This window comes from Nomascus leucogenys, chromosome X (genome assembly GCF_006542625.1).
Source record: "Nomascus leucogenys isolate Asia chromosome X, Asia_NLE_v1, whole genome shotgun sequence".
Classification (NCBI taxonomy): domain Eukaryota; kingdom Metazoa; phylum Chordata; class Mammalia; order Primates; family Hylobatidae; genus Nomascus; species Nomascus leucogenys.
In genome coordinates, this window is record NC_044406.1 from 70066784 (window position 1) to 70210962 (window position 144179).

A 144179-nucleotide genomic window follows, 5' to 3' on the forward strand; every position below is an offset into this window, starting at 1 on the left:
TATTGCACCTGTAACCCATGGCCTTCCAGACCAGCACAGTACTGGGGCTCAGCCAAGGTCCACGGCCACTACTCCCTGGCGGCTGGTGATGTTTATCCAAGGCCGGAAGACACTTTTTAGCAATATAGTGAATCTTGCCATAACTGATTCTATCCCAACAGGACATCAGAGTCCCTTTTGGCCTGTGGTGGGTCTAGAAATATCATCCATCAGGGACTTCAGAAATCTCCCTGGTGCTTCTTCTTCTGTAGTTATGATGATATCCAAGTTGCAAAACAATGTCAACACCCAAGTTGCAAAATAATGTCCTCTGTGTTCTTCCCTCTCCTTCTCCAAAGCGGAAGTAGTCTCTTCCCTTGCTTTACTGCCTAAAGTTGGGTGAGGAGGTGATGCAGGCACTCCTATGGCCACTGCAGCTGGCATGACACTGGGTTACACCACAAGCCCACTGCTCTGAGATCACTGGAGCACCAGGGATTGCCCAAGGAGTGTAGACGCTGTGGTCTAACTTCCGCCCAAATTTATTTGTGTCTCAAGGATACTTTAGTCAGCTAGTGTTGAAGGTGGCTGGGATACAGGTTCATCCTGCTAAGATGGGAGATTCCTCTAGGCCCAAGGCTAGTGCAAGTGCTCCCTCTGTAGGCACCAGCTGAATTTTTCATAGTGCTGTCTTCCCCTGTGACATGGAGTTACTGACTTCCAGTGCAAAGTTTTACCCTCATTTTACTTTTTCTCTCCAAGCACACAGATTCTCTCTGCTACCTTGGGTTGGGTAGGGGTGTTGTAGGCAATGCAAGGTTCTCCTTTCTACCCTCTTCAATGCTGCTTCTCCTATTATTTGTTAAAACAAGATGATGTAATTTCTTATCCGGTTTTTGTTTTTCAGTTTTGTTGTTGTTTGTCTAGTTGTTTTTTCAATGAAGGGTCTTTTGCATGGATAGTTGTACAACTTGGTGTTCCTGAGGGGAGATGATCACTGGAGTACTCTATTTGGCCATCTTACTCCACATCCTCTCAGAAAAATGAATAAATAGTTAATGATATCACATTTTATCTGTTCATCTGCTGATGGACAGGCTAATTCTGTATCTTGGCTATTGTGAATAATGCTGCAATGAACAGGAAAGTCTAGATATTTATTTGACATATTGATTTCATTTCCTTTGGAAAAATAGCCAGTAGAGGGATTGGTGGATAACATGGTATTTTTATTTTTAATTTTTTAGGTAACCTCTATAATGTTTTCCAAAATGGCTACAAATTCCCACCAACAATGTGTAGTTTCTTTTCTCCGCATCAGTTTCAACACTTTTTGTAATCATTCATCTATATATATATATAAAATAGCCATTGTAATGGACATGAGGTGATAGTTCATTGTGGTTTTCATTTGTATTATAACGTAAATTACAACATAGGCTGTACAAAAAGCGTGGCATCAGCACCTGCTTTTGGTGAGGTCCTCACAGAAAGTTTCCAATCATAGTGGATGGGGAATAAGAGGCACCATGTCACATGGCAAAAGAGAAAGCAAGGGAGAGAGGAGAAGATATCAGGTTCTTTTTTAACTGACGGGTCTCATGAGAACTAAGAGTGAGAAGTCACCTGATCCCATGAGAATGACACGAAGCCATTTGTAAGGCATCTGACCCATAATCCAAACAATTTCAACCCTGCTCCACCTCCAACACAGGAAATCAAATTTCAACATGAGATTTGGAGGTGATGAATATCCAAATTAAGATATTTGGCCCATTTTCTAAGCAGGTTGTTTTCTTCTTATTGAATCATATAAATTGCTTATATATTTTGGACATTAACCCCTAACAAGATGTATGGTTTGCAAAGACTGTCTTTCATTCTGTAAGTTGTCTCTTCCCTCTGTTGTTTGTTTTCCTGTGCAAACACTTTTAGTTTGGTTTAATTACAGTTAATTTGCTGTTGTTGCCTGTGCTTTTGTAGTCATATCTAAAAAAAAAAAAAAAAAATCATTGCCAAGGCTAGTATCACGGATCTTTTCCTTATGTTTTCTTCTAGTAACTTCATAGTTCTGGTCCTCTGTTTAAGTCTTTAAACCATTTCGAGTTGATTGTTGTATATGGTGTAAGAGAAGGATCTAATTTCATTCTTCTGCATGCAGATATTTAGCTTCCTCAATATCATTTATTAAAAAGACCATCCTTTATGTTTTGTGGTCTTGGCAACTTTGTTGAAAACCAATTGACTGTAAATATGTGGATTTCTTTCTGGGTTCTCTATTTTGTTTTATTGGCCTATGTTCTATTTTTATGCCATTACCATTTTGTTTTCATTACTACAACTTTGTAGTATATTTTAATATCAGGTAGTGTGATATTTTAGTGTTTTTTTTTTTCTCAAGGCTGCTTCTCCTATCAGGATCTTTTGTTGTTCCATAAAAACTTTTTGATTATTTGTGAACTTTTTTGTGAATTTTTATTAAAATTTGAATAGAGGGTCCTGGGAGCCAAGATGGCCGAATAGGAACAGCTCCAGTCTCCAGCTCCCAGCCCCAGCGACACAGAAGACTGGTGATTTCTGCATTTCTGCTTGAGGTACCGGTTTCATCTCACTAGGGAGTGCCAAACAGTGGGTGCAGGACAGTCGGTGAAGTGCACCGTGCGTGAGACGAAGCAGGGCGAGGCACTGCCTCACTCGGGAAGCACAAGGGGTCAGGGAGTTCCCTTTCCTAGTCAAAGAAAGGGGTAACAGACGGCACCTGGATAATCGGGTCAGTCCCACCCTCATACTGCGCTTTCCCAACGGGCCTGGAAAACGGCACACTAGGAGATTGTGTCCCGCATCTGGCTTGGAGGGTCCTATGCCCACGGAGTCTCGCTGATTGCTAGCACAGCAGTCTGAGATCAAGCTGCAAGGTGGCAGCGAGGCTGGGGGAGGGGCGCCCGCCATTGCCCAGGCTGGCTTAGGTAAACAAAGCAGCCAGGAAGCTCGAACTGGGTGAAGCCCACCACAGCTCAAGGAGGCCTGCCTGCCTCTGTAGGCTCCACCTCTGGGGTCAGGGCACAGACAAACAAAAAGTCAGCAGGAAATTCCAGAGACTTAAATGTCCCTGTTGGTCTGACAGCTTTGAAGAGAGTAGTGGCTCTCCCAGCATGCAGCTGGAGATCTGAGAACGGATACACTGCCTCCTAAAGTGGGTCCCTCACCCCTGAGCAGCCTAACTGGGAGGCACCCCCCCCAGTAGGGACAGACTGACACCTCACTCCGCCGGGTAATCTTCTGAGACAAAACTTCCAGAGGAACTATCAGACAGCTGAATTTGTGGTCTCACGAAAATCCGCTGTTCTGCAGCCACCGCTGCTGACACCCAGCCAAAAAGGGTCTGGAGTGGACCTCTAGTAAACTCCAACAGACCTGCAGCTGAGGGTCCTGTCTGGTAGAAGGAAAACTAACAAACAGAAAGGACATCCACACCAAAAACCCATCTGTACATCACCATCATCAAAGACCAAAAGTAGATAAAACCGCAAAGATGGGGAAAAAACAGAGCACAAAAACTGGAAACTCTAAAAAGCAGAGCACCTCTCCTCCTCCAAAGGAACGCAGTTCCTCACCAGCAACGGAACAAAGCTGGATGGAGGATGACTTTGACGAGTTGAGAGAAGAAGGCATCAGACGATCAAACTACTCTGAGCTACGGGAGGAAATTCAAAACAATAGCAAAGAAGTTAAAAACTTTGAAAAAAAATTAGAAGAATGGATAACTAGAATAACCAATGGAGAGAAGGGCTTAAAGGAGCTGATGGAGCTGAAAGCCAAGTTTCGAGAACTACGTGAAGATTGCAGAAGCCTCAGTAGCAGATGCGATCAACTGGAAGAAAGGGTATCGCTGATGGAAGATGAAATGAATGAAATGAAGAGAGAAGGGAAGTTTAGAGAAAAAAGAATAAAAAGAAATGAACAAAGCCTCCAAGAAATTTGGGACTACGTGAAACGACCAAACCTACGTCTGATTGGTGTACCTGAAAATGACGGGGAGAATGGAACCAAGTTGGAAAACACTCTGCAAGATATTATCCAGGAGAACTTCCCCAATCTAGCAAGGCAGGCCAACATTCAGATTCAGGAAATACAGAGAATGCCACAAAGATACTCCTCGAGAAGAGCAACTCCAAGACACATAATTGTCACATTCACCAAAGTTGAAATGAAGGAAAAAATGTTAAGGGCAACCAGAGAGAAAGGTCGGGTTACCCACAAAGGGAAGCCCATCAGACTAACAGCTGATCTCTCGGCAGAAACTCTACAAGCCAGAAGAGAGTGGGGGCCGATATTCAACATTCTTAAAGAAAAGAATTTTCAACCCAGAATTTCATAGCCAGCCAAACTAAGCTTCATAACTGAAGGAGAAATAAAATACTTTACAGACAAGCAAACGCTGAGTGATTTTGTCACCACCAGGCCTGCCCTAAAAGAGCTCCTGAAGGAAGCACTAAACATGGAAAGGAACAACCGGTACCAGCCACTGCAAAAACATGCCAAATTGTAAAGACCATCGAGGCTAGGAGGAAACTGCATCAACTAATGAGCAAAATAACCAACTAACATCAATGACAGGATCAGATTCACACATAACAATATTAACGTTAAATGTAAATGGGCTAAATGCTCCAATTAAAAGACACAGACTGGCAAACTGGATAAGGAGTCAGGACCCATCAGTGTGCTGTATTCAGGAAACCCATCTCACATGCAGAGACACACATAGACTCAAAATAAAGGGATGGAGGAAGATCTATCAAGAAAATGGAAAACAAAAAAAGGCAGGGGTTGCAATCCCAGTCTCTGATAAAATAGACTTTAAACCAACAAAGATCAAAAGAGACAAAGAAGGCCATTACATAATGGTAAAGGGATCAATTCAACAAGAAGAGCTAACTATCCTAAATATATATACACCCAACACAGGAGAACCCAGATTCATAAAGCAAGTCCTGAGTGACCTACAAAGGGACTTAAACTCCCACACAATAATAATGGGAGATTTTAACACCCCACTGTCAACATTAGACAGATCATCGAGACAGAAAGTTAACAAGGATATCCAGGAATTGAACTCAGCTCTAAACAAAGTGGACCTAATAGACATCTACAGAACTCTCCACCCCAAATCAACAGAATATACATTTTTTTCAGCACCACACCACACCTATTACAAAATTGACCACATAGTTGGAAGTAAAGCTCTCCTCAGCAAATGTAAAAGAACAGAAATTATAACAAACTGTCTCTCAGACCACAGTGCAATCAAACTAGAACTCAGGATTAAAAAACTCACTCAAAACCACTCAACTACATGGAAACTGAACAACCTGCTCCTGAATGACTATTGGGTACATAATGAAATGAAGGCAGAAATAAAGATGTTCTTTGAAACCAACGAGAACAAAGACACAACATACCAGAATCTCTGGGACACATTCAAAGCAGTGTGTAGAGGGAAACTTATAGCACTAAATGCCCACAAGAGAAAGCAGGAAAGATCCAAAATTGACATGCTAACATCACAATTAAAAGAACTAGAAAAGCAAGAGCAAACACATTCAAAAGCTAGCAGAAGGCTAGAAATAACAAAAATCAGAGCAGAACTGAAGGAAATAGAGACACAAAAAACCCTTCAAAAAATTAATGAATCCGGGAGCTGGTTTTCTGAGAAGATCAACAAAATTGATAGACCACTAGCAAGACTAATAAAGAAGAAAAGAGAGGAGAATCAAATAGATGCAATAAAAAATGAAAAAGGGGATATCACCACCGATCCCACAGAAATACAATCTACCATCAGAGAATACTACAAACACCTCTATGCAAATAAACTAGAAAATCTAGAAGAGATGGATAAATTCCTCGACAAATACACTCTCCCAAGACTAAATCAGGAAGAAGTCGAATCTCTGAATAGACCAATAACAGGCTCTGAAATTGTGGCAATAATCAATAGCTTACCAACCAAAAAGAGTCCAGGACCTGATGGATTCACAGCTGAATTCTACCAGAGGTACAAGGAGGAACTGGTACCATTCCTTCTGAAACTATTCCAATCGATAGAAAAAGAGGGAATCCTCCCTAACACATTTTATGAAGCCAGCATCATCCTGATACCAAAGCCAGGCAGAGACACAACCAAAAAAGAGAATTTTAGACCAATATCCTTGATGAACATTGATGCAAAAATCCTCAATAAAATACTGGCAAACCGAATCCAGCAGCACATCAAAAAGCTTATCCACCATGATCAAGTGGGCTTCATCCCTGGGATGCAAGGCTGGTTCAACATATGCAAATCAATAAATGTAATCCAGCATATAAACAGAACCAAAGACAAAAACCACATGATTATCTCAATAGATGCAGAAAAGGCCTTTGATAAAATTCAACAACCCTTCATGCTAAAAACTCTCAATAAATTAGGTATTGATGGGACGTATCTCAAAATAATAAGAGCTATATACGACAAACCCACAGCGAATATCATACTGAATGGGCAAAAACTGGAAGCATTCCCTCTGAAAACTGGCACAAGACAGGGATGCCCTCTCTCACCGCTCCTATTCAACATAGTACTGGAAGTTCTGGCCAGAGCAATCAGGCAGGAGAAGGAAATAAAGGGTATTCAATTAGGAAAAGAGGAAGTCAAACTGTCCCTGTTTGCAGATGACATGATTGTATATCTAGAAAATCCCATTGTCTCAGCCCAAAATCTCCTTAAGCTGATTAGGAACTTCAGCAAAGTCTCAGGATACAAAATCAATGTACAAAAATCACAAGCATTCTTGTACACCAATCACAGACAAACAGAGAGCCAAATCATGAGTGAACTCCCATTCACAATTGCTTCAAAGAGAATAAAATACCTAGGAATCCAACTTACAAGGGATAGGAAGGACCTCTTCAAGGAGAACTACAAACCACTGCTCAATGAAATAAAAGAGGATACAAACAAATGGAAGAACATTCCATGCTCATGGGTTGGAAGAATCAATATCGTGAAAATGGCCATACTGCCCAAAGTAATTTATAGATTCAATGCCATCCCCATCAAGCTACCAATGACTTTCTTCAAAGAATTGGAAAAAACTACTTTAAAGTTCATATGGAACCAAAAAAGAGCCCGCATCACCAAGTCAATCCTAAGCCAAAAGAACAAAGCTGGAGGCATCACGCTACATGACTTCAAACTATACTACAAGGCTACAGTAACCAAAACATCATGGTACTGGTACCACAACAGAGATATAGATCAATGGAACAGAACAGAGCCCTCAGAAATGATGCCGCTTATCTACAACTATCTGATCTTTGACAAACCTGACAAAAACAAGAAATGGGGAAAGGATTCCCTATTTAATAAATGGTGCTGGGAAAACTGGCTAGCCATATGTAGAAAGCTGAAACTGGTTCCCTTCCTTACACCTTATCAAAAATTAATTCAAGAGGGATTAAAGACTTAAATGTTAGACCTAAAACCATTAAAATCCTACAAGAAAACCTAGGCATTACCATTCAGGACATAGGCGTGGGCAAGGACTTCATGTCTAAAACACCAAAAGCAATGGCAACAAAAGCCAAAATTGACAAATGGGATCTAATTAAACTAAAGAGCTTCTGCACAGCAAAAGAAACTACCATCAGAGTGAACAGGCAACCTACAGAATGGGAGAAAATTTTTGCAACCTACTCATCTGACAAAGGGCTAATATCCAGAATCTACAATGAACTCAAACAAATTTACAAGAAAAAAACAAACAACCCCATCAAAAGGTGGGCAAAGGAAATGAACAGACACTTCTCAAAAGAAGACATTTATGCAGCCAAAAAACACATGAAGAAATGCTCATCATCACTGGCCATCAGAGAAATGCAAATCAAAACCACAGTGAGATACCATCTCACACCAGTTAGAATGGCCATCATTAAAAAAACAGGAAACAACAGGTGCTGGAGAGGATGTGGAGAAATAGGAACACTTTTACACTGTTGGTGGGACTGTAAACTAGTTCAACCATTGTGGAAGTCAGTGTGGCGATTCCTCAGGGATCTAGAACTAGAAATACCATTTGACCCAGCCATCCCATTACTGGGTATATACCCAAAGGAGTATAAATCATGCTGCTATAAAGACACATGCACACGTATGTTTATTGCGGCACTATTCACAATAGCAAAGAGTTGGAACCAACCCAAATGTCCAACAACAATAGACTGGATTAAGAAAATGTGGCACATATACACCATGGAATACTATGCAGCCATAAAAAATGATGAGTTCGTGTCCTTTGTAGGGACATGGATGAAACTGGAAAACATCATTCTCAGTAAACTATCGCAGGACAAAAAACCAAACACCGCATGTTCTCACTCATAGGTGGGAATTGAACAATGAGAACTCATGGACACAGGAAGGGGAACATCACATTCCAGGGACTGTTGTGGGGTGGGGGGAGGGGGGAGGGACAGCATTAGGAGATATACCTAATGCTAAATGACGAGTTAATGGGTGCAGGAAGTCAACATGGCACATGGACACATATGTAACAAACCTGCACATTGTGCACATGTACCCTAAAACCTAAAGTATAATAAAAAAAAAAAAAAGAAAGTTAATTTACCCTAAAAAAAAAAAAAAAAAAAAAAATTGAATAGAGACTGCAGTAAAACTGTAGATTTCTTTGGGTAGTATGAAAATTTTAATCATATTAATTCTTCCAATTCATATTTATTGGAACACCTTTTTCATTTTTATGTGTCTTAATTTCTTTCATCAGTGTTTTATAGGATTCAGTGCATAGGTCTCACTTTTATTAAACTTATTGCTGAGTATTTTATTGTAATGTATATATTAGAATGCCTTATAGAAGTGAGTAATATATATTTCATTTCTAGTTTTATTTTAGATTCATAGGGTACATGTGCAGGTTTGTTACATGCATACATTGCATAATGCTGAGGTTTGGGGTATAGATGATCCGATCACCCAGGTAGTGAGCACAGTATCCTATATGTAGTTTTTCCACACATGGCCTCCTCCCTTCCTCCCACTTCTAGTAGTCCCCAGTGTTTTTTGTTCCCATCTTTATGTCCATGTGTACTTAGCTCACATTTATAAATGAAAACATGCATTATTTGGTTTCTGTTACTGTGTTAATTTATTTAGGATAAGCCCTGATCCAGTTTCTCTGTTTTTAATCATTTAAAATAAGCTTTAAAAAAATCTTCTCAGGTTGTGGTAAATTTGTGATGCCAATTTTCCCACCCAGTCTTGCCCCACTCTTCTAGCCTTAGAGCTTGCAATCAGCTCTGGGAAGCTACAGGTGCCTCTAAGAATCTCCCAGGGTTGTGCAAGGGGGTCTGAAACTAAAGAACCACACCATCAGTCTTTGTCTTTGCATAGACCTGAAATCTCCTCCTATCTGCATCATAACTTCCAAGCTTAGATCACCACATGCTAAATTGGGATACCTAGGAAGGCTCTAATCTTGCTTGTGCCTACCAAACTTTAACTTCATCTTCAGAACTCAGAGCCAATGTGCTATGGTAGAAAAATGACAAGCAATGACATAAAACGAGATTTGAGTGAACCGAGAGTGACATAACTCTACTGGAGGGGTAAAACAATATTGTAAATATACCAACACTCCTACCCCCAAATAATCCATAATTTCAATGCTATGTCAACCAAAACCTCAATAAGCATTTTTTCTTAAAAAAAAAATTTTAAATTCATATGTTAGGGCAAATATATAGTAGCCAATTCTTGTTTGGGAAAAAAGACACATGGAGTAGAGTCTGTTCTACTAGGTATTATGACGTGGGATAGAACCATAAAAATTAAAAAAGAGTGGTATCAGTTAAAGACTAAACAAATAACTCAACAGAACTAAAGAGTTTGGAAACAGATTATATAATTAGTATATCACATAATTAGTATATATAATTAGTATTATGATTATATAAAAATATATTTAGCAATTAGTTTATTATATGAATATATAGTTAGTAAATAATAAAAATAGGACTTCAGAGTAGGGGTGAATAAAGTATTTAATTGTTCACTTATTGGGACAATTGGTTGTTGATTTGGAAAAAATAAAATTAAAGCCATATCTCACATAACTCAGAAAATTCCTTTAGAAACAAAGTCTTCAAAATGAAAATCAAGATTATAATAGCACTAAATGAAAGTACATGATATATAATGTGGGTGTTAGGAAGTACTCCTTTTAAAGAAAAAAATGCAAAAAATAATAAAGTTTATTATATCACTAGAAAGTAGGCAGAAGACATGAAGAGACTTTTCACCACATAATATATACATGTGATAATAATCACTTGGAAAGGTGTTCAATATGTTTAGCCATTAGGGAAATATAAATTAAAACTATGTTATCACTACATACCTATCAAAATGGCTAAAATAGACAACAGTGACAGTACAAAATGCAGGTGAGGATTCAGAAAAGCTAGATCATACATTATTGTTGGGAATAGAAAATGGTACAGCCACTCTGGAAGAATATGACTGTTTCTTACAAAGTTAAAAATACACATCATATGGTCCAGTAATTTGCACTTTGGGGCATTTATTCCAGAAAAATTAAAACTTATTTTTACAACAAAATCCTGTACACACGTGTTCATTGCAGCTTTATTTGTAATATCCCAAAACTGTCAATATTGCAGTTGCCTCTTAGAAGGTGAATGGTTAAACAAACTGGTGCATCTATACTGTGGAATACTATGCAGCAATAAAAATGAACAAATTATTGATACATGAAAAACTTTCATAGATCTCAAGGATATCTTGTTTAGTGAAAAAGTCAATCTCAAAAGGTTAAACACTATATACTTTCATTTATATAACAATCTCAAAATGATAAAATTATATTCAATCCAGGGGACCTAGTACTGGTAAAGGCACTTCCCGTCCTTTCTCCCTCTCTAGGCCCAGATTGGGAGGGAAGGTTGGGAAGTACACCGTACTTCTTTCCACTCCTACAGCAGGGAAGGTCACTGGAACAGATTCTTGGATTCATTATACTCAAGTAAATGCATGGGGAAGCTGACAGCATTACCTCCATCAACCCAGAAGAGCACCCAAAGTACCAATGTGAAAAAATCTGGGACCTCAAGCTAAAAATCACAAAAGATAAGTGTTAATAATTGACCTTCCATGGATATCCTCTTTATAGTCTTGCCTATGCTTGCTGTTCTTACCTTTGTTTTGTTCTTCACCATGAGGCATCTTTACCAAGGGTCTGTTAATTCTGAACACGAACAGAAATATCTACTCCCCTAAACAGTTAATCTCTTTTCTAAAGTTTAATTGCTCCCATACAGTATTTAATTTCTTTCATCAGGGGAACAATATTGTTTTTGGAATGATTAGTATATTTCACTTCTCATTTCTGTTATCTTTGACACTAGATTCGTTCCTTTTAACTCCTCTTTGTATAATACTCGTATTTGATCCATGCATAGTTAGCCTTGTAAAATTTGTTTCTTCTTGCCTACAGGCCAACAAACTCCAGTCATGCAACCAGAGCCTCAGACAATGGCTCCCTTTTACTGAGGACCCTTAGATAGGCCTCTGAGAGAAATCTGACTGTCATTGCCCCTAAAACAATGCCCCCTGTCAGCAGGAAGTAGCTAAGATCAGTCATCATCCCCGTTCTAACGGCAGTTACATGTACCTCTTCAGAGGGGGAAATGATAGAGGCAGGAGGCAGAGAAATCCTAAAACAGGGGCAGGTACCCAGTGAAATTCCACCTTCAAGCCAAAGACAATTTAAACCCTAAAGGCCAAGTTACAAGTAAAATTCACAGACCAGGTTGCAAACCTGTCTTCCCATTTCGCATGCTTTCCTTTGATCCCCACCTTTCACCTATTTTACATGTATCTACCCTTCCTTATTTATTTTTATGCTGTGCCCACCTTTGACTGGGGCCTTTGTTTTAACCTTTTCTGCATACTCACAAACCAATCAGCAAGTGCTCCCCTCCCCTGTGCCTATAAGAGCCCCAGACTCAGCCATATCAGGGAAGAGATGACCTGACTTTGGGAGAGATGAACCGACCCTCCTGTCCCCTCCCTTCTCCACTGAGAGCTGTTTTGCCACTCAATAAAATTCTCTACGTTCATCACCCTTCAATTGTCAGCATGACCTCGTTTTTCTTGGAGGCAGGAGAAAAGCTCAGGAGCCACTGAACACGGGTACCCAAAAAGGCTGTAACACGTGCCCTTTGCTCTCACCAAAGGATGGCAGTTGTCCCATGTGACAGAAGCAGCGGTGGGTCCAAGCCAGCCCTGGAGCCACACTGTTTCTGGAGTCGCATGCCAGGGTGGGGCAAAAGGCTGACTGAGCTGCTAACATGACACCGTCTATCGGTCTGTGGACAGTGGAACTGAAAGAGCTAATTAGCACACTGTAACACCCCCTTGGGGGCTCTGGGCTTGCAGGCACACCTGCCTGGGTTCTGCCATGTTCTCCTCAGGGCAACAGCTTTGGTCTGGCCATGGGACCCACATGGAGCTTGCTCCTGTTGGTGCTCAGAGTGGTTGGCCAGACCCTGCACTCGCTTGCTCATGTGTTCCCTCCTGCCAGGGGCTGAACTTGGTGGATCAAGTAGATGGGGAACCCCCTGCTGCGAGTCCAGCAAAGGGGCTGAGAAAAATCCTGTATCAAGTTTTTTGAGGGGTTTGGACATGAACAACTTGGATTTTTTTCAAAATCTTTTTGCCTGTCTATTGAGATGATCATATGGTATTTGTTTTTAATTCTGTTTGTGTGGTGAATCACATTTATTGATTATAAATCACATTTATTGATTTATTGAACCAGCCTTGCAAATCCTACTTGGTTGTGGTGCATTAACTTTTTGATGTGCTGCTGGATTCAATTTACTAGTATTTTGTTGAGGATATCTGCATCTATATTCATGAAGAATATTAGTCTGAAGTTTCCTTTTTCACTTTGTCTCTGCCAGATTTTGGTATTAGGCTGACATTGGCTTCACTGAATGAGTTAGGGAGCAGACACTCCTCCTCAATTTTTTGCAATAGTTTCAGAAGGATTACTACAAATTCTTCTTTGTTCATCTGGTAGAATTCATCACAAGATGAATCCATCTTGTCCTGGGCTTTTTTTTTTACTGGTAGTTTTTTATTTTAATTACTGATTTAATTTCAGAGCTCTATATTGATCTATTCAGGGTTTCAATATATTCCTGACTTAATTTTGGGAATTTGTGTTTTTCCAGGAATTTATCTATTTACTCTGGATTTGCTAATTTGCATGCATACAGTTGTGCATAGTATTCGGTGAGGATTGTGGTCTGAGTGTGTGCTTGTTATGATTTCAATTTTTTAATGTTTTGAGACTTCCCTTATGACTGGGCATGTGGTCAATCTTAGAATATGTTCCATATGCAGATGAGAAGATTATATATTCTATGGCTGTTGGGTGGAGTGTTGTGTAGATGTCTTTTTAATCCAATTGGTCAAGTTTCAAGTTTAAGGCCAGAATTTCTTTGTTAGTTTTCTGCCTTGATGTCCTGTCTAATGCTGTCAGTGTGGTATTGAAGTCTCTCACTGTTATTCTGTGGTTGTTGAAGTCTTCGTAGGTCAAAAAGAACTGTTTTATGAATCTCAGTGCTCCAATGTCGGCTGAATATACATTTAGTATAGTTATGTCTTCTTCTTGTATTGTATGCTTTCTCATTACACAATGTCCTTAATTTTTATTGGTTTAAAATCTGTTTATCTGATATAAACATAGCAACACCTGCTCTTTTTAATTTGCATGGTAGATCTTTCTCCAGCCCTTTACTTTGAGCCTGTGGGTGTCGTTAAATGAGATATGTGTCTTTTGAAGAGAGCCGATGGTTGGGTCTCATCTTTCTTCAGTTTGGTCTATTCTGCTGTTAATACTTCCAATTTTATTATGAAATTCTTGTAGTGAGCTTTTCAGCTCTATCAGTTTGGTTCTTTGTTAAAACGGTTATTTTGTCTTTCAGCTCATCTCATTTTATTGGATTTTTTAGATTCCTTGGATTGAAATTTTAACTTTCTCCTGAAACTTCCTTGCCATATAAATTTTGAATTGTATGTCTGTCACTTCAGTCATTTCCAAAATGTTAAGGACCATTCTTGGGGAGCTAGTGGACTTGTTTACGGGTAGAGGGACACCCTGGCTATTTGTTTTGCCAGAATTCTTGGGCTCATTCTTTTTCAACTGGGAGGACTGACATTCCTTCAACTGTAATTTGAGTGGTCACTTGGCTTTGTTTCTGGATGTTTTCAGAGGGCCAAGGCTCTGTGGTGGGCCTTTTTTGTGGCTGAAATATTGCCCTTGGTTTCACAGATGAGTATATTAGCAAAATATTTTTGGTGTTCTAGTTCGGGTTGCAGTTCAGTAGATGGTGCTTAAGAGTAACAGTAAATAGGCTCTTATTACACCATGTGGCTCCTCTGTGTTTCTTCATGCTTTCAGGTGTTCTCTTTGGTGTGGGGTGGAGAGAGGTGACTCCCTCACTAGGTCCACTCCTGTGTCTTGGAAGAACTCCCTATAATCACTGGCATGGCATCCACTTTTCTTTTGTTAGGCATTCTGGGCTGCAGGACTTCCATGGGCAGGGGCCATGACAGGGAGATAGGCCACACCTTTCCCAGGTGGAACCTGCAGATGGAAGCATGCTGTGTTTCTGCACAGCTCCTGAAGCTTTGACTCTAACTTCTTAGGGCTCTGAGAGTGTGGGTTCCTCTCCTGCTCGTGTGCTGGCTACAGATCACCATTTGGCACTCCTAAGCTGTGCACAATAGTCCTGGGGTATGTTTAGGCTTCTTGTTCCCTACGCAGCTTGGGGGCAGCAGGGTTGGGGACCTCAGCAGCAGTGATGGCAGACGGGCTGTCATTTGTCTCTGGGAGCTATATGACAGAGAAACACAGAGCCACTGCAAATTGGAATGATCAGCTGGGGGTGACACTTCTTTGCTGCAGGCCCAAGCCACAGGGCCCTGCCTGGTGAAGAGATGGGGTTGGGGGGCGGCCCATGGGAGCACAGTCTGACCTCCTCTCTATAGGGTGGCTGTAGCATGCTGGAGGTACAAGTAAAGTACTCAAGCCCTTTGTGACTTTTCCACCCTGGGGGCAGCAAGGATGGGTACTGTGGAAGGCAGGAGCAGAGGGACTATCAGTTGCTTCTGGGAACTCCACCTCAGAGAAACACAGAGCTACTGCCAATGGAATGTTCAGCCAGGATTGTTACCAGTGGCAAATCTGTACAGGTCTGCAGCAACCTCTACTCTTGACTCCTCAGAAGGCTTTTGACTGAGGGGCATAAGGCAGAGTGAAAAACCCAAGCAAGTTTAAAGCAGGCCTAAAAGTATATTAAAAAGCATTAGAGCAGGAATGAAAGAAAGTGAAATACTCTTGTAAGAGAAACAAGCGGGAACTTCACAGATAAGTGCACAGTTTGACCTTTTGACTTGGGGTTTTTTATATGTTGGTAGGCTTCAGGGGTCTTGTGTCCCTTCTTCTCTGATTCTTCCCTTGTGGTGGGCTGTCCACGTGCGCAGTGGCCTGCTAGCACTTGGGAAAGGCCACAGGCACAGTGTGTTTACTGGAGTTGTATGCATGCTCTCTTGACGAGTTCTTCCCTTACCAGTCAAATGTCCCTAGAAGGTCATATACCAGTTAAACTCCAACACTTTGCCTCTTGGTGCACATGCCTGAGCCCACTCGCCTGACTCCTGAGATCTCATCAGAAAGCTGATCACCAGTTTCAGTATTTTCCTATTGGGAGACTGCCTTTCCCTTGCACACGCTGTGACCAATTATTACTTTAGAGAGACACTTAAAAACCACCTGACATTCCTGGTGTGTGTGTGGTGCGGGAGAGACCTCTCCTGCTCTGCTCATGTCTGACTAGCTACTTGCTGTACCATGTCCCCTCTCAACAATCCAAGACCCCAATTCTTTGGGGAAAATTGATGTAAGTCAGTCTTCTGTAATTGTTTCCTGCTGACAGAAGTTAGCTGTCAGAGGAGGGTAGCTCCATGGATTGGTGAAAGTGGTAGCCACCCAGGCCCAAGGAAGACAGTGGCAAGATTTTGCCTCTGTCATGTTCCACTGATGGGCAGTCTAGGGGTCCCCTCTAGAAGTGTGACTACAGTATTGAGAGGACAGTATCCATCACTGAGCATCTTTTGGAGCTTGATGGCCTGAACGCAAGACAAATCAGGTTAGTAGATTGAGAAGAATGCCAAAACAAAAAAAGGGGAGAAGACACCTCCAAAAAATCCCGAGGCTGCCGACATGCCCCGGTAGTTGGTGGCTATATTCATAAGACGTGGGTGTATGGGGTTGCTAGCCAATTATTCTACTGCCCAGAATTAGAACACTGATTCAGGTTTTTGCATGACCCATCCCTCTTGTTTCTTCTGAGTTGTAGCCAGAGTTCACTAGTTGGTTCATAGGAATAAGCAGGGTTAGTCTAACCCTGAATAAGCAGGGTTAGTCTAACCCTGAATAAGCAGGGTTAGAACTGCAGACAAAAACTCAAAAACAACTGATGAGACTAGAATCTAATAATAAGTATACCATAGTTCTTGAAACATGATTTTTATCTTTCCAGTCCTCCTTTGTTTAAAAAATATCCTGATAGGATTGATTAGTTTGCGGAATAAACTTGTCTTATTATATTTGGCCTGATTATTTGCATAAACAACAGCAAGAATAATTATTTGCCATACAGGCTCCCTTTTAAATTGTCTTTGATGGAACTTCATTTCACGAGTAATCAGATAAGACTTTTTTGAAGACTTAATCCCAGCCATGGGTTAGTGTCATCAATTACCTATATGAGTTGGGGAAATTCCTCTCCTCTTGAGGTCCCAAGATAACTTGGGGCTCCTTGGCCTACTGGAAAATAATATTCTTTACTTACCAGAGGTCAAGAGCCGTGTACAGAGACTATTTAGACAAGGTATGAGGCTAGTTTTCCCAAGACGTATTTATCGGCTTTATAAATCAAAGTTGATTCCTTAAAACAACCTGAAAGTATGCCATTCCAGTCAAAGCCTTGGTAAAATAACCAGTTTCTCCAGTTGTGTCCTGTGTAAAAGAAAATAGATTCTTATTGCACTGAGGTAAGTAACTATATTGCCATAAGTTGAGAAGACTTACAAGTAGTATCTAAATTCTGGAGAGATCAAGTAAAGAGAAAACAACATGCTCTAAATTTTGTTTACAGGGACATACTTTACTCAATTGTTAAAAGCTGTAAGGATTATTTACAGTCTTTTATTAGTTTACTCCATGCAGTTAACCCCTGTTCCGCTTGATATTCATAAACATTTCAGCTTTCCATGAGAGTTCTGAAAGTTTTTCCTCTATTCTAATGTCACAATCTCTGCAGTTATCAGAAACCTGCATTTAAGAGCACCTGTTAGAGTTTTATAGTTGATTAAAAAAACACCTTTTAAATAGAATTAAAACAACAATTGTCTATGGATGACAAAAAGTCTTAGGGCACCCATAGTCAAAGATACAATTAAGAAGGATATTTGTTACCTCTGTGGCATAATAATATAACAATTATAATTATTACTGATAACTTATACTAAGTTATACCAGAATTATAGGAGTTTTGCATAATTTTGGAACACATACGAACAACACATTTATAAAGAGTAGATTAATGCTTTAATAAAACTCTGTTGTGCTTTTATTCCAGTGTTTAATTTATGGAAAAACTGAATAATACTCCTTTAACTTTAGGCAATATGTTTACATACAGATTTTATTTTACAAGATTAATCTTTCAAAAAAACTTTCACAACTTGCTTAAATCTTCAACTTTATCCTATCTAACTTAAAATAATCATTTAACCCTCTAAACCAGGCAAAAAGAAATCTGCATTCCCATGTCTTCTTATAACCCTTTTCCAAAAAGCACATTCTGTTCTCCTTACACGTCTTGCATGTACAGCTGTTTTTCCAGCAATCTCAAGTACATGTTACACTGTTAACTCTTAGCAACTTTTACTTTTGGTGAAAAATCTGATAAATAAGTGATTCTAATTACGTACTAGGTTTGGAGCCTAGGACACCAGACAGAAGTGCAGATAAGGTTTGATTCCAGCATAGCTAGAGGCATGGCTAACTCTGTATGTCCCCATTCCTTACCTAGGTTTAAAGCAGGCAATTTGTACAGTTAAGTAATAGTAGCAGTTTATGGAGCATTTAGTAGACCAAATACCCTTTAAAATTGTATATTTTTATAACTTCTGTTTCATGATTTTTTTCATAACTTACACAGACCACCTATAACATGCTTCGACTTTCTGACTTGTCCTAAAATCCCTGTTTTTAAACAAGTCATTTTATTTTAGGACAATAACTTACCATACAAGATCCTTTTTTATATACAAAATATTTTTCTTTATAACTTTCCTTACCAGAAATACCTTTACCTTTATAACCTTTGGATTAGACAAAAATAATTTTACTTCTGTTAGGAAGTTATGGTTTGAACTAAATTTTACTGTGTAAGTCCTGTGAAGGGCGGAAGATAAGAAGTTTATCTGCATACTGTAGAGTTTTTGCCCCAAAGAGATGTGAATCTTTTCTTCTGTTGGGAGGTGGTGCTATATGCCCCTGTTACCCAACAGGATTTGGAAGAGAGTTGCTTAGGGGAAAATTAGCACAGAGTAGTCAGCTCTTGAACCCAAAAGAGAAATTTATAATTTTACTTGCCACCTCCGGAATTGCCCTTGGCTTTGTAGTACCATTGATGACACCGATGTCTGATTTAGAAGCCAGACAGAGCAGAGAGACCCCTTCAGCTGAAGGCCATCAGGAGTTGGGATTCTGTTCCAGAGGCCATTTGGCCCTCTTGACAGTCCCATTTCCAGTGGCTGAGCTTGTGGTAGAGGGGACAAGTCATGCACAGCTTTTTCCCATTTATTCCATTAGGACAGTTTGCCTTCCAGTGGCCTGGCTTCCTGCCCCAATGGTAGTTACCTAGAGGACTGTCCTTAGGGCAGTCTGAAGGGGGCTGGTGGGCTTGCAGAGCAGCCAACAGTTGAGCCTGCCTCCTTTCCCTGTGTTTCTCCTTTTCCTTGGCCCTGTACTCCTTATTCTACTCTCAGTTATAAGAGATAGAGGAGGCTAATTTGAGGATTTCCTGTATAAGGGCACCAGGCTCTAAGGCTGACTTTTTTTATTTCCTCCATTTATTTTATAGGCCAAATGGTATTATAAAGGAAAACTAGTTGTTTAAAGTTTGGAGAAATCACACTTCCCAGTTTTGGGGGACACATCTGAGGGGCATGTCTTGTGGTATGGAGACATAATTACCCATCTGTGAAGAGAGAACTGAAGAGAAAAGGAAAAAAGGGAAAAAGGTATGCCCTCTTACTTTCCTCTGATCCTTAATAGGGCATTCCCCATTCTTCCTTAGGGTTCTCGAATGAATCAGTCTTACTGTGTATCCTTAACCTTGGTCTCAACTCATCACTATTATCCACTTGAGAACTTGATATACTGGAGTGAACAGTGGGCAAACTATTCATCCTCGGGGTTCCATTATGAACTGGTCATACTCTGTACCCCTAACCTTGTTATCATCTCTGTTTTAATAGTAATTTGTCAGCCTGGGACCAACCTTCGTCTCTGTCCTATTGGTCTCTTGTGCTTGCGGCCTTGGGCTTGCCTATATCCTTGTCTTCATGAACTTACAGTGACTCTCATTCAGTGCATTCTAACAACAAAATAATTATCACTTTTCTCGGATTCCCAATTCCCATGTTCTTTAAGTAGAGGAGAAGCTTGTTTTTCAGTAAACTGCCACAAGGGGGCTGACCTTCCCTCCCCCCCTCCCTTCACATATGACCTTGAAGGTCTTGATGCATGTTAAGAAGGATGTGGAAGTAGAGAAATGGAGGCTACAGGAGGGAGTGGTAGCAAGTGAGAGGAATACTCATGGAGAGCCTTCATATGCTCGCAAAAACAGCAGCACTTGGATTTGAGAGGGCAACGTTTACCTTTGGAGTACTTGGGGTTTGAGGTAAGAACATACAAATTGCAAAGGGAGAATTTCCTCCCAAAAAGATGCTAACTCAAAAAAAGCAAATGGGTGGGATCTTAAAGGGCCAGAGTGAGGCCATATGCTGGTGGACAAACTGCTTCAAAAGCCACCAGAAAAGTAAGCCCTTGGCATAACAGGAATGAAAAGCATATGGTAAGTCATAAGGAGCTAGCAGAGCCTGAGTTTCAATTAGTGTCTGTCCCAGCAATGTGCTAGCAGACAGGGGAAGGGCTGGAGGTCATCTGAACTCGTAGGGTAAAAACAAGTATAAATCTCAGGGGATATCTGGAAGGGAGCCTGTGTCTTTGATGCTGTGCAAACGCAGCAAGAGCTGCAGGTGCATGAATAATAGCAGTATTTGTTTAAGAAGTCACATGGCATGCAAAGAGGCGGACTTGACCCTGGGGTGGTTGGTCCAGAGTGTGCAAGGCCGTTTCAGAACACACACAGAGAAAACACGGCAATAGGCATGCGGGTTTTCGAGAAAGAGACCATTTTAGTTGAAAAAGCAGAAGAAACCCCAGACATTGCACAGTTTCGAGCGCTAGCCCTACCACTCTTGTGAGCCTCCTGTCCAGGAGGGCCATTAGTGCCTCATTTCTACTTGGTGCATACCCCAATGTCCTTCCTACTCCCACAAGCCACTCTTCAGGGTGAGCTGAGAGATAAGCCAGGGTGAGGAGAGCCACTTTTGGTCGAGAGGAATCATTCTTGGGGTTGGTTAGTAAGCAGGAGAGAGAAAGGGAGAAGAAAAAAGTTGTACAGGAGTTGAATACCTCCAGCCAAAGAAGGCGGGGTATAGAGGTCTCTTACCACTAGGGAACGTATCCATATCCAAGTCACTCAGCACCAAAGTATGTTAGTGGTAAAAAGTACCTGAGTCTCATAGCACCAAAATATGTTACTGGCAGCAAATCTGTATGGATCTGCAGCAACCTCAATCTTTGCCTCCACAGAAGAATTTAACCAAGGTCATAAGGCAGAGTGAGAAACCAAGGCAAATTTTAGAGCATAAATGAAAGCTTATTAAAAAGCTTTAAAGCAGGAATGAAAGGAAGTAAAATACACTTGGAGAGGGCTAAGCAGGTGACTTGAGAGATCAAGTGTATAATTTGACCTTTTGACTTGGGGTTGTATATGCTGGCATGTTTCCAGGTTCTTGTGTCCTTTCTCCCCTGATTCTTCCCTTGCAATGCACTGTCCACATGTGCAGTGGCCTGCTCACACTTGGGAGGGGCCACATGCACAGTATGTTTACTAGAGTTGTACACATGTTCACTTTAGGCATGCTTCCTATATTAGTCCATATTCATGCTGCTAATAAAGACATATCCAAGACTGGGTAATTTATAAAGAAAAAGAGGTTTAATGGACTCACAGTTCCACGTGGCAGGGGAGGCCGTACGATCATGATGGAGAGTAAAAGGCATGCCTTACATGGTGGCAGGCAAGAGAGAATGGGAGCCAACCAAAAGGGGAAACCCCTTATAAAACCATCAGATCTCATGAGAGTTATTCACTACCAGGAGTACAGTATGGCAGAAATGGATTATCTCCAACAGGGTCCCTCCCACAACACACGAGAATTGTGGAAGCTACAATTCAAGATGAGATTTGGGTGGTGACACAGCCAAACCATATCAACTTCCCTTACCAGTATAGTACTCCTAGAGGGAGGTCATATACCAGTTAAACTGAACCATTTTGGCTCTTAGTGTACATGCCTGAGCCACTTGCCTGACTCCTGAGATCTTATTAGGATGCTGATCACCAGTTTCAGGTTTTTTTTCTGTTTACTGGGAGACTGCCTTTCCCTGGTTTCAGCTGTGACCAATTATTACTTTAGAGAGACAGTTAACCACCTGACCATCACTTGATGGTCGCCTGACATTCCTGGTGTGTGTGTGGTAGGGGAGGGGAAGGCAGAGCTCTCTCCTGCTCTGCTCATGTCTGACTAAGCTACCTACTGTAACAGGGTGGGGTGGCTGTACTATGGGCCCAAGCTAGGGGCCCTGCCTGGTGAAGAGCAGTGTGTCAGAGGCTCACAGGGGAGACAGACTGGTCTCCTCTCTGTAGGGAAGCTGTGGTGTGCTGGGGGCATGGGCAGAGAAATCACATATTGTCTTCTAAAAATTATTAACCAATAGTTACTTGTGATAAATGGGATATAAATATTTAATAATATAAGTAATTTAAACAATAATTATTTTATTTAATAAATAATTCGATCTTGATGAAAAAAATAATTGACTAGACGTATTTTCTGTATTTCTCCATTACCAATACCTGTGAGAACCCAGGGCTGGTTTAATAGGGCCTCATGCTATTCACCTTTTACTTTGAGAATGGCAGGCCATGATATCCAGGAATAGCAGAGTTATACTTAGCAAGTGGAAGTCTAAAAAATTGACCTTATTGTCTTAAGGATAGACATTGTATAGTTCATTTCCTCTATCCTTAAACTTAGCTCTAATTTGTGTGGCAAGTAAATACAAGCACACCTCATTCTATTGACTTCACTTTATTGTGCCATGCAAAGATTGCATTTTTTAGATTGAAGCTTTGTGGCAACCCTGTGACAAACAAGTCGATTGGCACCATTTTTCAAACAGCATGTGTTCACTTTGTGTCATTGTGTCACATTTTGTAATTCTCATAATTTCAAATGTTTTCATTATTATTATATGTTATGATGATTTGTGATCGATTATACTTAATGTTACTATTATAATTGTTTTGGAGTACCATGAACCACACTCTTATAAGATGGTGGGCCAGGCACGGTGGCTCATGCCTGTAATCCCAGCACTTCGGGAGGCCAAGGCGGGCAGATTGCCTGAGCTCATGAGTTCGAGACAAGCCTGGGTAACATGGTGAAACCCAATCTCTACTAAAATACAAAAAAAAAAAAAAACTAGCCGGGTGTGGCAGCGTGCGCCTGTAGTCCCAGCTACTCGGGAGGCTGAGGCAGGAGAACTGCTTGAACCCGGGAGGTGGAGGTTGCAGTGAGCCGAGATTGTGCCACTGCACTCCAGCCTGGGTGACGGAGTGAGACTCCATCTCAAAATAATAATAATAATAATAAGAAGAATAAGAATAATAAGAAGAAGAAGAAGAAGAAGAAGAAGAAGAAGAAGAAGACGGCAAACTTAATCAATAAATGCTGTGTGTGCTCTGACTGCTGCACTGACAGGCTATTCCCTTATCTGTCTTCCTCTCCTCAGGTCTCTCTATTCCTTGAGATGCAATAATATTGAAGTTAGGCCAATAAATAATCCTACAATGGACTGTAAGTGTTCAAGTGAAAGGAAGAGTTGTACATTTCTTACTTTAAATCAAAGCTAGACATGACTAAGCTTAGTAAGGAAGACATGTTGAAAGCCAAGACAGATCAAAAGCTAGGCCTCTCGTGGCAAACAGCTAAGATGTGAATGCAAAGAAAAGTTACTGAAATCCTACTTCAGTGAACACATGAATAAGAAAAATACAGCCTTGTTGCTGATATGGAGATGGTTTCAGTGGTCTGCATAGAAGATCAAACAATCCCCAACATTCCCTCAAGTCAAAGCCTACTTCAGAGCAAGGCCCTAAATCTCTTCAATGATATGTAGGCTGTGTAAACTAAACATAAAATTCTAAGCCCCCCACTGACTGCATGGACCCCACTGTGGCCGAGGGACCCCAGAAAAACCTTAAAAATAAGTTCCCAGTTATGATGGGACAAGTCAGACATGCTTCCTGATACTTCCTCCCTTTTGCAGATTAGACACAACAACTGACCAACATTTATGTTAAAATAGAGATCATAAGACTGACGGGACACACTCTTTTTGGCAATAGGATACCACATTATAAAGGACCTAAGCCCATGCCAGACAATGGTTAAGTCACATACCCTTAAATGTAAAGAATAAACTATGTTCTAACTTCCACAAGGTTTTTCTTTTTCTCTAGCAGCTAAACAAGCACTAGCCTCAAGATAGGCAATATTAAAACAATTACAACTCATCCAGTTCACAGATGCTAACCAAACCTCTGTTCTACTAGCCATAACTATAGATTTCACTGGAAAAGAGACTGATTTCAATAACTTTATCTTGATAAGAAGACCACTGACCATGGACTGGCTCTGGCCAGTTTTCAGAGGTTGCACACTCACGTGCCTTCATGTCCTGAAAAGACTTTTTGATGTATAGTACCTAATTGTAATAAATTTAAATGTTTTCTCCACCCCAAAGTGAACATTAGTTATATGTTACATGTATGTTTCTTCAATATGGAAGTGTCAGGACCACCTTCACGAATATTCACAGCTCCTCCTGTAACCTGTAAGTATGTATGTTTAGCTAGCCTCTTTAGCATAAACTTCTTACTCCAACCCCTCCTTCTTTGAAGTGCTTGTTTCTGGTCTTGGCTGCAGGCTGTGCTTCCCAGCCTGTGGGATGGCCACCTTTTAGGCTATATGCCTTACAAGAAATAAAGTCTCTTCTGCTTTTCTAATTCATACTTTTCCCAGTTAACAATTGAGAGGCAAGGAAGCTGCAGATGAAAAGCATACAGGTAGCAGAGGTTGGTTCATAGGTTTAAGGGAAGAAGCTGTTTCCATAACATAAAAGTGCAAGGTGACATAGCAAGTACTGATGTAGAAGCTACAGCAAGTTATCCAGAAAATCTAGCTAATACAATTGATGAAGGTGGCTAGAGTAAACAACAAATACTCAGTGCAGACAACAGTTTTCTATTATAAGAAGATGACATCCAGGAATTTCATAACTAGCGAGGAGAAGTCAATGCCTAGCTTCAAAATTTCCAAGAAGATTCTGACTCTTATTAGGGACTAATGGAGCTGCTGATTTTAACTTAAAGTCAATGTTCATTTATCATTCAGAAAATCCCAGGTCCCTTAAGAATTATGCTAAATTTTCTCTGCCTCTGCACTCTGAATGGAACAACAAAGCCTGAATGATAGAACATCTGATTTCAACATGGTTAAGTGAATATTTTAGGTGCACTGTTGAGACCTGCTTCTCAGAAAAAAAAAAGATTCCTTTCAAGATATTATTTCTCCCTGACAATGCATTTAGTCACCCAAGAGCACTGATAGAGATATATAGGGAGACTGATGTTGTTTTCATGTCCTAGAGTTAGAAGGAGAGCCTGAAGATGTGACTAAATTGCTACAATCTAACAATAAAACTTTAATAGATTAGGAGTTGCTTATTTATGGATGAGCAAAGAAAGTGGTTTCTTGAAATGGAATTTACTCCTGGGTAAGATTCTGTGAGCACTGTTGAAATGATAACAAACGAGTTAGAATATTACATGAAGTTCATTAATAAAACAGCAGGATTTGAGAGGATTGACTCCAATTTAGAAAGAAGTTTTACTGTGGGTAAAATACTGTCAAACAGCATCCCATGCTACAGAGAAATGTTTCATAAAAGGAAGAGTCAATCAATGTGGCAAACTTCATCACTGTCTTATTTTAAGAAACTGTCACAGCCATCCCAATCATTAGCAACCACCACCCTGATCAGTTAGCAGCCATCAACAGAGGCAAGACCCTCTACCAGCAAAAGATTATGACTTGAGGAAAGCTCAGAGTGTAACAATTTTTTAGCAATAAAGTATTATAAATTAAAGTATGTACATTTTTTAGACATAATGCTATTCCACACTTAATGGACTACAATATAGTGTAAACATAATTTTTTTTTATTTCTTTTTTAAGATGGAGTTTCACTCTTGTTGCCCAGGCTGGAGTGCAATGGCATGATCTCGGCTCACTGCAACCACTAGCTCTCTGGTTCAAGTGATTCTCCTGCCTCAGCCTCCCGAGTAGATGGGATTACAGGCATGCATCACCACACCGAAATAATTCTGTATTTTTAATAGAGATGGGGGTCTTTCCATGTTGATCAGGCTGGTCTTGAACTCCTGACCTCAGGTGATCTGCCCGCCTTGGCCTCTCAAAGTGCTGGGATTACAGGCGTGAGCTATCACACCTGGCCTGTAAACATAACTTTTTTTTTTTTTTTTTTTTTTTGAGACAGAGTCTTGCTCTGTCGCCCAGGCTGGAGTGCAGTGGTGTGATCTTGGCTCACTGCAAGCTCCAGCTCCCGGGTTCACACCATTCTCCTGCCTCAGCCTCCTTAGTAGCTGGGACTACAGGCGCCCGCCTCTATGCCAAGCTAATTTTTTTTGTATTTTTAGTGGAGATGGGGTTTCACCGTGTTAGCCAGGATGGTCTCGATCTCCTGACCTCATGATCTGCCCACCTCGGCCTCCCAAAGTGCTGGGATTACAGGCGTGAGCCAGAGTGCCTGGCCATTAACATAATTTTTATATGCAATGGGAAACTAAAAAATATTTTGTGACTCACTTTATTGTGATATTCGCTTTATAGTAGTGGTCTGGAACCCAACATAGTATGTCTCTGAGTTATGCCTGTATCAGTCAGTTTACACTCTTCTTTGGCTTGCAAACACATCATTTACCTTTAAGCTTTGTCCTAGAAGGGATGCAGAGAAACTCATTCAAATGAAATTGGCAGAAACTATTGTACTGGAGAAAATTGTTTTTCTGCTACCTCTCATCATCCCTGCTAGGGAATGGCTGCTAACATAGCAATTAAGACAAATACCAGTGAATATAAAGGAATCTTTAAGGTTATTTCAAGTTACCCAACTTTGAAAGGGAGTAAAAATGATATACTTTAAAATCATCTTTTCGTTCAAAGTCAACACAAGAAATACTATCCCTTAACAATCAGGAGACCATTATGGGCTACACATGTTTATTTGGTTTTTAGAAATGGTTGTATAATTTTCTTTAGTTCTTTATTAAAGGCCAAATATCTTAGAAGCAGTAGAATATAGTGGTTAAGAACGTCAACTCCAGAGTCAGATGGGTTCTTGATTCTACCATTTAAAGTGTGTGGTCTTGCTCAAATAACTTCTATCTCATTTTCCTCATCTGTAAAATGGGTATAAGTTAGTTTGAAGGACTAAATGAGGTTTTCATGTAAAATGCTTAGAATAATACCAGACAGTTAGCAACCGATGAATAAATATTATCATCCCATCTAGTGCGACATTAGGCAGGACTACTGTACCTTTTTATTTTTTTTTTTTTAATTTACCCTTAACCTTCATCTATCACTGTCAAGTTTATACTACCAAAAATAATGGCCTTCTAATTAGAGGCATTTGAAGTACCTGTGTGATTGTCTGACTGACCTACTATACCTACTTCCAAGAAGTTCTGTTGAATAATAATACTAGACTACAATATTTGGTCATCTATTATGTGAACTTGTTATTCATTCTCTCTCTTTCTCTCCTGCCTCCCTCCATCCTTCTCTCTCCCTCTGCCAATCCCTAGAACATGTGAATATGTTACTTTACATGGCAAAAGGGCTTTGTTACAGATACGATTAATGTTACAAACCTTGAGATAAATGCTATGGTTTTAATGTGTCTCCCAAAGTCCATGTGTTGGAAGCTTAATTCTCAGTGCAACAGTGTTTAAACATGGGATCTTCAAGTGGTGATTAATCCATCCATGAGGATTAACGTCATTATCAGAGGAATTGGTTTGGTATAAAAATGAATTCAACTTGCCTTGTGCTAGCATTTCCTATCTCTATATATACCCCTCCCTCCCTCCATTAGTCTCTTTCTCTCTCTTTTTCCTGCTCTCTTGTCCTCTGCCTTCTACCATGGGATAACGGAACAAGAAGGCCCTGACCAGATGAGGCCCCTCAACCTTGAACTTCCCAGCCCTCAGAATTGTAAGAAATAAATATATGCTTTTTTATAAATTACCGTTTCAGGTGTTCTGTTATAGTATCATAAGGTAGACTGAAACAATGAGATTAGCCTAGATTATCTGAGTGAGTCCAATAAAATAACACATCCTTAAAAGTGGGAGAACTCTGTGGGCTGTGATTAGATGTGACCAAAGAAGAATGGTCAGAGATACGCAATATTGATGGCTCTAAATATGACAGAAGGGAGTCATGAACCAAGTAATACAGGTGTCTTCTAGAAGCTGGAGAAGGCGACAAAATAGAATTTCCCCTACAGCTTCCATAAAGGGGTATAGTCCTTGATTTTAGCCTGGTGAAACCCACGTTGAACTTCTGACCTACAGAAATTTCCAGTAGAAAACAATTAGGATGTCTTGACAAATTTCTCTAAGCCTCTGAACCCCTTATCTTTCCATCTCTTTTCAGGAGTATGGATCCAATGGCAACTCAAGATATTCTGACTGCACTAAAAGGAAGGTAGAATGAATTCACATTCCCTAAGAAAGAAGCAGGATGGTCTTCTATTTTCTTCTTTCTGTATTCACCTTTAGCCCTATAATTCTCAATCCATTAATGGAACACACCTAACATACAAGTCGAATTTTTTTCACGCCTGATTCTCCCTTTGGAGATGGTCCCTACCTGGTTGTAAAAAGGTCAGCTTGACCAGTATTTCTTTTTTTTCTGCCTTTAGGAAATGCCTGTAGTAATTTATTGGGAACTTTTCGTTCCAACTTTGCTCTTCCTCTGGTAGGATGTTCAGCTGAGCTAGAAAGAAAGAGATACCTGGGGAGCAAAATAACTGGGAGATATTTCAAGCCACATTTCTTGCTACAAAGGGTCAAAATGCCTGTGCAGCATATTTCAAACACAGCTATGCCTTCTCTTTATTAAACTCAGTTGGAGGGATTATGGAACAGGAATACTCTCTTCATGGGTATCTGCCTGGAAGGCAATACAAACTTCTTCCTCACAAGCAAGGCTAACTGCATATTTAACTGCAGAAAAGACCGAGCTGAACTAAGCATGTCTTAGGGAGACTTCTGAACAGCAAGCGTAGCTTCTATCACCCTCCCATCTCCCACTCCTTCTCCACATTCTTTCATTTCTTCCCTTTACTTATCCTCTCCCTCTCCTCTTACTTCCCATTCTCTTTCATTCCTCTTTCTCTTCCTTTCTGCATCCTAAGAGATGAAAGGTACTTGTTGCCTAGATGAAAGCTTATAATCGCCATCTACTGGATACAGGATTTAAGTACGGGTTGCAGCACGGTATTTATGAGTATTTGCATGCTTGAATATTGTCTGTCTCTATGAAGTAATTATTTCTCTCTTTGACTGCACAGTTGAAATTTCTTCCTGAAAAAACACAATCTTATGCTGTTTATCAAGGCTTCTTTTTCATAGAATGTGCTTCAGAGTTTTAAAGTTCCAATTACTAAATTATAATTTACTAAGCCCCTCCAGGAGAGGGATTCTGCTCAACTCAACAAGTGCTTGGCACACAGTAAGAATTGGTAAATGCATTTGAAGAAATATTTGAATCAATCCCTTGGCACAGAAACAAAGGCTCTCTTTCTCTGTATATCAATGTCAACTGATTACAACAATAACCACCTAACTAGATTCCCTGAATTGTTTTTTTGTTGTTGTTGTTGTTGTTGTTTTGAGATGGAGTCTTGCTCTGTCGCCCAGGCTGAAGTGCAGTGGTGCCATCTCGGCTCACTGCAACCTCCGTCTCCCAGGTTCAAGCAATTTTCCTGCCTCAGCCTCCCAAGTAGCTGGGATTACAGGCACCCACCCCCACACCCAGCTAATTTTTGTATTTTTAGTAGAGACGGGGTTTCACCATGTTGGCCAGGCTAGTCTCAAACTCCTGACCTAGTGATCTGCCCCCCCCCACCCCCACCCCCAGCCTCCCAACATGCTGGGATTACAGGCGTGAGCCACTGTGCCCGACCGATTCCCTGCCTTTATTACCTTCCCCTCTAATCTAATCCATTCCACATTTGTTGCATTAATTTTCCCGAAGTTGAACTCTTTCTTGACAACAAGAGCATTTTAAAAAGTATCCAATAACTCCCTGTTTTCCACATAATGAGGTTCAGAGTCATTAGCCTTACTTTCAAATCTCCCACCCTTCAAACTTCATCCTAATTTGCTGACTTTATGTCCTATAACCCCCTTTACAAACAAAATGATTTATTTGTTCCCAAAATATTCTGTTCATTTCACTGTCTCTGTGTCTTCTAATCAGAATTCATCTCCCCTTCCTGTTCTGCATCTTGCAAACCTTACCTTGTTTTCAAGTTCCTTCTTGTAAATTTGCGTTCCCTTTTAAACCTTCTTTAGTTGTCTGCAGCATATAAGTTCTCACCTTTAAAGTGACTCTCTTGCTTCTGAACTCCAATATCACTTTCTCTTAATGTTTCTTATCACTTTGCACTTTCTAGTTTGTATTCTAATTATTTGATACATGTTGTATTTATCCTACTAGATTGTGAGCTTTATAATCATGATAGCAAATATTAATACCTATTGAATTTTTATAGCTCAGGGTTACTGAGAGGTACTATAGGACCTAGTACGTAGGAAAGCCTTTATAAATGTTAGCTATGTTAATGTTGCTGTTGTTCATTTTTTTAAAAAGATACTCCTGAGCTTACCCATTGTGCTTTCAAAAATCTTCAGCTTCAACAGGAAGACAGAATCCAACTGTGTTTTCATCACTCAAAACTTTCATTTCCTTTATGGATTTGTTTTTTGAAAATTCTTAAGAGGTAGGCAACAATCAGAGAGCCAAGCTGCTTATTTGAAACTTCACAGCTGTGTGACCTCAAGCATGTCAATTCCTGTGTGCTTCAGTTTCCTCATCTATAATATGGGAATAATAATAGTATCTACTTCACAGCGTCATTGTGGTTATGTAAGTTAATGGGAATTAAGTGCTTATAGCAATGTTTGATACATAGGAATGCTGTAAAATTGTTAGCTGTTATTGTTATTGTTATTAAAGGAACAACAGCACGAAACAGGCACTTTGACATACATTGTCTCATCTAATCCTCAAAACAACTCCTTAAGGTAATAATTACTTTTTGTTTTGCAAACAGGCCAAAGCTCAGGAGAGTTTAACACTCCTCTGAGGGTACACAGTTAGTAGAGTCAGAGCATAATTCTAATCCAGATGAATATGTTGTACCCTAGAAAGCTAAGAAAATACTAATGTTAATGTTCTGAAGAGCTAAGAACATGCATAAATGTAGACACAGGAGGCAACTGTCTATAAAGCGTGATTTGAAAAAGGCCCTGCCACGAAATCCTTCCACTTCCTTCAGTTTCATTCTCTTCCTTCCCTCTCTTTCCAAGGTCTTTAATACTACTGCTATTACTTCATTCTACAGGTTAAGCATTACTCTCTTTAGACTCTTGGAAGGAATAGCATCTCAGCATGAATGAGTTTATCACATTAATACTAATAGGCATTATTTGAAGAAAGGAATCCCCAAATGGGAACCACTTTCCTTAGGGCAGCTCTGGTATAGTGCACTCCATTCAGGAAACCTGATCTAACCTGAGTTCTCCATCTCAATTTGGAAGCAGCAAATTTAGGGTAACTGACATAGGCCTAAAATATCACAGCTTTCCCACTTCCTAGCCATATGACTTTGGGCAAATCACTGATTCTGTTTCCTTATCTATAAAATGAGGCTAACGATATATCTAGTTTAGAGAGTTGTAATGATTAAATGATTTGATGCACACGAAGGGCTTACTGCAGTTCTTGACCCCTGACAAGTATTTAAGTAACATTAGCTGTTTTATTCTAACTTCTGTTGGCTTCAGCGCAGGACAAGACCTAGCTTCTCACCTGCTCAAAGGGAGCTTTATCAGTGTGGTAAAAAATAATCATAATCATAAGCATACCATTAACATTTATATAGCTTTAAATTTTTTTTTTTTTTTTTTGAGACAGAGTTTCGCTCTGTTGCCCAGGCTAGAGTGCAGTGGCGCGATCTCGGCTAACTGCAAGCTCCACCTCCCGGGTTCACACCATTCTCTTGCCTCAGCCTCCCGAGTAGCTTGGACTACAGGTGCCCGCCACCACGCCCAGCCAATTTTTTGTATTTTTAGTAGAGATGGGGTTTCACTGTGTTAGCCAAGATGGTCTTAATCTCCTGAACTTGTGATCTGCCTGCCTTGGCCTCCCAAAGTGCTGGGATTACAGGCGTGAGCCACCGTGCCCGACCATGGCTTTAAGTTTTTAATAAGGACTTCGTAAATATTTTTGGTATTCCATAATTGAGGTAAACAAATAGCTTATATTCTCTACTTCGTGTATGATGAAACTGAGGCCCTTTGCCAAAGGTTTAATGATTTATCCAAGATCACATCTTCAGTGAGCAAAAGCACAGACTAGGTCTAGGTATTCTGGCTTATGATTTTTCCATTCAACTAAATTAACTCTAAGGGACCTAGAATTGAACTCTCATAATTGTCTAGTTCTTTTGCTTGCAGCCTTTACCTCTTATGTACTTTTTCATCCGCTGCTAATGGCCTTCCCTTTTCTTTCCTCAATACACTCACCTTGTTTTTTTCTATTTTAAGAAAAAACATAAGTGACTTAGACTTGCCAGTAACTTTTTTAGGTTCAGCATAATGTACAACCACAAATATGATTTAATTCATTGTTATCCGTTTCTTGATCAATTTCAAGTTCCTGATAAATAGCATGCACACCATGCATACAAAAGTGTATTTCACCAATGAGGAAATAGAAAGCCTGTCCAGGAAGGAAATGGCCCGTAATTTTCAATTGATAAAACTGAGTAGCAGAGAATGACTAAAAAGTAAAGGTTTTCCATTGTCTGCTAGCTTTTTTTTTCCCCCTGGTTTTCTTTTTCTCTTTCACCTTTTTTTCATTTTCTTTCATTTGTTCTTTTTACTCTCAAAACACCAGATTAGGAAAGAAAGTCAGGGCAAGCCTTGGGTTTCAGTTGTCCTGTTAATAGCATCTGGGCCTTGTTACATGGTTTTCCTTTATGGCATATAGAATCATATTGCAATGTAGTAGGGTCACAGTACTATTTTTTCCTTAATTTTTTATTTTCTTCGAGGTGAGGTCAGGAGTGGTGATAAGTAATTCACATAGGAAAGAGCCAAAGAAAGAAAACTTTCAGATCATCAATTATCAAGAAGGAGGGAAATAGAGAGAATATGATCATTTTCTTTCTCCCACTTTCCCCTACATCAGTGGAATTAAAGCAGGCAGATGTTGTCCTTCACTGGTCTCTGCTAGACAGATTTCATGACTGTACTACTTTGCTATGTCTCACTTTCATCAACTAACCAACATTAATCAAACTTTTGGAAGCATCCTTATCAGTGCTGCATAATGCAGCTCTGTGACTTACTGATTCTTTCAGCTCTTGTTTGCCTCTTGTTTGGCTTTCATGTAGGGGAGCAGAAGTCGGTCACTCTAGGAGATACGAGTAGTCCCTTCAGCTCCCATGTATTGCTGTCACTCCACCCTGCTGCCTGTCCCCACATACCTGCAAGATGTGTTTCTATTAACCAACACTGAGATAGTAATTGATTTGCAGGAGCCCATTCTTCAGTTCCATTTAGGTCACCTAATCTGTTTGCTGCTCACTGTCCAAGGGAATTAACTTAACATATACAAGTGTGACAAACTCTCCAACATTCAATATAGTTACCAACTGTCTTGAAGTTTCTGGGGCATTCAGTCTTTGGCTACCCAAGGAGACCCAAGAACAATGAGAGAACTCTTCCAAGTTGTTTTGTTTTCTCCTTCCCTCTCTCTCATTTTTTTAAAAAATAACCTGATGGGAAATTATTTAATTTGTGCATCTGAGAACTATGCGTTATTATGATCAAAGGGAGATAATACAGAGTTCCGATTTAAATCAAAAGCAAACTCTAAAAACAATTTAATGAATGCCACATTATTATGGAATTATGAACTAAACAGTGTGTGTCTTAACAGTGGCTGGCATATTTCATGCTTTGTGTTTGCTGCAAAAAAACATTTTGTAAATCTGTAGCTTTTCCTGATTCCCAAGGTTCTCTACAAAGAATCACGGTTATATACATTTGTAATGTGTCCAATTAGGTTTTCAAATAATATTTTATTTGGAAGATATTCCCAAATTAAATATACACTCTGTCTACGTACGCCTGAGATTCTCAATGCTCCCTTACTGGACGTTGTTCAAACAACAATCTGTGCATTTTATATTAGGGTGAATGCAATAATGTTCCTTAAGAGAAAAAAATAAAGATGAAACAAATAAATTGTGATTCATTCAGTTCCCTAAAGCAGACACACCATGTTTTGACAGTCCCTGTTTGGCAACATCTGGCATCTCATGTATAGTAAAGAGTAGCAAGATGCATTGTGAATTAGCTTAATGAGGAAATTATATTTGTTTCATTTGCTTGAGACATTTAGCAAAGCCTTCATCCGCATGATTTCGTCAACAAAATTTGAGAAATATGCCAGCAATATTTTCACCCCTATTTTTAGGATTCATTTTCCATAGGTCACAAATGAAAAGAAATTTCTTAAACTTAGATGTCATCACACCCACTTTTAAACAACAGAGTAAGAGGCAGGAACCATAGGTTTCTGTTCCAGCCCTGTCAGTTTCCAGCTGTAAGGCCTGGGGCAAGAAAATGTGGCTTTTTTGCTACAGCCAGTGGCTTCAGTCAAATGCAGAAAACTGATACCTTTTTACTTTCAAATTATACAAAAGCTTTCTTTTAAAAAGTAATTATTGCTCTTTTGTTTTTCCTACTGAATCATTTAAGAGTAAATTGCAAAAATCATGACTCTTCACTTCTAAATATTTCAGTGTGTATTTCCAAAGAACAAGCACAGAATTTTACATAATAATGGTACAATAATCAAATTCAGGACATTTAACATTGTCCCTTTGTCCTTGCCCTTCTTGCTACCTGGAATATCCTTCCTTTCCTCCAACACTCATCTTCCAAGGTCCATTTTCTTCACAAAGCCCTCTCAGATTCCTCAATGCCACACAGAAGAATAATGAAGTTTTAAAATATTGAAGCAAGACAGAGAGTGCACACCTTTGCTTCTGCCATTTTCTAGCTGCATGATTTTAGGAAAATTACCTAATCTCTCCAAGGCTAGGTTTCTTTATCAATTAAATAAAAATAAATATTTACTGACTTAGGCTCACCTGTTAAATGAGATCATGTATATACAATATTTAGCATAGGTACACAATAAATCATACTTCTATATTTTATTACAATTTCTCTTTTCCCTGAAATCATGTAGGAGTGAATACTTCCTACTTTGTATTTCAAGCATTGGTGAAATTATTTATCTCCCTTACTTATCTCCCTTATCTCTGACAATAATCACGTATGAGTCAGAATTTTCTATGTGCAATTGGTAGAAACCCAACTCAAATTGGCTTTAGAAATAAAGGGAATTCATTCATAATTGAAAACTCTAGGAAAATTCAGGGCCTCAAAAATGTCAAAAGGAGTTGGTCTCTATTTTTCTTTCTGCGTATGTATGACTGGGCATGGGGGTTGCCTTCAGTAACTCTATTCCTATATCTGACTAACTACAAATCCAGTGGAATGAAATGGATTTGTTCCAACAGATCCAGCAAAAATTATGGAGTTAAATCCTAGACAAATTTGCCCATCCCTCAACTAAATATCTATGATTTAGGTGGCAGTGATTCTGGTTGGTCAGATCTGGGTCACATGACAACCCTGCTTGTTTCAGAGTGATGTCATCCCTGCCGGACCCACGTAGACAGAGAGTGAAAACAGGATGTTTACCAGAAAAAAATCAATATGTGGTGACTATAAAAAGAAGGAATAGATGTTGGTAAAAAAAAATATATATATATATATTATGGCATTTTGTAAGCCATACCCTACCTTATAAATACGAAAGATATCATAGCCAATATCCTTAGTCTCCTGCAATCAGTCTCATCCTAAGTGGCCTTCAAGACCACATACATGCTGAAGTCAATATCCTGTATAACCATGGAGGGAAATACTGCAAAGCAGCTATCCTGAATATCAGATCACATTCAGTTTCCTCATCTTCCATATCTGGTCAAAATGGAGTAACAGAGACCGGATTCACTCTCCTGCCTGAAACAACTAAGAGAGCCAAATAAAATATATGAAATGCAAGTTTTTAAGACACTGGATATCAGGCAAAAAATGACAGTGATCCCTGAAAGACGGAAAATAAATGAGGTGAGCCCTATGATTGTCCAGGTTACTGTCATCAGAGTTTCCAGGCCACAAAATAGGGACATGGAACTCTGGCAGAACATACTCCCTGTGTTGAGGAAAGAAAGCTGAGAGTCCAAGGAGAACAAATTGGTAAAGTCTGCAAAACAAAATACCAGAGAGGAGAGAGCTGCAGAGAAATAACTTTGGGGAACTGCAGAAGATACCCTTTGAATATTCAGTAGAGTACTCATCAATGTATGCATATAAGGAAATTACTACAGAAAAAAAGACAGATTAAAAAAATGGTGTTCATAGATGGCTAGAATTAGTTCCTGTTACTACTAGATTGGAAAACTTCACAATTCAGTCAATAAGGTACTTATTGACTGAGCTTGACTTATTGACTTATTGAGCTTGCCTCAGTTGTAGGGAACAATGAGACTTGAATCTAGACTACAGACTAAAGGCCACTCTGGTTCCCTAACAAATTTTACAACAAATACATAGAATAATAAAAATCTTTCCAAGTAATTTAATTATGGCCCAGAATAAAGCTTAAGAATATTTATAGAAATTCAAAAATATCCAGCATCCAAAAAGGTAAAATTCACATTTGACATCTAGCCAAAAATTAGCAGTCATGAAAAGAAGAAAATACATGCCCTAAGAAGAAGTCAACCAATCAAAAGTAATTCAGAATTGAAACAAGTGTTAGAATTAGCATACAGGGATGTTAAAACAGTTGCTATAACTGTATTCCATATATTTAGTAAGCTAAGTAGAGACATGAAAGATATAAAAAGGCCCAGGTCAAACTTCTGAAGATGAAATCTACAATGCTTGAGATTTAAAATTCATTGGCTGGGATTAGCAGCAAATTACAAAATTACACATCTCATAACAAAAAGTTAGTGAACTTGAAGACAGAGTAATACAAAAAATTCAAAATGAAACTCATAAAGGAATAAAGAATTTGAAAGAGTGAAAAGAAACACCAGCTACCTCTGGGACAACTTCAAGAGACCTAATATATGTGTAGTTACAGTATTCAAGAGAGGAGAGGCAGACCAATATTTGAAGACATAATGGCTAAAAATTTTCTAGAGCTGATGAAATTTACAAATTCACAGATTCATGCAAGAAGTTCAATGACACCCAAATATAAGAAACATGAAGAAAACTAACTACACTGAAATACACCCTAATCTAATTGCTAAAAAAAAAAGTGATACAGAGAAAATCTCAAGCTTGCCAAGAGAAAAAAAAACACACAATACATACAGAGGAACAAAGATGAGAATGACAGCATTTTTCTTCTCAGGAATGATGCAAGCAGAAGACATTGGAGTAACATCTTTAAAGTACAGAAAGAAAAAACAAAAAACAGCAATCAAGCTTGATGTTTGGATGTGTATCCCCACCGAAGTCTCATATTGAATTGTAATCCCCAATTTTGGTAGAAGGGCCTGGTGAGAGGTGATTGAATCATTGGGGCAGACGTCCTCCTTGCTGTTCTTGTGATAGTGAGTTCTCATGAGATCTGGTTGTTTAAAAGTGTACAGCACCTGCCCCTTCTCTCTCTTCCTCCTGCTCTAGCCATCTAAGATGTGCTGCTTTCCCTTCACTTTTCGCCATGATTATAAGTTTCTTCAGGCCTCCCCAGAATCAGAAAGCTGTACGGCCTGCAGAACCATCAGTCAACTAAACCTCTTTTAAAAATACAAATTACATAGTTTCAGGTGTTTCTTTATAGCAGTGTGAGAATAGATGAATACAGAAAATTGGTGCCTAGGAGTGGGACACTGCTATAAAGATACCTGAAAATGTGGAAGTAAATTTGGAACTGGGTCATGGGAAGAGGTTGGAACAGTCTGGAGGGCTCAGAAAGACAGAAAGATGAGGGAACATTTTGAAATTCCTAGAGACTTATTGAATGGTTTTGACCAAAATGCTGATAGTGATATGGACAGAGATGGGCAGGCTGATGAGGTCTTAGATGGAGATGAGGCACTTATTGGGAACTGAAGTAAAGGTCACTCTTGCCATGCTTTAGCAAAGCGACTGCTATCTTTGTGCCCCTGCTCTAGGGATCTATGTAACTTTAAACTTGAGAGTGATGATTTAGGGTATCTGGCAGAAGAAATTTCTAAACAGTGAAACATTCAAGATATAACCTGGCTGCTTCTAACAGTGTATGCACATATGCACGAGCAAAAAGATGATCTGAAATTGGAACTTCTATTTAAAAGGAAAGCAGAGCATACAATTTTGGAAAATTTGCTGCCTGACCACGTGGCAGAAAAGTAAAATCCATTTTCTTGGGAGGAATTCAAGAAAACTACAGAAATTTTCATAAGAGGAGCCAAATGTTAATAGCCAAGACAATGGGGGAAATGCCTCCAAGGCATTTCAGAGACCTTCCTGGCAGCCCCTCCCATCACATGCCCAGAGGCATAGGAGGGAAGACTGGTCTTATTGGCCGGGCTCAGGGTGCTGCTGTCCTGTGCAACTTTGGGACACTGCTCCCTGTGTCCCAGACACTCCAGCTTTAGCCATGGCTAAAAGGGCCCCAGATATGTCTCAGGCTGCTGCTCCAGAGGGTACAAGCCATAAGCTTTGGCAGCTTCTATGTGGTGCTAAGCCTGTGGGTATGCAGACAGCTAGAGTTGAGTCTTGGAACCCTCCACCTAGATTCCAGAGGATGTATGCAAACATCTGGATGCCCAGGCAGAAGTCTGCTGTAAGGGCAAGGCCCTCAGGGATAACCTCTACTAGGGTAGTAAGGAGGGAAAATGTGGGGCTGGAGCCCCCATACAGAGTCCCCACTGGGACACTTCCTAGAATAGTAGATCCTTGAATAGTAGATCCACTGATGGCTTGCACTGCGTACCTGGAAAAGCCACAGGCATTCAACACCAGCTGTTGAGTGCAGCCATAGGAGCTAAGCCCTGCAGAGACATAGTGGCAGAGCTGCCCAAGGCCTTGGGAGCGCACCTCTTGTATCAGTGTGGCCTGGATGTAAGACATGGAGTCAAAGATTATTTTGGAGCTTTAAGATTTAATGACCATCCCACTGGGTTATGGACTTGCATGGAGCCTGTAGCCCCTTTGTTTTGGCCGATTTCTCCCCTTTAGATCAGGAGTATTTAGCCAATGCCTGTACCCACACTGTATCTTAGAAGTCACTAACTTGTTTTTGATTTTACAGGCTCATAGGCGGAAGGGACTTGCTTTGTCTCAGATGAGACTTTGGAGTGTGGCCTTTTGAGTTAATGCTGAAACAGATTAAGACTTTGGGGGACTGTTGAGAAGTGATTATTATGTTTTACAATGTGGGAAGGACATGAGATTTGGTAGGGGCAAAAGGTAGAATGATACGGTTTGTATTTGTGCCTCCCCACCCAAATCTCATGTTGAATTGTAATCCCTGGTGTTGGATGAGGGACCTGGTGGTAGGTGACTGGATCATGGGGGAGGAAGTCCATGGTTTGGACTTGTATCCCCCTCCCCAATCTCATGTTGAATTGTAATTCCCAATGTTGGATGAGGGGCCTGGTGGGAGGTGACTGGATGATGGGAGAGGACTTCCCCCTTGCTGTTCTTGTGAGAGTGAGTGAGTTATCATGACAGCTGGTTGTTTATAAGTGTGTGACACCTCCCCCTTCTCTCTGTTCCTCCTACTCCGGCCACATAAGACCCGTGCCTGCTTCCCCTTTGCCTTCCACCATGATTGTAAGTTTCGGGAGGCGTCCCCAGAAACAGAAGCCTGTACAGCCTGCAGAACCATGAGCAAATTAAAACTATTTCCTTCATAAATTACCCAATTTCAAGTATGTATTTGTAGTGTGCGAGAATGGACAAATACAAAGCTATAATACTATACTAAATAAAATATTTTTCAAAAATGAAATAAAGACTTCTTAACATATATAAAAGTTGAAAGAATTCATCACCATCAGACTTGAGCTACCAGAAACATCAAAGGAAATGATTTGGACAGAAGGAAAACAATACCAGATGGAAATATGTACCTATATAATGGAATATAGAGCAGTGATAATGGTAACAACATGAAAATATCTATGTACATATATATATATATATATACCTTATTTAAATGTCTTTAAAAGATAACTGTCTTTAGACAAATAATTAAAATGTAATGTGTTATTGAAAACATATGTAGAAGTAAAATATATGACAATAGCAATAAGGCTGGGAGAGGGAAAAATGAAAATAAACAAAGGCAAAGTTCCTATACTATACATGAACTAATATATATTTTAAGGTAGACTGTAATAAATTATAGCTAATAAGGCAACAAAAGAGTAAAAATGACATCACAAAAATGCTCAATCCAAATGAAGGCAGAAAAAAATGAAAAGGTACAATTAAGAGATGGGACAAATGAAATACAAACTAAAAGGTAGATTTAAGCCTAACTATATCATTAGAAACATTAAATGAGAATAGTTTTTTAATGCCCCAATTAGTCATAGTCTTTTAATGCCCCATTTAAAAGGCAGAGGTTGTCATGTTGGATAAAGAAAAACAATACTCGAGGATATACCTACAAGAAATTCACTGCAAATATAAAGACATAAATAAGTTAAAATGTAAAAGGATGGAAATTGGTATACAATGCTACCATTAATCAAGTGAAAACTGGAGTGATTAATAGCATACAATCGATGCTGGGAAAGGAAGTAAAAAATGCTATTTTCACAATGTTTGCTTGTATATATCAATAAACAAATGAACATTTTGAATCCATGCAGAAGCTAATGGAAACTATGTATGCCTGCAGAAGATGAGAGGACAGGCCTTTGGGGATGTTCAAAGTGATTCTATTTGTTAACTTCTTAAAGAAAAGTTAGTGTGAATGTCATAAATTTTATTAATTTGCAGGTCATATCAATTCGTTTTGGTCTTTTATAACAGACTGAAACTAATTTGTAACACAGATGGAGGGCAAATTAAGGGTTCTCATGATTAATCGTAAAGGAAATCTTTACAGATGGTGACTTTTAAATCAGGATTTATTATTTTTAACTTTTTAGTGTATGGGACAGAGAGGGAGAAAGAGGATGCAGGTGGATTTAGTTTTTGCTCTTTAAAAATTAGTGGTAGGTAGGTGCTGAGCACTTCCACACATGGAATCTCGTGTACAAAATGGGGTAGTGACAATAAATAAATAGTTGTGGGATTTCAGGCACCATACCTTAAATATCAATGAGATAGTTTCTCATAAGTGAGACTTTTAAGCTACCACACGTAATGTGGCATGGGAAATCAATTCCTCTGCCCTATCTGGCATAAGGCTGGCCTTAACTTTAAGACTAAACACACCATCCTCCCCTCAGCCCACCTCTAACCATCAAATAATAATTTTTTTAGACTATCATCAAATCTGACCAGAAACAATAACTACCATGTCTTATCTGGAAACTAGATAAGGAAGGGGAGATATATCCTGTTCAATATATGCAAGTTTTCTGTTTAGTGTGTTAGGGAGGCCAGAGCAGTGTGTACTAGTTGAGTGAGGTCCAAAAGTACAGACTGTTAGAAATACGCCACCTTCACTTCTCAGTTCAGAAGGATCCCTAAGTTCCTGACTCACACAGTCTGTGCTTTACACAGCCTGTGAGGGGGAATCTTAATCACATTAATTCCATGGACTCTAAAAAGAAGCAGTCCTGGTGTTTAATGGTGCATGGCAGGTCAGCCTGTGTTTTATAGCTCAGGATATGAAAAGGAGAGCTTGGGAGCTGGGGTAGGGGGGGAGGAAGGGAGACGGACAAAATGAAGTACAGAATGTGAAATGGTGGCAAAAGTTTAGGACCTAGCATCAGCAATACTGGAATCTCCCCTGAGCTGTGCCACTAATTTCTGGCAACCTGGATAAGTCCCTCTTCCTCCCTGAATTCCACTTGTATCATCTGAACAATGAAGGTGTAGAACTAGTGGTTTCTAAAGGCTTTCTTTTTTTTTTTTTTGCCCCAAGAGTCAATGACTTTAGGGACTCCTTTAACCTGTCTGGCAATGATTCTTTATGTCTGCCTTAAGGGAAATGGTAAGAACTCATAACCTCTTATAGGTCTAAGGCCTAGTTCAGTTTACAAAGTGCTCTTCACATACATATGTTCTTTGATCCATCCTAGCAATAGCCTTCTGAGATAGGTAAAGTGGGTACGTTCATCTCCAGTTGACAGATGAAACTGAGGCTCAGAGACTAACACTTAGTGAACACTTACACTTTATGTGCTAAGTATGTTACATGAATCATCTCCCTTAGTCCACACAATGACCCTCTGAAGACTTTTATGGTAGTAATATATTATTTACATTTTACAGATGAAGACACTGAGGGACAAAGAGGATCCCTATTTGCCCATGGTCACTTAGGTGGCAAATGCCTATGCTTCAGAGCCTTGCACTTTATACTATATACTGCTTATTTTGTAACGGATCAAATGGAGTCTTGCCTTTGGGAATAGGGGGTATGGATAGGAGAAACACCCATAATTAGAGAAAGCATAAACCTGCTTTGGGCAGGCATGCCCTTGGCAACACTGTGAATACAGTTTGCCTTTGCTGCCTTCTGACATCTCTGTCCCCATCAGGTGTCCAGTACCAATCAAGATTTATTTCCATAGGCCACATTCTCTAAAGCCCATAGAGGTGGTAAAGCATTTTCTAGAGCAGGGGTTCCCAGTTCTCACTGGCCAGCTGGGAATCTTTAGCCTCATTTTAGAGAATTAGATTCAAATAGTTTAATTCAGCGTGAAGGTTTTTCAGGTGGTTCTAATGTGCAGTCAGGGTACAGAACAAATGTTCTCAGTCTTGGCTGCACATTAAAATCATCTGGAAAGATTTCAAAAGTTAACAAAGTGCACAACCACCAGAAATGCTGATGTAATTGTTTTGGGGTATAAACTTGATCTGGAGATTTTTGTAAGCTCCCAAGTGATATTAATGTAGATACAAGATTGAAAATCACATATCTATCCAGAAGGCCTATGATCTACTATATAGGCTTCACCACTCACTAGCTAAATAAACTTGGGTAAGTAACTTAATCTCAGACATAGTTTCTTCATCTTAAACATAAAGAAAATAATAATATTCACACTGTGAGGTTATTCTGAGAAGTAAATAATGTTTGTAAAGGGCTAATATCTGGCATGTAGTAAGTGCTAAAAAAAACTAGCTATAATGATAAATTACTATGCAGGATAAAAATATCTGATAAACAAAATCTCACTGAGGCAATGGTTCTCAAACTTTAGCATCCATCAGAATCACCTGAAGGCTTACTAAAACACCGATTGCCTCTCTCTATCTATACTTTACGTCTGGGGTGAAACCAATAATATGCACTTGTAACAAGTTCCCAGATGATACTGATGCTACTAGTTTGAACATTACAGTTCAAACTAGAGAAGCTCCGTAATAAAATATTAGCTTCAGTTTCAGAATCCCCTCCAAATGAGGTTGTTTGTTTCGTTTTTGCTTTTTGAAACAGAGTCTCACTCTGTTGCCCAGGCTGGCGTGCACTGGTGATCTCGGCTCACTGCAACCTCTCTGTCCTGGGTTCAAGTGATTCTCCTGCCTCAGCCTCACAAGTAGCTGGGATTACAGGCATGTGCCACCACACCCAGCTAATTTTTGTATTTTCATAGAGACAGTGTTTCACCATGTTGGCCATGCTGGTCTCGAACTCCTAATCTCAAATGATCTGCCCATCTCAGCCTCCTAAAGTGCTGGGATTACAGGTGTGAGCTACCGTGCCTGCCCTCAAATGAGTATTGATACATTCAAAAACCCCAAGGATGTTATTATGGTGGAACTTAAGATACTTTAGTTAACAAATAGTGGGGAGATATTTGGGGACAGGTGATATCGTTGTAAAAAGCTGACTACTCCACTTAATTTTAAGGTGAGTCCATGTCAGCTTCCCTGGGCTATTTTCCAAAGCAGGAGACAGAACAGAGGCTGCTCTAAATGAGATTTTGTAACAGAGTAGAGGAAGCTTCATGTTTTTTTTTTTTCTTTTCAGCACCATTTAATGAGAGCTGCCCTTTCCCCTCCTTCACTCTCTCCTCTAATTTAAAAAAGATGCCACTGAAGTGGCATGTCTTCACAGAAAGGTTAAATTCATGTTTAAATGTATTTCAAGGCTTATAAAACACATTAAGATTGATGGGAATGTGATTATTTCCTACCAAAAAGTGTCACAGAAATAAGGATGTTTTCCAGTGTCTCTGGAGAGGTTCTGACAAATAGACTAAGGCTGACAAATTTCTGCCCCAACCCTGACAGCTACTGAAGTCATCAATTCTGGAAGGGATAAGGCAGGCTGCGAACCCAATAAGGAGGCTGGCAAACGTGTTTGCAGCATACTTTCTACTTTTCTGTGTCCCTGTCAAGTATTCCCCTCCAGCACTGGATTCCCAACTCTTCAACCATCACTGTTTCTGGGCAGCAGATATTATCCTTGATAACCTCCAACCCAATCAAAGTCTATTTTGACTTTTTAATTCTCTAATATCTGGCCAAGGCTAGGCAGTTGACTTGCTGAATTTAGATACATAAATTCACACTGGCCGGGCGTGGTGGCTCACACCTGTAATCCCAGCACTTTGGGAGGCCGAGGCGGGCGGATCACCTGAGGTCAGGAGTTCGAGACCAGCCTGATCGACATGGTGAAACTGTCTCTACTAAAAATACAAAATTAGCTGGGCATGGTGGTGCATGCCTGTAATCCCAGCTATCAGGAGGCTGAGGCAAGAGAATCACTTTGGCGGAGGTTGCAGTGAGCCGAGATTGCTCCATTATACTCCAGCCTGGGAAACGAGAGTGAAACTCTGTCTCAAAAAAAAAAAAAAAAAAAAAATCGCCCGGGTGCGGTGCCTCATGCATGTAATCCCAGCACTTTGGGAGGCCGAGGCCGGTGGATCACCTGAGGTTGGGAGTTCCAGACCAGCCTGACCAACATGGAGAAACCCTGTCTCTACTAAAAATACAAAATTAGCCGGTCGTGGTGGCAGGCACCTGTAATCCCAGCTACTCGGGAGGCTGAGGCAGGAGAATCACTTGAACCCAGGAGGCGGAGGTTGCAGTGAGCCAAGGTCGTGACATCGCACTCCAGCCTGGGCAACGAGTGAAACACCATCTCAAATACATAAATAAATAAAAATCACATTGAGACTGGGCACGGTGGCTCACGCCTGTAATCCCAGCACTTTGGGAGGCCGAGGCAAGTGGACCACGAGGTCAGGAGTTCGTGACCAGCCTGGCCAATATGGTGAAACCCCGTCTCTACTAAAAATACAAAAAGAATTAGCCGGGCATGGTGACAGGCACCTGTAACCCCAGCTACTTAGGAGGCTGAGGCAGGATAATCGCTTAAAACTGGAAGGCGGAGGTTGCAGTGAGCCGTGATCTTGCCATGGCACTCCAGCCTGGGCAACAAGACCAAAACTCCGTCTCAAAAAAAAAAAAAAAAATCGCATTGAATGTGTGAGTGGTAGGTACTGCTTAATGGGATATTTTTTTTCCAAGGAATTTGTAGCAAAAGCAGCAGCTCAAAGGAATGAGTCTCAAATAGTGGAAAGCCAGGCAATGCGACTGGTGGCATAGTTGGTAAAATAATTTGGTTGCTAGGGTGGCATTTAGGCAAAGCATGCCAATATTCTCTAGAGCAGATAAAGTGGTGGAGACTCCTAGAAACTTAGTTCCACAGGTGGATGGGTTTGACATTGGAGCAATGGCTCAATATCTTTATATCCTGACACTCATCTATAAAACAAGATTAATAATATCCTGTCCTGACTCCCTCTTTTGAGTTGTGAAATTGAATTTTCACAGCACATGTGAAGGCATGCTGTAAATTAGTAGGTGTTAGAGAAATTCAAGTTTTTGAATAATAGTAATGACAATGATGACGATGATGAAATAAGAGATAAATCCTTAGCCACATGAGAAAAACAGGTTGAAGGTTAGTAAAGTTTCACACACCAGAAAAGATGTACTGAATAAAAAGCACTCTTGGCTGGGCGCGGTGGCTCACGCCTGTAATCCCAGCACTTTGGGAGGCTGAGATGGGCAGATCGCCTGAGGTCAGGAGTTAAAGACCAAGTTGGCCAACATGGCAAAACCCCGTCTCTACTAAAAATACAAAAATGAGCCAGGCATGGTGGCACATGCCTGTAATCCCAGCTACTCAGAGGCTGAGGCAGGAGAGTCGCTTGAACCCAAGAGGCAGAGATTGAAGTGAGCTGAGATTGCGCCACTGCACTCCAGCCTTGGCGACAGAGCAAGACTGTGTCAAAAAAAAAAAAAAAAAAAAGGAATGTTGATGTCGTCAAATTAAATATTACCATACCTCATATCTTGGAGCCACAAAAATCCATTGATTTGATGTGGATAGAGCATATTTATCCGGCATGCCCTTCTGTGGGTCTCAATGTCCCCATCCATTCCACGAGGGGGTAGGAGGCCTGGATATTCACAGATAACACAATTTTCTGGGTATTCGCATGGAGGAAAGAAGCCACCAAGGAAGCTGGCTGCCACTGCTTCCTCCTCTCCTGTTCAGAGGGGATAGCTCAAGAGCCAGAGAAGAAACAGTAACACTTTGTAGGGATCTACACATTGGAGGCTTCTTGGAGGACCCTGAGTAGCCCACTGCTGTTCCTTCCTAGTGAGCTGATTTCAGTAGAAGATTTACAAGTACTCGAGACCCTTAAGGACACTAAGACACTGGTCTACACTAGCATAGCTCCAGGTCGTAAGTAGGAAACGACAGCTCAGTCAATAGCAAATACTCCAAGGACCTGAAATGATCTGAGATCACTTCGCTTTGAATCATTCTACTGTAGAGAAGCAGCTAACATACAGGCTCTTGATGTATTTGCCCTAGTAAGGGCAACCCTCAGCCCCCACCTCTCAGTAGTAATTTACATGAGCAGAGCCTGCTCATGCAAAGAAGGCTTAAAACAATAAAACTGTGTGTTCAACCCCAAAGACCCTAACAGTCTGCCATCCTCAGAAGAGCAGTGACTCCTAGCTGGTCAGACCCAGCATCCATGGTTATCCAGCATGACTTGCTCCAGGAGAAAAAGCAGAGGGCTGCAATGAGGAGATTATTATTCCTGCATAAGGCGAGTATCAAGTCATTCCATAGCTGCATTGGGGCTTAAAGATTGGGGTTGTAGTGGTGGGTAACAGACAGTGTTTCTGATATGTTTATCTCCACAAAGTAGAGAACCTCAGACAGAGATCACCCTATAAATAGAAGCATTACAATCTCTCACTTAAAAAAAATCTTATAAACCTAGCCATTATGCCTCAAATTCTACTGGTAGTGTTTAAGTATTGCTGTTTTCTGAGTCCTTAAAATGGGAAACAGTACATCTAGTGATTAAGAGCCAAGGCTCCAATAAGGGCTAGGCTGTTTACTAACTCTTCATCCTAGTCAAGTTGCTTAATTTTTCTAAAGTTTAGTTTCCTCGTGTGTAAAAAAGGGTAAGCAATACCTTCACCAGAATTATGATTAGCAATAACATTTAGTAAGTGCTTACAACAGTGCTCAGTACATAAGAAATGCTGGGAAGAAAAAAGGTAGCTGCTATTACTACCTAAAATCCAAACTGTCCTGCAGAATAAATCTCTGTTAGTGAGTTTGGCAGATGCCTCTCTTTCAGAGACAATTTGGCAGAGTGTAAACATTATGGGCTTTGGATCCAAACCGACTTGGTTTTAAATCCAGCCTCTTTCACTCTCTAGGTCTGAGATCACTGTATCGTTATGAACCTCAGGTCCAGACTATTACAAAGTGGGAATAATATCTTACCTTATGGGACTGTTGGGAGAATTACGACATAAAGTTTGTGACACACCTGGTACATAGTAAGCACCCAACAAACATTAGTTGTTTTCTCAGGAAAGCAATGGACTCTAACACGACATGAGGGAATGTTGATGAAAGTAGGGCAATGGGTGTTATAAGGAAAAGGTGGGACACTGGAGACAAACTTATGTCCTGTGGCCCTGATCTAGGAGGTGGATAATTTACTGAGTTAATGGAAATGATGTAAGAATCCAGTGCCATAGAAATGTTAGTACACCGTAATAAAAATGGGCTCAGGGGGTCAAACAATGTACACGCCAGGACATTCAAGGTTTCTTCCATACTCACTGTACTCTTCTGAGGTGTTCTTAGCTGACCATCCCACATCTGCAGACACATAATGGGCTTTTTGACTGGCTATGAGACAGTCTAGCATGAGAACTTTACCCAGTAGGTGGGCTGCTGGGGCACTGATGGGATAATCCCATTGGATCCTCTCTCACAGAGTTTAAAAGAAAAATTGGTTATGTCAATAATGGGTGCTGACTTGAGAAGAAACAGAGCAAGTTGATGATGGTGATCATTACATCACCACAAAGCTGTAATTCTAGAGGCAGAAGCAACAGACATCAGCTTCTGAGGAGAACATTTATTAGAATTATTAATAATCCAGATCTCTTGTCAGACTGCCAAAGCAGTCTGTTTTTGCAGTTAGCAAAATGGTGTACCACCCTCTGTGACACCTGTTTGCACGGTTATCAAGATGGTGTACCACCCTCTGTGCTTCTCCACATATCCTTATAATAAATCATTTTTAGCAGAGGTGGCCTGAGTATATCTAGGTTCCTAAGAACATACAAGTATTTGGGTGCAAATTTCATCCCTGCCACTTACTAGTTTTCTCATATGTAAAATGGCAAGTGTAAGGATTGAGTTAGTACATGCAAAACATTTAGACTAGTGTTTGGCACATAGTAAGTGTTCAAAAATTGTTACCTATTCAAGTAACAGCTTCTGAGTCTGTTTTCTTATCTGTAAAATGGGATTATATTTACCTCCTGAAGTATTTGGGAGGATTAGATGAAGCAACACAGGTAAAATAGTACATAGCTATATATCTGGTACTTCACATATGTTGACTATCATTTTCCTTCTCTTAAAAACAAAATATTTAAATATTTTGAATTATGAAACACTCTTCTAGGCAGAATAGTAAAATAACTTTGAGCTTTGTGCATCGCAGGTGCTGAATACATAGATATTGTGAAAAGTTTCCACTTCAATGAGTGTTGCCACTGTGAACTTCTCTCTCACCCTCTACCCTCGTATACCCAGGCTCAGAAGAATTAGGATGGCTCAGGTATGGTTTTATTTGGAGATTTATATCAAAAATCTTTCTGTGGGTCCAGGCCTTCCTGGTGAGTTAAAAGGAAGCAAGATAATGTCTGGTCTCTTACCAGTGGGATGATGTCACTATCCTCACCCTAGCTAAGCAATGCTCATTCTTTATGAGGCTTACAATAAGTGTCACACATAGAAATAAAAGAAAAATTTAGCTTCAGATTCAAAATTACTTATTCTGTAAATGGGCATTTACACCTGGAGGGGCCCAAAAAAAGAATATTAAGCTAGTAAATCTCAATAGATTATGACAATTTGAAATTTTCCTTTTCCCCATCTTTACCTAGAAAAGCATCCTCCATCACTGCTCTCTCCTTTTCATTTAACCCCAGATTGGTTCTTAGATTTTATGTCTGATTGAATCTAAACAATAGTCAAAATTCCATAGAGAAAACCCTTGTTAATTATTACTTCAACACCCAAGTCCCTTTAAGTGGCAAAATCACTATGCTATGTTTTTTTTAATGTTTTTATCTTTTCCTCACAATTATTTCATGTCATTTTGATAAATTAAAAGCTAAACATAGCAAGTTCCAGCACGATCAAGTTTGAGCAAGATTTCTAAGAAATATGTATATAGAGTTCATTTTATGAACCTTCATTTGGAATATGGAACCTAACTTTAATGACCAAGCAACATATTAAATGAAGATTTTTTTTCTTCCCTTACAAAATTTAAGAACATAAAACAGTCCAGGTAACACATTTTACACGAATAAATGTCCCTTAACATTCAATTTGGACTTTTCTAACTGAAGTTGGAAGGCTTTCAGCTGTCTGGTAGACAAAATGGATTAGTGGTTAATGTATAAACTAGTTATTAAGTACCACAGGCACTTTAGTCATTTATTTGTAGCAAGGCACTTTCAACAACTTTGTACCTGCTACTACAGTAAGGAAGCAGTATATCTACAAGAATATAGGCAACAACAATAGACAGATTTCATTTTGGAAATTTCAGTTGAACTATTTTACCAATAAATCTTCCTGCTTGAGAGCATTTTCCAGTGTGGAAAATGAAAAGCTTGAGTATGAATACAACTTAGTTAACTTTGTAACAAATTGATTCCATTTGTTAACTTGTGGAAAAACTGCTGTTATTTCTAAGGAAGGAAAGTCTTATTTTTCTGACAGTTCACAAGGAGGAAAAAAGAACCAATCCTCACTTTGAAACATTCTGCTAAATACCTGTTTGTCTCTGGATGAACTACCTTCAATCAATCATTTTATTAGTAGTTTTCATAGTCTGTCTCAGCAATAAAATTAGCATATGATACACTTCGAATAGCATTATGGATGAGGATTAAGACAAGGTGTGATATAGTGGGATGAGTACTAGATTTGAAATGAGACATAGTTGTGATCAAATCCCAGCTGTTCCCAGCTGTATGAATCCATACCATCTACTTAAATTGTCAGCCTATTTCCTGTTCTCTAAAAATCAACGTAACAATCACCACGCCTTGCACAAAGGATTCTTTTGATGATTAAATAAACTATAATATATCAAAGCCCAGATCAGTTCCTAACATAAATAGGTGCTCAATAAATGTGGTGGATCTGAATCTCTCTGTTGTTCACTCTCCTCTTCTGTAAAATGGGAGGTGGGGTTAAACTAAATGTTCTCTATGTCTTCGGAGAAAAAAAAAATGCAAAGGTCCATAACACGATAATACTGCATTTAGAATTATTTTGGGGGTAATGGTAGTGAGTTTTGGGGTAATTGCAGTGTTTCACTAGTTCAGTGCATTCCCTTCATTCTTTTCTATTACCCTTTGGGGTAATGCAATCAATGTACTCCGATAAGATCTGTAGAAAGGGGATCTAAGGCCCAGAAAAGCGTAAAGTACTATCCAAGTTAGAAGTTAGTATCAGAGCTAGGTCTACACCTTACATGAAATCACTGTAATTCAGAACCAGGGCTTTTTCCTCTACAATCTACACAAAAGCCAATTTAGACTTCATTTTGAAGCTGTTATCTACTAGCTTCATTTAATCTATAGCAAATTAAGCTCAGTTTTTGGTTGTTGTTTTCTTTGCATCCTAGCAATCTTAGGTTCTTACTTTATCCACAGATAGCTAGTACCCTTAAATTTCTGTTCAGATAGTCCAGATGGTCCTTTCCTGTAACTTTCTAAACTAGAAAGCAAACTCATCTCTGATCATAATTACTTGTTCTATCTCCTACTCCTGTTTCCTCTCTGCAGCAACAATTGGTAATAAATTAACCAGGCAAAATAATCCAGCCCATAAAGATTACCTAAAATGGTTCACAGGAAGGTGGAAGATTTCAGGTGTCTAAGCATATGAGTAGGGAAGTAATTTTTGTCAGCCACATTGTCTAAAGGATGAAGGTACAGCAACACTTTTCTGAGCATTTGACCTTATATATTGAAGTAAATGACACAATCAAATACATAAGAAAAAATCAGGAGAAAATAAGATTGATGGGGAACTAAAACTGAAGGTAAATGAAAGGTGCTATGATGTCTGTTTTTCATGACAGTATAGTCTGACATGTACTGCTTTTCAATTATTAAATCAATTATCAAATTAGAAATGTAATTATACTAAAAACTAAGAGTTCACAGGTAGTGGTGCTATTGGCTTAAGAACAAATTCTAAGAAAGGAATTCTTGTTACATTTGTAAGATAATAGATGAATCTAAAAGTAAAACTTGGTGTCTATCAATGTTTTTTAAAAGACAAGTATGATAGGACTATAAACTAAAAGCATGAGCAGTTATCTTTAGATCAAAGTCATGTACATTTAAGTAAGTGGTATTGACAATTTAACAATGTTTATTAAAATCAAAAGAACAGAAACTACACAATTTCTAACAATGCAAAATAAGAAAACTCTATATTCCATAGATATTTTAGTTTGCCATAATCTCTTCTATGGCTAAAATAAAAACAAACTTACCCTTTTAAGTAGAAAGGACAAAGTATCAATTATAAACAAAATAGAAGATTCCAGCATGGAAGTCACAATCATTCAGTAATCATATTTAAGTAGTAATCATATTTAAATCAAACATATTTAAATAGGATTAACCCAAATTTATAAAAAGTGTAATTTCTCATCTCATTAACCAGTGAATATATTCTTCACTCATACATGTTCTCATACATGGCGGGAAACATCATATATGAATAGTGAACACTTAGCAGAGAAGTCTCTCTGCAATTGCATTTTGAAGGCCTTCATGACTTACAGTGACAAGATTTTCTAAACAGATCTGCTCTTCGATAGAACTTCACAAAATATTGGAATTTGTTCATGGATCAATCTTGCAGTAAATAAGAAAAAAACATCTAACTTACTTAACCTAGATTAGTAGTACACTTGCTAAAATAAAACTTCATCACTTCTCCACATTTGAGAATGTTATATCAGAAAATTGCATACTCATGCTAATTTGTTAATTTTATCTGGGTAAAATAAAGGTATTCCTGGGGAGATGACAAGTAGTACAACCGGTCATTTTGTTTTTAAACTCAAGGATCCTGGCCTTCCAGAATTTGTTCTTCTTTACAACCTTATAACTTTTGTGTCCCACCCCCATAACCCCATGTTATGCTCCCAAATTCCATTGAGCTGGATGTAATTCACATGTCTTAGCAAAACATTTTAAGGTATTTATTGTGCACTTCATTTTTTCCAGTTATTAAAGAGTTGTTTTAAAAGAATGAACACATTTAACCAGGAATTCTAGTACATGCAACTTGAGTTGGTTCAGTTTTGTTCTCATTGTTATTTTGTCAGTTGGTTTAAAAACACAGGTTAAGAGTCATGGAAATCAATCAACAATCATATGAAAAAATGTGTATGATAAGTAAATTATATTAATACCATGTGGATTAACCTCCTTTTAAAATACAGGCCAGGTGTGGTGGCTCACACTTGTAATCCCAGCAATTTGGGAGGCCGAGGCACAAGGATCGCTTGAGGTCAGTAGTTCGAGACCAGCCTGGCCAACATAGTGAGACCCCATCTCTACTAAAAATAAAATAAAATACAAATACAGCATGATAAGGGTTGAGTAGAAATAGGAGAATCATTAAAATGTGTTTCACAATTTCATTGGAAGTATGAAAAGTTAAATTTTGGGGGGAGTCTTAACAATGATATTTAGCAAAGAGAAAATTGTAAAACTGAACAAACCTTAATTTCTCTGGTTTAATGTTGCAGATTTTTTCTAGTTAAGTAGGAATATTATTAATGGAACTGTTTTTAATTTAAGGAATTTAAATAGTCATTAAATTACTGGTTGAAAATTCTAAAACTAATTTAAATTTAAAAGCTGATAAATACAGATTAAAGTCAACTGCATTTCTGCTTGGATAACAAAAACATAAAACACAAAACAAAAATAGGTCATACCCATTGTATGACACTAAATGAGGTGATTTTGACTATGTAAACATTAAATAAACATGTTTCCCTGCTTTTATTTTTATGCATTTCATCTCACTGCAGACAGATTTAAAACTACTTTGAATTTTTAAAATCCCAAAACTTTTATTCTGTACTTCGTTCTGTATAAAGTACTTTGTAGTACTTTGATGCTGAATTTTTGATCTAACTTTTGAGGAAGATGGTTAATATACAAGAAGCTAATGCTAGCTCTGTCAAAAATACATCCCTCACACTTTTACATATGATATATATAGAACTATATATAAAATCTGTCAAGATGGAAACTCCCTGGAATTTCTTAATGTATTGAAAAGTACAGCAAGGCAGAAGAAAGCATTATATATAGTGTATAGGCAAAAAAGCATTCTGACATATATAGTATTTTTAGTGTAAGTGGAGTACAACTTATCTATAAACACAAAGAATGTTTCAGAAGCAAGTGAAGCAAACAGAAGCAGCAGCTTTTTAAATTACATTCAATCATGGAGAAGAGCAAGTCTCTGTGATAGTTTATCCTAGAGAAAGCAAATATTACAAGTCACCAAGGCAGTGAAAAATATATAACACTGTTGAAGGCCGAAAGAATGAGGGTCGTGATCAACTCAGTATACCAATGGAGGCTATGTGAGTAAACAGCAAACTGTTTACTCATGAAAGCAGGATATTGAAAAACTGACAAACTGCATCTGCCACCCAGAAGGAATGCTGAGGGCAGTCACGACCCAGGCACAAGTGTTTCTTGTGAATAGGCATATCTGAAGCCTGTCAGCAATAATGTGGACCTGTGATCAATCAAGCAGCTGATCAACCATTACCTCCTCCTCCCTGCTCTTTCTACCCAATAAACACGAAGGGCGGCCAGCACGGTGGCTCACGCCTGTAGTCCCAGCACTTTGGGAGGCCAGGATGGGCGGATCACAAGGTCAGGAAATCGAGACCATCCTGGCTAACACGGTGAAACTCCATCTCTATTAAAAATACAAAAAATTAGCCAGGCGTGGTGGCGGGCACCTGTAGTCTCAGCTACTAGGGAGGCTGAGGCAGGAGAATGGCATGAACCTGGGAGGCGGAGCTTGCAGTGAGCCAAGATTGTGCCACTGCACTCCAGCCTGGGCAACAGAGCGAGACTCCGTCTCAATAAGTAAATAAATAAATAAGAAGGGCTGTAGAAGGTCAGGGCTGCCTTTGCTAACTAGAAACAAGGAGCCCCCTGACCCCTTCTTTAAAACAAATCCTTTCATCTTTGTTTTCATTTCTGCATTCATCCCCCTTCGTTCAGTCCCATAGTAACCATCACATAACACTAATATTTTAAATAGTCCACATTTTAAATATGATTTAAAATCCTGACTCAAATATTCACACTAAAACCAACATTAAGAGTTTAATTCTTTTAAACTTTTCAGAAAAAAATGAAGATCTTAATAGAACAGATGCTATGAAGGGGAGCAAATTCAATAGCCAAACAAAATGTGCATGCAAATAGAAAATTCCCATCATTACAGAGCTAAAGGCTGATCACATTTTTCTGATTTATGATATATTACAAAGTACTTTATTACAGTAGAAAAATACTCTTCATAAAAGGTGAATATATATTTACTTATATTTAATTTATATAACATGTTTAAATTGCATACTATATATTTATACATATATATATATATCCTAAATTACTTATATGCACATCAAACACACAACAGCAAAGATAAAATCCAACCTCTACCTGTTCCATGGAAGCAACGCTTGTGCCAAGAGAATCTATCTGACCCTGTGATAGTTCCATATTGAGATCAAGGCTACAACTTAAAAATAATTAGCAGTTGGTGGCTGGCAAGCTGGCCGAATAGGAACAGCTCCAGTCTGCAGCTCCCAGCGAGATCAATGCAGAAGGTGGGTGATTTCTGCATTTCTAACTGAGGTACTCAGCTCATCTCAGTGGGACTGGATAGAGCAGGTACAGCCCATAGAGAGCAAGCTGAAGCAGGGTGGGGCATCACCTCACCTGGGAAGCGCGCAAGGGGTCGGGAAACTCCCTTCCCTAGCCAAGGGAAGCCTTGAGGGACTGTACTGTGAGGGACGCTGCAATCCAGCCCTGGATGCTACGCTTTTCCCGTGGTCTTCGCAACCCGCAGACCTGGAGATTCCCTTGGGTGCCTATGCCAGTAGGGCCCTGGGATTCAAGCACAAAACTGGGTGGCCGTTTGGGCAGACACCGAGCTAGCTGAAGGAGTTTTTTTTTCCATAACTCAGTGGCGCCTGGAATGCCAGCGAGACAGAACCATTTACTCTGCTGGAAAGGGGGCTGAAGCCAGGGAGCCAAGTGGTCTAGCTCAATGGATCCCACCCCCATGGAGCCCAGCAAGCTAAGAGCCACTAGCTTGAAATTCTAACTGCCAGCACAGCAGTCTGAAGTCGACCTGGGACACTGGAGCTTGGTGGGGGGAGGGGCGTCCACCACTGCTGAGGCTTGAGTAGGCAGTTTCCCGCTCACAGTGCAAACAAAGCTGCCTCGAAGTTCAAACTCGGCGGAGCCCACCTCAGCTCTGCAAAGCCGCTGTAGCCAGACTGCCTCTCTAGATACCTCCTCTCTGGGCAGGGCATCTCTAAAAGAAAGGCAGCAGCCCCAGTAAGGGGCTTATAGATAAAACTCCCATCTCCCTGGGCAGAGCACCTCAGGGAAGGGGCTGTGGGCACAACTGCAGCAGAGTTGAAAGTTCCTGTCTGCCAGCTCTGAAGAGAGCAACAAGTATCCCAGCACAGTGGTCGAGCTCTGCTAAGGGAGAGACTGCCACCTCAAGTGGGTCCCTGACCCCCATGCCTCCTGATTGGGAGACACCTCCCAGCAGGGGTCAATAGACACCTCATACAGGAGAGCTCCAGCTGATATCTGGTGGGTGCCCCTCTGGATTGAAGCTTCCAGAGGAAGAAACAGGCAGCAATCTTTGCTGTTCTGCAGCCTCTACTCCTGATAACCAGGCAAACAGGGTCTGGAGTGAACTTCCAGCAAACTCCAGCAGACTGGCAGGAGAAGAGCCTGACTGTTAGAAGGAAAATTAACAAACAGAAAGGAACAGCATCAACATCTACAAAAAGAATGTCCACACAGAAGCACCATCTGAAGGTCACCAGCATCAAAGACCAAAAAAAAACAAAAGTAGATAAATGCATGAAGAAGAGATAAAACCAGTGCAAAAAGGCTGAAAATTCCAAAAACCAGAATGCCTCTCCTCCCCCAAAGGATCACAACTCTTTGCCAGCAAGGGAAAAAAACAGGACGGAGAATGAGTTTGATGAACTGACAGAAGTAGGCTTCGGAAGGTGTATAATAACAAACTCCTCCGAGCTAAAGGAGCATGTTCTAACCCAATGCAAGGAAGCTAAGAACCTTGAAAAAAGGTTACAGGAATTGCTAACTAGAATAACCAGTTTAGATAAAAACACAAATGTCCTGATGCAGCTGAAAAACACAGCAGAAGAACTTCGTGAAGCATACACAAGTATCAATAGCCAAATCAGTCAAGTAGAAGAAAGGATATCAGAGATTGAAGATCGACTTAATGAAGTAAAGCGTGAAGACAAGATTAGAGAAAAAAGAATGAAATGGAATGAGCAAAGCCTCCAAGAAATATGGAACTATATGAAAAGACGAGACCTACGTTTGATTGGCGTACCTAAAAGTGGCATGGAGAAAGTAACCAAGTTGGAAAACACTCCTCATGATATTATCCAGGAGAAGTTCCCCAACCTAGCAAGACAGGCCAGCATTCAAATTCAGGAAATATAGAGAACACCATAAAGATACTCCTCGAGAAGAAAAACCCCAAGACACATAATTGTCAGATTCACCAAGGTTGAAATGAAGGAAAAAATGTTAAGGGCAGCCAGAAAGAAAGGTTGGGTTACCCACAAAGGGAAGCCCATCAGATTAACAGCAGATCTCCCTGCAGAAAGCCAGAAGAGAGTGGGGGCCAATATTCAACATTATTAAAGAAAAGAATTTCCAACCCAGAATTTCATATCCAGCAAAATTAAGCTTCATAAGCAAAGGAGAAATAAAATCCTTTACAGACAAGCAAGTGCTGAGAGATTTTGTCACTACCAGGCCTGCCTTACAAGAGCTCCTGAAGGAATCACTAAACATAGAAAAAAAAAAAAAAACAGTACAGCCACTGCAAAAACACACCAAATTGTAAAGGCCATTGACACTATGAAGAAACGGCATCAACTAACAGGCAAAATAGCCAGCTAGCATCATAATGACAGGATCAAATTCACACATAACAATATTAACCTTAAATGCAAATGGCCTAAATGCCCCAATTAAAAGACACAGACTGGCAAATTGGATAAGGAGTCAAGATCAATCAGTGTGCTGTATTCAGGAGACCATCTCACATACAAAGACATACACAGGCTCAAAATAAAGGGATGGAGGAATATGTACCAAGCAAACGGAAAGCAAAAGGAAAAAAAAAAGCAGGCATTGCAATCCTAGTCTCTGAAAACAGACTTTAACCCAACAAAGATAAAAAAAAAAAAGAATGGCATTATATAATGGTAAAGGGATCAATGCAACAAGAAGAGCTAACTATCCTAAATATATATGCACCCAATATAGGAGCACCCAGATTCATAAAGGAAGTTCTTAGAGACCTACAAAGAGACTTAGGCTCCCACACAAGAATAGTGGGAGACTTCAACACCCCACTGTCAATATTAGACAGATCAATGAGATGGAAAATTAAAAAGGATATTCAGGACTTGAACTCAGCTCTGGACCAAGCAGACCTAATAGACATCTACAGAACTCTCCATCACAAATCAACTGAATATACATTCTTCTCAGAACCACATCACACTTACTCTAAACTTGACCACATAATTGGTAGTAAAATATTCCTCAGCAAATGCAAAAGAACAGAAATCATAACAAACCATCTCTCATACCAAAGTGCAATCAAATTAGAACTCAGGATTAAGAAACTCATTCAAAACCGCACAACTACATGGATACTGAACAACCTGCTCCTGAATGACTACTGGGTGAATAATGAAATTAAAGCAGAAATAAATAAGTTATTTGAAACCAATGAGAACAAAGACACAACATACCAGAATCTTAGGGACACAGCTAAAGCAGTGTCCAGAGGGAAACTTATAGCACTAAAGGCCCACAGGAGAAAGCAGGAAAGATCTAAAATCAACACCCTAACATCACAATTAAAAGAACTACAGAAGCAAGAGCAAACAAATTCAAAAGCTAGCAGAAGACAAGAAATAACTAAGATCAGAGCAGAACTGATGGAGATAGAGACATGAAAAACCCTTCAAAAAAATCAATGAAGTCAGGAGCTGGTGTGTTGAAAAGATCAACAAAATAGATACACTGCTAGCCAGAATAATAAAGAAGGAAAGAGAGAAGAATCAAATGACACAATAAAAAGTGATAAAGGGGATATCACCATTGATCCCACAGAAATACAAACTACCATCAGAGAATACTATAAACACCTCTATGCAAATAAACTAGAAAATCTAGAAGAAACGGATAAATTCTTGGACACATACACCCTACCAAGACTAAAGTAGGAAGAAGTCGAATCCCTGAATAGACCAATAACAAGTTCTGAAAATGAGGTAGAAAGTAATAGCCTACCAACCAAAGAAAGCCCAGAACCAGACAGATTAACAACTGAATTCTACCAGAGGTACAAAGAGGAGCTGGTACCATTCCTTCTGAAACTATTCCAAACAACAGAAAAACAAGGACTCCTCCCTAACTCATTTTACAAGGCCAGCATCATCCTGATTCCAAAACCTGGCAGAGACACAACAAAAAAGGAAAATTTCAGGCCAATATCCCTGATGAATGTCGATGCAAAAATCCTCAATAAAATATCGGCAAACTGAATCCAGCAGCACATCAAAAAGCTTATCCACCATGATCAAGTCGGCTTCATCCCTGGGATGCAAGGGTGGTTCAACATATGCAAATCAATAAACGTAATCCATCACATAAACAGAACCAATGACAAAAACCACATCATTAACTCAATAGATGGAGAAAAGGCCTTTGATAAAATTCAACACACCTTCAGGCTAAAAACTCTCAATAAACTAGGTATTGATGGAACATATCTCAAAATAATAAGAGCTATTTATGACAAACACACAGCCAATATCACAATGAATGGGCAAAAGCTGGAAGCATTCCCTTTGAAAACCAGCACAAGACAAGGATGCCTTCTCTTACCACTTCTAATCAACATAGTATTGGAAATTCTGGCCAGGGCAATCAGACAAGAGAAAAAAATAACAGGTATTCAAACAGAAAGAGAGGAAGTCAAATTGTGTCTGTTTGCAGATGACATGATTGTATATTTAGAAAACCCCATCATCTCAGCCCAAAATCTCCTTAAGCTGATAGGCAACTTCAGCAAAGTCTCAGGATACAAAATCAATGTGCAAAAATCACAAGCATTCCTACACACCAATAATAGATAAAGAGAGGCAAATCATGAGTGAACTCCCATTCACAATTGCTATCAAGAGAACAAAATACCTAGGAATCCGACTTACAAGGGATATGAAGGACCTCTTCAAGGTGAACTACAAACCACTGCTCAAGGAAATAAGACAGGAAACAAATGGAAAGACATTCCATGGTCATGGCTAAGAAGAATCAATATCGTGAAAATGGCCATACTGCCCAAAGTAATTTATAGATTCAATGCTATCCCCATCAAGCTACCACTGACTTTCTTCACAGAATTGGAAAAAGCTACTTAAAATTTCATGTGGAACCAAAATGGAGCCCACGTAGCCAAGACAATCCTAAGCAAAAAGAACAAAGCTGGAGGCATCATGCTACCAGACTTCAGACTATACTACAAGGCTACAGTAACCAAAACAGCATGGTACTGGTACCAAAATAGATATATGGACAAATGGAACAGAACAGAGGCCTCAGAAATAACATCACACATCTACAACCATCTGATCGTTGACAAACCTGACAAAAACAAGCAATGGGGAAAGTATTTCCTATTTAATAAATGGTGTTGGGAAAACTGGCTAGCCCTATGCAGAAAACTGAGACTGGACTCCTTCCATACACTTTATACAAAAATTAACTCAAGATGGATTAAAGACTTAAATGTTAGACCTACAACCATAAAAACCCTGGAAGAAAACCTAGGCAATACCATTCAGGACATAGGCATGGGCAAAGACTTCATGACTAAAACACCAAAAGCAATGGCAACAAAAGCCAAAACAGACAAATGGGATCTAATTAAACTAAAGAGCTTCTGCTCAGCAAAAGAAACTATCATCCGAATCAACAGGCAACCTACAGAATGGGAGAAAATTTTTGCAATCTATCCATCACAACAAAGGGCTAATATCCAGAATCTACAAAAAGCTTAAATTAAAAAAAAAAAAAATCAAAAAGTAGGTAAAGGATATGAACAGACACTTCTCAAAAGAGGACATTTATGCAGCCAACAGACATATGACAAAAAGCTCGTCATCACTGGTCATTAGAGAAATACAAATCAAAACCACAATGAGATACCATCTCACGCCAGTTAGAATGGCAATCATTAAAAAGTCAGGAAACAACAGATGCTGGAGAGGATGTGGAGAAATAGGAACGCTTTTACACTGTTGGTGGGAGTGTAAATTAGTTCAACCATCGTGGAAGACAGTGTGGCTATGCCTCAAGGATCTAGAACCAGAAATACCATTTGACCCAGCAATCCCATTACTGGATATATGCCCAAAGGTTTATAAATCATTCTACTATAAAGACACATGCACACGTACGTTTACTGCAGTACTGTTCACAATAGCAAAGACTTGGAACCAACCCAAATGTCCATCAGTGATATACTGGATAAAGAAAATGAGGCATATATACACCATGGAATACTGTGCAGCCATAAAAAAGGATGAGTTCATGTCCTTCGCAGGGACATGGATGAAGCTGGAAACCATCATTCTGAGCAAACTAACACAAGAACAGAAAACCAAACACCACATGTCCTCACTCATAAGTGGGAGTTGAACAATGAGAACACATGGACACTGAGAGTTGAACATCACACACCAGGGCCTGTCAGGGTAGGAGGCTAGGGGAGGGATAGCGTTAGGAGAAATACCTAATGTAGATAATGGGTTGATGGGTGCAGCAAACCACCATGGCACATGTATACCTGTGTAACAAACCTGCATGTTCTGCACATGTATCCCAGAACTTAAAGTATAATAAATAAATTTAAAGAAATAATAATAATTAGCATATGAATGTTAATATAGGCATTTTTCTTCTTTACCTAATATGTATTGTAAATTTGAATATTCCATCTTCCATTTTACCTTAGTTTACATAAAAATAAAACAAGTTCAATTTTATAAATATAAATTGAGCTTAAATATCTTCTGAATGTCAACCTTAAGATAATGAATTTACTAATTTTAAAGTATTTTTGTTGAGTCCTAAAAGTGACCCACGTGGAAGGTAATCTTATGATATAAAAGACAATAATACTGGGAAATGATCTGCTCTTCAGAACAAAAGGCTAAACTAATGGTTATCCAATATATTAGATGTACCATAGATTACTACGTTTCCTACTGTGAAGGAAAACGAATATGCTAAAAAAGATAAAACAGGCTAGATAACTCTAGCCTCACCTAATATTTGAGTTAACTTCAATTTCAGTTTTTAGCTCCTGGGTTACCCTTAACAGGAATCATTATTTGCATCCAGCCATATAACTGAGTTTCAGAAAAGTTAAGTACACTTGTCTGAGCTCATTCTACTGACAGACACAGGATTTTAATCTAGGTTTGACTGTCTCCAAAGCCTATGATTTTAATCTCCACTGTACCACTCCTCTAGTACATAAATTATCCTTTCTGCGTGTCTCTAAACCACTAGAGTGTATGCCAACTCCAGTATGAAAATACTACAGGGAATATAATATAATGTCATTAACAGTCATTATGAGATTTATTATTATTATTATTTTTTTTTTTGGAGACAGAGTCTCACTCTGTCACCGGCTGGAGTGCAGTGGCATGCTTTCAGCTCACTGCAACCACTGCCTCCTGGGTTCAAGCGATTTTCCTGTCTCAGCCTCTGGAATAGCTGGGATTACATGCGTGCACCACCACGCCCGGCTAATTTTTGTATTTTTTAGTAGAGACGGGGTTTTGCCATGTTGGCCAGGCTGGTCTCGAACTCCTGGCCTCAGGTGATCCACCCACCTCAGCCTCCCAAGTGCTGGGATTATAGGCATGAGCCACCGTGCCCAGCCCATTGTGAAATTCTATAGACAGGTTTTTATTGAAAAAGTAAAGACATAAAATTTAGTTGGGGGAAGCACTAACTCAATCAGCAATTAGATAGTTAAACATCTTTAAAGATGGGCATTGGTGTTTCTACATCAGTGGTTATATCTGTTTCTACTGCCAGTCACCACACATTGACATAGTCTCTTGATTTTTTAGTCACTACCCCAAGGAACATCTGGAAATATCTGGAGACATGCTTGGCTGTCACAACTGTAGGGAGGGGTGCCATTCGTATCTAGTGGGTAAAGGCCAGAGATGCTGCTAAACATTCTACAGTGCACATGACAGCCCCCAGGATTATCCATCCCAAAATGTCAATAGTATCGAGGTTGTGAAATCCTGCTCTAAACCTTATCAAAAAGTTGCCTACTAATTTCATTTACCACTGAGAGTCAGTAAGGCCATAATGTGGCAGCATTCATTATAAGACTTTCCTTGCTGCATTTTCAAGCCAAATCGTCTAATTTAGTCTTTAGCAGAAACAGAAACAAGTCCTTAGTCTCTTATAAAGACTATGTTTAGAAGATGGAGTCTTCTGACGCACAATGCCTTTGTTATAATACTTAACAAAAACCACCTTTCTTGTTCCCCTCCATATGGGCTACTTTAGGGTACTAACAAAACAAAATAGCACACAACTTAACCCACAGCCCTGTTCTCGAACATTACAAACCTGATTTTTAATTTATTAATCTCAATTTTAATTCTTTAGTAATATATTAGTGATCTAAAGAGTTGATAAACTTAACTGTTTATTCTAATCAGGTGTTAGCTTAGATAGGATTTATCAACTCTATTTTCCAGATGTCCAAATCTTCTCTTCCCAGGAGAAAAGAACAAAATAAGACTAAGCCTCATTTCAAACTAGTTCTCTACCTTTGAAAATACATTATAAAATATTAGCATCAATTTTTATTTTTTACTACTACATTATCTTCAACTAAACATTACACCAGAGAATAATGATACAACATGATTTCTATAGCAAAGATATCATAGATAAGTCATTCTCTCATGACGTGAAGGGCCTGAAATAAACAGCCCTTCATGTATTATATATCCTATTTCCAATAGCAATATCACAAAAGGGTATGAATTATTTACTTAAAAGAAACAACCAAATCATTATGTGTAATATTGCTGTCTTTTGAACCCCTTGCACAGTTTGCACTATTACTCAGTTTGCAGTACTCAAACTAGACTTACGACTCAATGGCCTAATCATAGCAGAATTATTTTGGAAGGTCCTTTTTTAAAAAAAAGAAAACTATATATTTCATATATGCAGCAAACAGTAGGTATTGAGCAAATGTTCAAACACTGCTGCTTCCTTTGATCACCTTGTCTATTTCTTTTCACACATTAAATGAGTCTATTTCCAGAGATTTTTAAGAAAATACTAAGATGACTGAAACACAGTCAAATTTTTATGAGCATGGCAAGGAATTGGATGACTGTTTAAAGTCCCTTGAAACACTAAATTCTAGGGTCACAAACCTAACACTGGCAATTCGTGGTAAAGAGAAATATTTTCATCTATATCACAGAATTTTAGAACCTCTAGATATTAAATCAAGATTTTCAAAAATCACCTGGATAACTTCTTACCTAGCTTCATCTGCCATTTCCTGAAGTAGCATATCCATTTGGTTCTAGAATAAGAAAATGCGGATTTCTATTAAGCATTTGCTTTTTGCATGGTTTTTGGTTTTCTTTTAAAAGAGGGAAACCGGTCTCTAATTTTTTAAAAGAAAGCATTTAAAAAATATTTTGTACCACCAGAGGGAGCTGCATAATTTCAAAATATTTTTTTTTCTGAATAATACTAAATTCTAAAGCTTAAAACTATAAGGTTATGGAGAAATATTAGCAATGAGGTTCGCATATAATTTAAATCTTAGTAATACAGATCTCTCCAAGTGAACCAATTTATAAAAGCTCCATTCTAACCCACTTTGCTTTTATTATGTATAATAGATTTAAATTTTAGATTACAATAATCAGAATTGTTCTTTCTGCCAGTTGATGTAAATCTGATATCAAGGCTTTTTCAAATGTCAGAGATGAATAAAATATAAGTATTGAGATATTTACTAAAGTACAGGCATTCTCAGGCAATAGAGTCTGATTAATAATTTAAAAAACTCTTCTAGTTTTTAACTAAGTTATTGAAAATATTTTTAATACACAGGTGGGAATTCTAAGATATGGTCCCAGCTCTACCATTAACAATGAGTATGATTTTAAGCAAATCACTAACCTTGCTGTTGGGCCTTAGTTCTTGTTTTCTTTCATTCACTTTAAAAATATTTCCAAAATACCGAAAAACTTCATGAAATAGTAGATTCCTATGTGCATTAACATTTTGGTTTTAATTCATATCTAAAATAGCATTATTCATGTTACGAGAATTTACTTAAATTGTATTATACAATGATTTTATTCCATAACTTCCTTTCCTCATTCAACCTTGTAAGATTATATTGAGATCTAGATATCTAGTTCATTCACTTTAAACTACTGTATGATGTTGCAACACAGAAATAGACTCAGTTTTATTTATCCATTCTATTTTCGGAATTTAGATTTTTCTTAATTTCTCCCTATTATAGAAAATGGTGCAATGAACATTTTCGCACGTGTGTGTGTGTGTGTGTGTGTGTGTGTAAAGAGAGAGAAAGAGATTCATCTATATATATACCTTTGTCTACACATGTAGGGGCTGCTTTGTGTATAAATTTAGAAGTGAAAGTACTAGGTTACATACCGTAACATACAGTACTAGGTACATACAGTACTAGGTTACATACATTTCATATACTGTGATTTATTCAACAATCTTCAGAAATTTTGAATATCTACTTTATGCCAGATATTTTACGTGCTAGGGAGGCATCAATGATGCCCTCATTAAGCTTAAATTCTAGTGTGTACACGAGAAGGAAGGGCAAATAAATTTTTTAAGAAGTATATGGTATATTAGAAAGCGATATATACAGTAGAGAAAAATAAAGCAGGGAAGGTAGACAATAGGAGGCATGGTAGGTACACTGTTGATGCAATTTTAAGTAGGATGGTCAGGAAAAACCTCACTATAAAAATGACTTAAAGACCTAAAGGAGGTAAGATAGTAAGCAACGAGTATGTCTAGAGAAGAGTATGTCTAGGGAAAGAACATTTAAGGGAGTATGTCTAGAGAAAGAACATTTAATGGAGAAGAAACTACAGGTGGAATGGCTTTCAGGCAGAAATATACTTGGTGTGTTTGACAAGTAACAACAAATCCAGGTGCCTGAGTAGACTGATGAGCAATAACATGTCAGGACAGATCAAGGTAAGGCAGGCCATGAAGAACTTTATGGACCTTTGGAAACAATCTGGCTTTTACTGAGGAAAATGTTGAACCACTTGAAAGTTTTGAGAGGAATGACATGATCTGACTTGTACTAACAGGATTGCTCTCATTGCTATGCTGAGAACAGACTGTAGATATTACCAAATTGCTTTTCCAAAGTGGATGTGCCAATTTGAATTCTAATTACTACTCTATTAGCAGGGTGTGAGAATTTGGGCAACTAAGTGTGTTCAGCCAGATCTCTCTCCATTTCTGCTGTAAATTTTGGTTTTTATGACTAATGTTATATATACGTATATATATGAATGTCTCCAGCACCTGGCACAATACCTGAAACAGGAGAAGGTGCTCAGTGAATGTCAGGTGAATGAGCTGAGAGGCACTTCAGATATCATCAAATCCAACTCCTGCATTTTACAGTTATGAAAACTGAGGCCCGGGGTAGTCGGTATCTGAGTCAAGGTCCCAAAGTTAATTAGAAGCAGAGTGATGACTAGAAATCAAAGTAACCAAGATAGTGAAACAAAACCTTATAGCAATCACACCCCCTGCAGGAACATCAAATTGAACAACTATTCATGCCAAACAAAAACAACAAACAAACAACAACAACAACAACAAAAACACCTTCACAAGAGCTAAAGAAACCAGGCGAATGGCCGCAGTACCTGGTTTTGGAATAATCACAAGAAAAGATGCAATAAAGAGGGTGGACAGTCTCACATTGCCTACATTACCCTTTCTGCAACCGTAGGCAGCACAGCGTGGAGAGAGAATCTGTCTGCTTGGGGGAGGGAGAGGGAAGTGTGCATGGGACTTTGCCTTGGAATCAGTACCAGCCTGCCACAGTAAAACACAGCACCAAGCAGAACCCTAAGGCCCCTCATTCTAGGCTCATGCCCAAGGATGGAGCTCCTACATCCGCCACAGGCCAGATGGGAATCTGTGTCCCAGCATGATGAACGCAAGTTGCAGCCTGCTTCACCAACAGCTGACAAAAGTAGCCTCAGGCTCTGAATAAATTTCAGTGGCAGGAAGGCTATCACAACTGAAGTCCTTGACTGAGCCCTGGCGATACACTGGTCTGGGGCTTTTGGTTTGACACACTGTGACATCAGCTGCAGAAGCCACAGACTATCCACTTCACCCCTCCCCCAACCTCAGGCAGTATAGCATGGATAAAGACTCTTTCCACTTGGAGAGAAAAGAAGTGAGTGAGGGACTTTGCCCAGGGAACTCTCCCTGAATTTTCCCAAGTCCATCAGGGCTGGAGGCCTCAAAGCCCTCAAGAGAGTGGCAGCAAACCTAAGCTTAGGGCACCCTCTAGTGCTGAAACTGTTGCAGTGACCACAAGCTTAGTGAATTCAAAAGTCAGTCATGTTTATTTGAATTCCTGAAAAGCCTTCTGAAGAAGGATGAGGACATACAAGGCCAGACTGCAAAGACTGGAATAAATACATAATTTTTCAATGCCCAGACATTGATGCACATTCACAAGAATCAAGAACATTAAGGGCAATATGACCTCACCAAACAGACTAAAATAACAGTGAACAACCCTGGAGAGATGGAGATGTGTGCACTCTCAGACAGAAAACTCAAAACAGGTGTTTTGAGTAAGCTTAACAAACTTCACAAAAGCAAAGAGAAGTAATTCAGAAATATATCAGAGAAATTTTACAAAGGGATTAAAATAATCAAACAGTAATCCTGGAGCTGAAAAACAGTGAACGAGATTTAAGAAATGCATTCTTGTCTTATTAGTAATGAGAATTAATCAAGCAAAACAAAGGACCAGTGAGCTTAACAACAGTCTATTTGAAAATAAAGGAAAAAAAGAAAAAGCGATGAAAAATGTTCATGAAATCTATGGGATGGCATCAAAAGGGCAGATGTATGAGTCATTGGCCTTCAAGAGGGAGTAAAGAAAGAGAAAGGGGTAGAAAGCTGATATTCAAAGAAAAAATAACAGAAAACATTCTAAACCTAGAGAAAGACATAAATATCCAAATGCAGGTAGGTCAAAGATTACCAAGCAGATTTAATCCAAGTATGACCACCTCAGACAAAAATAATCAACTTCTCAAAGGTCAAGGACAAAGAGAGGATCCTGTAAGCAGTGAGACAAAAGAAGCAAATAGTATACAAAGGCACTGCAGTAGGTTTGCTGGCAGACTTAGCAAAAACCTTATAGGCCATGAGAAAATGGGATGAAATACTTGAAGTACTGAAGAAAAAAATGCCTGCCAATTGAGACTACTGTCCAGCAAGCCTATCCTTCAAACATCAAGGTGAGAGAGACTTTCCCAGAAATAGAAAAAAAAGACAATCTTCAAATTCATACGGAAATGCAAAAGACCCTGGATAGTTAAAGCAATCATGAGCAAAATGTACCAAGCTGGGGGCATTAATACAACTTAACTTTAAAATACACCACAAAGCTATAGTAACCCAAACAACATGTTACTGGCCTAAAAACAAACACACAGACAAATAGAACAGAATAGAAAAACCAGAAATAAATCCACATGTTTACAGCCAACATGTATTTGACAAAGGCACCAAGAACATACACTGGGGAAAGAACAGTTTCTTCAATAAATGGTGCTGGGAAAACTAGACAACCATACGTAGAAGAATAAAACAGACTCCTGTCTCTTACCATATAGAAAACTCAACTCTAAATGGATTCAAGACATAAATGTAAAACCTTAAATTATGAAACTAATAAAATAAAACAAGGAAAATGCTTCATAAAATTGGATCAGGTAAGAAGTTTTTGAATAAGATACCAAAAGCACATGTGTATTCGTATGATGGTTACACTGAAAGCTCAGACATTGCTGTGATGCAGCAGATTCAGGTAACAAAGCTGCATCTGTACCCCCAAATATAGTTTTTTAAAAAGGACCTTTTTGAGGCTGAGGTGGGAGAATTGCTTGAGGCCAGGAGTTCAAGACCAGTCTGGGCAACATAGTGAGACCCCCATCTCTACAAAAAAAAAAAAATGAAATTGGCTGGGTGTAGTGGCACATTTGTGTAGTCCGAGCTACTTAGGAGGCCAAAGCAGGAGGACTGCTTGAGCCCAGGAGTTCGAAGTTACAGTGAGCTATAATCACACCATGCACTCCAGCCTGGGTGACAGAGCAAGACCCTGTCTCAAAAACCAAACCAAAAAGCACAGGGAGCAAAAGTAAAAATAAATTACATCAGATTAAAAAGCTTCTGCACAGGAAAAAACACATAAATACAGTGGAGAAAGTACCTACAGAATGGGAGAAAGTCGTTGCAAAAGAGCTGAATAGACATTTTTCAAAAGACATACAAATGGCCAACAAGAATGTGAAAAAATGCTCAACATCAGTAACCATCAGGGAAATGTGAGTCAAAACCACAGGGAAATATCACCTGACTCCAGTGAAAATGGCTCTTACCAAAAAGACAAAAAATAACAATTGCTTGTGAGGATATGGAGAAAGGAGAATTCTTGTGCACTGTTTGTAAGGATATTAATTTAGTACAGATATTATGGAAAAGAATATGTAGTTTCCTCAAAAAATTAATAAATAGAACTTCCATATGATCCAGCAATCCCCTTCCTGGGTATATATTCAAATAAAATGAAATTAGTATGTCAAAGAGATATTTGCAATCCCATGTTTATTACAACACTATTCATAATAGCCAAAATATGGAATCAACTTGGTTCATCTAAAGATGAAGAAAATGTGGTATATCTACATAACAGAATACACTACTCAGCCATAACACAAAATAAAATCCTGTCATTTGCTCAACATGGATAAACCTGCAGGGTATAAGGTTAAGTGAAAGGAACCTGGTACAGAAAGACAAATATTTCATGATCTTACTCATCTGTGGAATTCAAAAAAAGTTGATTTCATGGAAGTAGAGAGTAGAATAGTGGTTACCAGGGGCTGGGGATGGAAAAGAGCTGGTAAAAGGAGGGACTAGCAGAAATTTGTCAATGGGTACAGAGTTAGTTTGGCAGAAAGGATAAGTTCTGGTGTTATACAGTAGAGTGGCTATAACTAATAACACCGTAGTGTATATTTTAAGATAGCTAGAAGATTTTGAATGTTATCACCACAAAGTGATAAACATAAAATTATGGATATGACAATGCTGATTTAATCACTATAAAATGTATGCACGCACTGACACTGTACTCCATATATATGTACAATTATGTGTCAATTACAAATTTAAAAAAAAATAAAAAGCAAAAAAAAATAAATCCAAGTGTCCTGACTTCAAGTTCTTTCAAATGCAGTTGGGTTTTCTAAACTTGACTGATCATAAAAGCACCTCAGGATTCCTAAGGTAACCGAATAAAAATCCAGAAACTCTAAGACAGTGCTTCTCAAACTCTGTGCATACAAATCACGTCAGAATCTGGTTAAAATGAAGATTCTGATTCAATATATCTGGGGGTGGGGTTCTGAAATTCTATATTCCTAATGAGCTTCCGGGTTGTAAGAGTGCTTCTGAATCTTGTCCTGCACACTTTGGGGAACAAAGCTCTAGGGGAGGGTATAAAAGAATGGTTAAATATATCCTCACTTCAAGATATACACATATATTCTTTCTTCTTAACTCTAAACCCTGAGTATAAGCCTGTTCCTTCGTTATTTACCTTTTTGTGAAAAGAGCTGTTTGTGGTAAAATGTTGATGGACAGCTGTCGATTTCTTCTTAATCGACTTTGTAAATCATATTTTTTTCCATATTAGCATCCAAAGTAGTAATAACAAGTTCTCTTTTCATTTGACTAACCACATGTTAGGTGCTGGCATCAGAGAGAAGAGTGATAATGAAATAAATTTTCTATCTGAATATTTAAATTTTACAAAACTTTGTTTCTGACATGTGTCACACACAAACTAATTTCAAATTTTAATTTTCTTCATAGGAGGTCTCTGTCCAGGTTCCAGGTTTAGAAAACATCCTAGTTTTCTGAAAATTAATTCATCTTGTATTTTCTATTTGGTTCACCTCTGACTCATGCATACATAAAACACCTAAAGAGTAGGGAGGCAACATAAGAATATTTGCAATGAGATGAACTAGCTGAGGCATGGGATAATATCTAATACCAACTGGCGTCAGTGAGCCTCTAGTGCAATGGCCTTCATCAGTAAGTACCACTGGCAGTCAGACAGAACCAGGATCAAGACTCTAGACATACAACTCAGTACAATTTCCAGAACTTCAAACCCAGCTAGGGAAGACGCCTCCTCAGGAATCTGGGGGATGAGCAGTAACTTCCTACCATCATTGTGAAGACACACCATGTTTATTTAGCATTCTAGAGATCATTTAGGCTCACAATACCATTATAATTTGAACTGGGATAATTTTAAAAAGTTATTCTAAGTAGAGAAGCTATACTTACTTGTGGTGTTGTTAGGGTTGTAGAGCTACTCATTTTATCTTCCATTTGTTGTGTTTGAATATCCAGTGTTTCAAACTGGTGTTCGAATTTGTTCATCAAGGCAGAAGTCTGTAAAAATAAATATGGTTATTAGAAAAACTTACACTGAAAAGATGCTATCTTAACATAATTCTTTTTTTTTTTTTTACCTTTTCAAGGTTCTACTCCTCAATGAAGCACCCACAGACTTAACTATGCCTCACATGGACTCGTTACCTATTTGGAGGATAAAAACAAACAGTATCTTATCATATAAACAGTCTCAAAGCTTTTGTAGTCTCCTAAAATATTACTTACAAATCAACTTATGAAACTTGTCTACCTTTTCTTTAACAGTAAATATACAATGTTATGTATTTATAGTCTAGGCATTGACTATCTTATTTCTTTGACTTTTCACTTCATTAAAAGACAACTAATTCAACCATTGTGGAAGACAGAGTGGTGATTCCTCAAAGACATAGAGACAGAAATAGCATTCGACCCAGCAATCTCATTACTGGGTATATACCCAAAGTAATATAAATCATTCTACTACAAGGACACATGCACACGTATGTTTATTGCAGTACTATTCACAATAGCAAAGACATGGAATCAACCTAAATGCTCATCAATGATAGACTGGATAAAGAAAATGTGGTATATATATACCATAGAATACTATGTAGCCATTAAAAAGAATGAGAATGAGACCCTGTCCTTGACAGGGACATAGATGGAGCTGGAAGCCATTATACTTAGCAAACTAATGCAGAAACAGAAAACCAAATACCGCATGTTCTCATTTATAAATGGAAGCAAAATGATGAGAACACAAGGACACATAGAGGGGAACAATGTGCACTGGGATCTACTGGAGAGTGAAGGGTGGGAGGAGGGAGAGGATCAGGAAAAATAACTAATGGATACTAGGCTTAATACCTGGGTGATGTAATAATCTGTAAAACAAACCCCCATGACACACATTTACCTATGTAACAAACCTATACATCCTGTACATGTACCCCTGAACTTAAAATACAAGTTTTTTAAAAAGACAATTAAATCTTGGTTCAAAATCCACTGCCAAAATCACTTTCCTCACCAAGTACTTTGAATATGTCGCACCTTTACCAGCACCCTGTAGCACCCTGCAACAAATTTTGAGTTCTGATAACTCAATACTCTTATTAAACTTAAATGAAGAGTTCTGATTATTTATAGATCTCAAGTCTTACCCTGCCCATTGTTACTGCATTTTGAACTCTGACTGCCACAGCATCAACTCTAGCACTCATTCTTAAGAAATCAATTGCTTGCTTTTTCTGGTGGATTGCATTTTCAGCATGTATTCTTGCAGCTTCCTTATTGCCTTTCTGAATATCCTGTTTTAAACAGAGCAAAAGTAAATAAAGGCAAAAACAAAGATCAAAAGTAAATATTGGCAAAGACAGACAGCAAAAGTACGCATATTTTAAAAAGAGGAAAATAACCCCAAATTAACCTATAATCTGTAAGAGCTTATAATTAGCTTTTCAGGAAATAATTATGCACTTAATTATTAGGAGAATGTATAGTCCCATAATTTTTAATCTTATGATTAGAAAATATATATTCATTGATAGTTTAAGAAATTAGAACACAGGCCGGGCACAGTGGCTCACGCCTGTAATCCCAGCACTTAGGCAGGCCAAGGCAGGCGGATCATGAGGTCAGGAGTTCGAGACCAGCCTGACCAACATGGTGAAACCCCGTCTCTACTAAAAATATAAAAATTAGCCGGGCGTGGTGGCACGCACCTGTAATCCCAGCTACTCAGAAGGCTGAGACAGGAGAATTGCTTGAACCCGGGAGGCAGAGGTTGCAGTGAAATGAGATCACGCCACTGCACTCCAGCCTGAGCGATAGAGACTCCGTCGAAAAGAAGGGACGGGGAGGGGAGAGAAAGGGAGGGGAGAACATAAAACTGTAAAAAATTGCCCATAATAACATCACTGAGCCATTATCACTGTTAATATTTTAGCATAGGGCATTCCAAGTACATAAATATATTTATTACTATATAAATATATTACGAAAGTACATACATAGAGCATACTGTTTTGGAACTTGTTTTTTCATGTAATATATTTTTTTAAAAATGTTTTAAAGTCAAAAATATATAACTACATCATTATTTCTAAAGGCTGAACTATAAGGATGTACCATTAACCAGGGTTTTCATGTGCTACAAACACTACTGATGGTATAGCAAATGATACTACATGTTATATAGATGTAAGTTTCTTTTCTATGCATTTATTTAAATGTTATATGAAAATAATGTAACTAACACAAATCCATGTTTTTTTTCTGGTATAAAAGCTTAGGACAGAGCTAAAGTTAAGTCAATTAAAAAAAAAAAGTAAATAAATAGCTCACATGGTCCTCCAATATGGCAAAACCAAGAAGGTAATTAGATTGTTTGTAACTCAAGGGATAAATGCTTGAGAGGATGGATACCCCATTCTCCTTGATGTGCTTATTTCACATTGCATGCCTGTATCAAAACATCTCATGCGCCTCATAAATACATACACCTACTATGTACCCACAAAAATAAAAATAAAAATTTAAAAGTGACTGAAATTTGACAACGAAGATTGGATCCCTGATTATTATATTTTTTTCAATTCTTCGATAATATAAAGAGCAATGTGATAACCACACTAGTACATGCAACCCTACACACTTTCCAAGAATTTTCATAAGGTAAGTTCCCAGATTCAGAATTACCGGATGCAGAGGTATGCACAATTTTAATTGTCCCACACCAAATTCTGGTAGCAACTTACATCTCTTCCAGCAGTATAAGAGTTTCTGCTTCTCTTGCATAGTCATCAATATGAGGTATTATGAGATATATCTGAGAGGTGAAAAGTGGTAGACAGTTGTATTTCTTTGCTTAAAAGTGAGGTTAAAATTTTTATGCTTACCCATTTGTACTTCTTCTTTCTTGAGCCATTTGTGTCTTTGTTCATCTTTCTTTGGCTTTTTCTTATTGATTTGCAAGAACATTTCATACGAAAATTACTTTTTGTTACATATGGCCTTTTCTAGATTGTTGGATGAACTACTATTTTGTGTATGTCTGATATAAAAATGTCTAATTCTTTTATAGTCAGGTATTTCCTTTATGGTTTTTTACTATGCTCAAAACATCCATCTGTATCTCAAGGTAATTTTGGCATTTTAATCTTTTAATTACTAAATTTAGCATTTATTTTGGTGAAAAGTATAATGTAGTGATATATAGTTTTCTAATGCCATTTACTGAAGTATTCCCTCTTTTCCTCCTTAAATATATTTAAAATATTTTTGTCTGGTGCCTAATTTTTGTTAGTTTAGCTAGATTTAAAATTCACATTATAAAAGAAATGCATGCACACGGGTACAGTATTCAAGTAGAAAGGAGCATATAGTTAATAATCAGGTGTTCCTCCTACCCCAGTTGCCCTGTCTCATATCCTAGAGGTAACTGTCTTAATATACATACGTTCATTTATTCAAATATTTATTGAGCATCTAGCAAATGCTGGACAGTATCCTAGGCACGTGGAATTCAGTAGTGAACCCAAAACACAAAAACCCCTGTTGTTATGGAGCTTATATTCTAGTTAAAGAATCTGACTATAAACCAGATAATTAAAATAGATAGTATGTTAAGTAGTGGCAGGTATCAGGAAGTAAGAATAGAGCAGGGAATGAGGATAGGAAGAGTTAGGATTGGGGTTGTTGAAATTTTACAGAAGATAGCCCAGAAAGACTTACTGTGAAGGTGACATCTAAGTAAATACCTGAAAGAAAAATGGTTTTCTCTCTGCTGAAGGAAGATAAGAAGCTAGTTATATGGATATTCAGCACAGCAGGAAGAAAAAGAGCAAAAAAGGGGACCTTATGCAAGCATGTGTCATTTACACAGTAGTACAATGTGTCTGAAACAGAGTGAATGAAGGGTAGAAGAGGAGATAGAGTCAGATAGATAATAGATCATATATGGCTTTATAGGCCATTTTAAGACTCTGGCTTTACTTGGAGTAGGATGAGACCAAGAAGAGACGAGTGACATGATCTGGCTTCTGTTTTTAAAATGCTCTCTCTGGCGGCTGTGTTAAGATTAATACTTAGGGGACAAGAGTCAGGAACAGGGAGACAAATTAGAAGTTCACTGTACTAACTGAGGTAAGATATAATGACAGCTTGGGTCAAGGTAGGTGCATTAGAGATTGGATAAGAAATGATTAGATTTTGAATACATTTTAAAGGTAAAAATGATACGATTTGCTGATAGATCAGATGTAGTGTATGAAAAAACAGAGGGCTTAAAAATGACTGTATTCTATTAATGTTTGGTTTTGATTTTGTCTAACAGAATTACCTTTAACTGATTTTAGAAAAACCATATTGGAAAGGATGCCACATAAGGGCTTCACTTTTAAGTTTGGTTTGCTCCTTGGACATCCAAGTGGAAACATGAAATAAGCAGGTGGATAGAGGAGTCTGGAGTTCAAGGGAAAAGGCTAGGCTAGAGATGTACATTGGGAAGTCCTATTGTGACAAAAGCTAGTGGTAGATCAACTGACCATTAGACCAAAGCAAGAGCTTCAATTTTAGTGAATGGTGGTGGTATAACCATAAATGGATTGAGTACAGCAGAGAATGAAAGAAGAGGAATTAGAAAGAATTAATAAATATGGACAACTCTTTCATACAGTTTTGTTAGAAATACAAAGAGATTCAGTTTCAGCTTTCTACAAATGGCTAGCCAGTTTGCCCAGCACCATTTATTAAATAGGGAATCCTTTCCCCATTTCTTGTTTTTGTCAGGTTTGTCAAAGATCAGATAGTTGCAGATATGTGGCATTATTTCTGAGGGCTCTGTTCTGTTCCATTGGTCTATATCTCTGTTTTGGTACCAGTACCATGCTGTTTTGGTTACTGTAGCCTTGTAGTATAGTTTGAAGTCAGGTAGCGTGATGCCCCCAGCTTTGTTCTTTTGGCTTAGGATTGACTTGGCAATGCAGGCTCTTTTTTGGTTCCATATGAACTTTAAAGTAGCTTTTTCCAATTCTGTGAAGAAAGTCGTTCGTACCTTGATGGGGATGGCATTGAATCTATAAATTACCTTGGGCAGTATGGCCATTTTCACAATATTGATTCTTCCTACCCATGAGCATGGAATGCTCTTCCATTTGTTTGTATCCTCTTTTATTTCATTGACCAGTGGTTTGTAGTTCTCCTTGAAGAGGTCCTTCACATCCCTTGTAAGTTGTATTCCTAGGTATTTTATTCTCTTTGAAGCAATTGTGAATGGGAGTTCATTCATGATTTGGCTCTCTGTTTGTGTGTTATTGGTGTATAAGAATGCTACACCTTATACAAAATTAATTCAACACGGATTAAAGACTTACATGTTAGACTTAAAACCATAAAAACCCTAGAAGAAAACCTAGGCAATACCATTCAGGACATAGGCATGGGCAAGGACTTCATGTCTAAAACACCAAAAGCAATGGCAACAAAAGCCAAAATTGACAAATGGGATCTAATTAAACTAAAGAGCTTCTGCACAGCAAAAGAAACCACCATCAGAGTGAACAGGCAACCTACAGAATGGGAGAAAATTTTTGCAACCTACTCATCTGACAAAGGGCTAATATCCAGAATCTACAATGAACTCAAACAAATTTACAAGAAAAAAAAAAACAACTCCATGAAAAAGTGGGTGAAGGACATGAACAGACACTTCTCAAAAGAAGACATTTATGCAGCCAAAAAACGCATGAAAAAATGCTCATCATCACTGGCAATCAGAGAAATGCAAATCAAAACCACAATGAGATACCATCTCACACCAGTTAGAATGGCCATCATTAAAAAGTCAGAAAACAACAGGTGCTGGAGAGGATGTGGAGAAATAGGAACACTTTTACACTGTTGGTGGGACTGTAAACTAGTTCAACCATTGTGGAAGTCGGTGTGGCGATTCCTCAGGGATCTAGAACTAGAAATACCATTTGGCCGAGCCATCCCATTACTGGGTATATACTCAAAGGATTATAAATCATGCTGCTATAAAGACACATGCACATGTACGTTTATTGAGGCACTATTCACAATAGCAAAGACTTGGAACCAACCCAAATGTCCAACAACGATAGACTGGATTAAGAAAATGTGGCACATATACACCATGGAATACTATGCAGCCATAAAAAAGGATGAGTTCATGTCCTTTGTAGGGACATGGATGAAGTTGGAAACCATCATTCTCAGCAAACTATTGCAAGGACAAAAAACCAAACACTGCATGTTCTCACTCATAGGTGGGAACTGAACAATGAGAACACATGGACACAGGAAGGGGAACATCACACTCCGGGGACTGTTATGGGGTGGGGGGAGGGGGGAGGAATAGCATTAGGAGATATACCTAATGTTAAATGACGAGTTAATGGGTGCAGCACACCAACATGGCACATGTATATATATGTAACAAACCTGCACGTTGTGCATATGTACCCTAAAACTTAAAGTATAGTAAATAAATAAATAAATAAATAAATAAATAAATAAATAAATAAAAACAAATACAAAGAGAAGGAAGAATAGCAAGGGATTAAAATGGAGTCAGGAGACAGGTTTTTTTTCTTTTTTTTTTTTTTTTTTTTTTTTTTGAGATGAAGTTTCACTCTTGTTGCCCAGGCTGGAGTGCAATGGCACAATCTTGGCTCACTGCAACCTCCACCTCCTGGGTTCAAGCGATTCTCCTGCCTCAGCCTCCTGAGTAGCTGGGATTACAGGCATGCGCCACCACACCCGGCTAATTTTGTATTTTTAGTAGAGACGAGGTTTCTCCATGTTGGTCAGGCTGGTCTTGAACTCCCGATCTCAGGTGACCTGCCCGCCTCGGCCTCCCAAAGTGCTGGGATTACAGGCGTGAGCCACCATGCCGGCTGTCAGGAGACAGCTTTTAAAGATTTAAGGATGTCCCCGTGCACACGTACCCTAGCACTTAAAGTATTAAAAAAAAAAAAAAGATTTAATGATGTTTGTATGCTGATAGGATTGATTCAGGAGAAAGAGTAAAACTGGTGATGCAGGAGAGAGAACTTCTAAGGGCAGTAACATCTGGTAGGAGAGAGGGATGGAACCTAGTACACAAAGTGAGGAGTTGGTCTTTGCTAGGAATATGGACAGTTCATGTATTGTGGGAAGGGAAAGGAGAGTTTCTGGGCAGAGATGCAGGTGAGAGTTTCTGGGCAGAGATGCAGGTAAGTATAGTAGGCAGAGATTTCTCAATGAAATAGAAAGCACGGTCATTAGCTGAAAGTGAGAGTGGGAGAGGAGTTTTTTGAGCTTTTAAAAAGAGAAGAAAAAATATAAGATTGCCATTTAAGAGAGTGGAAGAACAAATGGATTACAGAAATATCACCAAGTCACATGGATTCTCTTCTTTTTTAAATTGAACAACTTCAGAAGATGTAAATAACAATCAAAACATACTCTCTGACCCAGCGATTTTACTTCCAGGAACTCATACTAAGGACACAACTAGATTAACACAAAGATTTATAACTCCATCTCTACAAAAAAATACAAAAAAACTTAGTTGGGCATGGTGGTGTGTGCCTGTGGTCCTGCCTATGAGGGAGGCTGGGCTGGGAGGATCACTTGAGCCTGGGAAGTTGAGGATAGAGTGAGCTGTGATCACGCCACTGCACTACAGCCTGGGCTGGAGACCCTGTCTCCAAAAAAAAAAAAAAAAAAAAAAAGATGCTTATACTGAAAACTACAAAACATTAAGAAAAATTAAAGAATTCTCAATAAATGGAAGGACAGATCAGATCATGCTCGTATATTGGAAAGCTTGACATTATAAAGATATCAATTCTTCCCAAATTTGTCTATAGGTTCCATGTAACCCCAAACAAAATCTTAACACTACATAGAAGGGAGATTGAAGAAACTGCAATTATGCTTAACAATATGAATGAATCCCACATATATGCTTAGCAAAAGGAAGCCAGACACAAAAGGGTATATGCCATGTAAATCCACTTATGTAAAAGTTCAAAAAAAGACAAAACTAATCTGTGGTGTTTGAAAGTCAGGAGGGAGGTTACTCTCGATGGAGTCGTGCCTGTTAAGGGGGCATAAGGAGCTTTATATTCTGACAAGTTCTGTTTTCTCATCTAAATGCTTATATCATTTGTGAAAATTCATCAAGAAGCTGTACTTGTATAATTTCTGCATGTTACTTCAATTAAATTTCTACTTTTAAAAAATGCAAAAAAAAAGAATGTTCACTTATGGTGGTATTTAAAGTAACAAAAAATAGGTTAGCTATCACTTATATGTCCAATAATAAAAGGAAAATTAAGTAACATATTAATATGATAGAATACTGTTTTATTAATCTAAAAAATAAAGTTTAAAAAAATAGCTAATCACAATATAAATAATAGCAAACGGGGTAGGCAGGTCCCTTCATCCATCCGTATATCTGCTAATGCTCATTGAATGCCTATTATGTATCAGGCACTGGGGATACAAAACTGAGTAGGACAAGGTCCCTACTGGTAGAAAGAGACCAAAAAATAATGAAAAAAAAACAAAGCAACTATATTAGTAGCAAGTCCTTTACTGAGAATAAAACAGGACAATAGGGTAGGGTCATAGAGTAGATGGGCCACTTTAGGCGGGGTAGTTAGGAAAGGTAACTTGAGGGAAATAACATTTAGGTTGAAAACTGAATGGCCAGAAGGAAACAGCCCTGCAAAAATCTGAAGGGAAAAAAAATACGTTCAGGCAGAGGAAATGCCTAATGCAAAGTCCTCAAGACAAGGTTAAGGGAGATGTGTTCCAGGAAAAATGTGAAGTCCACTGTGTGCTGGAGTAGTGTGACTGAAGGGAAGAGTAGTAAGATATGAGGTTGGAGTTGCATGCAGGGCCAGATCATTTAGAGCTTTGATGGTAAGGATTTTGGATTTTGTTCTAGGTGCATTGGGAAGACACTGAAGGGCTCTAAGCGGCACAATGACATGATCATGATCTACTGTTAAGTGACCACTCTGGCTACTGAGGAAATAATTGGCCATAGGGGGCAATGGTAGATGTAGAGAGACCAGCTGAGTGCTCAGGGCAGTAGGGCAGACCAAAAATGATGTGATTTGGCTTAGGACATTAGCAATGGAGGTGGTGAGACCTAGTCACATTCAGGATATATTCTGAAAGTAGACTTGCTATGAACTAGATGTGGGCTAAAAGAGTAACTAATGATGACTCCCTGGCTTCTGGCTTAAACAAATGGGTGTAGAGTTGCTATCGACTAAAATGGAAAATACTGCAGCAGAACAGTAATGATTATGTTTTAGTGTAAACGGGGGTGGAAGTCAAGCATTCTAGTTTTTGAAAATATTAGCTTTGTGATGCCTGTTAGATACCCAAGGAGAGATGACAAAATAATTGCCAGACATGAGAGTCTGTAGTACAAGGAAGAAATAAGGGCTATGAAGGTATCTATCTTCCCACTCTTACCTCTCATTCATACCTCAACATGCTGTAACCTGGATTTTGTCTCCTTCACTCCACTGAAATTGCTCTTCCTAAGGTCATCACCATCATTCTACTGGCTGTATTTTAACCTTCTTACTTGCTAGATTTTGTCCTGCCAATCATTCATTCTCTCCTTGAATCTCCCTTCTCCCCAGGCTTCCAATATACCGCTTTTACTCCTGGTTCTCCTTCCTACTTCTCTGGTTGTTCCTTTTTCTTTTTTTAATTTTATTATTATTCTACTTAAAGTTTTAGGGTACATGTGCACAATGTGCAGGTTTGTTACATATGTATACATGTGCCATGTTGGTGTGCTGCACCCATTAACTCGTCATTTAGCATTAAGTATATCTCCTCATGCTATCCCTCTCCCTTCCCCCCACCCCACAACAGTCCCCGGAGTGTGATGTTCCCCTTCCTGTGTCCACGTGTTCTCACTGTTCAATTCCAATCTATGAGTGAGAACATGCAGTGTTTGGTTATTTGTCCTTGTGATAGTTTACTGAGAATGATGTTTTCCAGTTTCATCCATGTCCCTACAAAGGACATGAACTCATCATTTTTTATGGCTGCATAGTATTCCATGGTGTACATGTGCCACATTTTCTTAGTCCAGTCTATCATTGTTGGACATCTGGGTTGGTTCCAAGTCTTTGCTATTGTGAATAGTGCCGCAATAAACATACGTGTGCATGTGTCTTTATAGCAGCATGATTTCTAGTCCTTTGGGTATATACCCAGTAATGGGATGGCTGGGTCAAATGGTATTTCTAGTTCTAGATCCCTGAGGAATCGCCACACTGACTTCCACAATGGTTGAACTACTTTACAGTCCCACCAACAGTGTAAAAGTGTTCCTATTTCTCCACATCCTCTCCAGCACCTGTTGTTTCCTGACTTTTTAATGATTGCCATTCTAACTAGTTTGAGATGGTATCTCATTGTGGATTTGATTTGCATATCTCTGATGGTCAGTGATGACGAGCATTTTTTCATGTGTTTTTTGGCTACATAAATGTCTTCTTTTGAGAACTGTCTGTTCATGTCCTTCGCCCACTTTTTCATGGGGTTGTTTTTTTCTTGTAAATTTGTTTCAGTTCATTGTAGATTCTGGATATTAGCCCTTTGACAGATGAGTAAGTTGCAAAAATGTTCTCCCATTTTGTAGGTTGCCTGTTCACTCTGATGGTAGTTTCTTCTGCTGTGCAGAAGCTCTTGAGTTTAATTAGATCCGGTTTGTCAATTTTGGCTTTTGTTGCCATTGCTTTTGATGTTTTAGACATGAACTCCTTGCCCATGCCTATGTCCTGAATGGTAATGCCTAGGTTTTCTTCTAGGGATTTTATGGTTTTAGGTCTAACATTTAAGTCTTTAATTCATCTTGAATTAATTTTTGTATAAGGTGTAAGGAAGGGATCCAGTTTCAGCTTTCTACATATGGCTAGCCAGTTTTCTCAGCACCATTTATTAAATAGGGAATCCTTTCCCCATTTATTGTTTTTGTCAGGTTTGTCAAAGATCAGATAGTTGTAGATATGCAGCATCATTTCTCAGGGCTCTGTTCTGTTCCATTGGTCTATATCTCTGTTTTGGTACCAGTACCATGCTGTTTTGGTTACTGTAGCCTTGTAGTATAGTTTGAAGTCAGGTAGCGTGATGCCTCCAGCTTTGTTCTTTTGGCTTAGGATTGACTTCGTGATGCAGGCTCTTTTTTGATTCCATATGAACTTTAAAGTAGTTTTTTCCAATTCTGTGAAGAAAGTCATTGGTAGCTTGATGGGGATGGCATTGAGTCTATAAATTACCTTGGGCAGTATGGCCATTTTCATGATATTGATTCTTCCAACCCATGAGCATGGAATGTTCTTCCATCTGTTTGTATCCTCTTTTATATCATTGAGCAGTGGTTTGTAGTTCTCCTTGAAGAGGTCCTTCACATCCCTTGTAAGTTGGATTCCTAGGTATTTTATTCTCTTTGAAGCAATTGTGAATGAGAGTTCACTCATGATTTGGCTCTCTGTTTGTCTGTTATTGGTGTATAAGAATGCTTGTGATTTTTGTACATTGATTTTGTATCCTGAGACTTTGCTGAAGTTGCTTATCAGCTTCAGGAGATTTTGGGCTGAGACAACGGGGTTTTCTAGATATACAATCATGTCATCTGCAAACAGGGACAATTTGACTTCCTCTTTTCCTAATTGAATACCCTTTATTTCCTTCTCCTGCCTGATTGCCCTGGCCAGAACTTCCAACACTATTTTGAATAGGAGTGGTGAGAGAGGGCATCCCTGTCTTGTGCCAGTTTTCAAAGGGAATGCTTCCAGATTTCGCCCATTCAGTATGATATTGGCTGTGGGTTTGTCATAGATAGCTCTTACTATTTTGAGATACGTCCCATCAATACCTAATTTATTGAGAGGTTTTAGCATGAAGCGTTGTTGAATTTTGTCAAATGCCTTTTCTGCATCTATTGAGATAATCATACGGTTTTTGTCTTTGGTTCTGTTTATATGCTGGATTACATTTGTTGATTTGCATATGTTGAACCAGCCTTGCATCCCAGGGATGAAGCCCACTTGATCGTGGTGGATAAGTTTTTTGATGTGCTTCTGGATTTGGTTTGCCAGTATTTTATTGAGGATTTTTGCATTGATGTTCCTCAAGGATATTGGTCTAAAATTCTCTTTTTTGGTTGTGTCTCTGCCCGGCTTTGGTATCAGGATGATGCTGGCCTCATAAAATGAGTTAGGGAGGATTCCCTCTTTTTCTATTGATTGGAATAGTTTCAGAAGGAATGGTACCAGTTCCTCCTTGTACCTCTGGTAGAATTCACCTGTGAATCCATCTGGTCCTGGACTCTTTTTGGTTGGTGAGCTATTGATTATTGCCACAATTTCAGAGCCTGTTATTGGTCTACTCAGAGATTCAACTTCTTCCTGGTTTAGTCTTGGGAGGGTGTATGTGTCGAGGAATTTATCCATTTCTTCTAGATTTTCTAGTTTATTTGCGTAGAGGTGTTTGTAGTAATCTCTGATGGTAGTTTGTATTTCTGTGGAATCGGTGGTGATATCCCCTTTATCATTTTTTATTGCATCTATTTGATTCTTCTCTCTTTTCTTCTTTATTAGTCTTGCTAGTGGTCTATCAATTTTGTTGATCTTTTCAAAAAACCAGCTCCTGGATTCATTAATTTTTTGAAGGGTTTTTTGTGTCCCTATTTCCTTCAGTTCTGCTCTGATTTTAGTTATTTCTTGCCTTCTGCTAGCTTTTGAATGTGTTTGCTCTTGCTTTTGAGTTCTTTTAATTGTGATGTTAGGGTGTCAATTTTGGATCTTTCCTTTCTCTTGTGGGCATTTAGTGCTATAAATTTCCCTCCACACACTGCTTTGAACGTGTCCCAGAGATTCTGGTATGTTGTGTCTTTGTTCTCATTGGTTTCAAAGAACATCTTTATTTCTGCCTTCATTTCATTATGTACCCAGTAGTCATTCAGGGGCAGGTTGTTCAGTTTCCATGTAGTTGAGCGGTTTTGAGTGAGTTTCTTAATCCTGAGTTCTAGTTTGATTGCACTGTGGTTTGAGAGACAGTTTGTTATAATTTCTGTTCTTTTACATTTGCTGAGGAGAGCTTTACTTCCAACTCTGTGGTCAGTTTTGGAATAGGTGTGGTGTGGTGCTGAAAAAAATGTATATTCTGTTAATTTGGGGTGGAGAGTTCTGTAGATGTCTATTAGCTCTGCTGAGTTCAATTCCTGGGTATCCTTGTTAACTTTCTGTCTCGTTGATCTGTCTAATGTTGACAGTGGGGTGTTAAAAGTCTCCCATTATTATTGTGTGGGAGTTTAAGTCTCTTTGTAGGTCACTCAGGACTTGCTTTATGAATCTGGGTGCTCCTGTGTTGGGTGGATATTTATTTAGGACAGTTAGCTCTTCTTGTTGAATTGATCCCTTTACCATTATGTAATGGCCTTCTTTGTCTCTTTTGATCTTTGTTGGTTTAAAGTCTATTTTATCAGAGACTAGGATTGCAACCCCTGCCTTTTTGTTTTCCATTTGCTTGGTAGATCTTCCTGCATCCTTTTATTTTGAGCCTATGTGTGTCTCTGCAGGTGAGATGGGTTTCCTGAATACAGCACACTGTTGGATCTTGACTCTTTATCCAGTTTGCCAGTCTGTGTCTTTTAATTGGAGCATTTAGTCCATTTACATTTATAGTTAATATTGTTATGTGTGAATTTGATCCTGTCATTATGATGTTAGCTGGTTATTTTGCTCGTTAGTTGATGCAGTTTCTTCCTAGCCTCAATGGTTTTTACAATTTGGCATGATTTTGCAGTGGCTGGTACCAGCTGTTCCTTTCCATGTTTAGTGCTTCCTTCAGGAGCTCTTTTAGGGCAGGCCTGGTGGTGACAAAATCTCTCAGCATTTGCTTGTCTGTAAAGGATTTTATTTCTCCTTCAGTTATGAAGCTTAGTTTGGCTGGATATGAAATTCTGGGTTGAAAATTTTTTTCTTTAAGAATGTTGAATATTGGCCCCCACTCTCTTCTAGCTTGTAGAGTTTCTGCTGAGAGATCAGCTGTTAGTCTGATGGGCTTCCCTTTGTGGGTAACCCGACCTTTCTCTCTGGCTGCCCTTAACATTTTTTCCTTCATTTCAACTTTGGTGAATCTGACAATTATGTGTCTTGGAGTTGCTCTTCTCGAGGAGTATCTTTGTGGTGTTCTCTGTATTTCCTGAATCTGAATATTGGTTGTTCCTTTTTGAACCTTTTTGGTTCCCCTTTTTCCACCTTCCATCCCCAATCCCATTAAATATTGGTGTTTATCATACAGGCTTTTTCAACCTGGTGTGGTCCTCACTCCTTACCCTCATCTCCCTGATTGATCCCAGCCCTGTGGATTTATTTCTGGGCTCTTCATTCTGTTCCATTGATCTATGTGTCTGCTTTTAAAGGTATCACTTTTTTTCATGATCATAAAATTTATAACTCTCAAATTATTTTAAAAAGTTGAACAACAAAAAAAGAAGACACAAAGATTATGAACAAGTAAGTCACAAACAAATAAAAATGTCCAACCATAAAAAGATGCTCAAACTTATTCACAAGAAATACAAACTGAAACCATGAAATACCTTATTTCACCAATCATATTAGCATGAGACTAGTTTTTTGATATCTAATGTTGGCAAGAGTAGAGAAACTGGCATTGTTGAATAGATGGACAACTGTTCACCTTGCTTTTCTCATTAGCAGTATTCCGTTTCAATATACATGCTTATCTCAGTCTTTTCAATGTGTATGTATTACTCTATTATATGACAGTTTCACAATATAATGAGCAAGAGGGTTCTGTCTATTTTTATTTATTTTCTGTTTATGGCAAATGATGCTATAAAGATGAAACTTGGCATGTCCATAAACATATGCAAATATGTCTTCAGGAAAAAGTCCTAGAAATAGAATTACTATATCAAAAAGTATATGCATTTACAATTTGGAGAGATATTGCCAAACTGCCTTCCAAAATTATAGTAATTTTCATTCTCATCAAAGTATTATGTGCCTGTTACCCCATGTCTTTGATAACAAAGCATATTAGCAAACTTTCTGATATTTCTAAGCCAGAAAAATACTATTTTAATTATATTTTACTTAATTTTTATAATTTTTATTTTTAGTGGGTACATGGTAGGTGTATATATTTATGGGGTACATGAGAGGCTTTGATGAAGGCATGCAATATGAAATAAGTACATAATGAAGAAAGGGTTATCCATCCCCTCATTTATCCGCAGAGTTGCAAATAATCCAATTACACTCTTTATTTTAAAACATATGGTTATTACTGACTATAGCCACCCTATTGTGCTATCAAGTAGTAGGTTGTATTCATGATTTCTAACTATTTTTGTACCTATTAAGCATTCCCACATCTACCCCAGCCCCACATTACCATTCCCAGCCTCTGGTAACCATCCTACTACACTCTATGTCCATGAATTCAATTGTTTTTATTTTTAGATCTCACAAATAAGTGAGAACAGGTGATTTTTGTCTTTCTGTGCTTGGCTTATTTCACTTAACACAATGATCTCCAGTTCCATCCATGTTGTTGCAAATGACAGGATCTGATTCTTTTTATGGCTGAATAATAGTTCTCCATTGTGTATATGTAAATTTTCTTTATCCATTCATCCGATGATGAACACTTAAGGTGCTTCCAAATCTTAGCTGTTGTAAACAGTGCTGCAACAAACATAGGAATGCACATCTCTCTTCGATATACTGATTTCCTTTCTTTTTGGTATATACTTAGCAGTGGGACTTGTAGATAATATGGTAGTTCTATTTTTAGTTTTTTGAGGAACTTCCAAACTGTTCTTCGTAGTGAATGTACTAATTTATATTCCCACCTAAAGTATACAAGAGTTCCCTTTTCTCCACATCCTCGCATTGGTTCTTGTCTGTCTTTTGGACATAAGCCATTTTAACTGAACTGAGATGATTTCTCTTTGTAGTTTTGACTTACATTTCTCTGGTGATCAATGATGTTTATAGCAGCTTTGTTTGCCATGTGTACTTCTTGTTTTGAGAAAGGTCTATTCAAATCTTTTGGTCATGCTGTGATCGGATTATTAGTTTTTTTTTCTATAGAGTTGTTTGAGCTCCTTATATATTCTGGTTAGTTATCCCTTGTCAGATTAGTAATTTGCAAATATTTTCTCTCTTTCTGGAGGTTGTCTCTTTACTTTGTGGATTGTTTCCTTTGCTGTGCAGAAGCTTTTTAACTTGATGTGATCCCATTTGTCCATTTTTGCTTTGGTTGCCTGGACTTGTACAGTACTGTTCAAGGAATTTTTTGCCCAGATAAATGTCCAGATTTACCCAAATGTTTTATTGTAATAGTTACATAGTTTGAGGTATTAGATTTAAGTCCTTAATCCACTTTGATTTGATTTTTTGTATATGGAAAAAGATAAAGGTCTAGTTTCAGTCTTCTGGATATGAATATTCAGTTTTCCCAGCACCATTTAAGGTAGAGACTGTCTTTTCTCCAGTGTACATTCTTGGCACCATTGTGGAAAATAAGTTTGACAAAAATGTGTGGATTTGTTTCTGGGTTCTCTATGCTGATCCATTGGTCTGTGTGTCTGTTTTTATACTGGTACCATGCTGTTTTGGTTACTATATCTCTAGTATAATTTGAAGTCAGGTAATGTAATTCTTCCAGTTTTGTTCTTTTTGTTTAACATAGCTTTGGCTATTCTTGATCTTCTGTGGTTCCCCAACCATATTAAGATTGTTTTTTCTATTTCTGTAAAGAATGTCATTGGTATTTTGATAGGGATTATGCTGAATCTGTATACTGTTTTGGGTAGTATGGACATTTTAACAATATTTATTCTTCCAATCCATGAACATGGAATATTTTCCCATTTTTTGGTCCTCTTCATTTTTTTTTAATCAAGGTTTTAGTTTTCATCATAGAGATCTTTCACTTCTTTGGTTAATTCCTAGGTATTTAATTTTCTGTGTGGCTATTGTAAATGGGATTACTTTTTAAATTTCTTTTTCACATTGTTCACTGTTGGCATAGAGAAATGCTACTGATTTTTGTATGTTGATTTTGTATCCTGCAACTTTACTGAGTTTCCTGATCAGTTGTAACAGTTTCCTTGTGGAATCTTTTGGATTTTTCCAAATATAAGATCATATCACCTGCAAACAAGGATAATTTGAATTCTTCCTTTCCAACTTGTATGCCCTTTGTATCTTTCTCTTGTCTGATTGCTCTAACTAGTACTTCCAGTACTATGTCGAATAACAATGGTAAAAATAGGAATCCTTGTCATGTTCCAGATCTTCCAGGAAAGGCTTTCGGTTTTTTCCTCATTAAGTATACTAGCTGTGGGTCTGTCGTATATGGCGTTTACAATGTTGAGGTATGTTCCTTCTATACCCAGTTTTTTGAGGGTTTTTTTTTTTTTTATCATGAACGGATGTTGAATTTTATCAAGTGTTTTTTTCAGCATCAATTTAAATGATCATGATTTTTATCCTACATTCTGTTGATATAATGTATCACGTGAGTTTATTTGTGTTTGTTGAACCATCTTTGTATCCCAGGAATAAATCCCACTTGGTCATGATGCATGCCCTTTCTAATTTACTGTTGAATTTGGTTTGCTAGTATTTTGTTGAGGATTTTTGCATCAATATTCATGAGTGATGCTGGCCCATAGTTTCTTTTGTGTATATTTTTTGTTTGTTTGTTTTTGATGTGTCTTTGTCTGGTTTTAGTACCAAGGTAATACTGGCCTCGAAGAATGAGTCTGAAAGTGTTCCCTCCACCTCTACCTTTCAAAATAATTTGAGTAGGATTGGTATTATTAGTTATTTAAATGTTCGGTATAATTCAACAGTGAAGCCATGATGTCCCAGGCTTTTCTTTACTGGGAGAATTTTTGTTATGATTTCTATCTTGTTATGTGTTTTCTGTGTGTTCAGGTTTTGGATTTCTTCCTGGTTCAATTTTGGTAGGCTGTATACATCTAGGAATTTGTCCATTTCTTCTAGATTTTGCAATTTATTGGCATATTGTTGCTCATAGTAGCAACTAACGATCCTCTGCATTTCTGCAGTATCAGTTGTAATATCTCCTTTTTCATTTCTTATTTTATTTAGATATTCTCTATTTTTTTAGTCTGGCTAAACATTGACAATTTTGTTTAACTTTTCATAAAACCAATTTTTCATTGATCTTTTGTCCTTTTTTTCATTTCAATTGCATTTCTTTCTGCTCTGATCTTTATTATTTATTTTCTTCTACTGTTTTTGTTTGGTTTACTCTTGCTTTTCTGGTTCTTTAAGATGCACCATTAAATTGCTTATGCAAAGTTTTCCCTGTTTTTTGTTGTAGGCACTTAGAGCTATACATTTCCCTCTTAGTACTGCTTTTGTTATACCCCACCAGTTTTGGTATGTTTCCATTATCATTTATTTCAGTAAATATTTCCATTTCCTTCTTAATCTCTTCATTGACCTACTGGTCATCTGTGAACATTTCCCTGTAGTTGTATAACTTCCAAAACTCCTCTTGCTATTAATTTCTAGTTTTATTCCATTGTGGTCAGAGAAGATGCTTCATATTATTTCAGGTTTTTTTTAATGTTTTAAGATTTGTTTTGTGGCCTAACATATGGTCTGTCCTTAAGAATGATCATGTTCTGAGAAAGAGAATGTGTATTCTGCAGCTCTTGTATGAAATGTCCAGTAAATATCTATTAGAATCTTTGGGTCAATAGTGAATATTTAAGTCTAATGTTTCTTTGCTGATTTTCCCCTGGGAAGATCGATCAAATTCTGAAAGTGGGCTGTTAAAGTCTCTAGCTTTTATTGTATTGGGACCAGTCTATCTCTTTAGCTCTAATAATATTTCCTTTATATATCTGGGTGCTCCAGTGTTGGATGCATATATATTTTAAATTGTTATATCCTCTTGATGAATTGACCCCTTTTTACCATTATATAGTAACATTATTTGTCTCTTCTTATCTCTTCTTATAGTTTTTGTCTTGAGATCTATTTTGTTTTATATAACTATAGCTACTCCTGCTCTTTTCTGGTTTCCATTGGCATTGAATATCTTTTTCCATCCTTTTTTTTTTCAGTCTATGTGTGTCTTTATAGGTGAAGTATGTTTCTTGTAGGCAACAGATAAATAAATGGGTCTTATTTTCATCCATACAGCCAAACTATGTCTTTTGATTGGAGGGTTTAGTGTATTTACATTCAATGTTATCACTGATAAGTAAGGACTTACTCCTGCTATTTTGTTACTTGTTTTTTGGTTCTTTTGTAATCTTCTCTTCTTTCATTCCTGCCATACTCTAGTGAAGATGATTTTTCTCTGGTGATGATTTAGTTTTTTGCTTTTTATTTTTTGTGTATCCACTGCATGTTTTTTGGTATGAGGTTACCATGAGGCTTGCAAATACTATCTTGTAACTGATTATTTTAACCTGATAACAACTTAACACCATTTGCATAAACAAACAAGTGAAAAGAATACTAATAAAAACTTTGCCTTAACTTCATTCCTCACTTTTTAACTTTTTATTGTTTCTATGTATATCTTATTGTACTATGTCTTGAAAAGTTGTTGTAGTTATTATTTTCAACTGGTTCATCTTTTAGTCTTTCAACTTAGGATAAGAGTAGTTTATACACCACAGTTACAGTGTTATATTATTTTGTGGTTTTCTGTGTACTTACTATTACCAGTTATTTTTGTACCTTCAGGTGATTATTTATTGCTCATTAATATCCTTTACTTTCTGATTGAGGTACTCCCTTTAGCATTTATTGTAGGACAGGTCTGGTAGAAATTCCTCAGCATTTGTTTGTCTGGGAAGGTCTTTATTTCTCCTTCATGTTTGAAGGATATTTTTGCCAGATACACTATTCTAGAATAAAAGTTTTTATCCTTCAGCACTTTAAATATGTCATTCCACTCTCTCTGGGTCTGTAAGGTTTCCAATGAAAGATTTGCTACCAGATGTATTGGAGCTCCACTGTATGTTATTTGTTTCTTTTCTCTTGATGCTGTTAGGATCCTTTCTTTATCCTTGACCTTTGGGAGTTTGATTATTAAATGCCTTGAGATAGTCTGCTTTTGGTGAAATCAGCTTGGTGTTCTATAACCTTCTTGGACTTGGATATTGATACCATTCTCTAGGTTTGTGAAGTTCTCTATTAGTATCCCTTTCAATGAACTTTCTACCTCTATCTCTTTCTTGACCTCCTCTTTAAGGCCAATAACTCTGACATTTGCCCTTTTAGGGTATTTTTCTAGATCCTGTAGTCATGCTTCATTTTTTTATTTTTTTTCTTCCTTTAGTCTACTCTGACTGTGTATTTTCAAACAGACTGTCTTCAAGCTCACTAATTCTTTCTTCTACTAGATCCATTCTGCTATTAAAGAACTCTGATACATTTTTCAGTATGCTAATTGTATTTTTAAGCTCCAGAATTTCTGCTTCTTTTTAATTATTTCAATCTCTCTTAAATTTATCTGATAGAATTCTAAATTTATTCTCTGTGTTATCTTGAATTTCTTTGAATTTCCTCAACACAACTATTTTGAATTCTCTGTCTGAAAAGTCACATATCTCTGTTTCTCCAGGATTGGTCCCTGGTACCTTATTTAGTTCATTTGTTGAGGTCATGTTTTCCTGGATGCTGTTGATGCTTGTAGATGTTCTTTGGTGTCTGGGCACTGAAGAATAAGTTATTTATTGTAGTTTTCACTGTATGGCCTCATCTGTAGCCATCCTTCTTGAGAAGGCTTTCTAGGTATTTGAAAAGACTTGAGTGTTGTGAACTAAGCTGTTTCTGCTTTAAGGGGCACCCCAAGTTCCATAACCCTGTGGTGCTTGCAGACTCGTAGAGGTACCATCTTGATGGCCTTAAACAAGATCCAGGAGAGTTCTCTGAATTACCAGACAGAGACTTTTGTTCTCTTCCCTTATATTCTCTCAGACATACAGTTTCTTTCTCTCTCTCTCTGTTCTGAGTCACCTACAGCTGGGGGTAGAGTGACACAAGCAACTCTGTGTCACACTACCAGTATGACTGCATGGGGCCAGACCTGATGCCAGCACAGCCCTGGTTGTCACCCAAGGCCTGCTATAACCACTCTCTGGCTACTGTTTATGTTTGCTCAAGGCCCTGGGGCTCTACAATCAGCAGTTGGAAAAGCCAGCCAGGGCTATATCCTTCCCTTCAGTGCAGCAAGGTCCCCCAGGCCCCATGTGATTCAAAAGTGCTGTCCAGGGGTCAGGAACTTCAGTCAAAAACCTTAGAAGTCTACCTGGTATTCTACTGTAATGTTGCTGAGCTGGCACTCAAACTACAAGACACAGTCCTTCCCAGTCTTCCTTCCCCTTTCCAAAGACAGAAGAGCCTCACCCCATAGTCAGAGCCACAGCTAGCCAGCAGGAGTACTGCCAGGCTACCATTGATGTTTGTTTAAGGCTTGAGGTCTCCTAAGTCGGCTTGTGATGAATACTGCCTGGCCTGGGACTCACCCTTCAGGGTAGTGACCTCCTCTATGGCCCAGGGCAGGTTCAGAAATGCTGTCCAAGAGTCAAGTCCTGACACAGGGGACCCCAAGAGCCCACTTGGCGCTCTAACCCCCATGGTAGTGTTGGTACCTGAAGCCAGCAAGTCTCAGAGGCTCAACAAGCCCTCAATGTAGTACCTGAGTATCGCTGCTGGTTATTCAAGGCTCAAGGACTCTTCAGTTGGCAGGTGATGAATGCTGGCAGGACTGGGTCCTTCCCTTCCAGACAGTGAGTTCCCTCCTGATGTAGAGTGTGTCTAGAAATGCTGTCTGGGAGCTAGGACCTGGAACAGGGGTTTCATGACTCTGACCAGTGCCCTATCCTGTGGTGGCTTAGCTGGCATCCAAGATGCAAGACAAAGTCTGTCCTACTCTTCCACTTCCTCTCCTCAAGCAAAAGGGGTTTCTTTTGGAACCACCAGCTGTGCAGCCTGCGATTAAGGGAAAGGTGATGCCAACACTCCCTTGACTGCCCCAGGTGGTGTTTCAGTGTGTCGTGTGTCCCTGCAGTCTACTGTCTCTGGGCCTACTTCCACCATAGGACTCACCTAAGAGTTGCAGTTCTTTGTTGTTGTTTTTTTTTTTTTCTTTTTTGAGACGGAATCTCACTCTGTTGCCCAGGCTGGAGTGTAGTGGCACGATCTCAGCTCACTGCAACCTCTGCCCTCCGAGTTCAAGTGATTCTCCTGCCTCAGCCTCCCAAGTAGCTGGGAATACAGGTGCCTGCCACACACCCGGCTAATTTTTTGTATTTTTAGTAGAGATAGGGTTTCACCTTCTTGGCCAGGCTGGTCTTGAACTCCTGACCTCGTGATCCGCCTGCCTCAGCCTCCCAAAGTGATGGGATTACAGGCGTGAGCCACTGCGTCTGGCTGAGTTGCAGTTCTTATGGCCAAGATTGCCTTTCAAGTTTACCTAGAAACCAGGGGCACTTTGACCCTAAGTGGTGAGATTTGCAGGCACTCAAGTTCAGACCCCTGGGATTGGTGATTTCCCTCTGGCTAGGGATAGTTTAAATGTTCCCTGTGTGGGTGGGCATCAGCTAAGTTTGGTCTGGAATTCCTTTCTGCTTTAACAGAACAGCACTGAGTTCAATGCCTTATAACTACTGTCCTCTCCCTCGCCCAGTGCCCAGAGAACCTGTAAAAATAGTATGTGCAATTAAACATGGTAATAAAAAATCTCTGCAACCAGGCTGCAGCTGCCAGGGGTGGGGAAGGGGTGGTGTCATAGATTCAGAACTGCTTTTTCTATCTCTTCGGTGTCTCTTTCAGCAATATGAAGTTAAAAACAGGTATTGTGAGTGTTCACCTCATTTTCGGTTCTATGAAGGTAATTTTTTCTGCGTAATGTTAGTTGCTAACTGGTGTCCTTGTTGGAGTTGGGGGGTAGGGACAATTGGTGGAGCTTTCTATTCCACTATCTTGCTTTGCCTCTGTATCTTAATTCATATTTTAAAAGTAATGCATTTAAAGACTGAGTAAGGGTAAGCTCTTTTGTGTTTAAAAGACATTTTATTTTATATGCTTTGCCTAATTTTTAATAAATTGTTAGCCATTTTCTTATTAATTGGTTTAAGAGCTCTTTACATATTAAACAGATAAGCTTTAATAGCTCTACAAATATTCATTCCCAGGTATTTTTCTTTTAATTACATTTTTAGATATATAGAATTTTTTTCAACAGAGTCAAATTTATCAGTCCTTCTTCTTCTGGGTTTTGTGTTTTGCAGCCCTTCCTCCAAGACTGTAAAAAAACTCACCCCTCATTTTCTCTTCTAGTATGTATATGGTTTTATTTTTATGAATTTCTATATTCGATCCACATCAAACATATGTTGTTATATGGATTTACACATTTTGAAATCAAACCCTTTGTGAGTACATTTCAATGAAAAGTGACTTTAAAATGTTTTAATAAAAAATGATTGTTATAGGCCATGTGTTGGGAAGTTTGGAAAAATTAACAGTTAAAGGAGGATGAGGATTGAAAAACTAGAGGAAAAGGCAAAGTAAACTGCAAAGAAATGTTGCAAGAGTAGTACGGCAATGCACTAGACACATGCTAAGGAACCACTACTCCTTGTCAGTCAACCACAAAATAGAAAATTAATTAGGATTGCATATGGTGGAGTAAATTGCATGTTTTAATACTGCTGCGCTTGTCTGAGATTTGATACATTTCTTAATAATTTCTAAACTCCTCAGTATACAAAAATATTAGACCAGAAACCTTTTTGGGGTTTCTTTCTTTGCAATATTTGGCCCATGTTTTTAGAAAGGGATAATCCTTATACATCAACTTTAAGTTTACTTTTTCTGCACTCAGCCTAAAGACTTCCATATCCTTTTCTAGAAGTTTTCCTCTCATAAAGTGTTCTCAACTAAGAGTATAGACAAAATACCCTAAGTGACTCAATTGACTCATTTTAAGGATTAGATATACACTATTATATATCTGAATATCTAAGGTAATAACTAAACTAAAATAGATCTATAAATACACACTTACAGAAAAGAATTAGCATAGCATACCTTATACTACTATCCTTAGGTAGGCCTACTTGACGTTTGACACTTGGCTGGCATCTAGGAACTTGGATTTATGGAAGATTCCCAGAACTGATAAGAGTGGCTCACTGTACCTAAACTGTTTGTACAAACAATGGTGATTTATGCCAAACACCTGATTTCCTTCTGGGGATCTGGAATTTTGGTATGTGCCAGGCAGAATGTGCCCATGACTGACTACTGATAAAAACTGGGAACTCTTAAGTTCAGGGGAACTTCCCTGGTAGACATTTCACATGTATCATGATAAGTAGCCGGAGGAAATAAGCTTGTTCCATGTGACTTCACTGGGAAAGGAATCTTGCCAGCTTGGACCTGGATCCTCCAGACTTCACCCTATATACACTTTCCCTTTGTTGATCCTGCTTTACATCCTTTTACTCTAATAAATCATAGACATAAGTACAACTATACACTGAGTTCTGTGAATCCTCCTAGCAAATACACAAATCACAGTAAACATTAATGCAATGCTTAGATATAAAACTTTAGAACCTGTAAAAATTTAAAAATTAGTAAAAAATGTTTGATACTATTCTTAGATACAGGCTTTATACTTCATAGTAAGTGGTTTTAGCTATAAATCAAAGGATAGTCTTTAGATGTACGTAACATAGCATAGTTGCAACTTAGCCTTGTGGGCCATAATTGCACATACAAATAGTATGTGCAATTAAACATGGTAATAAAAAATCCATTATTAACTATGTAGGATAATAAGGAATTTATTTAAATGGATTCTTGGCTTAGAATGCTAAAGATATTAATCTTTCTTCACATGAAATAAACTGTATATAATTAATCATTGTTCCATGATTAATTGTGCTCATTTCATGAGTTAAAAAAGTAAATATATTAAAAGTGACTTACCTTTTAATCTTGGCCTTTTCAGCCTTTTCTTCTTTATCACATTTCTTGGCATTCCTATTAAGTTCTTTTGCAGCAAACTTCAAGTAAAACAATGGCTCTGAAAAGAGCCATTAAGGTTAAGGCTATTCAAAAAGTTATTTCCCCAACATAACTACCTGCAAACAAGATGTTAAAATTATAAAACATATGAGATAAGATTAATATTAACCAACTAGTCACAATGCTTTTGAGGAACTGGAACAATTTCTTTATTCTACACTTGTTTTCTGTTAAAAATATCAAATTAATAGAAACCATTGATTATAAGGGGAGAAATTACTGTGGAGAAACCTGGTAGATACCACTTAACCAAGGTTAACATCACCAGTGATAAAACATTTCAGTATAATTTACCTTCTGAAATGATAAACTGAGAAGGGTATAGCATCATTTCTATGGCATGGTTGCCAAAAACATAACTTTAATCTACTCAAGAGAAAACATGGGACAATCCTGAACTAAGAGACATTTGATATAACAGACTAGCGTACTTTTCAAGTGTCAAATTCATGAAAAGCAAGGAAAGACTGAATAAGCAGTCACAGACTGGAGAAGACTAAGGAGATATGGCGACTAAATGCAGTGTAGGATCCTGGAACAGAAAGAGGATGTTAATGGAAATACTGGTAAATCCAAATAAGATCTGTGGTTTAGTTATTTATCTTGTAGTGATGTTGATTTCCTTATGTTGATAATTATACTATGGTTCTGTAAGACATTAACATGAGCAAAAGCTTGGTAGAAGGTATACAAGGACTTGCTGTACTATTTTTACAACTTTTCTTTAAATCTAAAATTATTTTAAAACTTTTTAATTAAAAAAGAAATCATTAAAAAACGAAGAATAAAAGCACTCCCATAAATAAAACCACACTGAATACCATAAATCTTTCATTTTTATGTCACAAACAAAAATAAATATGATGTATATGCACATATATATGACAAAGTGCCGTGAATTATTTAAAAACCAACCGGATTATGTAATGACTAAATCACTAAGGTATTGGTTTAAAGGGCTGGCTTTTGGATTGATTGTATCATTATTACAAAACAAGAATGGCTTGCTTAATTTACCAAAACTAAATAATAAATTAAGCTATCTTCTTTATCTCTCAGTTGCTTCATGGCTCTAATTCAATGCCTAAAAACTCTATGTATTTTATGACCTCTGAAAAAAGGTAAATGACCTCTGAAAAAAGGTAAAATATACTTTTTAAAACCTTGTTTCTGTGTTTCTTCAGGACATTTACAAAAACGATGGAAGGTTCCTTTTTATCTATTTTTTTTTTTTGAAAAGTACACACACAATACGATTTAAAGGGCTGACTTTTGGATTGATAATATCGCTATTAGAAAACAAAAATGGTTTCTTTAATTTACCAAAACTAAAGCTATCTTGTTCATTTCTCACTGGTTTCATGGCTTTAATTCAATGCCTTATTTATGGATAATGACAGGAATAAATTTGCTGCCTTGAGTAGTTTCCAGGCTATAAATTCTAGATATACCTAGAATTGTAAATAAGTGCAAATGTATACATTTCTGGGTAATTTTAATATAAAATATACCTTAAATTTGTAAGATTTAACAATTTCAGCTTGGTGTCTAAGTTATGTGTCCTTATATATACACACACATATATGTATACGTACACACACACACAGACAGACACACACACACATGGTTTGCCAAGGTTTCTCAATTTGGGGCCAGATAATTCTTTGTGAGGCTGTCCTATAAATTCTAGGAAATTTGGCAGCATCCCTGGCCTTTATCCAGTAGATGTCAGAAGCACCCGCTCCTCTCAGTTGTAACAACCAATAACATCTCCAGACATTGCCAAAACTCACTTGGGGTGAGGGAGGGAAAATCCAACTCTGTTGAAAATCAAAATCACTAATATAGATGAAAAATATATTATTTTTCCTTTCTTTGTCTTCATTTTCTAAATTATTTCCCCAATATAATTGCTGTCGCTGTAGAAAAAGTCACTAAAGTTAAAAGCTGAATTATGATACTGACAGAGCAGGAGCACCATCATCTCGGACAAACACTGCCACTTTAAGTTCCAGCTCCCTTTCTAGCCTCATGCATTTCAAGGAAATCACTTCTAACTACAAGCAGCCAGAAAGAGCAGACAGTAAAACACAGATAAGAGAGCTCAGGAACAGAGGGAGGTGGGGGGAAAGTCTCTTGGTAACTGCCAAACTTCACCCTCATACAATGGGCCCCAGTAAAACAGTGGGCCTTAATAAGCACATTTGTTTCCCTTCAGGTACACTAAGATAGGGAAGCTAAAAGCAGACTCATTGGGTATGCCTGCAATTGCAGAAAGATGTGTAGGAACAGACACAAAACTCTCTCTCCCAGATAAGCACAACAAAGAGACAAGAAGGAGTCCAAGCCTCTGACAAACTCTCCCACCCTAAATCTTTAAAAAACTCTTAATCTATAAGAGTTTAAGTTTAAAATAACTCGGCCAGAAGCCCCTCTCAGGTTTGTTTTCTCTAAAATAAACCTGTCCTTGACTGTCAAGCCACCTTTCATGTTTCTTTCCTCTTTCTTTAAAATTCTTACGTTTGGTGCCGAAACCCGGGATGGGTGTTGGGGGCAGAGGCTCTCTTGCAACCCAGGAAGCAGTGGGTAATGGCAGCTCATCCTGAGTTAACTCCTGGATCCTGAGGGTCTCTGGCCGCCCACCCCACCTTTACTCTTACTTCACTTTTCAAGCGATTTGTGTAAGGAGGACAACTAACCTGAAGGGAACTGCAAGGCTTGGGCCGGGGCTACTCCCCAGTGGGCTCTCAAAACCCTCAGGTCTCAGGAATCCACCTCCGACCTCACACAATGGGTATTTCACTCCCTAACCCTTGCTCCCTCTTTCTCCCTCTTCTTTCTCTCTCTCTCTCTCTCTCTCTTCCTCATGTGGCTCCAGTCTGGGAGGCCCTTTGCCGATTCCAACCAGAACATCCAACATCAGACACTAATTCAGCCGACTGGTAAGATCTGCCTTCTCCTTTCTCTTGGTACTGGAGAAAGTCCGGCCTGCCATCCAGATCCTCGGAGGACTAACGGGACTAAGCTAGAGGAAATCTTGGGGATGCCCACTTCCTTCTCAGCTTAACCATCCTCTTTCGGAAACAGAATTCTGAGTCTCTGTCTTTTTGTCTCGGGATACCTAGAACAAAACAGACACCCTTGGTTTCCTCTTACCAGTCCACATAGGTGCCAAACAATCCACATTCCTACGCCCTCCCCACGGGGCTGTTGTCTTCTCAACCTCACCAAACTTGGCTTACAGGGGACCCTAAATCCAAAACATTTAATTTTAACTGCAACATGGCTTGGCCCCAATAGAGACTAGATAATAACAGCTGATGGCTCAAAAACAGCACCTTTAACTTTCAAATTCTCAGGCACCTTAACAACTTTATCATCAGAAACAGCAAATGACAAAAGGTTTCCCGTATTTAGGCTTTCTTTTACCTTAAACCCTGCCCCTCCTCTTCTCCACCCCTTCAAAAACTACTCCAACCAGTCAAACCTCCTCTGCCATTCTCCCTCTATGGTAAGTGTCTACGGTTAAAGGTATTGCTCGGGTTCACGTCCCCTTCTCCGTGTCTGATTTGTGGCAGATTGAACAGCTTCTGGGATCTTTCTCTAAAAATCCCTCTCATTATTGCAGGGAATTCCTGCACATAACCCAATCCTTTAATATAAGTTGGCATAACATTTTTATAATTCCAACATCTGCCCTCACCCTTAATAAAAAAGAGCACTCAGCTTAATTAAAATGGATATCCAAGCTATAAGTGTATTAAAAAGGCCTTTATGTTTTGCTCTTCATAAATCTTGTTTTCCTGAAAAAGTTTTTTTTCCCAGTTGAAATTATTTTTCTCCACTCTGTCTTGCCAGTCTTGGTGCATGCATAAAAGACCCTAGAATAACTTCTGGTGGCCTGGGACTCCTTGGGAAGACAGAAAAGGTACCACAAATTCCATTTTGGGAAAAATCTCTGTTTTCCTTATGGAACCCCTGGAATTAGAGGTGAATCTCAAAATCTGTCTTTGTCTTCCAGCTATGCTTGTTTATTAGGCCCTGAAAATTGTTTTCCTAGCCCTGTTCTTAAAGGGCCACACCCGGAGGCCAATAATCCAATTAGGAAATTAGCAGATGTAAATCTTCTAACTACTTGATCATCTTCTGGTTGCCTGTGTGGCTATATATGTGTTATGTGTGCAATGTCTATTAAAAAGAGCTCTAATTAATTGATTGGGCTAAGAAAAATAAGTGGCTAAATCAAATATTTTTAAGCAAAAAGTAAAAGCTGTGGTATCTTTCAGTTCATGTAACTTTAATATTTAAAAATAAAAACAGTCTTAGGAATTATTGGTAAAATACCAATGTCCTTAAGGTGTAAAAATGTGGTCTACATTATGCAGGTCAAATATTAGGTTTGCTAAATGTTTTAAGGTTGTAAACTGCTTCTTTAGCCTTTACAAACTGTCAACTTGCCTGCCTCACAATTGGTAAGGCCAGAAACCTATGGAAGATGGAAGTAACCATGCCCCTAACAATGCTGGAAGAAGTCAAACTTCATCTGCATCTAGCACATAATTTAAAAAAAAAAAACAGGTTTTACATTAAAGTTGAAAATTGCTAAAAGTTACCATTATAAGATGTAATTAAAACTACTGAACATGGATTTGCACTCAAGGTATATAAAAACAGTAAAAAGTGTTTTTAGTTAAAAATTATAGGAAGGCATAAAAATGTACATTTTGCTTAAGAATAAAAACTTGTCTTAAAATTAAATAAAATGGATGGTTTAGTAGATTGTAAAAACATTGTTAAAATTAATCCTGCAAAGAAATCTCTGTGTGTAAACATATTAACTAAACTCAAAGGAGTATTATATGGTTTTTTTCTGTAAATTAAACACTAAAAGCACCACAAGGTTTTCTTAAAATGCTAATCTACTCTTTAGCAAAACTTGTCAAGGGTTATAATGGGTATGTAAAAATCTCACTTCATGGACAAACTGGTTAAAATTAAATAAAATTGTCTAGAAGGTTTCATTAAAATTAGGGTTAACATTAATAGCAAACTAATGCAAGGGTAAAATTTAACTTTCTCTCTTAAACAGAATTTTCATGTAATACAAAAGGCTAATAAATGGTTTTTGCTTTTCCAAATTTTTAACTCATCATTTTGGCAAAACAAAACCAAACAAACAAACAGAAAATTCATGGTAATCTAAAATAATATTTTAATATCAATCATTTTAAATTTTAAAACACATTTAACAGGCTTCTCAGCTTCTCAAAATCAAACTTTAGTCTCAAAATTGTCTTTCCTAACCCCTGCAGCATCTGGAAAAAAGGTAAACAGGATTATTTAACATGTTTAGGTACATAAAATTGCCAAAATAATGTCTAATAGGTTATATTTCAGGGAATAATATTAACATATGTTCCAAAACTGTATGGAATGTCTAAGGTTCTATTGTCTAAATATGTGCTATTAATCACAATTAAAGTTGTTATGTTGGGTTATTGTAAACCACAAAAATGACCAAATTTCTTTCAGTTGTGTTTCTAACTGTATCCAACCTGGACATTTTGTTATCTATAGACAATTGTTATTTTGTTTTAATTCTCTTCTAAGATGGTTTTTAATGAAGTGGTGGAAGAAGTGCTCTCAAATGTGGGCTTCTCACAACAAAAAAAATACAGAACTCATGAAAAGCTAAAATGATTATAAATCTCAAGCAAAACAAAAGTTAATAAAATGAACTAAACTAGTAAAAAACAAAAACAAGTTTTTACCTTTCGCTTAGAACACTGCTAATCTTTATTTTATTTTTCAGAGTCAAGAAAACTTGTCTTAAGCTAGCTACAGCCTTTTACAACTAAGTAAAGTATACTCCTGTAAACAGAATTTAAAGTGTGTTTGTTTCTCTCTGCTAGTTCCTCTAGAATTTGAAAACTAGTTACAAGTACTCTTAAACTACAACAATATAGTTGTTTGCACCAGTGCAATAAAAATCTATTTTCTTTTGTGGCTAGGCGCAGTGGCTCACACCTGTAATCCCAGCACTTTGGGAGGCCAAGGCTGGCAGATCACGGGGTCAGGAGATCGAGACCATCCTAGCCAACACAGTGAAACCCTGTCTCTACCAAAATACAAAAAATTAGCCAAGCGTGGTGGTGCACGGCTGTAGTCCCAGCTGCTTGGGAGGCTGAGGCAGGGGAGTCACTTGAGTTCGGGAGGCCAAGGTTGCCCTGAGCCAAGATCTCACCACTGCACTCCAGCCTGGCAACAGAGCAAGACTCTGTCTGGAAAAAAAAAAAAAAAAGGCGGGAGTGGGAATCTATTTTCTTTTGTAACAGAACACAGTTGGAAAAACTGGTTATTTTACCAAGGCTTTGACTGGAATGGTGTGCTCTCCTTTAAGGAATTAAACTTGACTTATGGAGCCAATAAAACCCTTGGAAATCTGGCCTCATGCTTTGTGTACACAGCCCCCGTACAAAGTTTCTGACCTGTGGTAAGTAAAGAATATCAATTTCTGACAGGCCAGGAACCCCAAGTTATCTTAAAACCTCAAGAGGAGAGGAATTCACCCAACTCATAGGTATTTAATGGTAAAAATCCATCGCTGGGTTTGGCTTTTTAAAGTCTTATCTCAAATACCTTCTATATAACAAACTTCCATCAAAGACTATTTAAAAGGCCTATGTAGCAAGTAATTATTCTTGCTGCACTGTATACAAATAATTAAGCCAAGTATAATAAAGATTTGTATTTTAATTAAAATGTGAAACTGAAGACAGAAAATTGTGTTTCAAAAACTATAGCACACCTGTTGTTAAATTCTAGTCTTGCCCAATGTTTTTGTTTTTATTATTTTCTACAGTTTAAATTATATCCGTTACAGAAATCAACTCCTGGATACATCACACTCAAGTCAAAGCCTGAAAAGCTGAGAAAGCAACCCCTAACAGCCCAGAAAAATACCCTAAATATCAATGTAAAAAAAAGAAATCTTATGCTGAAAATCATAAAAGATAAGTAACTAAGTAAAAATTACTCATCTTACTCAATCACAACCCTGCCTCACCAAATACTTTTGTCATTTCTACCTCTCCTTTTAATCCAAATATTGAAACCTCTTTAATGGAAATTTAGTATGCCACCCTTGTGGGAACTGCTTTACTCACTCTACTATTTGCAGTAGAACTATATACTGTGGCACTATCAGAGTGGAATATCGGACAGAGAATCTCAATTACCATAGCATTTTGGTTAATTATTATCCTCATAGAAGGAGTAACAGTTACTAACAAAAAATAACACATGGGTCTTTCCAAACACATGCCTCTGCCTCTCATTGGGAAATAAATGTTGCTTCTAACTCAACCAATCGTGCCTAATAAGAAACACTGCTGAGGCTGGGCGCAGTGGCTCATGCTTGTAATCCCAGCACTTTGGGAGGCCGAGGCGAGCGGATCACGAGGTCAGGAGGTCGAGACCATGGTAAAACCCCATCTCTACTAAAAATATAAAAAATTAGCCGGGCGTGGTGGCGGGTGCCTGTAATCCCAGCTACTCAGAGAGGCTGAGGCAGGAGAATGGCATGAACCCAGGAGGCGGAGCTTGCAGTGAGCTGAGATCACGCAACTGCACTCCAGCACTCCAGCCTGGGTGACAGAGCAAGACTCCATCTCAAAAAAAAAAAAGAAGAAACACTGCTGAAAAGCCTACAACTAATGTTTTAACCCTGCCTAATTAATCTTTTTCATTTTTTTTTTAACTGACAGAATCATGGCCATTTCGCAGACAACTACCTCAAAACATCTACACACAGTGTTGCTCCTGCAATCAATCCAAGACCAAGAAACTCTCCGCACCCCCATCAGCAGGAAGTAACCAGAAAGAACACATCGCTCCTCATCCTTTTATAACTATAGGGCCTGGAATGACAGAGCAGGAGCACCATCATCTCAGACAAACACCTCCACTTTCAGTTCCAGCTCTCATTCTAGCCTCATGCATTTCAAGGAAATCACTTCTCTTCTAACTACAAGCAGCCAGAAAGAGCAGACAGTAAAACACAGATAAGACAGCTAAGGCACAGAGGGAGGTGGGGGAAAAGCCTCTTGGATAACTGCCAAGCTTCACCCCCTTTCGAAAGAAACTTTCATGTTTCCTCTTTCTTTAATTCTTACAATACCAATTATTTTTGATGAGTTAATATAGTTAACATATTATTTTATGCTTTTTAAAGAATGGTTTCAGCTATGATTAAACCCGAAATTTACTGTAAACTTCAAATACTGAGGACTGACTACTGAATACCTCTTGTAACTCACTCTTACTTAATAATTAGGATTACAGTATAAAATACTGGCCAAAAAATAGATCTTTCACAACTGTGCATTCTGTTCCATAATGCTTTTTCCCCCAAAAGGCTTGAGCTACTTCTAGAAATATGCAGGCCTTAAGATTTAGAAAAACACTTCGAAATACTGAATAAACTAGAACAGAAGTCCAAAAGAAGGAAAATCTGCCGGGAAAGAACAAAACAGGAAGAAGGAACTATTAGTAAGCAAGCACTGAAGCTCCTGAAACTCCCACAGTGTTGGAACTGAACTTTTTGAATAATGACAGAACCCTTGAAGGTTACAACATTAGCACAAGGGTAGGTAGAAAAATATCTTATCAGCCAGCAAGGGATTATAAGATGATATGAGTAACTTTCTACGGGCCTTAGGTGGAAGCTGCGGGTGAAACAAAGGCTCCCCTACAAATTTATAGCCACAGCCATGTCATCATGTGGAGTTGGGTTTCAAATGTGTAATCCTGGAAGGGTCTGGGAAACCCCATCTTGAAATATTAAAGTACTTCCAAGTTGGAGGAACATCCTCAACCCAGGAATTTTAGGATTCCCTTAGGTTTCAATGAATAGATGTATAAAACCAAAAATTAAATAAAGTTGAGGAGAAAAATAGCAGACTGTAATACATACTGCATACAAACAGATTGTAATACAAACTGTAATGCAAAATATGTAAAGGTTATATTCAAGGAGATGATGCATGAGACTCTTCACATAACTGATGAAAGTAACCTTTAATATTGTAATCCAGGAAGCATAAAAAATGCCAAGCAGAATAAAAATAAATCTACACTAGATATATTACAGTAAGCCTCTGACTACCGAAGATTATAACAACTTTAAAAGAGCCATAGTGAAAGTTCAGATAATTTACAAAAGATCTAAAATTAGACTCCAAAGAATTTTCAAACAAAACACTAATTTCTAAAGGAAGTACAATTGATTCATTTTTGTCCAAGGTAGTCATGTTCTAATTAAGTTGCTGAGAATACCAAATTAGCAAATACTGAACCATTACTTCTAGGGGAAATACAGGATTAGGGTCCTATGACCCAGTGGTTACATTTTCATCAACTGATCAATATATAACCTTATTCCAAGATGGCCGAATAGTAACAGCTCCAGTCTGCAGCTCCCAGAGTGATTGATGCAGAAGACAGGTGATTTCTGCATTTCCAACTGAGGTACCTGGTTCATCTCACTGGGACTGGTTGGACAGTGGGTGCAGCCCACTGAGGACGAGCCAAAGCAAGGCGGGGCATCGCCTCACCCAGGAAGTGCAAGGGGTTGGGGGATTTCCCTCTCCTAGCCAAGGGAAGCCACGACAGACTGTACCGGGAAAATCGGGACACTCCCACCTTAATACTGCACTTTTCCAATGGTCTTAGCAAACGGCACACCAGGAGATTATATGCCATGCCTGGCTCGGCGAATCCCATACCCACGGAGCCTGCTCACTGCTAATCCAGCAGTCCGAGATTGAACTGTGAGGCAGCAGCCTGGCTGGGGGAGGGGTATCCGAGATTACTGAGGCTTGAGTAGGGAAACAAAGTGGCCGGGAAGCTCAAACTGGGTGGAGCCCACCACAGCTCAGTGAGGCCTGCCTGCCTCTGTAGGTTCCACCTCTGGGGGCAGGGCACAGACAAACAAAAAGTCAGCAGGAATCTCCAGAGACTGAAACGTCCCTGTCTGACAGCTCTGAAGAGAGCAGTGGTTCTCCCAGTATGGTATATGAGCTCTGAGAACAGAAAGACTGGCTCCTCAAGTGGGTCCCTGACCCCTGTGTAGCCTAACTGGGAAACACCTCTCAGACACATCCCAGTAGGGGCCGACTGACACCTTATACAGCTGGGTGTCCCCCTGAGACGAAGCTTCCAGAGGAAGGATCAGGCAGCAATATTTGCTGTTCTACAATATTTGCTGTTCTGCATCCTCTGCTAGTGATACCCAGGCAAACAGGGTCTGGAGTGGACCTCCAGAAAACTCCAACAGACCTGCATCTGAGAGTCCTGTTAGAAGGAAAACTAACAAACAGAAAGGAATAGCATCAACATCAACAAAAAGGGCATCCACACCAGAACCCCATCTGTAGGTCACTATCATCAAAGACCAAAGGTAGATAAAACCACGAAGATGGGGAGAAACCAGAGCAGAAAAGCTGAAAATTCTAAAAACCAGAGCGCCTCTTCTCCTCCAAAGGATCGCAGCTCCTCGCCAGTGATGGAACAAAGCTGGATGGAGAATGACTTTGATGAGTTGACAGAAGTAGGCTTCAGAAGGTCGGTAATACCAAACTTCTTCAAGCTAAAGGAGGATGTTCAAACCCATCGCGAGGAAGCTAAAAACCTTGAAAAAAGATTAGACGAATGGCTAACTAGAATAAACAGTATAGAGAAGACCTTAAATGACCTGATGGAGCTGAAAACCATGGCATGAAAACTACGTGACACATGCACAAGCTTCAATAGCCAATTCGATCAAGTGGAAGAAAGGATATCAGTGATTGAAGATAAAATTAATGAAATAAAGCAAGAAGACAAGGTTAGAGAAAAAAGAGTAATTTTTACTCTTTTGAACAAAGCCTCCAAGAAATATGGGGCTATGTGAAAAGACCAAATCTACATTTGTTTGGTGTACCTGAAAGTGATGGGGAAAATGGAACCAAGCTGGAAAACACTCATCAGGATACTACCCAGGAGAACTTCCCCAATCTAGCAAGGTAGGCCAATATTCAAATTAAGGAAATACAGAGAAGACCACAAAGATACTCCTTGAGAAGAGTAACTCCAAGACACATAATTGCAAGATTCTGCAAGGTTGAAATGAAGGGAAAAATGCTAAGGGCAGCCAGAGAGAAAGGTCGGCTTTCTGTTATAACACATCTAATTTAATATATATTGTTGATTCATTAACATTGACTTCACAGGCAACAGCACTACGATTCATGCTTGAAAGAAGCTTCCCTAATGCATGGATTTTCCCCATAAGACACATCACAACCTTATTGCCCTTAGAAACACTAGGAAGCGCTTCAGCAGTATGCTTGAGGAACACTTTAAACAATAAAATTACCAACAAAAAGCACAAAAATACAAAAATACGTGGCACTAAGTAGGAAGCAAAAAAAGACACTTGTTTACAGTATGCAAACTGAAGAAGAGCATTAATTGCCTTGTCCTGCTTCAGCTGGGAACACGCACATTGGGCAAAATCAATTTTTACTGCTCTGTTTATGTCCTGGAATAACCATGAAATTGCCCCAACTATTGATTTTTCAGGTTACCAATTTTAGAAGGCAGGAAAATTTGCAAATAGAGAATCTCAGGACAATGAATATCAACTGTATTTCATAAGAAACAAAATTATGTTTCACATAATGAAAAGCTTAGTGAGCATAGAGATTAGTAACCACATGGGTAAATCCAGAGAAATACTGATTATACAAGATAATCGTACTGTTTAATTTTGGAAATAAGAAGGCAGAACTAGCATACACAATGAAAATACAATACAGACAATGGAGTGACTGAAGTTCAATATTTTAAAATCTTTGTATTATTCAACACAATAAAAGGACAGAAATATCCCCAAAATGTCAGGATGGACTAAGAAAATATTAGAACAAATTACAATGATGTGCTTTAAACAGGACTTTAAGACACGAAGGCATAGAAAGGCTAGAGGTAAAAAGACAGAAAAAGTTATGCCCAGACAAATACTGTCCTAAAATAAGCAGCTACATCTTTATTAGTATCAATCAAAACAGACTACCTAAAGCAGTATTATAATTTTTAAGAGGGGTCACTATAAAATGATAAAAAGTACATTCATGAATTGATGAAATAATTATAGATTTCCATGTACTCTTCTAGCATAGCTTCAAAGTGTCTTTGTGTATGCATATTTTAAACCCACAGAAGTTAACAAGTCTTTGGAGATACTAATAAAACTCTTTCAGTTATCTAACAAAACTACATAAGGAGATAGAAGTATGAAAGACCCTATTAAGAAGCAGACTTTAATAATTATACAGAGAATTATGGCTAGTTATGCCCCAATAATTTGAGAATACACATCTTCCTCAAGTATATGAAAACTCCTCATGTATTGGGCCATAAAGCAAATCTGAAATAAGAGATACCAGACAAATCTACTATCTAACCATTATTCAATAATTTACTAATTGATATGTGAATTCTCTTCATGTTACAAAAAGAATGGATAAATTTTAGTATATTTCTACAATGAAAAACTATATAGAAGTGAAAATAAATATCATGAATGAATCCCAAATATCATTTTGTTTAAAAAAGAAAATAGCAATATAATTCCACACATAAAATTTGGAAATATCTAATATATAGCTTTATCTTAGGAATGTACATGTGGTAAAACATAAACACATGGAAATCATAAACATCAATGTTTAGATAGTGGTACCTTTGGTGGGAGAAGGAAGGTGAGTTGGTAATATTTTATTTCTTAAGCCTAGTGGTAGGTAACTGTGTTTGTTTTATTTCTTGTGGTTTTTAGGGAGATAAAGATTAAAATTACATAATTTTTAAAAATTATTCAAATAAAAGGTTAGATTAAGAGCTTATGGTCCTTGTTCCATGAGATTGTATCTTCATTTTAAAAAGGAGGGTTGTTTGAAAATTAAAAGAAAAAAAAAGCTCGTATTAAATATAAACAGATGTTCCTCAACTTACAATGAGGTTATGTTTGGATAAACCCACTGTAAGTTAAAAATATCCTAAGTTGAAAATCCATTTAGCACCTAACCTACTGAACATTGTAGCTTAGCCTAGCCTTCAAATGTGCTCAGAATACTTACATTAGCCTGTAGTTGGGCAAAGATCATCTAACACAAAGCCAATTATGTAATAAAGTGCTAAATATCTCATGTAATTTCTTGAATATTGTAACTTAGTGAATACTTAAATATACTGTACAGTATTCAATAAATTACACATTATATAAAGAATGATTGAAATAATGGTTGTATGGGTGCTCAAAATATGGTGTCTACTAAATTGCGTATCACTTTCACACTACGGTAAAGTCAAAAAATTGAAAGTAAATCGCTGCTAGAATATGGACAACACTGTCAAGAATGTCTAACAATATTATTACTGAACATGTTTGTGCTTGATATAAATTTAATATAAAGTAGCAGCTTTTCAGGGCTCTGTTTTCACATATTCTTTTCCTAAACTTTAAGTATACTGTTAGAAATACAAATTTGAAGTTTATACAATGTCAGTAGCTACTTACTCTGAAATTCCTGTTATTTTGCATATAACATTATATACTTTTATGTACTTTACTATAACTCTGTTTACATGTCTAATTCTTCAACTAGACTATGGGTATCCTGGTAATAAGGATGAGCCCTAATCATCATTGTATCATCAGCCTAGTATAATGCTTAACAGAAGTGAAGTATTTGATATCTTTAAGTAAAGGAATAGTAGAAGTGTTCTTGCAGTGTTATATGAGTTGTGGAGAAAAAAGCACCACTGATGCCGGGGAAGAAGATTCAGTTATACATTTAAATTTACAAACAAATTTATACCAAAAGAATGCTGTTTATTTGTGCTACATATTAGGATTCCACATACAATTTCATTCAGAATAAAAGGGCTCTGCTGCTGAAAGAGTTAGAAAACTAATGTCATAGATGTTCTGCAACATTTTTACTTCATGAACTGATATAATTAAAAGTACAAATATATCAGCACCAAAAATGTAGGAAGGAGAGTCTCAGAAGAAAGGGTAGCTCTTAAAACTGAGTACATTTAGCTTTGCAAAATAGATTACCCTTTTTAATTTTTCCCATTTTGACTTGATCATGAAACCTCATCACAGACCAAAATATTGCAGTGTTTCAAATCTGGTTCATAACTCAATTCAGTAGCTGAATTGATGCTATTATTTTCCACATCAGCAGTCTATTTTCTCCACTTCAACATAGAGAATCCTCACTTATTGTAGTATACATAGAGGATAGTTATTTGAACAGTAGACACTTGAATTTAAGGGAATCTCATATCCTGGTTTTAGAAACTACCCAATAGTTACAAGCAGGATTTAGACTAGGGATGTTTTCATTTCTGGCTTACCACAGAAGATTCATCATCAGAGAAATGCTGGTGTCATAAGCTAACTGGGCTACATATACACATATGAATGTGTTTGGCAGTGGTGCTTTGGGCATCCTTTGTTGCAAAATGAATTCCTCTATCTCAAAAGTAATTTTCCCCATGACTCAACGGATTATTATTCCTATTGCTGCCACTGCTGCCGGCGTTAATGCTTTAATACCTTACTTAACCAATATTCTCAAGTATTATGGTGTTTCACATAAAGACATTTTAAGGTGTGGTTCAGGTTCAATTTTAAATGCCTAAACTTCTTTTTTAAAAAACTGGGACTACCTTAAAAATGATTTATGCATCCTTTAAGGAATATACAAAATGGTACACATTTTCCTAATCACTCAGAATCCATCTGATAGTTGTTAATAACTGTTATTTGATGTAATTGATAGTTTTCTGTTTCCTCCTTTGATGTCAGGCTGTCAATTGTCACTTCTACTGTTTGTATACCTATGTCTTGTAGCCCTCTCTTTCTCTCTCTCTTTCTGTCTCTCTCTCTCTCTGTTGTTAATATGAAGGTCTAAGAAATAATTAAAGATGGTAGATTTTGGAAAAAAATAAGTCAGTAAGTTCTGATTTATAATGACAGGTGGGCCAGAGAGCTCACATAGCTAGAGACAGAACTAGGGCAGTAACCCAGTCCTCTCGTTCACAGTCACTGTATTTTCAATACCTGATCTAGGTAGTAGGATTCTTAACTGGAGGTATCTCACTTCCTTGGGTTAGATTTATCCAGCCCCTGTGAGGTTTAGCACATACCGTTATGCTTGCTTTTCAGTTAATATAAACCATAACCCTGACTCTGAGAAACTGATTTCAACGGTCTCCACTAATGGCATCAGGTTTCTTTCCTCATCCCAAAATCCATGCAAAAGCAAAAAACTACCTCGCTTGGACCTTGAGATTGATAAATAAGGAAATCAATAAGTAGCTGAACATTTAGATTTCAAATTTTCAAAAAGTATTAATTCCCTTCCAATTTTACAAAATCAAAATTTAAAATATTACATCATACAAATGTACCTTTTAAATGGGAATATCTATGAAACAGATTTGTCTTCAAGAGAATCTAGGCTAGCCTTTCCCATAAAGTGATTGTGTAGATTCATATCTTTTTCAAACTCCTTTTAAAGCAAAACCCTAAGTAGACTATCAACATATAGAAAAAGTAGCTCTGCATAACCCATAGGACTCCATCAAACATAACTTAATTGTGCTGTAAGTTCTAGAGGCACTGCAGAAAATGAAGAGACTTCAGAGCCCAGCCTAGGTTGTTTACTCCATGCTTACAAGCCCTGTGGCTTTCATAGCTTTAATTTCCTCTTCTATAAAATGGAGATAATATCATTTGTCTCCCAGTGCTGCTTTGGGAATCATAGATAACGTATACAAAATCCTCAGCACAAAATTTGCCATATAGTAGTTCAATAAATGAGAGCTATTGTAATTACCTCCTTATGACTTTGCTAAGTCACCTACATTAATTGGGTAATAATAAAAAGTCTGAATGTCTCTTTAAAACATTAATATAATTTCTTTTATTTGTAGTTACACTGCTGACAGAGAAAGTGCGGAAATCAGCTATGTCTTAGATCACTGCTTTGAAATCCAAATAAGAATCATTAGGGTTCAACATATTTACTGTACATATAGAAGGAAGCTTTGCTTTTAGAATTGAATGCAATTATTTTCCTGAATAAAAATTGTTATACTCAGTTTACCATAGAAATTCACAGTAGAAATATGTCCCCTCTGCCTCTCTGAAATGGATGGAAAAACATCAAGTGAAAATAAGTTATCCAAACACAGCATGGCAGAAGCTATTTTATTCCAAGTGTCAAAAGCAGGATTATGCAATCTCCTGGGTACACAGAAGTTGGATAAAAAGCAGGTAAGAGAAAGGAAATAAAAATGTTCCACTAGCAGCTGCCCTAGAATAAGGCAGCAGTACCAATACCATAGATTGTTTATTCATGCATTTGACAACAAGTGGCATTTTGCATCCAACTTTCCTCCTTTTCAGCTCACAGCATCTTAAGCATTCTTTGTATATTTAGGGGAAGTAGAGTTTGGGATCAGAGAATCACAGGAGGATTATCAGAATTGAAAGGAACTTTACAGATAATTTGTCAACCTCCTCATTTCGCTGATGTGAAAACTGAAGTCCAGAGATGAATAACTGAGAAAAAATTGCTGAATACAAGAACAAGGAGGAATTCGAGTCCAGCTCAACTCTTATTTCCCTCTTTGCATTTTAACTTTCATAGGGAATTGCTCAGAATTGGCCCTCAAATGGAGTCAAATGATGAACCATAAATAATCGTTATATTTAACACTTACTATAAAACATTTTACTGACTAGTCAGGCCATAAATTATAGGGTTACTGTCAAGTAAATTTTAAAAGCAAATTTGAAATATTAATATCTTAGTCAAAATACCATTTTTCAGCACTATCAAAGCCTCAGAGACTAAGAGTAATTAGTTCTGCTTTAGGATTTAGAGAGATTCAGAAGATTCAAAATGGGTAACATATTTTTAAGGTAGCTGGCAATCTTTGCCTATAACACAGTCTCAGCTGTCTGGGTGACTACGGAAGGAGACAATACCAATCTAGAACATCCATCTCTCTACTTTCAGAATATGTACAGTACTTATTACCTACTTTGTTGGTTCTTAACCTTTTTCACGTTAGAATCTCTTAGAGAAAGATGACAGCTGTACACAGTCTTCCCAAGAAAATGCATATGCTACCATACAAACTTTTGCACACAATTTCAAAGAGTTTAGCAAGTCCACAGTGGGATCAAGAATTGCTGTTCTACAATGAGAACATATGGGAACAGGGAGAAGAACATCACACACCGGGGCCTGTCAGGGGGTGGGGGGCAAGAGGAGGGATAGCATTAGGAGAAATACCTAATGTAGATGAGGGGTTGATGGGTGCAGCAAACCACCATGGCACATGTATACCTATATAACAAACCTGCATGTTCTGCACATGTATCCCTGAATTTAAAGGATAATTTAAAAAAAAAAATGCTGTTCTAGCATTCATCTCAGTTAATATGTGCTTCCTTGTATTGTTATTTATTCCCACCCATGTGTGTCCTGGCTTCACCAGATCAAAAGCTGCTCAAAGTTGGGGATGGATCTTATAACCCTCTATGTATCCATAGCCTAGGTGCATTGTTTAGCCCATGGTAGAGATTCAAATATACGCTAATAATTAAATCTTAATAGAAGGTAACTTATTTTGTGCCCACTATGGGCCCAGTGCTGTTTAAGGAAATGAGGATTCAAAGATTATAAATATAAAAGCCATCCTTCAGCAACTCACAGTCTAATGAAAGAGATAAATAAGTAAACATTTGATTACAATGGGAGGCTTGGGGAGGCTACAGGTGGTAAAACACGGGGAAAAGAGGACAGGATCGAAACTGGTGGGAACTGATACTCCCAAATTCCTAGTTTTGGAGGGGATGGTAAGTTAGAAGATTAGGAAGATGGAAAATCTCCTGTAAATGAAGCACGCTTGAGCTAAGTCCAACAACAACAAAATGAGTTATGAGTTACCCACAAGAGAGGTAAAACTGTAGAGAAGCAAAAAGAGAGAAAGCAAGCGAGAGAGAGAGCGACCGCGTCCGTGTCAGAGAGAGAAAGCTTGGACCAGAAAAGTATCCCTTATTTTTTTACTATTGTTTCATCCCTATAGTTAATCTAATCCTAGTCCCTAAACACCTTGTGTAAATATTGCTCCAAAGACAGAAGTCAAAATGATAATGCTAATCGAATTGTGTCAGCACAGTCTTCTTATATACTATAACAAAGGGATTTTTGCATTTATAAAGGTGACAAGTGGTACTCAAGATAGAGCTCAACTTATTTATGGAAGAGGGCTCTGAGTCCATATGTCATTCTCCTGTTCTATACTCCAAGAAAAAGGTCTGGACTGAACATATTCCACATAAATGAACCAAGAGACTTAATCACAGTCAGATGGTATGAGTCAAGTTAAAGCTCCTTTTTTTTTTTTTTTTTTTGTAGACTGAAGGGAAGTTAATCGTTCACTTTTGTTGGGTATTAAACTATTGATAACAGTACCATTAACTTCGATTACAGTCAGGCATTCCTTTCAGTTAAAGAAAATTGGTCAGTATAATAGTTACCTTGTTATCAGAAATTACATAGGGTAGATTTAGACCAAAAATAACTTGATTAGAGTAGGAAACAAAAACGCGTTTAGAGCTATTACCTCAAATACTTCTAAAGGTTCTGGGAAAAGGGATACGATTTGTAATTTATTTCCTCATACTTAAAAAGCATGTTCAAAACTTTACAATTTAATAAGCACTTCCATTTCATCTTCACAACAGCTTTATGAGGTTGGCAGGTCAGTTATGCGTTACAGACGAGTAAGCTTTGCAGGAGGCTATATGACCTGTCCTAACTCACAGGCTTAAGATAAACTGGGATTAGAAATTGATTTGACTCATATTCCAGTGCTCTTCCCTTTATTATGCTGATACAACTACACTTCCTTTATTATCCTTTAAACTGTAGTGATAAGTAGGCCTTTTAGTCATCTACTATGTTGATGAAATGACCTATCGGTGCCCATCAAGGGTCCATATTTTATTCTCGGCCAGTCCAGCACATGATATAATGTTAACAATATTCTCAGTATGGCTTACATAATTCTTTCACCAAATGTCTTTCTATATTGTAGGCTTACCAGCGAATGAAGCCAAAAGAGCTTTAACATAAGCTATCAAACAACTACTATTACTCACATTTTATTATTTTGCCAAGTTTCATTCAGTGGCAGTATACCAAGCTATTCTATTTTCCATAACACCAACTCCTTGAAGAAGAGGAATTACAACATTTCCGTTGTGAAAAACAATGTCATCCTTCAATTCAGGGCTTTAGACAGCTTGGTTCTAAACTCCGACCTCATTGCTTAAGTGGGAACACAGGTGCAATTGATGAATTTTATAGCTTTAGGGAACTATATGAGTTTCCTCATGTGTTAAATCCTATTATTAAGCAAGCAATCATCTTATTTTGGAGGCTTGGTGTTAAGCACTTTACCTCCTTACCGGTCACCTCTACCCAGGAAAAGAAGTGAAGTTCAACAAAAGCTATCTGTCCTAGTACTGCACTCAAAACCTACACCTACACCCTAAACCTCTGGCAAACTCCTGTTGCCTTGCCTCTGTTCTCGCACAGTTTCCCAACAATTTCAAAGCGGACGAATTCACTAAAGGACAGGTGACAGAAGCTCTCAGAGTGGGAGGGCTCGCGTTCTAAATCTCAAACCAGTGCGGCGACTCCCCTGACCATTCCCTAAAGCAGTCCCACCTCCCCTGATTCTAGGATGGCAGCGAGTCCCAGGAAAAAAAAAAAAAAAAAAAAAAAAAAAAAAAAACAGAAAAACTAAAACCAAGCTGCTGGAGCCCACCAATCGGTGCCAGCGCTCTCACCCCTCCACAGCTAGACCAAAAAGGTCACTACCTGGCACCTCCCAGGGTCCCAACCTCTGCCCTCCTCCCCTTTCCCTATGCCCTAAGAGCAGCTTTTCAAACAGGAAAGGATACTCCCCATATTTGACATGGTCCCACGACTTTTCTCGGGAGGCGAATGCCCGGGGCAGCAGCACGGGTGGGATGGGAGGGCGTCCGGAGTCCTGCGCTAGTCCTGAATAGCCCGCACGCGCAGCTACTAGGTTTGCAATCCCATTTCCTGTTTCTGCTCCTGGGCCGAGGGGGCGGGGCCGGGTGCCTCCAAGGGGCGGGGCTGGTGCAACTCCAAAATGGCTGCCGCAGGGAGCGGCGGTTAGGACGGGTTCCAGTCGCTTGGGGGCGTTGGGGGGCTCGAGGGCAAGAGGTTACGCGCCCCAGCTCCCACCTTGGGTCCTTCGCCTGCACCCAGTCTAACCTGGCACCTAAAGGTTTCGTCACCCAGCCAACCTTCTAGTTCTTTCTTTTGTCCTACTCCAAAGTCTTCTTAACCTTCCGCTCCACCTCTTTCCTCAGATTTCACTCTATCCTTGGCCCCTCACCATTGTCTCAGAGTTTAAGCCTTAACGGATGAAGGAAAAAGGTATAGGGCTTTTAACGTATTTTTCAAAAAATTATAATCGTATAAAATAAGGGCCTAAGGGATAGCGCGGCTGGTAAATTTGAGTTGTGAAGTTCACTTACGGCGTTAAAAAGCTTCATGATCCTTGAAGTTGTAGGCTAGACTTAATAGGTAAAGTTTATGTGAAATATGTATTCGCACTAACTTTTTTTTCCAATAGATATATAAGATACGAAAATTACTATGAAGTCTATAATGTGCAAGGAGGTTAAGTGAAATACTAGATAGTAGTTGGCGTTTTATATGTGACATGAACATGTTCCAAAGTTATTAGACACTGTGGATTTATGAAAAGGAAGGACATCCTGGGAATTGTCGATTCATTTCAATTCAAAACCCTTGGAAATTCCAAGGAAGAACTGAGATTTTGCTTTGGGGAAAACAATTAGTATATTCTCTTACTAAGAAATTTAACAAGTTTGACGAATTTTTTTCCCATCTTTAATGTTTCAATATATAGGGGAGATAAGCATCTAATTGGATAAGCTTCTTCTTATCTTTGTTTCTTTTTGAAACAAACGTGGATCTAAAAACTACTGTTTTACTCTTTGGTGTTAATGTAATTGGTGGTAGGCTTCAGACTGTTACCCTAATTACAAACCTTCGATGCTGGAAAAACAAACCTTTTAAAATACAAGGTTCTAGGAAAGTACAACCTGGAAACCACTTCGGTAGGTAAAACTGTATAAAGATTGCTTTATTTTTGATGTCCCTATATATTTGAGAATTAAGACTTACTTTACAGAAACAGATAAGACTTATCAGATTTCATCATTGTTTGATCAGTTTCTATACTAGATAAACAGTTGTATTTCACTGTTGGAAAATTTATTTTGGTATAAAGATAAAAAACATTAAAAAAAAAGATTTTCCCTGGACTCTTAGTATTTTTTTAACACAGCTATTTCAAAAAAATCCATATATAGACCAGAACAATCCACTAAAGCTAAAGCATTTTCAAGTTTCATATAAAGATTAAGTTCCTAGACTTACATGTAGCTAAGCTATAAGAATAAACCTTTTTTAAAAAGTGTTTTGAAAATGTTTTGTGGAATTTCTTAAGGAAAAGGTTTTTAGGATAGGATCAGTTTTTTAGTAAAATTAAAATCTGAAGATATTTGTTGTTAGGGTATTTGTTGTTGATGTCCGCCTTAAGTAAAAAACGAATTGTAGCCTGTGCTGACCACTTAGAAAATTAAGAAGTGGTTTTTGTTTTTGTGAGTTCCAAACTAAATTTGACTCCAAAAATTTCCCTCTTGTTTTTTCTTAGATATCTGATTTCTTAAAGCGAGGTTTATATTTGTCTTAAAACTTAGGCACAGGAATAGCATTATTTATTTAAAGTACATGTGTATTCATTTATAACTGGTGTTGTTAAAAGCAACAAACAAATCTGTTAAAGTAAAACTTTTTATTATAGAGAAAATATAAAAAGGAAAGAAAATATAACATTTTAGTTGTATATTAAATATTGAATACCTATAAAATATTTATAAAATGTGTGTACAAAATAAAAGCAATATAACAAATACATACTTGTGAACTATCACCCAATTTAAGCAAAAGAATATTATACCCTTTAAATTCCCTTGTGTACTGCTTTCTAATCACATTTATTTTCTTCATTTTTAGAGGCAGCTGCTGTCTTGAATTTATGTATAATTTTTCTGTTTTTTTTTTTTTTTTTTTTTTTTTTGAGACGGGGTCTCGCTCTTTCGCCCAGCCCGGAGTGCAGTGGCGCCATCTCGGCTCACTGCAAGCTCCGCCTCCCGGGTTCCCGCCATTCTCCTGCCTCAGCCCCCGGAGTAGCTGGGACTACAGGCGCCCGCCACTGCGCCCGGCTAATTTTTTGTATTTTTAATAGAGACGGGGTTTAACCGTGTTAACCAGGATGGTCTCGATCTCCTGACCTCGTGATCCGCCCGCCTCGGCCTCCCAAAGTGCTGGAATTATAGATGTGAGCCACCGCGCCCGACCAATTTTTCTGTTTTATAGTTGTACTGTAGTATTTGCATCTCTAACCAACATATCCTTTAGTGCTGCCTATTTATTAATTTTGTGTACATGAAATGATACTGCTTTTCTTCTTCTGTGATTTCTGTAACTCATAATGTTCCTCAACCAGGTTATTGTGCATAGCTATGGCTGGCTTACTCATTTTCACTGTTCTACAGTTTTCCACCATACGAATATATTGTAATTTATCTGTTCTGGTGATGGACATTTGGGTCGTTTCCAGTAAATATGTTAGTATGAAATCTGGATTTGCTTATTTTATCATAGTAATGATTAAGGTTAACGTTTAAAAATCCAAATGTTATCTTTAAAAATATAACTTTCCTTTTTTTTTTTGGAGTTGGAGTCTCGCTCTGTCGCCCAGGCTGGAGTGCAGTGCGATCTTGGCTCGGTGCAACTTCTGCTTCCCGGGTTCAAGAGATTCTCCTGCCTCAGCCTCCCCAGTAACTGGGACTACAGGCGCACGCCGCCACACCTGGCTAATTTTTTGTATTTTAGTGGAGACGGAGTTTCACCGTGTTGCCCAGGCTAGTCTCAAACTCCTGAGCTCAGGCAATCCACCTGCCTCGGCCTCCCAAAGTGCTAGGATTACAGGCGTGATAATTTTCCTCTTTCACTGTAGGTACAATTATTCATTCTTTATTATATTTATTCAGATTTTTTGTTTTGGATTATCTCACATCTTGGCTTTGTTTCTTCCTGTCTACCAGATTTAGCAATACCTTCTACCCTGTTTCACCTAAATAGGCTGCTACCTTTTTCTCCTTTCACCGTTAGAACAGGGCTACAATAGTAGAGACAATAGATGTAGGATCTTCCAAATTGTTATTTGGGGACCTAATTAACTCTACTTATGAAAGCTTAGCTAACGTAACATCAGTCACATATTGATAAATCAGATATGGCGGATACTTAGAAGGTGTGAAATTTGACTGGGATAATTGAGATGTAAAGAACCAATACAGTATCTTAACTCGGCAGCTATTGAACATGTTAAAATTTGACATGAGCAAAACTAATGTGGAAAATTGTAATTCCTCAGTAAATTGAGTAACTTTTTTATGATTAATTATGCTTAGTTCTCTAAATGTTTTGAACCCAGTGTGTTACAGAGAACAAACTTTAAGTTAAAAACATTTATGAAACAATTCCAGTTAAGATTCTAAGCCACTTAATTTTTAATATTATGATTGTTTTGTCTTAACACATTTTTTGTTATCTTCTAACAAATGATTTTAAGATGATCAGAAAATTAAATGGTACTTGACAAACTCCCATTGAAGTAAAAAGAGTTCACTAGAAATGAAGAGAGCGTAGTGTCATATTTCTCAAACTTTGATGTCCTTGTTAAAAATGCAGATGACCGGGCCTCACTTCTGCAGATTCTGATAGAGTAAATTTGCAGTGAGATCCAGGAGTCTGTGTTTTGCTTCTGTTTGCATAATGGAAATAAGTATTATAGAATTATACAAATCATTTATTGTATAAAATAGCTTAACTGGGCTGAAACTTAATAGTTTACAGAATGTCTCATATACATCATTTCATTTGATACCTAAAGTAATCTGAGGTAATCTGGCCAGGCATTATCCTTTATTTTTAACCAATTAGAAAAACAACAAAAAATCCCAAAACAAACACAGCAACAACAACAAAAACAGAAGCTCAGAGAGATTATTTGGTTTGCCTAGTTATTCAACCTAGGTCTTCTTGATTCCCAATGCAGTACTTTTGAATGTGTGTAGCAGACAGGCAAAGCAGAATCACAAATAAGACCACTTCTGTTGCTTGCTTTCTATAGCTCAGGTGCCCATTTAGTATAAGAGTAAAATGAGGACTTATTCTAGCTGACTGGCAATCTTTCTAGTTTGTATATGAAGAAATAGACTCAGTTTTTTCCTAAAAATTTGAGAGAGGTCGAAACTGAGGGTCTTTCCTACTTATAATAGAAAAACTGTTTTTTCCCCCTGGGCAGGCAGTGTACACTTTGCTGGTTTCATAGTTCTGGTGTTTTAGGTTTAATTTGAACATTAGCCTAGCCTAGAACTCTTCAAGTGACAAGTAAAAAGATTAGACCTACAGAAGAGGTAAAACAGTATTAACAGAAGCAAATAGATGATATTGTAGGGAACAGAAGCTTAAAGACAAGAGAAGTGGGTTTTAGTGGTGGTCACAGGTGACCTGAAAAACTATCCAATTCATAATTTGGAAGTGACAGATAAACATAAGGAGACAAGATGAGAAGCTGAATGTAGGATTTAAATGAATAGAATAAAATGAAAAAAAAGTCTTGGAAAATTAGAAAAAATAAATCTACGTGTTTACTATTTCTCAAAGTGCTAATATTTGATCTTTATTTTAATAATAAATGTCACGTTTGGTGATTATATTATATAGTTATCAGAAATATATATATATATGTAGAGAGAGAGAGAGAGTTATCAAAAAGATTGTTTCTCTAAAACTCTTTGATTTTAACAGAATATCCAAGACTTACAATTTCTCTTTGACAGGAAACCTTTTCAAAACTTGAATAATAAAAACGAAGTTTTATTATTACTTGAGTTGATTGATTATTAAAAGATGATATGGTAGGAAATAATAAAACATGTGCTATTATTACAGATACTTTAGGGATAATTCCAAATTAGGTTTGAGAATTGTAGGATTCAAAAATTCTTCAATGTAAGCATAGTGCTCAGAAAACTCATTTTTAATAAACATTTTCCTTATCTCTATGATTTTACTATCCAAGAGCTGTTTGAAAAAAAAAACTCTTAAGGGAAGAAAAAGTAAAAATAAGAGACTTATCAGAAGGGCAGGTGAGGGCAAGGTTAAAAGCAAAGCAAAACAAAAAAAAAGCTCTCTTAAAGGACTATACTACTCTGCACTCCTGTATCCCATTTTACTGACCATAGAACCTACACATTTAATTCTAGATATGGCTTTTATTTACTGTTACTTTCTTACTTCTCTTCATTCTAGATTGATTCTGGAGTCTCTAATCCAAAATCTGTCAAATTCATGATTCTTATTACTTTACCTGGTAATTGGTCAGAACAGAGTGTAGCACGCTTTGTAAATTTCTCAATTTCTCTATGTTTTATTACCCACATTCTATGATTTTTGAATATTTTTTCTAAAATTTGCAATAATATGTACCAAAATTCTCAACTCTAGATCATAGTTTCTCAAGCAGAACTGTAGACATTTCGGTCTGGACAATGTTTTGAGGAGACTGTCCTGTGCAGTGTAATACTTAGCAGCATCTCTGACCTCTACTCCCCAAATGCCAATAGCACCTTCTTTCCCAAGTTTTGACAGCCAAAAATGTCTCCAGACATTGCCAAATATCCTTTGAAGGACAGAATCACCCCCAGATAACCATTTATCTAGCTATAGAATTATCTAATGCTGCCTTTACATTAAACCAACAGACAAATGATGACAATAGCAACGGAAATATTCAGCCCACTCTTTTTCAGGATTAGCCACAGCAAGAGCAAAACATCCACTCTTTTTCAGGATTAGCCACAGCAAGAGCAAAACAACAACATCATTCCTAGCTTTTGAACCAGTTTTCTAAAGTTGGTAAAATATGAATCCAATACTTTGAAGTCATTGTAAAAATTTTCACTTTGGAGGCAGTGGAAAGAACAGGGCATTTGGAATCATTCATTTGTGACTATGCACATTTGCAAAAATTCTCTGAAGTATTTACCAGAAGTGGGATTACTGAGACACAGGGTAGAAATAGCTATTTTACTGTAAATAAAAGAAATACTATTTTATATGTTAAAAGATTTTATATATTGCAAATGATGATTCATAAAGGAGTTAAATTAGCATGCATCATACGGAAAAGCTGGCTTTTATTTGGGATTTGTGCCTTAAAAGTCAGACATGACTGCTTATTTGAAAAACAGTTCAGTGAAATATTGATTGCCTACTGTGTGCTCAGCATTGCTCATCTGACATATCAGAAACAGAATACTGAGCTGGATAGACTATGGGTCTGATCCAAAATGGCTTTTATTATGTTCTCATTCACTCAAAAGGAAATATTATTTACAGGACAAGATCAGTGTATAAGGCAAAAGTCCATAAAGCATATCAGGTTAAATTCCTATCTGATTTGCATAGCTAGCTCTGATCTAGGTTGGTAATATGCTTTTATCCTCTCTGAACCTCAGAATTGTAAAAACCATTGTTTGTCAGTTGTAGCTGAGGTATACTGAAAATAATTCTTTTCTTAAAATGTGTATCGGGTAAGGCATGTGAAGATATATAGAGAAAAAATACGTATCATTTAACCTACCATGTAACTAGAATAAAAGAGACATTCAATTAAAAGATAAATTCAAAATAAGAATTTATTTAAAAAAAAAAGGAACTATAAGAACTATAAGCCAATCTCATGGGTACCCTTGGCCTTAGATGACAGCAACTTACTCAAATGATACTTACCAGACTTTTCATAGAACTTTACATTAAGATGTTCACTTTCACTACAACATGTCTCAAATTCCATATTTGGCCCAAAAACCGTACAATTTTGTTTCATAAATGATTGTGTGTCTAAGCTGCTTGAAAACAAAACAGTGAGAGTCTATGGTAACTGAGCTCAACTGACCCATTTCTAAGTCAGGTCCTAAACGGAGGCTTAATGAGAATGAGGCAATGATCCAGACTATACAGAAATTAATAACTTTCTATTTCTTTTTTATGCAGATTAATTATTTGTGAAAAGAAATTATCTAACACTTCTCATCTATCTAACTGGAGTTTCACTAGCTGGAGGTAAGATAAAAAGGTTAGAGAGAAATAAATTTTTAAATTGGAGGAATAATAAGGGATTATTTAACTTGTTAAAGACCATACATCAGATTAGTGTGAATTAACCCTTTCATTTTTTTATTTTAGCTTTTAGACAACCCATAATTCAAGATATATTTATGAACAAGGTAGAAAAGAGTATCTTGAAAATTCTCTTTGACAATTACGTTAATAAATAATGTATGATTTCAATAAGCAGTTGTTCAAATTTGGAGAGAGAAAAAATATTATGTACATGTATTTGGCAAGCATATTCTCTATTATATGATTTCTGCTTTTGTCTGTCCTTTGTTTAAACCAGTAGCATTTTTTTCTGTTAGTTTCTCCTTTCTTATTAGTCTATCTTTATTTTTTTTACAAATTACCATATTCATCCTCATTACAACTCTGGATACTTTTAAGTCAACTTTATAAAGGAAACTCTAGTTCAACCTATTTTCTATACTTTACACCCAGAATAGGATCTACAGGAATTCACAGACTGCAGTACAATTAAGATGAAGATTTAGTTAATAGTCTCATATTATACAAATGCAGCTCATACCAGGTACAGGAGTGCATTAATGCTCAGATATTACATGTTTCTTGATATTTTATAGAAGCCTATTAACTTCTGACAAGCTGCCATCTAGAAATTTGGTATTGAACATTCAGAGTGGTGCAGTCACTGTGGCATCCCCTAGTAAACAACTTTGGTTAAAACATAAATTGTTATTATATTTTAATATGTGTGCCTTATTTCTTTAATTAGTTTATAACTTTCTTTAGAACCAGGTCATTTTCTTTCTTTTTTTTTTTTTTTTTTTTTTTTTTTTTTTTTTTTTTTTTTTTGTCTGAGATAGAGTTTCACTCTTGTCTCCCTGGCTGGAGTGCAATGGCACAATCTCGGCTCACCGCAACCTCCGCCTCCTGGGTTTAACCTCCTGCCTCAGCGTCCCGAGTAGCTGGGATTACAGGCATGCACCATCACGCCCAGCTGATTTTTTTGTATTTTTAGTAGAGACGGGGTTTCTCCATGTTGGTCACGCTGGTCTTGAACTCCCGACCTCAGGTGATCTGCCCACCTCAGCCTCCCAAAGTGCTGGGATTACAGGCATGAGCCACCGCACCCGGCCCATTTTATTTCTTATATGAGTTTGGACACCTGGAACCAACAGAACTCCTTGCAAATAGTTTAAACTTTGTATACTTTTAATGGTTTTTTTTTTTTAATTAGTCACCTTTCATTTTAGGTTCAGGGGGTACATGTGCAGATTTGTTACATGGGCAAATAGCAAGTTGCTGGGGTTTGGTATACAAATTGTTTTGTTACCTGGTGGAGTGAACATAGTACCCAATAGGTACTTTTTTGAATCTCAGTCTCCTTCCACCCTCCACCCTCAAGTAGGCCCTGGTGTTTGTTTTTCCCCTCTGAATCAATGGGTACTGAAGGTTTAGTTCCCACTTATGAGTGAGAACATGTGGTATTTGGTTTTCTTTTCCTGAATTAATTCCCTTAGGATAATGGCCTCAAGATGCATCTATGTTGCTGCAAAGGACGTGATTTTGTTCTTTCTTATGGCTGTGTAACATTCCATGGTGTATATGTACCACATTTTCTTTATCTAGCCTGCCGTTGATGGGTACCTGAGTTGATTCCATCTCTTTGCTATTGTGAATAGTGTTGTAGTTAACATATGAGTGCATGTGTCATTTTGGTAGAACAATTTATATTTATTTGAGTGTATACCCAGTGATGAGATTGCTGGGTCAAATGGTAGTTCTGTGTTAAAGTTTTTTGAGACATCTCTAAACTGCTTTCCACAGTGGCTGAACTAATTTTCATTCCCACCAGCAGTATATAAGCATTCCCTTTTCTCTGCAAACTCACCAACATCTGTTATTGTTTTTATTTTTTTAATAATAGCCATACTGACTGGCATGAGATGGCATATCTTATGGTTTTGATTTGCATTTCTCTGATGATTAATGGAGATGAGCATTTTTTCTTATGCTTATTGACCATATATGTGTCTTCTTTTTTTCCTGATAATACTTTAGTTGAATTGTCACAAGGTTATTGAACTTCAATAACTTTGATATTCATGGATCATAGCAGAACTGGTAGTGCTTAGTAATGTTCCATGAGTAGCACTCTTCTAGGTTAAGCACACATTTCAAAAAGAAGTTTCAATAAACAATTTCTTAAATAATATTAAGAATGGAAATGTTATATTCTCAATTAAATGTTATTACCTGTTTGCTTAAGAGACCTCTTCCCAAGCAAAAGATTAATTTAGATACTTTGAAGCCTGTGAACACTAATTTTAACCCAAGTTAGTTTCCAGTGGTTTCGTTCATGGCACAAACTCACTCAATGTCAGTACCTCTTATATTTGTTCTTATACTTAGAAGATCTAGGTCTCTACCTATAAGCATAGAAAGAATAAAGAACACTCACTTTTAAAAACAGAATTACTCTCAATAAAATAATGTTTATTTATAATGAGTGCTAGTACTCAGAAGTAGTGACAGTTTAAGAAACTAGCTGCTTCTTCAAAGAATGGTCAGAAAAGTTGGAACATTTTTTATTCTTGTTACCTCCCGTTACACCTTTATATAGTTCTTTGTCATATGTCTAGTTTTTCTTGCTATATCCTATATCCCTATATATCCTATATCCCTATATCCCTATATCATCAGAGATTCCAGAGATTCCTTCCAGTTTCGCTTGAGAGTCCCTTTGTAAAATGCCAGACCATTTCCCCTTTGTCCTCACCTCTTCATCTTGACTTCCTTAGAACTTAATTCCTAAGGGGATCTTGAAAGATCCACCAAACATTCCAGTAGGTCTTCTAACTGGCAAATTCCTTTTGGAGTGGAGACTATTTGACCTGAGACATCTTTCTTCATCACCTGGGGTCACAATCCAGGTGCATATTGGAGGTGAGGAGTTACAACATAATGATGACGAGTCTACCTAGCATATCATCACTGTGATAAAGTGGGAAAGGTGCTCCCAGGGATTACCCCATGAACATCCCTGCCTTACTTGTCCCACTTTAATTTTCCAAACATATGAGTGATTGTTGATAGAAGGATTCCTTTTTTCCTCCATATTCTCTGGAGCAGTAGAAACTAGGATATCCATTTATCATTTTGTCTTCAAGCCCTCTGTGTAGCAAATCTTGGCTCTCTCTTTAGCCAACTTAGCTTCTCCTCTTTTCTTTCTATTGCCAGAGTTGCCTGGTCAGAGTTACAATGGTAATCTGCAAGGTTTCCATAAGGGTCCCTTTTGTCCTTGCTCTGATTCTCTTGTCACTCTGGCTTCCACCATGACCAAACTCTGAAGACCATTTTGTCCTAATCCAGTGTCTTCCTTGCCTTTTTGTGTCCTCCCTTCCCAGTTATTGAGAAGTAACTCCTACATTTTTCATTCTTATTCTTGTCTATTTAATAACCCTGTGTATAGATCTGTTATAGTCATACTCTTCATTTGACTGACCCTGGCAATCACTGAACAGTTATAACCCTTCAAGTATTGTCATTTAAATGGAATCATACAGCATGTAATGTTATGTGACTGGCTTCTTTAACTCAGCATAATGCCTTTGGGATTCATCTATAAGTGGTTCACTGTATAAAAAGTGTTTTCTTTTTTATTACTGAGTAGTATCCCATTATATGAATGTACCAAGTTTGTTTGTCCATACACCTGCTGAAAGATATTTCGGTTATTCCCAAATATCTTTGGGATATTTACAAATATAACTGCTGCGTATATTGATACACCAACAGCCAGGTGTGGGATTGCTGGGGCATGTGATAAGTGTGCTTAACTTTATAAGAAACTTCAAAACTGTTTTCTGGAGTTGTAGTACCATCTTGCATTCTTACCAGCACTATACAAGAGTTCTAGTTGCCACATACCTTCACTGGCACTGAGTATTGTCTTTATCTTTTATTTTAGCTATTCTTATAGGTATGTACTTGTATCTCATCACGTTTTTCATTTGCAGTTATCTAAAGGCTCATGATAGTACACAGCTTTAATGTGCTTGTCATATTTATATCATGTTTAGTCAAGTGTCTGTTGATTATTTTGTTTACTTTTTTGTTTTTCACTTTAAGTTCTGGGATACATGTGCTGAATGTACAGATTTGTTACATAGGTATACATGTGCCATGGTGGTTTGCTGCACCTATCAACTCATCATCTCGGTTTTCAGCCCTGCATGCATTAGGTATTTGTCCTAATGCTCTCCCTCCCCTTTCCCCCCAGCCCTCGACAGGCCCTGGTGTGTGATGTTCCCCTCCCTGTGTCTATGTGTTCTCATTGTTCAGCTCCCACTTATGAGTGAGAACATGAGGTGTTTGGTTTTCTCTTCCTGTGTTAGTTTGCGAGGATAATGGTTTCCAGCTTCATCCATGGCCTTGCAAAGGAAATGAACTCATTCTTTTTTATGGCTGCATAGTATTCCATAGTGTATATGGGCCACATTTTCTTTATCCAGTATATCATTGATGGGCATTTGGGTTGGTTCCAAGTCTTTGCTATTGTAAATATTGCTACAATAAACATATGTGTGCATGTTTCTTTATAGTAGAATGATTTATAATCCTGTAGGTATATACCCAGTAATGGTATTGCTGGGTCAAATGGTATTCCTGGTTCTAGATCCTTGAGGAATTGCCACACTGTCTTCCACAATGGTTGAACTAATTTACGCTCCCACCAACAGTGTAAAAGCATTCCTATTTCCCCGCATCCTTACCAGCATCTGTTGTTTCCAGACTTTTTAATGATCGCCATTCTAACTGGTGTGAGATGTTATCTCATTGTGGTTTTGATTTGCATTTCTCTAATAACCAGTAATGATGAGCTTTTTTTCATATGTTTGTTAGCCACATAAATGTCTTCTTTTGAGAAGTGTCTGTTCATATCCTTCGCCCACTTTTTGATGGGGTTGTTTGTTTTTTTTCTTGTAAATTTGTTTAAGCTCCTTGTAGACTCTAGATATTAGGCCTTTATCAGATGGATAGATTGCAAAAACTTTCTCCCATTCTGTAGGTTGCCTGTTCACGCTTATGATAGTTTCTTTTGCTGAGCAGAAGCTCTTTAGTTTAATTAGATCCCATTTGTCAATTTTGGCTTTTGTTGCAATTGCTTTAGGTGTTTTAGTCATGAAGTCTTTGCCCATGCCTACGTCCTGAATGGTATCTCCTAGATTTTCTTCTATGGTTTTTACAGTTTCAGGTTTTACATTTAAGTCTTTAATACATCTTGAATTAATATTTGTGTAATGTGTAAGGGAGGGGTCTGGTTTCTGTTTTCTGCATGTGGCTAGCCAGTTTTCCCAGCACCATTTATTAAATAGGGAATCCTTTCCCCATTGCTTGTTTTTCTCAGATTTGTTGAAGATAACATGGTTGTAGATGTGTGGTGTTATTTCTGAGGCCTCTGTTCTATTCCATTGGTCTATATATCTGTTTCGGCACCAGTATCATGCTGTTTTGGTTACTGTAGCCTTGTATAGTTTGAAGTCAGGTAGCGTGATGCCTGTAGCGTTGCTCTTTTTGCTTAAGATGGTCTTGGCTCTTTTTTGATTCCATATGAAATTTAAAGTAGTTTTTTCTAATTCTGTGAAGAAAGTCAATGGTAGCTTGATGGGGATACCCTTGAATCTATAAATTACTTTGGGCAGTATGGCCATTTTCACGATATTGATTCTTCCTATCCATGAGCATGGAATGTTTTTCCATTTGTTTGTGTCCTCTCTTATTTCCTTGAGCAGTGGTTTATAGTTCTCCTTGAAGAGGTCCTTCACATCCCTTGTAAGTTGGATTCCTAGGCATTTTATTCTCTTGGTAGCAATTGTGAATGGGAGTTCACTCATGATTTGGCTCTCTGTTTGTCTATTATTGGTGTATAGGAATGCTAGTGATTTTTGCACATTGATTTTGTATCCTGAGACTTTGCTGCAGTTGTTTATCAGCTTAAGGAGATTTTGGGCTGAGACGGTGGGGTTTTCTAAATATAAAATCATGTCATCTGCAAACCAAGAGAATTTGACTTCCCCTCTTCCTATTTGAATGCCTTTATTTCTTTCTCTTGCGTGATTGCTCTGGCCAGAACTTCCAATATTATGTTGAATGGGAGTGGTGAGAGAGGGCATCCCTGTCTTGTGCCGGTTTTCAAAGGGAATGCTTCCAGCTCTTGCCCATTCAGTATGATATTGGCTATGGGTTCATTAGAAATAGCTCTAATTATTTTGAGATATGTTCCATCAACACCAAGTTTACTGAGAGTTTTTAACATGAAGAGGTTTTGAATTTTATTGAAGTCCTTTTCTGCATCGATTGAGATAATCATGTGGTTTTTGTCATTGGTTCTGTTTATGCGTTGGATTACTTTTATTGATTTATGTGTGTTGAATCAGCCTTGAATCCCAGGGATGAAGCCATCTTGACTGTGGTGGATAAGCTTTTTGATGTGCGGCTGGATTCAGTTTGCCAATATTTTATTGAGGATTTTCACATCTATGTTCATCAACGATACTGTCTTGAAATTTTTTCGTTGTTGTGTCTCTACCAGATTTTGGAATCAGGATGATGCTGTCCTCGTAAAATGAGTTAGCAGGGAGTCCCTCTTTTTCTATTGTTTGAAATAGTTTCAGAAGGAATGGTACCAGCTCCTCTTTGTACCTCTGGTAGAATTTGGCTGTTATTCTGTCTGGTCCTGGGCTTTTTTTGGTTGGTAGGCTATTAATTACTGCCTCAATTACAGAACTTGTTATTGGTCTATTCAGGGATTCGACTTCTTCCTGGTTTAGTCTGGGGATGGTGTATGTGTTCAAGAATTTATCCATTGCTTCTAGATTTTCTAGTTTATTTGCACAGAGGTGTGTATAGTATTATCTGATGGTAGTTTGTATTACTGTGGGATCAGTGGTGTTTCCCCTTTATAATTTTTTATTGTGTCTGTTTGATTCTTCTCTCTTTTCTTCTTTATTAGTCTGGCTAGTGGTCTATTTTGTTAATCTTTTTTAAAAAAACAAGCTCCTGGAATCATTGATTTTTTTGAAGGGTTTCTTGTGTCTCTATCTCCTTCAGTTCTGCTCTGATCTTAGCTATTTCTTGTCTTCTAGCTTTTAAATTTGTTTGCTCTTGCTTCTCTAATTCTTTTAATTGTGATGTTAGGGTGTCGATATTAGATCTTTCCTGCTTTCTGATGTGGGCATTTAGTACTTTAAATTTCCCTCTAAACACTGCTTTACCTGTGTCCCAGAGATTCAGGTACATTGTCTCTTTGTTCTCGTTGGTTTCAAATAACTTCATTATTTTTGCCTTAACTTCATTATTTACCCTGCAGTCACTCAGGAGTAGGTTGTTCAGTTTCCATGGAGTTGTGCAGTTTTGAGTGAGTTTCTTAATCCTGAGTTCTAATTTGATTGCACTGTGGTCTGAGAGGCTGTTATGATTTTCGTTCTTTTGCATTTACTGAGGAGTGTTTTACTTCCAATTATGTGGACGATTTTAGAATAAGTGCTATGTGGTTCTGAGAAGAATGTATATTCTGTTGATTGGGGTGGAGAGTTCTGTAGATGTCTACTAGGTCTGCTTGGTCCAGAGCTGAGTTCAAGTCCTGAATATCCTTGTTAATTTTCTGTCTTGTTGATCTGTCTAATATTGACAGTGGGGCGTTAAAGCCTCCCACTATTATTGTGTGGGAGTCTAAGTCTCTTTGTAGTTCTCTAAGAACTTGTTTTATGAATCCAGTTGCTCCTGTATTGGGTGCACATTTATTTAGGTTAGTTAGCTTTTCTTGTTGCATTGATCCCTTTACCATTACATAATGCCCTTCTTTGTCTTTTTTTTATCTTTGTTGGTTTAAAGTCTGTTTTATCACAGGCTAGTATTGCCACCCCTGCTTTTTTTTGCTTTCCATTTGCTTGATAAATATTCCCCCATCCCCTTATTTTGAATCTATCTATGTCTTTGCATGTGAGATGGGTCTCCTGAATGTAGCACACCGATGGGTCTTGTCTCTTTATCCAATTTGGAAGTTTGTGTCTTTTAATTGGGGCATTTAGTCCATTTACATTTAAGGTTAATATTGTTATTTGTGAATTTGATCCTGTCATCATGATGCTAGCTGATTATTTTGCACATTAGTTGATGCAGTTTCTTCATAGTGTCATTGGTCTTTACATTTTGGCTTGTTTTTGCAGTTGCTGGTACTGGTTTTTCCTTTCCGTATTTGGTGCTTCCTTCAGGAGCTCTTGTATGTCAAGTCTGGTGGTAACAAAATCCCTCAGCATTTGCTGTCTGCAAAGGATTTTATTTCTCCTTCACGTATGAAACTTAGTTTGGCTGGATATTAAATTCTGGGTTGAAAATTCTTTAAGAATGTTGAATATTGGCCTCCATTCTCTTCTAGTTTGTAGGGTTTCTGCAGAGAGATCTGCTGTTAGTCTGATGGGCTTACCTTTGTAGATAACCTAATCTTTCTTTCTGGCTGCCCTTAACATTTTTTCCTTCGTTTCAACCTTGGAGAATCTGACGATTATGTGTCTTGGGGTTGCTCTTCTCAAGGAGTATCTTAGTGGTGGTCTCTGTATTTCCTGAATTTGAATGTTGACCTGTCTTGCTAGGTTGGGGAAGTTCTCCTGGTTAATATCCTGAAGTGTGTTTTTCAACTTGGTTCCATTCTCCCCATCACTTTCAGGTAACCCAATCAATCGTAGGTTTGGTCTTTTTACATAGTCCCATATTTCTTGGAGGCTTTGTTCATTCCGTTTCAATGTTTTTTTTTCTCAAATCTTGTCTTCACTCCTCATTTCAGTAAGTTGATCTTCAGTCTCTGATATTCTTTCTTCTGCTTGATTGATTCGGCTGTTGATACTTGTGTATGTTTCATGAAGTTCTTGTGCTGTGTTTTTCAGCTCCATCAGGTCATTTATGTTCTCTAAACTGGTTATTCTAGTTAGCAGTTCCTGTCACCTTCGTCAAGGTTCTTAGCTTCCTTGCATTCAGTTAGAACATGCTCCTTTAGCTCAAAGGGGTTTGTTATTACCCAACTTCTGAAGCCTACTTCTGTCAACTCACCAAACTCATTCTCTGTCCAGTTTTGTGCCCTTGCTGGAGAGGAGTTATGATCATTTGGAGGAGAGAAGGCATTCCGGTTTTTGGAATTTTCAGTCTTTTTGTGCTGGTTTTTCCTCATGTTCATGGATTTATCTACATTTGATCTTTGAGGTTGATGACCTTGGATGAGGTTTCTGTGTGGGAGTTCTTTTTGTTGATGTTGATGTTATTGCTTTCTGTTTGTTAGTTTTTCTTCTGACAGGCTCCTCTTCTGCAGCTCTGCTGCAGTTTGCTGGAGGTCCACTCTAGACCCTATTTGCTTGGGTATCACTAGCGGAGGCTGCAGAACAGCAAAGACTGTGGCCTTTTCCTTTCTCTGGAAGCTTCGTCCCAGAGGGGCACCAGCCTGATACCAGCCAGAGCTCTCCTGTATGAGGTATCTATCAACCCTTGTTGGGAGGTATTCTCCCAGTCAGGAGGCACGGGGGTCAGGGACCCACTTGAGGAGGCAGTCTGCCCCTTAGCAGAGCTGGAGTGCTATGATGGTAGAATCCTCCTTGTCAGGATCTGCTGCTCTCTTCAGAGCTGGCAGGCACGAATGTTTAAGTCCGCTGAAGTTACTCCCACAGCCCCCGCTTCCTCCAGGTTCTCTGTCCTAGTGAGATGGGAGTTTTATCTATAAGCCACTGACAGGCTGTGGCCTTTCTTTCAGAGATGCCCTGCCCAGTGAAGAGGAATCTAGAGAGGCAATGTGGCCATAGCCGCTTTGCCACGCTTTGTTGAGTTCCTCCCAGTGTGAACTTCCAGGCCTTTTTAGCGTTGTCAGGGGAAACCACCTACTCAAGCCTCAGTAATGGTGGATGCCCCTCCCCCCACTAAGCTCCCTTGTTCCAGGTGGACTTCAGACTGCTGTGCTGACAGCAAGAATTTCAAGCCAGTGGTTCTTAGCTTGCTGGGCTCTTTAGGAGTGGGACCTGTTGAACGAGACCGCTTGGCTCCCTGGCTTCAGCCCCCTTTCCAGGGGAATGAATGGTTCTGTCTCTCTGGGGTTCCAGGTGCTGCTGGAGTATGAAGAAAAAAAAAATAACTCCTGCAGGTAGCTTGGTGTCTGCCTGAACAGCTGCCCAGTTTTGTCCTTGAAACCCAGGGCTCTGATGGTAGAGGCACACGAAGGAATCTCCTGGTCTGTGGACTGGAAAAACTGTGGGAAAAGCGTAGTATCTGGGCCGGATAGCACAGTCTCTCATGGCTTCCCTTGGCTGGGGGAGGGAGGCCCCCAACTCATTGCACTTCCTGGGTGAGTCAACACCCCACCCTGCTTCTGCTTACTACCCTCCATGGGCTGCACCCACTGCCTAACCAGTCCCAGTGAGATGAACAGGCTACCTCAGTTGGAAATGCAGAAATCACCTGCCTTCTGCGTTGGTCTCCCTGGAAGCTGCAGACTGGAGCTGTTCCTATTCGGCCATCTTACCAGCAGCCCTTGTTTACTTTTTAATTGGTTTGTCTTATTCTTAAGTTTTGAGATTTCTTTGCATATTCTGGCTACAAGTTCTTTGTAGGATATGTGACTTGCAAATATCTCCCAATTTATGGCTTGTTCTTTCATTATCTTATTTTTTACCTTTTATTTTACTTTCAGGGATACATATGCAGGTTTGTTCAATAGATAAATAGTGTTTCATGGGAGTTTGGTTTACATATTATTTTGTCACCCAGGCAATAAGCATAGTACCCTATAGGTAGTTTTTTTTTTAATTTTCACCCTCTTCCTATCCTCCACCTTCATCTAGGCCCTGGTGTCTATTGTGCCCTTCTTTGTGTCTATGTGTACTCAATGTTTAGCTCCCACTTATAAGTGAGAGCATGTGGTGTTTGCTTTTATTTTCCTGTGTTAGCTTACTTAGGATAATTACCTCCAGCTCCATCCATGTTGCTGCAAAGGAGATGATCTCATTCTTTTTATGGCTGCATAGTATTCCATGGTGTGTGCGTACCCCATTTTTTAATCCAGTCTACCATTGATGGTCATTGAGTTTGATTCCATGTCTTTGCTATTGTGAATAGTGCTAAAATGAACATATGCATGCATGTGTCTTTATGGTAGAGCAATGTATATTCCTTTGGGTATGCACCCAACGTTGGAATTGCTGGGTTGAATGGTAGATCTGCTTCAAATTCTTAGAGACATTGCCAAACTGCTTTTCACAGTGGCTGAACTAATTTACATTCCCACCTGGAGTGTACAAGCATTCCCTTGTTTCCACAGCTTTGGCAGAATGTGTTATTATTATATTTTTTTTTACTTTTGAACAATTACCATTCTGTCTGGTATGAAATGGTATCTCATTGTGGCTTTGATTTGCATTTTCCTTATGATTAGTGATGTTGAGCATTTTTTCATATGCTTGTTGGCCACATATATGTCTTCTTTACAAAAGTGTCTGTGACCTGTCAGTTTTTCCTACCTGCCTTCAAGAATTTTTCTTTTGTATTGACTTTGGAGAATCTAATGACTATGTGTCTTGGGGACAGTCGTCTTGTATGGTATCTCGCAGGGGTTCTCTAAATTTGCATGTTGATCTCTCTAGCGAGGTTGAAGAAATTTTTGTGGACAATATCCTCAGATATGTTTTCTAAGTTGTTTGCTCTCTCTCCATGTCTTTCAGGATGGCCAGTGAATCATAGGTTTGGTCTCTTTACCCCATATTTCTTGGGGATTTTGTTCAATTTCCTACTTTTTAAAATTTTTATCTACCTGCATTGATTCACAGGAGGGGTCTTCAAGCTGCGAAATTCTTTCCTCAACTCAATCTATTCTGTTATTAACTGTTTCCAATGCTTTCTGAAATTCCTATAGTGATTTTTTTCTTTTCCAGAAGTTCAGTTTGGTTCTTTCTTAAAATGACAATGTTATCTTTCAATTCTTGGACTGTTTTACTGTATTTTGTGGATTGGGTTTCAACCTTCTGTATGTCATTGAGCTTCCTTGCTATCCAGATTCTGAATTCTATGCCTGTCATTTCATCCATTTCAGTCTGGTTAAGAGCCACTGCTGGGGAGCTACTGCATTCGTTTGGAGGAAGGAAAACACTCTGGCTTTTAGAGTGGACAGAGTTCTTATGCTGTTTTTTGTTTTTGTTTTAGTTTGTTGTTTTTAATCATCTGTGTGGGCTGATGTTCTTTTAATGTTTGAAGTTGCTGTCTTTTCGATGGGGCGTTTTACTTTTATTCCTTGATGCCCTTGAGGGTTTGATTGTGACATGAGTTGCATTTAGTCAATTAGCTTTGTTTCTGGATGCTTTCAGGGGGCCAGTGCTCAGCTCAGCACACCTGGGCTATTTGTTCTAACCCCGAGGGCTTTGACCAGAACCACAGCTTTGTTCTCTGGCCCCTTGAAGTTAAGCACCTGCTACACTAGAGTGGCAGAGGTGTTTTCAGTCAGCTGGCAACAACACTCCAAAAGGGGCTGCTGGCAAATTCCACTGGCAGGGCAGTAGCTAGTCATGGGTGAGTGAACTGTAGTGGGGTTCCGCCTGGAAAAGCACTTTGATGGGTAGCTGGGCTTTGTTGGCAAAAGAGCTGTAATGGTGACTGCTGACACGCACTTTGACTGGGCAGCTGAGGCTGTTTTGCAAGTGGGTGTGGCCAGGCAGAGACTCTGGGAGAGGCCAGCAGACCACAGGGGTGCTGAGATTAGACTGGCCATGTCCCATGGCCAAGATAGCCCTGCTCTGTCCAGGTCCAGCAGCTAACAAGGGACAAAGCCACCTAAAGGAATGTGGCAAGCCTTGGGAGATGGGTGCCTATGGTCATGCTCCACTGCAGCTGTTCCTGGGCCAAACCTTCTGGGCTCTGCAGAGGCTGGAATTATGTCTCTGCCAACTCTGCAGGCAATTTTCTCTGCCAGCTCAAATGTCTGTGGGGGTTGTTGGGTCTCCTGCAGCTTGGATCCTGGAGGTTTGTGACCATAGTGAGCCATTCTATTCCCTTTTCACTTACCTCTTTTCTAGAGCTGCTGAGGGCCAGGAATGATTCCTGTTGCTCCACAATCCTGTGTAGGGTTCCCAGCTTCCTCCCTTTTCAGCCTGGGGTCTGCAACCTCTTTCTGTCTACTTTCAGTGCATTCTTTCCAAAGATCTGTTAGGAGTGGGCCAGTCTACTTGATGCTGTGCCCTCTCTTGGTAGGAGAAGCTCTTCCCAGCTGATCTAGTTGACCATCTTGGCTCTTGTTTATTTACCGACTTCTAGGGTATCCCGGCATCCTGTCTGTGGAACTCCCAGTACCTGCAGTTAATGGGGCCACAGAAGCCAAGGCAGAGCACCTGGTGAGTGCCAAAGCCAAGAGGATGCAGCCATGGAGATGAGGCCCCATCTAGGAAGGCAGTCCCACTTTAAATATTTTGAGGTTTTATTATTACTGTTTATATTAGAGCTATTCCTTTTATTCAGAGATAGAGCTCTCTTCATATTCAGTTACATGTCTGTAATTCGGAGAAATATGCAAATGTTTGAGGGGTAAGAAATTTGGAAAAGATAAATGGCTTAGAAGAGAAACTCTTGGTTTATTTACAACAGACAAAAATGTCTGTTAAAATCATCTTTCTCCTTAAGTGAATATATCTGAATTTGACAATAGCCTATTCAATATAAATAAGAGAGTCTTTTGGCTACTTTTGATATTAGTAACAGCGTGAATCAGCTTCAAACAAAATGACGAGTGTAAAATAGTCTCTTATGAGCCATAGGTGTCTTTGGGCAAATAATGAGAAAAACTGATCAATTTTGGTGCTAGTAAAATTGTTCCTGATTTTATGAATGTGATATCTTTATGAATGGTGTAATTACAAGTTAGTTGACAGATCTTATAATTTTACAGTTATTAAATATATATTAGTTAGAACACCCTTCTTGTTAGATTACTTTTTAAGAGAAACGTATTATCCTAACGCAAAAGATTCTTATTGTGAATATCTTGAAAAGAACTTATAATACCAATATAGTTAAGTATTAAAGGAAGCAAGTTCTGTTTTATTAATATTTTTAATTGTATATTAAGAATTTTAGTATAGAAATGTAGAAAGAGGTTTTTTTTATTATTATACTTTAAGTTTTAGGGTACATGTGCACAACCTGCAGGTTTGTTACATATGTATACATGCGCCATGTTGGTGTGCTGCACCCATTAACTCTTCATTTAACATTAGGTATCTCTCCTAATGCTATCCCTCCCCCATCCCGCCACCCCACAACAGTCCCCAGAGTGTGATGTTCCCCTTCCTGTGTCCATGTGTTCTCACTGTTCAATTCCCACCTGTGAGTGAGAACATGCAGTGTTTGGTTTTTTGTCCTTGCAATAGTTTACTGAGAATGATGGTTTCCAGTTTCATCCATGTCCCTACAAAGGACATGAACTCATCATTTTTTATGGCTGCATAGTATTCCATGGTGTATATGTGCCACATTTTCTAAATCCAGTCTATCGTTGTTGGACATTTGGGTTGGTTCCAAGTCTTTCCTATTGTGAATAGTGCTGCAATAAACATACATGTGCATGTGTCTTTATAGTAGCATGATTTATAGTCCTTTGGGTATATACCCAGTAATGGGATGACTGGGTCAAATGGTATATCTAGTTCTAGATCCCTGAGGAATCGCCACACTGACTTCCACAATGGTTGAACTAGTTTACAGTCCCACCAACAGTGTAAAAGTGTTCCTATTTCTCCACATCCTCTCCAGCACCTGTTGTTTCCTGACTTTTTAATGATGGCCATTCTAACTGGTGTGAGATGGTATCTCATTGTGGTTTTGATTTGCATTTCTCTGATGGCCAGTGATGATGAGCATTTTTTCATGTGTTTTTTAGCTGCATAAATGTCTTCTTTTGAGAAGTGTCTGTTCATATCCTTCACCCACTTTTTGGTGGGGTTATTTGTTTTTTTCTTGTAAATCTGTTTGAGTTCATTGTAGATTCTGGATATTAGCCCTTTGTCAGATGAGTAGGTTGTGAAAATTTTCTCCCATTCTGTAGGTTGCCTGTTCACTCTGATGGTAATTTCTTTTGCTGTGCAGAAGCTCTTGAGTTTAATTAGATCCCATTTGTCAGTTTTGGCTTTTGTTGCCATTTTTTTTGGTGTTTTAGACATGAAGTCCTTGCCCATGCCTATGTCCTGAATGGTATTGCCTAGGTTTTCTTCTAGGGTTTTTATGGTTTTAGGTCTAACATTTAAGTCTTTAATCCATCTTGAGTTAATTTTTGTATAAGGTGTAAGGAAGGGATCCAGTTTCAGCTTTCTACATATGGCTAGCCTGTTTTCCCAGCACCATTTATTAAATAGGGAATCCTTTTCCCATTCCTTGTTTTTGTCAGGTTTGTCAAAGATCAGATAGTTGTAGATATGCAGCACTATTTCTGATGGCTCTGTTCTGTTCCATTGATCTATGTCTCTGTTGTGGTACCAGTACCATGCTGTTTTGGTTACTGTAGCCTTGTAGTATAGTTTGAAGTCAGGTAGCGTGATGCCTCCAGCTTTGTTCTTTTGGCTTAGGATTGACTTAGCGATGCAGGCTCTTTTTTGGTTCCATATGAACTTTAAAGTAGTTTTTTCCAATTCTGTGAAGAAAGTCATTGGTAGCTTGATGGGGATGACATTGAATCTATAAATTACCTTGGGCAGTATGGCCATTTTCATGATATTGATTCTTCCAACCCATGAGCATGGAATGTTCTTCCATTTGTTTGTGTCCTCTTTTATTTCATTGAGCAGTGGTTTGTAGTTCTCCTTGAAGAGGTCCTTCACGTCCCTTGTAAGTTGGATTCCCATGTATTTTATTCTCTTTGAAGCAATTGTGAATGGTAGTTCACTCATGATTTGGCTCTCTGTTTGTCTGTTATTGGTGTACAAGAATGCTTCTGATTTTTATACATTGATTTTGTATCTTGAGACTTTGCTGAAGTTGCTTATCAGCTTCAGGCGATTTTGGGCTGTGGGGTTTGGACAATGGGGTTTTCTAGATATACAATCATGTCATCTGCAAACAGGGACAATTTGACTTCCTCTTTTCCTAATTGAATACCCTTTATTTCCTTCTCCTGCCTGATTGCCCTGGCCAGAACTTCCAACACTATGTTGAATAGGAGTGGTGAGAGAGGGCATCTCTGTCTTGTGCCAGTTTTCAGAGGGAATGCTTCCAGTTTTTGCCCATTCAGTATGATATTGGCTGTGGGTTCGTCCTAGATAGCTCTTATTATTTTGAGATACGTCCCGTCAATACCTAATTTATTGAGAGTTTTTAGCATGAAGGTTGTTGAATTTTGTCAAAGGCCTTTTTTGCATCTATTGAGATAATCATGTGGTTTTTGTCTTTGGTTCTGTTTATATGCTGGATTACATTTATTGATTTGCATATGTTGAACCAGCCTTGCATCCCAGGGATGAAGCCCACTTGATCATGGTGGATAAGCTTTTTGATGTGCTGGTGGATTCGGTTTGCCAGTATTTTATTGAGGATTTTTGCATCAATGTTCATCAAGGATATTGGTCTGAAATTCTCTTTTTTGTTTATGTCTCTGCCAGGCTTTGGTATCAGGATGATCCCAGCCTCATAAAATGTGTTACGGAGGATTCTCTCTTTTTCTATTGACTGGAATAATTTCGGAAGGAATGGTACTAGTTCCTCCTTGTACCTCTGGTAGAATTCAGCTGTGAATCCATCAGGTCCTGGACTCTTTTTGGTTGGTAAGCTATCGATTATTGCCACAATTTCAGAGCCTGTTATTGGTCTATTCAGAGATTCAACTTCTTCCTGGTTTAGTCTTCGGAGGGTGTATTTTTCGAGGAATTTACCCATTTCTTCTAGATTTTCTAGTTTATTTGCATAGAGGTGTTTGTAGTATTCTCTGATGGTAGATTGTATTTCTGTGGGATTGGTGGTGATATCCCCTTTTTCATTTTTTATTGTGTCTATTTGATTCTTCTCTCTTTTCTTCTTTATTAGTCTTGCTAGCGGTCCATCAATTTTGTTGATCTTTTCAAAAAACCAGCTCCTGGATTCATTAATTTTTTGAAGGGTTTTTTGTGTCTCTATTTCCTTCAGTTCTGCTCTGATTTTAGTTATTTCTAGCCTTCTGCTAGCTTTTGAATGTGTTTGCTCTTGCTTTTCTAGTTCTTTTAATTGTGATGTTAGGGTGTCCATTTTGGATCTCTTCTGCTTTCTCTTGTGGGCATTTAGTGCTATAAATTTCCCTCTACACACTGCTTTGAATGTGTCCCAGAGATTCTGGTATGTTGTGTCTTTGTTCTCATTGGTTTCAAAGAACGTCTTTATTTCTGCCTTCATTTCGTTATGTACCCAGTAGTCATTCAGAAGGAGGTTGTTCAGTTTCCATGTAGTTGAGCGGTTTTGGGTGAGTTTCTTAATCCTGAGTTGTAGTTTGATTGCACTGTGGTCTGAGAGACAGTTTGTTATAATTTCTGTTCTTTAACATTTGCTGAGGAGAGCTTTTCTTCCAACTATGTGGTCAATTTTGGAACTCTTAAAGATCTAGTTTAACACTTCCATTTTGCAGAGAAGCAAACTGAGGTTCATAGTGGTCAGGGGACTTGCCAAGTGCCATATACAATATTTAAGTCAATGTTAGAGTCAAGATCTCCTTCCTTCCAATCTAGTCTTTTTGTTTTTACTGTATTTCCTATGTGATTTAAAGTTTGTTGTTTTAAAAATACTAACCCAAATATACTTCATCACCGTCCTCTCATACACCTCAGTATTCATGATTCTTATGTTATCCTGTTTTGATATTCCCAAAGGAGTTAACACAATATGGCCAGCAATGTTTCAGCATGAATTAGTTTATCAGTAGTTAAAAGTTTCAAAATCTAGAGGAGATGGGCACAGGTAAGTTTTGATACAGAAAGGGAAAAGGAAAGGTCTAGAAAATGTTATGACCAGAGGTTCAAGGAGACTTAACCCCGTATTTCCCCTAGGAGCAATGGTTCAGTATTTGCTAATTCAGTGTTTATTGTGACTTTATAAAACATAATTACTGCAAATAATGAGAATCAACTGTACATGTATTCTTACTGTGTTTTTAGTGCTTCCTAGTCTGATAGGAAGTGTCTTTTTTTGATATGTTTTTATTTCTTTCAGTCCAATTAATGGTGTATAGCTGCCCTCAAACTTTAGTACATATGTGGAATTATCTCTCTTTATTTTATGTTTTATTTATCATTTTGAAATTTTTTGATGATAACTTTAGTATATCTTTATTTTGTAATTAAATACAAATTATCTCAAAAGACCTCAGTTTATAATGTTATAAGTAGCCTGAGTTGCATCAGATGCTTTTAATATTGCAGTGCCACCTAATATAGACACAGTCCTTGGACATGTGTCTACAGCATTGATAAAATTTACTCAGCACTATTTTTAAAATGTCATTATTTATTCATTTAAATTTCAACTTTTATTTTAGATTCAGGTGCTGCATGTGCAGGTTGGTTACATTGGTATATTGCATGATGCTGAGGTTTAGGGTATGTGATGCTGAGGTAGTGAGCATAGTACCCAATAGGAAGTTTTTTATCCCTTTCTCCTCTTTCTCCATTCCCCCTTTTTTGGAGTTCTCAGTGTCTATTGTTCCCATCTTTGTATCCATATGTACCAGGTGTTTAGCTCCCACTTAAATGTGAGAATATGTGCTATTTGGTTTTCTGTTCCTGCATTAATTCACTTAGGATAATGGCCTCCAGCTGCATCCATGTTGCTGCAAAAAACATGATTTTATTTATTTATTTATTTTCATTTTTTTTTTTATTTTTTTTTTTGAGACGGAGTCTTGCTCTGTCGCCCAGGCTGGAGTGCAGTGGCGCCATCTCAGCTCACTCCAAGCTCCGCTTCCTGGGTTCACACGATTCTCCTGCCTCAGCCTCCCGAGTAGCTGGGACTACAGGCACGTGCCACCACACCCGGCTAATTTTTTGTATGTTTAATAGAGACGGGGGTTTCACCACGTTCACCAGGGTGGCCTCAATCTCCTGACCTCGTGATCTGCCTGCCTCAGCCTCCCAAAGTGCTGGGATTACAGGCATGAGCCACCGTGCCCGGCTGATTTTCATTTTTTATGACTGTGGTATTTCATCTCAGCCCAATTTTTAAAGTAAATACTTTAGTTCTCTTCTACTCCCTATGTAGTAGCTGGCTGCCAGCATTTTGGAGTTTTGCCCTTTGCTTTTTTATTTTCCTTGCTATGTCTCCTTTGTGTCCATTTTTTTCTGCCTAATTAATTCCCTGTCAACTGATCCAATTTTTCCTAAAATCCTTACCC

General features: G+C 38.3%; 1 pseudogene; it reads right to left on the reverse strand.

Annotated features, from left to right (window-relative positions):
* Positions 1–54346: 54346 nt before the first annotated feature.
* LOC100590981 lies at positions 54347–118011 on the reverse strand (annotated as a pseudogene).
* Positions 118012–144179: the final 26168 nt, after the last annotated feature.